This window comes from Sus scrofa, chromosome 2 (genome assembly GCF_000003025.6).
Source record: "Sus scrofa isolate TJ Tabasco breed Duroc chromosome 2, Sscrofa11.1, whole genome shotgun sequence".
In the NCBI taxonomy this organism is placed as follows: Eukaryota; Metazoa; Chordata; class Mammalia; order Artiodactyla; family Suidae; genus Sus; species Sus scrofa.
In genome coordinates this window covers 72207255-72309114 of record NC_010444.4, presented here as the reverse complement: position 1 = coordinate 72309114, position 101860 = coordinate 72207255, and the positions used below count along the sequence as shown (strand labels likewise).

Below are 101860 nucleotides of genomic sequence, written 5' to 3'. Positions count from 1 at the left end.
ATTTCATCCCATCCCATCCCACCCCGAGAAGGAGCCTGGGCCGGATGGGAAGAACTTTCAATTCTGTAGCCCAATGTCCAGAGGTCAATTCCTCCTTCTGCTTTAGACTCCCCCACCCACATGCATGCATTCCCCCCATTCTGCTTTTCCTGCTTCCTAAATTCCTCTCTGTCTCCACAACCCGTGCCCTAGACGAGCTTGTCGCTATGTTCTTCTCCCCATCTCCCCACCCATGACCACATCCTGTCTACACAACACGAGTGTTGTAAACTACCAACAGGATGGTTACTCCTTTGCTGAAATCCCTTTATTGCCCAGCAGAGAAAGTCTAAACTTTCTCACCCACATTAGATGGTCTTGCATGAAATGGGTTGCTGACTTCTGTCCTTGCTGGTACCCAGGAACAGATGCCAATGAGTAGCTGTGACCACTTAGCCTAATGGGATAATAATAATAACAAGAATTACTGATATTAGTGGGCATTATTTTGCCAGGTAGAACTTTAAGGTTTTATTCCAGCAAACCTCAAACTCTTATGATGTTATTGTTATCCTTTTTTTAATTGACAAGGACAATTGGTTCTAAGCGTATCAGTTATCTCCTGCAGTGTAACACATCTCTCCTCCAAATGTAACAGCTTCAAACAACAAACTTTTATTTTCTTACAGTTTCTGAGGGTCAGGAATCTAGAGGTGGCTTAGCTGGGTGGGGCTGGATCAGAGTGTCTTATGAGGTCACAGTCAAGGTTTTGGCTGGAATCTCAGTTCCTCCTCATGAGGGCTTCTCTATCACGCTGCTTGAGTGAACTCACAATACGATAACTAGCTTCCCCCAACTGAATGATCCTGGAAAGTAAGAGCGAGGGGGAAGCCACAATGACTTTCAGATGTTTCAGAGGCCACACGTCACATCTTCCTTTTCCTGTTCCTTGGAAGCAAGTCACTGAGTCCAGCTCATATTCAAGGAGAGAAAAACTGGGTTCCCCCTCTGGAAGGGAGAAATATCAAAGAATTTGAGTAATAGCCACATCTTGGAGTTTTCTCTATGTGCCAGGCTTGGTTCTAAGCGTGAGATATATACCCACTCCTCTGATGCTCATCTTAACTCCATGAAATAGATTCTCCTTTTATCAGCCCCATTTTACAGATGGGAATGTTGAGGCATAGAGACATTAAGAAGTTGCCCAGGACCGCATATGACTAGCAAGTGGTGGAGTCGGGATTTAAATCCCCTGCGATCTGGTGCTAGGGTCTGTGTTGATCCACCAGTGTGTCTCTTAAATGTAACACAGCTCTGTTTATCCTCCTTCTTGGAGGGCTTTGCTGTATTTTCGTGCTCGTTCTTAGCTGCAGCTTCACTGGATAGGGTCTCTTGATCCACAGATGGAGCTGTTGATGAATCTTCTTCGGTGACCATAATTCCAGGGTAGGTATTTTGCCTTGCCCAGAGCGAAAAAGGAGAATATGAAAACAAATGGGGCTCTTCTTCCCAAGACCTCAGGGCTGGGCTTTGCCCTTCTGTTTTATCTTGGAGCACAGGATTTGGGTGCCCTAGCCTGACATCTGCCAGCCACTGCATTTTGTCATCAACAGGGCTATGGTCTGGAGCGCATTCTATCTGCTTGGAGGCCAGGTCTTAAGTTAACACAAGCCTCAATCAGTGACCGACAGCATCTGGTGGATAAATACCCCAGCTCCCTCACCCGCCTCGTTTGGGATAAGTCTGAAGAGGGTGCTTTAGGCTGTCTCTTAGGTAGTTTGGGATTAACATATACACACAATTACATATAAACGAGAGAAACAACAAGGACCTACTACATAGCACAGATGTCCTCAACCTCTGTTTCAGTTTCAGTTTTTTACTGGGTAACTTACTGGATAACATTCATTGTGGGCTCTTTTCCTTCCTTCTCTCACTTCTCCCATCCTCAGCTGGAGCGTTTTTGGGGTCACCTCCCTGATGAACTGCTTTCACTAGACGCCTTGTCTCAGCCTCTGCATCTGGGAGACCCTAACTAAGATATTCCTAGGCCACCCTGTTTATGAGAAGTTGCATGTGTATGTGTGTCTTCGGTTGGGCTTGGGGAGGGGGGATGGAGTGGGAGTGTCACCGACAGTGATCAGATATTATGGGGAGCTGAAGGCAAACAAAATGGTGAAAGTTCTAGTCTTTGGGGTCAGAGGGTCCTGGATTCAAATCTCAAGTCCAGGTAGTCTTGGACAAGACACATCTTCTCTCCAAGCCTCAGTTTCCTTTTTTCTTTTTTGTTTCTAGCATCTTTATTTTTAACTTTTCTTTCTTTATTTTTTATTAGAGTGTAGTTGATTTACAGCGTTGTATCAATTTCTGCTGCACAGCATAGTGACCCAAACATACATGTATATACATTCTTTTTTTCATACTGTCTTCCGTCATGTTCTATTCCAAGAGACTGGACATATTTCCTTGTGCTGTGCAGCCAGGACCCCATTGCTTAGCTCATCCATTCTAAATGTAATAGTTGACAGGGAGCTTGGGGTTGGTAGTTGCAATTTCCATTCTATTGTATTTTTAAATGAGATAGGTAGGGGTAGGAATCCCTACTTGATGATGCTGACATGGCGATGAAATTAAATTTTCTTGGAAACATATTTAGCACAGTGCCTGGTACTTGAGGTTTATGGTGGTTATTGTACGGGGAAAACTGGGAAAGGACCCTTGAGTTTTGGTCTTGCTTCATTGGGGATAGATGGTGGAAGCTCATTTATTACTGGGTGCAATAAAATAAGATGATGAGAAATGGGAGATAGATGTTGGTGGGGAAAGAACAAAGTGGAAGGGGGAGATAAATGAGGAGTTTGGGATTAACATATACACACTACTGTATATAAAAGAGATAAACAACAAGGACCTACTATATAGCACAGTAAATTATACTCAGTATCTTATAATAACCTGTAATGGAAAGGCTGAAAAAGAATATATATGTGTATACATTGTAAATTAACTATGCTGCAATTAAAAAAAAAAAAAAAGAAAGAAAGAATCCAGCAGGAAGGAAAGAGAGAGAGAGAGAGGGAGATGGATCCACACACTGACCCACCAGCCAGACCAACCTCTCTACACTGTGGAGAAAGGAGAAAATTAGGGGTTTGCTACACTGTCCTTTCCGAGTGGTGGCAACTCAGCAAAAAGGGCTGTGATGCTCTGGTTGCATTGAGCAATGCTGGCTCTGCCCTTCCCCTCTCTCCACACCCTCTGTTATTAAAAACTCTGGGAACAGAGAAAAGATTCTCCTCTTCGAATGACAGAAACACAGCAAGATGTGGAGCTTCAGTTTCCTTCTCTTTTGGGGTGAGTATGAGGCTGACTAGGGAGTCCGGGGGAAGATTACACTGGATATAGGCTGCAGGGAAAAGGGAGGGCCTTGGGCTATCCAGCCAAGAGATCATAATTCTAGACTGGACACTGCAAACATCTTCATCAGGAAAGCTTTGATAAAAATCAGGGAATTCATCTGCCAAGAAAGAATTTCTTTATAGTCCTTCATTTGGCATGTATTTTCTGAGCACCCACCGTGTACCAGCTGCCGTTCTAGGCACTGAGGATAGAGCAGTGAACAGACAAAGTTCCTGCCCTGTGAGGCTGACTTACCAGCAGGAAGAGGTAGGCAGAAAGGAAGCCACTAACGGTAATAGCAACCACTCACTTAGCACTGTTCTAAGTTCCTCAAATAGAGAACATATTCAGTCTTCACTAAATTCCTCTGATATTGGGTCCTGAAACAGTCCCATTTTACAAAGGAGAAAAAAATGAGGTAAAAGAAATTGAATAACTTGCCCAAGACCACTTATGTAATAAGGGAGTAGAGCCAGGGTTTTAAAGCCAGCCTGGTTCCAGAGTCTGTATGTTTTATTCCTAAACTATGCTGCTCCGAAGAATATATAAAACGGGGCATTCCAGGGGTGATAAGAGCTATGAAAGAAGCTGTCGTATAGTGTGATCGGGGGTTATATAGAAGGAGGAAACCAGGGAAGGTATTTCTTTTCTTTCTTTCTTTCTTTCTTTTCTTTTTAGGGCTGCACCCACAGCTTATGGAAGTTCCCAGGCCAGAGGTTGAATCAGAGCAACAGCTGCTGGCCTACACCACAGCCACAGCAATGCAGGATCCAAGCTGCATCTGTGACCAACACTACAGCTCCCAGCAACGCTGGATCCTTAACCCACTGAGCGAGGCCAGGGATCAAACTCACGTCCTCATGTACACTAGTCAGATTCATTTCTGCTGCTCCAAGATGAGAACTCCTTTCCTGTTCTTTTATTTCTTTTTCTTCAGGTGTCAGTTTTTCTTGGTCTTGCTTTTTTCATGTCATTGTTCCCTTCATGGGTCTTGTGAGTTTTCATCATTGGTTCAAATCTAAGAATAGGAGACCTTTTCTAAGCAACAAGTGTGGGTTTCCTCAGCTGTTGTACAGTGGATTTGTTTCCCTTATTACACATAAGAGAAAACATAGGCACAAAGAAATTAAGTAACTTTCCCAAGGCCGCACAGTCTGTAATTGGTGAAGCTAGATTTTGACACCAAACATGTGATGTCAGAGTTGATATGCTTAAACATGATGCTCTGTTGCCTCTAAAATAACTAAAGAGCAAGAGAAATTTCAATTAGTGATACTGAGGGAAGTTGGAAGTTTAGGTTTGTGAGACTTGTTGAGTGGCAGGTTTCATTAGAAAGAGCAGGTGACTGTGGACCCCAAATCCTGAATTGTGGCCTTGTTTCTTTGGGGGTGTCAGCACTGGGATTAGCCATTAGCACTCTTTTTTTTTTGTCTTTTTACCATTTCTTGGGCTGCTCCCACGGCATATGGAGGTTCCCAGGACAGGGGTCAAATCGGAGCTGTAGCCACCGGCCTACGCCAGAGCCACAGCAATGTGGGATCTGAGCTGCATCTGCCACCTACACCACAGCTCACAGCAACGCGGATCCTTAACCCGCTGAGCAAGCCCAGGGATCGAACCTGCAATCTCATGGTTCCTAGTTAGATTCGTTAACCACTGCGCCACGGGAACTCCCTGCCATTAGCACTCTTTATTCTGCCCGCAAGAAACAAAGAGTGGTGGTGATGACACTGGTGATGGTGATGATGATGATGGGGATAATGATGATGGTGGTGGTGATGATGGTGATGCTGAAGATAATGATGAGGTTGATAGCAGTGATGATAATGATGGGGATGATGATGGTGGTGGTGAAGATGCTGGTGAGACTGGTGATGGTGATGCTGAAGATGATGGTGATGATGAGGGTGATGATGATGATGTAGTTGGAGAGGAACTAAATACGGGGGACTGGGCTGCCTTTTAGACATTAAAAAAAATGAATTGTCTTACTCTCCCCAAAAAAATTAATACTACAGGAGTTCCCATCGTGGCTCAGTGGTTAATGAACAAGACTAGCATCATGAACAAGACTAGCATCCATGAGGACGCGGGTTCGATCCCTGGCCTCGCTCAGTGGGTTAAGGGGCCGGCATTACCGTGAACTGTGGTGTAGGTCACAGTTGCAGCTCAGATCTGGTGTTGCTGTGGCTGTGGTGGAGGCCAGCAGCTGTAGCTGATTCAGCCCCTATCCTGGGAACCTCCAAATGCCGTGGGTGCGGCCCTAAATAGACAAAAGACCAAAAAAAATAATACTACAGATATAGTGTGTATTTATTTATATGGTATATGTATATCTATGTGTCTTGTATATAAAAGAGTACAATGTTTTTCATCTTTCCCCAAGAACCAAGTTTTGCCCTTTTTTTTTTCTCTTTTTTTTTGTCTTTTTGCCTTTTCTAGGGCCGATCCTGCCGCATATGGAGGTTCCCAGGCTAGGGGTCTAATCAGAGCTGTAGCCGCTGGCCTACGCCAGAGCCACAGCAACGCGGGATCCGAGCCATGTCTGTGACCTACACCAGAGCTCACGGCAACGCCAGATCGTTAACCCACTGAGCAAGGCCAGGGATCGAACCTGCAACCTCATGGATCCTAGTCCAATTCGTTAACCACTGCGCCATGACGGGAACTCCAGTTTTGCCCTTTTAGGAGAGATGTCGTTCCCTTTGAGGACGCATACTTAAATGCATATTTTTGAAAATCAGCTAGAACTCTTTGAAAAGAAAATGAAGATAATATAAACAGAATGAAAAACAGAAGTGACATGCAGAAAAGCAGGAATGGTTGTTGTGCAGATTATATTGAACAACGTATATCACTCAGCTGCAGCTTTCATCTAGGCTCCCCAAACCTGTTTCCATGAAGCCGTGCCAGAAGTAATTTTTCAGGTTGAATCTAAAGAGCTTCTTGATGTTTCATGGTGTTTTCCTTTTCTTTCCGACAGGGTGTTGTGGTTTCTACAGCTGGGTAATATTCACGTTATCTCCGTTGGAGTCAATGGCACAGTGTAAGTTGCACGAGGAAAATGCATATGCCCAATGTGGTGGGGAGGAGACTTGTGTCCCAGGAGGTTGAACCACAGCTGGCCACTTGCTAGGAGATGGTGGCCGAACAAGGGATAACATCAGGTCTCTTGGTTCCCACCCTGGCTCTTTCCCTTGTGCCTTCAATTAACATTTTATTTTTTAGCCACATGCATGGCATGCGGAAGTTCCTGGGTCAGGGTTTGAACTCCCCAACTGCAGCAGCAACCTGAGCCGCTGCAGTGACAGCACAGGATCCTTAATCCACTGCACCACAGGAGACCTTCAAAATTTGAAAAAACAAAACAAAACTGAAACACAAAAATAAGGATCGCCACTTGTTTTTCATTCATTTCTGGAGAAGCAAAGCCTGAGATGAGGATTTTATGTGACTCATTTGTTGAGGGAGGGCTCTCAGGAGACCCTTGCAGGGAGGGAAGCAGGATGGGGCAGGAGGAGGAAATGGCCACTCAGAAGGTGTTTCAGGAGATTTTCAGCCGCAGCCTGGTCCCAGGAGGAGCTCTGGAGTGTGAATTATACCACAGAGGTTCACCTGCTCGGAGGCTGTGCTGTTACATGCCTGGATGTGTCAGGCAGTGCTTCAAGGCTAGTGAGACAGCGGGGGATAGGATGCTAACCTGGCAAGGTGGATGCGGGTGGGGCCAAGAGTGGCTGATATTCCCCCCCTCTTTTAACCATTAAAAATTTTAAAAAAATTTTCATTTTTGGAGTTCCCGTCGTGGCGCAGTGGTTAACGAATCCGACTAGGAACCATGAGGTTGTGGGTTCGATCCCTGCCCTTGCCCAGTGGGTTAACGACCCAGCGTTGCCGTGAGCTGTGGTGTAGGCTGCAGACGCGGCTCGGATCTTGTGTTGCTGTGGCTCTGGCATAGGCCGGTGGCTACAGCTCTGATTTGACCCCTAGCCTGGTAACCTCCATATGCTGCTGGAGCAGCCCAAGAAATAGCAAAAAGACAAAAAAAATTTTTTTTTTTCATTTTTTTGGCTGTGGTGTGCAGCAGCTTGATGTGGGATTTCGGTTCCTAGATCAGGGATTGAACCTGGGCAGCAATGGAGAAAGTGCTGAGTCCTTACCACTAGACCACCAGGGAACTCCCAAACCCTTAAAAAAAATTATAGCTGATTTACAATGGTGTTTTAGTTTCTGGTGTATAGCAAAGTGAACACACACACACACATACATGTTTACTTTTAGATTATTTTCCATTATAAGTTATTACAAGATATTGAATATAGCTCCCCATGCTATATAGTAGGTCCTTGTGTATATGGCAGTGGGTATCTGCTAATCCCCAAATCCTAATTTATCTTTCCCCACCCCCTGCTATCCCCTTGGTTAACTGTAAATTTGTATGACTTACTTCACTTAGTATGATAATCTCTAGGTCCATCCATGTTGCTGTAGATGGCATGATTTCCTTCTTTTTTATGGCTGAATAATATTCCACTGTATGTATATACCACATCTTCTTTATCCATTCCTCTGCATATGGATGCATAGGTTGCTTCCACGTCTTGGCTACTGTGTGTAGGGCGGCAATGAACATTGGTATCCCATCCTTTCTTACCTGGCAAAGTGTGAAGAACTCGTGAGCTGATAGAGGTAAATCCCCAGAAAGAGACTGGGTTTTCCTCTTCACATCCCGTTCCCACTTTCATAACTCACCACTGTGATCACTGGTACCCAGGGAGACAGGGTACCTGGTTGTGAAAGGATGGCTTATGGCCAGATCTCAGAGGGATCTATAGGGACTTCCCATTGTGGCTCAGTGAGTTACGAACATGACATAGTGTCCATGAGAATGCAGGTTCAATCCCTGGCCTCCTTCAGTGGGTTAAGGATCTGTGGCGCAGATTACAGATGTGGCTCAGATCCTGTTTTGCTATGGCTGTGCTGTAGGCTGGAAGCTGCTGCTCAGATTTGACCCCTAGCCCGGGAGCTTCCATGGGCTGCGGGTGCAGCCATAAAAGAGAGGAAAGAAAAATCAAAGGGATCTGTAGACTTCTCTTTGCTTGCAGGTGAGTGGCCATGGCGATCGTGGTCAGATTTTGGTAAGAGACTTCCCCAGCTTGAAGGCAATTAGACCTTGGGGACATGCCTTCATCTCTTGGTTTTGTCACCTGATTATCCGGTAGGGTGATGAACCCCTGCCTACCTGATGGGATTAAGTTCTGAGGATTCAACTCCATGGGGAGTTGTTATGAGATAGGCTCTGGAGTCGCACTGCCTAGGTTCAAATCTTGGTTCCAGGGTTCATTGACATGGGGACCTCGGCTGTTCCAATCCATGCCCCATGACTTTGGTTCCATGGAAATGAGAGTAAGAGGAGTTAATCCCATAGGGGTTTGATGAGGATTAAACGAGGTAAGATATAGGCAGTGCTTAGTAGATACTTGGAACATCATAAGTGTAATATGTTAGCCTTCTCCCCTCTCCTCCTTCCCCATCCTCCTCCCCTGCGCCTCCCTTCCCTCCCCCTCTTCCTTTTCCTCTCCCCCCATCTCTTCCTCCTCCCCTTCTCCCTCCTCCTCCCCTCCCTCTTCTTCTGTCCTTTCCCCCTCCCCCTTTCCTCCTCTGAGAATCACAAATTCACTGGTTCTTATAGGCTCCGCTGCAGCTGGGTCAAAGCTGGTAGCCCATGAGGGGTACAGCCAGAATGATGAGCAAATCTCCTGAACTCCTTCCCAGCGTGGTCTGGTCTGCTTGGCTCTCCTCCTGTGTTCTGACTTGGGGGCTGACCTGGAACAGTTAGGCAACCTCTCTTGGGCACTCTTTTCTGCATCTGGAAAAGGGAGTCCTAATGTCTACCTTGAAGTAGAGTGACTGACCATTCCGGCTTGCCCCAGACTGGGGGTGTTAACCATGAGGCTTCTTGGCTTTCCCAGTCAACAGAAATTGAGTAAGAGGCCCGATAAGAAATTCAGGCAAGGCTTTATTTAGCTCCTGCTGCAGCAGGAAGAAAGGAAAACAAGTATTCCCTTGCTGGGGGCAGATGTGCGTGTGTGTCCCTTACTTGGGGCAGGTGTGTGTGTGTGTGTGTGTGTGTGTGTGTGTGTGTGTGTGTGTAGCTGGTTCCTTAAGTGGGGTGAGGGTAGGGGTGCCAGAGGGGTGGCTTAGGTGGTCTGCCTGCCCCCTTGGTGGGGCTGTGTGCAGAGGGCATGCACAGCACCCAGCTTTTGCTCCTGGCTCCTCAGATATGGCAGCTGGGTTTTTGGTCTTTTTATATCTTGCTGTCCATAATCTGCCCCAACTGTGCAAGCATGCTGCTATTTTTTTTTTTTTTGTCTTTTTTCCATTTCTTGGGCCGCTCCCGCCGCATATGGAGGTTCCCAGGCTAGGGGTCGAATCAGAGCTGCAGCCACCGGCCCACGCCAGAGCCACAGCAATGCAGGATCCGAGCTGCATCTGCAACCTACACCACAGCTCATGGCAACGCCGGATCGTTAACCCACTGAGCAAGGGCAGGGACCGAACCCACAACCTCATGGTTCCTAGTTGGATTCGTTAAACACTTCGCCACGACGGGAACGCCCATGCAGCTATTTTTAGTCCCATTTGGTTTCTTTGTATGTTGTTGCTCAAGGAGACATTTCCCAGGTGCAAGCCCCGCAGCCAAGGGTCCCAGGTCCCGTCTTGGGGGAAGGGGTTTTTCCCAGGATGCAGTACTTGGAGTGCGAACACTGAGAGAGTCTCAGGAATGGCAGAATAGCTTGGTCACCCTACCTCGAAGCACTACTATGAGGACTGCAGAAAATTCATGGAAGGGGTCCAGAGCCTGGAAGACGCCTATGCCATGAAGTCCTAGTTATCTTTTTAAAAGTCTCTTTGCCTCTTTGAGTCTCCTTTTCAACTTAGGTCAATTAAGTGACCACCCACTGAGTTGTTTTGTTGATGATTGATGATCATGTGACTGTTTCCTTGGGACAGCTGAAGTGGTTCCTGTTCTGGCCTCCTGGCTCCTTGCCCTTTATAAGATGGAGTTCCCGTCGTGGCACAGTGGTTGACGAATCTGACTAGGAACCATGAGGTTGTGGGTTTGGTCCCTGCCCTTGCTCAGTGGGTTAACGATCTGGCGTTGCCGTGAGCTGTGGTGTAGGTTGCAGATGTGGCTCGGATCCCGCGTTGCTGTGGCTCTGGCGTAGGCCAGCGGCTACAGCTCTGATTCGACCCCTAGCCTGGGAACCTCCATATGCGGCAGGATCGGCCCTAGAAAAGGCAAAAAGACAAAAAAAAAAAAAAAAAAAAAAAAGAGTGGCTAGAGGGCGCCTGTGAGTACCTGAGTCAGGCCCTGTCCCTCCTCTGCCCACAGCCCTCCAGGACTTCTACCTCTCTCAGGGTGAAAGCCCAAGTCCTCCCCTCGGCCCACAAGACCCTTCCCTGTCCCCTCTCACCCCTCACCTCCTCCCTCTCTTCCCCTCGATCTCTCTGCTCCAGCCGCCTGGACTTCTTTGCTGTTCCTCCAACACCTAAGCACGGTCCTGCCCCAGGACCTTTGTACAGGCTGTTCCCTCTGCCTGGAATCTCTTGCCCTACATAGGTACATGGTTTCTTCCCTTACTTTCTATGTTTTGATTTGCACGTCATCTTCTCAGTGACTATCTTATTTTTGACATTGTATGCCTCCCCCTTACCCCTCCAGATTATCAGCTCGGTGAGGGTGGGGAGTTTTGTGTGTCTTGTTTCTCGGCTGAATCCATAGAGCCTAGCATGGTGTCTGCTGTGCAGTAGGTGTTTTTATTTGTCAGAGTTATCCAGAGAAACAGAACCAATAGGATGGATATCTGCACATACATATATAGAAAGCTTTTTTTTCCTACACGTGCATGACATGTGGAAGTTCCCTGGCTGGGGATTTAACCCACACCACAGCAGCAACGCCAGCCATTGTAGTGGCAATGCAGGATCCTTAGCCCGCTACTCCACAGGGGAACTCCTATAAAGCTTTATTATAAGGAACTGGCTCACAGGATTCCATCTGCTGGGTGGGGTACAGAGGCCCCGAGACTGGAAAGAATTCAGGGAACCGAGCCAAGGTGAGCGTGGCTGGTGGGATCAGGTATGAGATGAACTGGAGAGTTTGGCAGGTGCTCCGATCATACAGGACCGTGCTGCTCTTCTGCTTTGGGGTGGATTTGAGAGATAGCTGGAGGAAGAGTGCTGGGAAGCTCAGAGTTGAGAGATCACAAGTTGTAAGACACCGGAAATCTGCAAAGACAAATGTTGCCTTTGCAGATGAAAGAGGAAGCTGGAAATGAGAAGAGAGATATAATCTGAGGCATCAGGCAGGGGAGGGAAATAAACGAGGCATGTTGTAGGCGGCAAAGAGTCTGGCTCCCAAGACTGTTATAATGAAGTTCCATTCCTTTTGTTTTTTGTGGCATGTTATAAAGCGTTACCTGTGGTTTCCCATCCAGCCACTTGATGTTGGTACTTTCATTGACTTCTTTCTATCACATCCCACATCTGATGCATTGGCAAATCCTGTTAGTATTACCATCCGAATAAATCCAGAACTTTATGGATTCACTGATCCCATCTGAGCTGTCTCCGCCATCATCACTCACCTGGACAAGAGCAGCTGCCTCCTCCCCGGTCATCCTGCCTCCGCTCCGATAAAATTCATCCTCCAACCAGTGGCCAGAAGGATCATGTTAAAACCCAAGTGATGCTGTGCTCCTCTTCTGCTCAAAACACTCCCATGGCTCCTATCTCTCTGATAAAAAGCTGAAGTCTTTTTTTTTTTTTTTTTCAGGGCCACACCCCAGGCATATGGAAGTTCCCAGGGTAGGGGTCAAATCAGAGCTGCAGTTGCTGGCCTATGCCACAACGACAGCCATGCCAGATCTGAGCCAAATTTTCGACCTGCACCACAGCTCATGAGCAATGCTGGACCTTAACCCATAGTGCGGCGGGGCCAGGGATTGAACCTCCATCATCATGGATACTGGTTGGGTTCGTTACCACTGAGCCACAATGGGAACTCGCAGAAGCTGAAGTCTTAACAAATGGTCCAGCAGATCCTACATGACTTGATCATATCACCTCCTCCCACTCACCCCTCATCCACTCCACTCCAGCCACACCAGCCTTCTTGTAATTCCACAACATCGCTGGGCATGATACTGCCACAGGACCTTTGCACCTTGTTTCCTCTACCTTAAATAGTTTCTTAGCTCACTCACACACCTCTCTTAGGTCCTTGCTCAAATGTTACCTTCTCAGAGAGGTCTTCATTACCGAACAGCACTGTGTACCAGGCACTGTACAAAGTGCTGGGGTCATGGCAGTAAATGAGACACGAATCTCTGCCTTCTGGGAGCTAACAGTCTATCAGGACAATGGACTTGAAACAACCAATTGCAAACGTTTTTGTGTAGAATCGTCTTAGAAATTGCCTGAAGATTTATTCCATTTCCAGCCAGACCTATCTCTTCTTCTGTAGCAGTAGTAGTAGAAAATCATGCATTTGGATTTCTTTTTTATTCTTTCTTTTCTTTTTTTTTTTTCTTTTTAGGGCCACACTCGAGGCACATGGAGGTTCCTAGGCTAGGGGTCGAATCGGAGCTCTAGTTGCTGGCCTATGCCACAGCCACAGCAATGCAGGATCCAAGCTGTGTTTGTGATTGCACCACAGCTCACGGCAATGTTGGCTCCTTAACCCACTGAGCAAGGCCAGGGATTGAACCTGCATCCTCATGGATGCCAGTCAGATTTGCTAACTGCTGAGTCACAATGGGAACTCCATGCATTTGGATTTTTGACAGGCCTGGAGTCACCACTCACCAGCTGTGTTTCTTTGGGCAAGTCACTTAACATCTCTAAGCTCCGTTTTCCACAGTCATGTAATGGGGACTGCATTCAGGTTCTATGGCTGTTGTAACAAATCACCCTAGATTTGGCATTTAAAACCACAAAAACATTATCCTACAGTTCTGGAGGTCAGAAGTCCCAAATGCACCTTACTGGGCTAAAATCAAGGTGTCAGCAGTGCTACAAGTTTTTTTTTTTTTTTGGCTGCACCTGTGGCTTCTGGAAATTCCTGGGCCTGGGATTGAACCGTCCTTGCCACAGCAGCCACATCGCTGGATCCTTTAACTGTTGGGCCACCAGGAAACTTCCATTAGGGCTGCAATTTTGATTCATACTCTTCTGTCTGTAGCTCTGATGCTCACCATGCAGTCCAAGGATCAACATCATCAGCATCATTCAGGGACTTATTAGAACTGCAGAATCTCAGCTTCATCCCCAGGCCTGACTTGGCATCTGATTTCCCAAGATTTCCTGGGGACCCCAGGTGAGGCAGATGCTACTCATCTGTGGATCCCACTTGGAGTAGCAAGTGTCTGAGATGGTGCTTCTCACGCTTTCAAATGCACACGAGTCACCTGAGGATCTTGCTAAAAGGCAGATTCTGATATAGTAGTTTGGGGATGGGGCTGGAGACTCTGCATGTTCATCAGATTCCCAGGCTGATGCTGCTGACCCATGGACCACTTTTGGAAGAGCAAGGATCTGGGGTCCACTGAACACGTTTGGTGGCTGTATCAGTTTCCAGCGCAGCTGAAATGGTGGCAAACAAAGTGGCTCAAAACAACACAAATGTATCATCTCACCATTCTGGAGGCCAGAAGGCTGAAATCAAGGGGCTGTCTCTGAAGGCTGTAGGGAAGAGTCTGCTTCAAAGTCTAATTTCAGTTCTAGTTATCCTAGCAGCTGAAGGTGTTGCTGGTAATCCTCAGCATCCCTTGGCTTGTGGAGACATCATTCCAATCTCTGCCTGTCATCACGTACTAGTCTCCCTGTCTCTACACAGAAGTTCCTGGGCCAGGGATTGAACCTGTGACAGCTCAGGGGCTGGAGCCACAGCAGTGACAATGCCAGATCCTTAACCTGCTGGGCCACCAGGAAACTCCTCTTCTTAGAAGGAACCAATCAGGCCAACCTCATTGTGCAATGGAATGACTTCAGGAACTGATCATATCAGATTAAGGGGCCGTCCTGCTCCAGTATAATCTCATATTAACTCACATCTTGATTGCATCTACAGAGACTCTATTTTCTGGTCACATTCTCAGGGACCAGGGTTTAGGACTTCAACATGGCCTTTTTTTGGGGGGAGGGAGGCACAATTCAACCCACAACAGTCACCTTCCTCTTCCCACGCTGGGTTCCCTTGCCCTTCCACTCGGTGCTCTAATCCAAATCCTTTCTTCTGTGTTGCCTAGCTGGGAATGAGTGTACAGATACCACCATGTGTCCGGCATATGCAACCTGCACCAACACTTCAGACAGTTACTACTGCAGTTGCAAAAGAGGCTTTCTGTCCACCAACGGACAGATGCAGTTCAAAGATCCAACGGTGGAATGCCTAGGTGAGTTCATGCCCCCTCAAAATCCCCCAGCATCTGGTGAAAGCTGGCTGGACAGCAGAAATAGGTCCTTTTCCCTTTTCCCAACTATTAATCCCTTCTTTCTTTCCTCCCTCCCTTCCTTCCTTCTTCTCTCCCTTCATTCCTCCCCCCCAATTGCTTTTGATTATGAAAAATGATACCTGGTCACCAAAAATTCCAGTGATTAGAGACCTGCATTAGAATAAAAAGAAAAAGATGCTATTTGCCAATATCCCCAAATAGACATTGATTTCCTTCCATGTGAATAATATGAATTCCTAACCTGTACGGAGTGCCAGGCCCTGTGTGAAGGGCTTTATGTGCCTGTTCACATGACATTGAGCATAGGCATTGCTAGGACCTCCATTGTACAGATGAGAAGCCTGAGGCTTGGATATCTGAAGTGATGTGTTCAGAGTCATGCAGTTAAATTGGAATGCAAACCCGGGACTTTCCGACTCTAATGGCGGTCTCCAAACCACATTACCTGTTTGCCACACAGCAGTTGTAAAGCGTTGCAGAAACATCATTAATATCTCTAAGCCTCAATATTTCCATCTATAAAATGGGTGTATGTGAGTATCTACCTTAGGGGTTCTGCTGTGGTGCAACCGGATCTTCAGCGTCTCTGCAGGGCTGGGATGCAAATTCAGTCCCCAGCCCAGCACAGTGGGTTAAGGATCTGGTGTGGCACAGCTGCTGTGCGAGTTGCAACTGTGGCTGGGATCTGACGAAGGAACTCCATATGGCACAGGGTGGCCGAGAGGGAGAGAGAGAGAGAGAAAGAAGTATTTACCTTAAATGATAGTTGGGAAAATTAAATGCAATAATGTATACAACCTGCTTGGCACATGTAGAGTGCCAAGAGCTACAGTTAACATAAAGAATATAAGCTAAAATAATACCCAGAATGAGCTAGTTTTTGATATGTATTCCTTATATTTAGACCCAAACTTCCTTTTAACAGTGAAGATCTGACTATGTTTCTGAATAAGACCAGGGATCCGCAAAATTTTTCTGCAAGGGGCCAGATAGTAAACATTTTGGAGGTTGCAGGCCATATGATATGGAGGTCTTGATTATTCAACACTCCAGTTGTAATGCAAAAGCATCCAGAGATAATGCATAAATGAATGGATGTGGCTGTGTTCCAATAAAACTTTATTTACACAAACAAGTAGTGGGCCAGATTTCACACTTGGGCTGTAGTTTGATAATCTCTGAATAAGATGATTTAATATCTATTACTATATTTCCTAGGGAGCTCCAAACATCCTTTTTTAAACCTTTGGGCTATCGTTCATGGATTATTCAGTGAGCACAGTAGTCTTTTTGGTCCCTCGTTTTAAAATACAGGTAGGATCAGGAGTTCCTGTCATGGAACAGCAGAAATTATATGACTAGGAACCATGTGGTTGTGGGTTTGATCCCTGGCCTTGCTCAGTGGGTGAAGGATCCAGTGTTGCCGTGAGCTGTGGTGTAGGTCACAGACGTGGCTTGGATCTGGCGTTGCTGTGGCTGTGGTGTAGGCCAGCAGCTGTAGCTCTGATTCGACCCCTAGCCTGGGAACCTCCATATGCTGTGGGTGTGGCCATAAAAAGCAAAAAATAAAATAAAATACAGGTAGAATCAACATGCCCCAACTAGAAAATGATGGATACTATGGTAAGGACCTTGTCCACTGCATGTCTTTGACTCCCAATATGGTACCTAAGACACTGTGAATATTCAATAGATATTTCTCAAATGAAGGAACATGCTACATTATTCTTTATGTCAACTCCTGATTTAATCATCCTATTATCAACAGACATTTAGATGTTTAATGTTCCATTACTTAAAACTGGGAAGAATATCCCTGTGATCTTATCTTGATGCATGTGGCAGGTCCAGATTTCTCTCTTGGAGAGGTGCATTTTCCTGGAAGAGAGCTATAGGGCGCTTGCCTTGAAGTTGTATTTGTCCAGCAACTTCAAAGCAAATGTTTACTTAGGATGACTTGGCAGAGCAGGGCTGAAGGAGATTTGGGGAGGCCCACCCCATGGTACAATGGCTGCACAATTCTATGGGTGCGCCAATGAGTAAATTCCTAGAAGTGGGTTTGCAAAAGTTCTGGTTATCTATTGGTGTTGGTACATTAAGACAGCAACAATCATTTATTTTGCTCACAAATAAATCTGCTATTTGGGCTGAGTTGGGTGAGAATGGCTCAACTCTGTTCCCCACAGTGTGAGTTGTGTTGGCTCAACTGGGGGCTAGAGGATTCTCTTTGAAGGGGGCTCACTCCTGTGGCTTCAAGATGGTGCTGGCTATTGGTTGGCTGCTCCAGGGCTGTGAGTGGGAAGTCTTAATCTTACCGTGTGAGCTGGTTTTTCATGACTTGCAAGGCTTCCTCACAGTATGGCGGCTGAGCCAAGCATGAGCATCTCAAGAGAACAAGGTGGAAGTGTATGATATTTTGATGATTTACCATGGTATTTTGATGACCTAATGTCCCCACCACCATACTCAGATTCAAGGGAAGGAAATATAGACCCACTGCTTGATGGAAAGTGTACCAGTTAAAGGACATTGCATGCAGGTCACATGGGATGGAAGACAGTGTTTCAAGCTCTTTGAAAAATACAATCTGTTGTACATGAAGGAGCATATTGGCAACTATGACTCTCTTTTCCTGTCCAGATATAGATGAGTGTTCTCAAAGCCCCCCAGTATGTGGTCCTCACTCAATCTGCAAGAACCTGCCAGGGAGGTACAGGTGCAGCTGTTTGACTGGTTTCTCATCTCCCACTGGAAACAACTGGATCTTGGGAAAGAAAGGTCGTTTCATCTGTACAGGTAATATGTGATGATCTTATGGGTAGCGTCTATGATCTTGATTTTAGAAATGATTAAATTGAGGCCCAGAGAGGTACAGTCCCTTGCATAAGGATAGATAACTATCAAGTAGAGAAACTTGGATTTGAATTCTTGTTGAGGGTCTATTAGGAGCTAAGCAGTAGATAAGGCAGTAATTGAGGGTAACGGGGGTTCCGTCCCTCGAATGCTTCGCTCCTACCCTTGTGGGTGAGATGAATGTCCTGTTCGCAGCTTCCTGTCCTCACTGTTTCCTCTGCCTTGACCCGGGTTTTCATTCCCATTCACTAGATGTAAATGAATGTGCCAATCCCAAAACTTGCCCAGAGCACGCGATTTGCCGAAACAGTGTGGGGAGCTACTCTTGTGTCTGCAAGCCCGGATTTGAATCCAGCAGGGGAAAGACGAGTGTCCAGGGCCCGGGACAGATGTGTAGAGGTAGGTGCAGGGGTCTGTGGGGGAATCAGGTCCTATCTGTTTTCACAGACAGCATTCGTGGGAGAGGCGTTCGAGTGAGTCTCAGCTGAGTTCAGTTGCAAAGCTGAAGCCAATAATCATTCATTCATTTCTTCGTTCATTCATGCACTCATTCAAAAATACTTGTTGAGCACCTACTGTATGCCCGCCCAGATTCTAGGGATGGAGGATGCAGCAGTGAGAAATACAGGCCCAAATACTTGTTCTCCTGGAATTGATTATCTACTGTGGGGAGAGAGAGAGATTGGACAAAATCAAGGCAGAAAACTGTTGGGTGTCAGGGATAGTTAAAGGAGGTGAAATCAAAGAAGGCAGGAAGGTAGATAGGGAGTGCTGGGGGTGGGGTTCAATTTTTTTAGGGGGGTGCCCCAGGGCTTAAGGAGTTCCTGGACCGGGGATCAGATCCCAGCTGCAATTGCAACCTATGCTGCTGCTGTGGCATCGCTGATCCTTCAACCCACTGTCCTGGGCTGGGGATCCTCACTCTATCCCAGGTTCTCTTCTGAGTGGCTAAAGACACTTTGTCGCCGTCTTCTTCTTCTTCTTCTTCTTCTTCTTCTTTTTTTTTTTTTTTCGTCCTTTTGTCTTTTGACGGCCGCACCCACAGCATATGGAGGTTCCCAGGCTAGGGGTCCAATCGGAGCTACAGCTGTCACTCTATGCCAGAGCCACAGCAACACCAGATCCAAGCCGCGCCTGCAACCTACACCACAGCTCACGGCAACGCCGGATCCTTAACCCGCTGAGCGAGGCCAGGGGTCGAACCTGCAACCTCATGGTTCCTAGTCGGATTCATTTCTACTGCACCACAACAGGAACTCCGATTCTTTGTCATCTTATCGAACCCTCTGGACAACCCTGTGGGGGTGGGTTCTATGATTAGTCCCATAATAATCATAGATGTGACACACAGAGATGAATCCTCTTGTCCAGTGTATTAGTCAGCTCAGGCTGCCACAATAAAGCACCATAAGCTGGTGGGTGGAAACAACAGAACTTTATTATCTCACAGTTCTGGAGGCTGGAAATCCAAGATCAGGGTGTTGGCATGGTCAGTTTCTGGAAAGAGCTCTCTTTCTGGAGTGAGCTTCTTTTATGTTCACACAGGGCAGAGAGAGGAGAGAGAGGGAGAGAGGAAGGGGGGAGAGAGAGAGAGAGTTCTTATGATTCTCCCTCTTCTTAAAAGGGCACTGATCCCATCACAAGGGCCCCACCCTCATGACCTCATCTAAACCTAATCATCTTTCCGATTTTAATACTACCTCACTGAGGGTTAGGATTTCAGTGTAGGAATTTGGGGTGACAATTCACTCCATAGCCCCCAGCAACACACAGATTCTAAGGGGCAGAGCCAGGCTTTGAACTGATGCTGTCCAGGCTCTCTCTACCCCTCCTCTCTGATGTAGTGATTCTTTGGAGGGGAACTGAGATTCATTCCTCCGTGAAAGAGGGGAGTAATGAATTAGAGGCTGAGCAAACACAGATGGCAGAGAATGAGCCACTAAAGGTGCCCGATGAGTCTGGGTGGTGAATTAAGATGGGATTAGAAGCCAAAGAGGAGCTCAGCTGGGAACAGACTCTCAGTGCCTTGCCTGCTCTTGGAGGATTTTATCCTGAGAGGTGGGTGGCCTCATCAGAAAATTGCAAGGGAGAGAAACACGCCCCAAGCGTTTCCTTTCCATAGTGACGCAAATGTGTGAGCCCCTTGTAGCTTGGGAAAACCGTTGGCTTTAGTTCCAGGTGGGGCTGTGAATTGCTCTGCTGTAGGTAGCCTCAGCATCCTTTTTGGTTTTCTGCTTAGATGGGGATGAATGTTCCAGGAACTCAACTCCTTGTGGTGCCAGTTCTGCCTGTACCAACCTCTTGGGAAAATACAATTGCTCCTGCCTGCCTGGGTTCTCTCCACCTGATTTTTGGGCTTCGGGGTAACCTGAGGCTTTCTTTATTTTTTAAAGATTTTTATTAAAGTTGGGAGTTCCCGTCGTGGAGCAGCGGAAACTAGTCTGGCTAGGAACCATGAGGTTGCGGGTTCGATCCCTGGCCTCGCTCAGTGGGTATAGGTCGAGCACGCAGCTCGGATCCCATGTTGCTGTGGCTCTGGCATGGGCTGGCGGCAACAGCTCCGATTAGACCCCTAGCCTGGGAACCTCCATGTGCTGTGGGTGCGGCCCTAAAAAGACAAAAGAGAAAAAAAATTTATTAAAGTTGATTTACACTGTTGTGTCAATTTCTGCTGTAAGCATAGTGACCCGGTCATACCTATAGATATTCTTTTTTTCACACTGTCTTCTAAACCTGAGGCTTTCAAATGTGCAGATAATGGCCCCAGCTATTTTGGAGACTTCTCAAGGGATGTCAAACTGCCCTGAAACTTAGTGCCTTATCCCAAAATCATTTTTCCTTTCGCATGATTCTATGGGTTGATCACATGGTTTGCTGGGAGAGGGCTATAGAACACTTGCCTTGAAGTTGTATTTGCATGACAAATGTAGCAAGTTTTTGTTTAGGGTGATTTGGCAGAGCAGGGCTGAAGGAGATTTGGGGAGGCCCACCCCATGGTACAATGGCTGCACAATTCCGTGAGTGCTGCAATGAGTGAATCCTTCCTTAGAAGTGGGTTTGCAAAGTGTTCCGATTATCTATTGCTGAGTGACAGCAAACATGGTGCATTAAGACACCAACCATCATTTATTTTGCTCTTGAGCAAATCTACTATTTGGGCTGAATTGGGTGAGGATGGTTTGACTCTGTTCCCCACAATGTGAACTGAGTTGACTCACTGGGGCTAGAGAATCCACTTTGAAGGGGGCTCACTCACACACCTGGCAAACTGCTGCTGGCAGTTGGCTGGTGCTCAGCCAGAGCTGTGGGCGGCAGTTCTTCGTTCTCCACATGAGCTGGGTTTTCTTGGCTGGTTGAGCTTCTTCACAGTATGGGGGCTGAGTCGAACACGAGCATCTCGGAGTTCCCATCACGGCTTAATGGAAACGGATCTTAGCATCCGTGATGACTCAGGTTTGTTCCCTGGCCTTGTTCAGTGGGTTAAAGATCTGGTGTTGCTCTGGCTATGGTATAGGCCAGCGGCTATAGATCCGATGTGACCCTTAGCCTGGGAACATACATATGTCACGGGGGCGGCCCTAAAAAGCAACGAGCAAACAAGCAAACAAACAAAACATGAGACTCTCAAGAGAACAAGGTGGAAGTGTATGCTATTTGGACGACTTAGCATGGTACTTACGAGCTCAGTGTCCCCACCACCGGACTCAGATCCAAGGGGAGGAACTACAGACCGACTCCTTGATGGAGCCGATGTCTGTTGAATGAAGGGCATGTGGAGGAGAGACAGGGTATCTTCCTGGGACAGGCTCTTTCCATCAACCGCTTCCAGTTTTCCACCGGAAGAAACAACGTGTGGTCCAAGGCAAAGCCCATTGGCCAGTGTGCTTCTTTTTTTCCGGTCCAGATATAGATGAATGTTCTCAAAGCCCCCCAGCCTGTGGGCCTCACTCCGTCTGCAGAAACCTGCCAGGGAGCTACAAGTGCAGCTGTTTGCCTGGTTTCTCGTCTCCCACCGGAGATGACTGGATCCCGGCAAAGGGAGGTCGTTTCGCGTGTGTAGGTAATGCTGTCAGGCTGTCAGGCGTGGCGGGTCTTTGGTGGGCAGCTGCTGCGGAGCTGCTTCCGTGTGTGTGTGTGTGTGTGTGTGTGTGCGTGTGCGTGTGCGTGCGCGTGCGTGTGCGTGCACGCGCGTGCGCTCAGACACTCACCCTTTGGCCTGGCCCCTCTCTTCCACTGCTCTTCAGACATTAATGAATGCCTCCAGAGCGGGGTCTGCCCGGAGCATTCCCAGTGTACCAACTCCTTGGGAAGCTACAGCTGCAGCTGCCACGTTGGATTCACCTCTACCAACTCCATCTGTGAAGGTATAGAGGACCCGATCTCTGGGTACCTGTGCCATGAATTCAGAACCCCTTTGATTGAGGATCCTGGGGACCAGGAGCCTCCTTTTAGGCATTATAAGGTTGCGTCTTGCCGGAGGACAGACAGCTATGATGTGGTATCTCTTGGACTTGAGCTGCTTCTGAGGGTCTACTACGTGCTAAACAGTGCTGCAAGCAGTGCTGGAGAGTAATGGCGTGATTCTGTTTCTAGGGTGATTTACCCTCTTTGCCCTTAGGGGGATGTTATCAACATCCTTAGACATTTTTGGTTTTCGCCCATTGATGGTGGTGTAGGGTTTGTTTGCGTTACTCTTACTTGTGTGAGCAGAGACCAGCGCGTCCTTCCAAATATCCTACAATGCATAGAGCAACCTCCGTACAACCAAGAAGGATCTGTTCCCAAGTGTTGATGGTGCTGAGATGGAGATCCTCTGAGCTCTAGGGAATTCAGACCCAACCTTGAGAACTTTTTCCTATAAGTTATTTGAAGGAAGCCATGAGAGTCCTCCTTGATCCTATGCAGCCTCCTATCCTCACTGCTTCCTCTGCCTTGACCCGGATTTTCATTCCCACTGACCAGATGTGGACGAATGTGCCAATCCCAGAGCTTGCCCAGAGCACGCATCTTGCCGCAACAGTGTGGGGAGCTACTCTTGTGTCTGCAAGTCCGGATTTGAATCCAGCACGGGCAAGATGGGCATCCAGGGCCCCGGAGAGACGTGTAGAGGTAGCTCCATGGGACTCTTGGGAATCAGGTCCGATCTTTTTGCATAGACAGTACTCTCTGGGGGAGGACTTGGGGTGAGTCTCAGCTGAGTTCAGTTGCAAAGCTGAAGCCAATAATCATTCATTCATTTCTTCGTTCATTCATGCACTCATTCAAAAATACTTGTTGAGCACCTACTGTATGCCCGCCCAGATTCTAGGGATGGAGGATGCAGCAGTGAGAAATACAGGCCCAAATACTTGTTCTCCTGGAATTGATTATCTACTGTGGGGAGAGAGAGAGATTGGACAAAATCAAGGCAGAAAACTGTTGGGTGTCAGGGATAGTTAAAGGAGGTGAAATCAAAGAAGGCAGGAAGGTAGATAGGGAGTGCTGGGGGTGGGGTTCAATTTTTTTAGGGGGGTGCCCCAGGGCTTAAGGAGTTCCTGGACCGGGGATCAGATCCCAGCTGCAATTGCAACCTATGCTGCTGCTGTGGCATCGCTGATCCTTCAACCCACTGTCCTGGGCTGGGGATCCTCACTCTATCCCAGGTTCTCTTCTGAGTGGCTAAAGACACTTTGTCGCCGTCTTCTTCTTCTTCTTCTTCTTCTTCTTCTTCTTTTTTTTTTTTTTCGTCCTTTTGTCTTTTGACGGCCGCACCCACAGCATATGGAGGTTCCCAGGCTAGGGGTCCAATCGGAGCTACAGCTGTCACTCTATGCCAGAGCCACAGCAACACCAGATCCAAGCCGCGCCTGCAACCTACACCACAGCTCACGGCAACGCCGGATCCTTAACCCGCTGAGCGAGGCCAGGGGTCGAACCTGCAACCTCATGGTTCCTAGTCGGATTCATTTCTACTGCACCACAACAGGAACTCCGATTCTTTGTCATCTTATCGAACCCTCTGGACAACCCTGTGGGGGTGGGTTCTATGATTAGTCCCATAATAATCATAGATGTGACACACAGAGATGAATCCTCTTGTCCAGTGTATTAGTCAGCTCAGGCTGCCACAATAAAGCACCATAAGCTGGTGGGTGGAAACAACAGAACTTTATTATCTCACAGTTCTGGAGGCTGGAAATCCAAGATCAGGGTGTTGGCATGGTCAGTTTCTGGAAAGAGCTCTCTTTCTGGAGTGAGCTTCTTTTATGTTCACACAGGGCAGAGAGAGGAGAGAGAGGGAGAGAGGAAGGGGGGAGAGAGAGAGAGAGTTCTTATGATTCTCCCTCTTCTTAAAAGGGCACTGATCCCATCACAAGGGCCCCACCCTCATGACCTCATCTAAACCTAATCATCTTTCCGATTTTAATACTACCTCACTGAGGGTTAGGATTTCAGTGTAGGAATTTGGGGTGACAATTCACTCCATAGCCCCCAGCAACACACAGATTCTAAGGGGCAGAGCCAGGCTTTGAACTGATGCTGTCCAGGCTCTCTCTACCCCTCCTCTCTGATGTAGTGATTCTTTGGAGGGGAACTGAGATTCATTCCTCCGTGAAAGAGGGGAGTAATGAATTAGAGGCTGAGCAAACACAGATGGCAGAGAATGAGCCACTAAAGGTGCCCGATGAGTCTGGGTGGTGAATTAAGATGGGATTAGAAGCCAAAGAGGAGCTCAGCTGGGAACAGACTCTCAGTGCCTTGCCTGCTCTTGGAGGATTTTATCCTGAGAGGTGGGTGGCCTCATCAGAAAATTGCAAGGGAGAGAAACACGCCCCAAGCGTTTCCTTTCCATAGTGACGCAAATGTGTGAGCCCCTTGTAGCTTGGGAAAACCGTTGGCTTTAGTTCCAGGTGGGGCTGTGAATTGCTCTGCTGTAGGTAGCCTCAGCATCCTTTTTGGTTTTCTGCTTAGATGGGGATGAATGTTCCAGGAACTCAACTCCTTGTGGTGCCAGTTCTGCCTGTACCAACCTCTTGGGAAAATACAATTGCTCCTGCCTGCCTGGGTTCTCTCCACCTGATTTTTGGGCTTCGGGGTAACCTGAGGCTTTCTTTATTTTTTAAAGATTTTTATTAAAGTTGGGAGTTCCCGTCGTGGAGCAGCGGAAACTAGTCTGGCTAGGAACCATGAGGTTGCGGGTTCGATCCCTGGCCTCGCTCAGTGGGTATAGGTCGAGCACGCAGCTCGGATCCCATGTTGCTGTGGCTCTGGCATGGGCTGGCGGCAACAGCTCCGATTAGACCCCTAGCCTGGGAACCTCCATGTGCTGTGGGTGCGGCCCTAAAAAGACAAAAGAGAAAAAAAATTTATTAAAGTTGATTTACACTGTTGTGTCAATTTCTGCTGTAAGCATAGTGACCCAGTCATACCTATAGATATTCTCTTTTTCACACTGTCTTCTAAACCTGAGGCTTTCAAATGTGCAGATAATGGCCCCAGCTATTTTGGAGACTTCTCAAGGGATGTCAAACTGCCCTGAAACTTAGTGCCTTATCCCAAAATCATTTTTCCTTTCGCATGATTCTATGGGTTGACCACATGGTTTGCTGGGAGAGGGCTATAGAACACTTGCCTTGAAGTTGTATTTGCATGACAAATGTAGCAAGTTTTTGTTTAGGGTGATTTGGCAGAGCAGGGCTGAAGGAGATTTGGGGAGACCCACCCCATGGTACAATGGCTGCACAATTCCGTGAGTGCTGCAATGAGTGAATCCTTCCTTAGAAGTGGGTTTGCAAAGTGTTCCGATTATCTATTGCTGAGTGACAGCAAACATGGTGCATTAAGACACCAACCATCATTTATTTTGCTCTTGAGCAAATCTACTATTTGGGCTGAATTGGGTGAGGATGGTTTGACTCTGTTCCCCACAATGTGAACTGAGTTGACTCACTGGGGCTAGAGAATCCACTTTGAAGGGGGCTCACTCACACACCTGGCAAACTGCTGCTGGCAGTTGGCTGGTGCTCAGCCAGAGCTGTGGGCGGCAGTTCTTCGTTCTCCACATGAGCTGGGTTTTCTTGGCTGGTTGAGCTTCTTCACAGTATGGGGGCTGAGTCGAACACGAGCATCTCGGAGTTCCCATCACGGCTTAATGGAAACGGATCTTAGCATCCGTGATGACTCAGGTTTGTTCCCTGGCCTTGTTCAGTGGGTTAAAGATCTGGTGTTGCTCTGGCTATGGTATAGGCCAGCGGCTATAGATCCGATGTGACCCTTAGCCTGGGAACATACATATGTCACGGGGGCGGCCCTAAAAAGCAACGAGCAAACAAGCAAACAAACAAAACATGAGACTCTCAAGAGAACAAGGTGGAAGTGTATGCTATTTGGACGACTTAGCATGGTACTTACGAGCTCAGTGTCCCCACCACCGGACTCAGATCCAAGGGGAGGAACTACAGACCGACTCCTTGATGGAGCCGATGTCTGTTGAATGAAGGGCATGTGGAGGAGAGACAGGGTATCTTCCTGGGACAGGCTCTTTCCATCAACCGCTTCCAGTTTTCCACCGGAAGAAACAACGTGTGGTCCAAGGCAAAGCCCATTGGCCAGTGTGCTTCTTTTTTTCCGGTCCAGATATAGATGAATGTTCTCAAAGCCCCCCAGCCTGTGGGCCTCACTCCGTCTGCAGAAACCTGCCAGGGAGCTACAAGTGCAGCTGTTTGCCTGGTTTCTCGTCTCCCACCGGAGATGACTGGATCCCGGCAAAGGGAGGTCGTTTCGCGTGTGTAGGTAATGCTGTCAGGCTGTCAGGCGTGGCGGGTCTTTGGTGGGCAGCTGCTGCGGAGCTGCTTCCGTGTGTGTGTGTGTGTGTGTGTGTGTGTGCGTGTGCGTGCGCGTGCGTGTGCGTGTGCGTGCACGCGCGTGCGCTCAGACACTCACCCTTTGGCCTGGCCCCTCTCTTCCACTGCTCTTCAGACATTAATGAATGCCTCCAGAGCGGGGTCTGCCCGGAGCATTCCCAGTGTACCAACTCCTTGGGAAGCTACAGCTGCAGCTGCCACGTTGGATTCACCTCTACCAACTCCATCTGTGAAGGTATAGAGGACCCGATCTCTGGGTACCTGTGCCATGAATTCAGAACCCCTTTGATTGAGGATCCTGGGGACCAGGAGCCTCCTTTTAGGCATTATAAGGTTGCGTCTTGCCGGAGGACAGACAGCTATGATGTGGTATCTCTTGGACTTGAGCTGCTTCTGAGGGTCTACTACGTGCTAAACAGTGCTGCAAGCAGTGCTGGAGAGTAATGGCGTGATTCTGTTTCTAGGGTGATTTACCCTCTTTGCCCTTAGGGGGATGTTATCAACATCCTTAGACATTTTTGGTTTTCGCCCATTGATGGTGGTGTAGGGTTTGTTTGCGTTACTCTTACTTGTGTGAGCAGAGACCAGCGCGTCCTTCCAAATATCCTACAATGCATAGAGCAACCTCCGTACAACCAAGAAGGATCTGTTCCCAAGTGTTGATGGTGCTGAGATGGAGATCCTCTGAGCTCTAGGGAATTCAGACCCAACCTTGAGAACTTTTTCCTATAAGTTATTTGAAGGAAGCCATGAGAGTCCTCCTTGATCCTATGCAGCCTCCTATCCTCACTGCTTCCTCTGCCTTGACCCGGATTTTCATTCCCACTGACCAGATGTGGACGAATGTGCCAATCCCAGAGCTTGCCCAGAGCACGCATCTTGCCGCAACAGTGTGGGGAGCTACTCTTGTGTCTGCAAGTCCGGATTTGAATCCAGCACGGGCAAGATGGGCATCCAGGGCCCCGGAGAGACGTGTAGAGGTAGCTCCATGGGACTCTTGGGAATCAGGTCCGATCTTTTTGCATAGACAGTACTCTCTGGGGGAGGACTTGGGGTGAGTCTCAGCTGAGTTCAGTTGCAAAGCTGAAGCCAATAATCATTCATTCATTTCTTCGTTCATTCATGCACTCATTCAAAAATACTTGTTGAGCACCTACTGTATGCCCGCCCAGATTCTAGGGATGGAGGATGCAGCAGTGAGAAATACAGGCCCAAATACTTGTTCTCCTGGAATTGATTATCTACTGTGGGGAGAGAGAGAGATTGGACAAAATCAAGGCAGAAAACTGTTGGGTGTCAGGGATAGTTAAAGGAGGTGAAATCAAAGAAGGCAGGAAGGTAGATAGGGAGTGCTGGGGGTGGGGTTCAATTTTTTTAGGGGGGTGCCCCAGGGCTTAAGGAGTTCCTGGACCGGGGATCAGATCCCAGCTGCAATTGCAACCTATGCTGCTGCTGTGGCATCGCTGATCCTTCAACCCACTGTCCTGGGCTGGGGATCCTCACTCTATCCCAGGTTCTCTTCTGAGTGGCTAAAGACACTTTGTCGCCGTCTTCTTCTTCTTCTTCTTCTTCTTCTTCTTCTTCTTTTTTTTTTTTTTCGTCCTTTTGTCTTTTGACGGCCGCACCCACAGCATATGGAGGTTCCCAGGCTAGGGGTCCAATCGGAGCTACAGCTGTCACTCTATGCCAGAGCCACAGCAACACCAGATCCAAGCCGCGCCTGCAACCTACACCACAGCTCACGGCAACGCCGGATCCTTAACCCGCTGAGCGAGGCCAGGGGTCGAACCTGCAACCTCATGGTTCCTAGTCGGATTCATTTCTACTGCACCACAACAGGAACTCCGATTCTTTGTCATCTTATCGAACCCTCTGGACAACCCTGTGGGGGTGGGTTCTATGATTAGTCCCATAATAATCATAGATGTGACACACAGAGATGAATCCTCTTGTCCAGTGTATTAGTCAGCTCAGGCTGCCACAATAAAGCACCATAAGCTGGTGGGTGGAAACAACAGAACTTTATTATCTCACAGTTCTGGAGGCTGGAAATCCAAGATCAGGGTGTTGGCATGGTCAGTTTCTGGAAAGAGCTCTCTTTCTGGAGTGAGCTTCTTTTATGTTCACACAGGGCAGAGAGAGGAGAGAGAGGGAGAGAGGAAGGGGGGAGAGAGAGAGAGAGTTCTTATGATTCTCCCTCTTCTTAAAAGGGCACTGATCCCATCACAAGGGCCCCACCCTCATGACCTCATCTAAACCTAATCATCTTTCCGATTTTAATACTACCTCACTGAGGGTTAGGATTTCAGTGTAGGAATTTGGGGTGACAATTCACTCCATAGCCCCCAGCAACACACAGATTCTAAGGGGCAGAGCCAGGCTTTGAACTGATGCTGTCCAGGCTCTCTCTACCCCTCCTCTCTGATGTAGTGATTCTTTGGAGGGGAACTGAGATTCATTCCTCCGTGAAAGAGGGGAGTAATGAATTAGAGGCTGAGCAAACACAGATGGCAGAGAATGAGCCACTAAAGGTGCCCGATGAGTCTGGGTGGTGAATTAAGATGGGATTAGAAGCCAAAGAGGAGCTCAGCTGGGAACAGACTCTCAGTGCCTTGCCTGCTCTTGGAGGATTTTATCCTGAGAGGTGGGTGGCCTCATCAGAAAATTGCAAGGGAGAGAAACACGCCCCAAGCGTTTCCTTTCCATAGTGACGCAAATGTGTGAGCCCCTTGTAGCTTGGGAAAACCGTTGGCTTTAGTTCCAGGTGGGGCTGTGAATTGCTCTGCTGTAGGTAGCCTCAGCATCCTTTTTGGTTTTCTGCTTAGATGGGGATGAATGTTCCAGGAACTCAACTCCTTGTGGTGCCAGTTCTGCCTGTACCAACCTCTTGGGAAAATACAATTGCTCCTGCCTGCCTGGGTTCTCTCCACCTGATTTTTGGGCTTCGGGGTAACCTGAGGCTTTCTTTATTTTTTAAAGATTTTTATTAAAGTTGGGAGTTCCCGTCGTGGAGCAGCGGAAACTAGTCTGGCTAGGAACCATGAGGTTGCGGGTTCGATCCCTGGCCTCGCTCAGTGGGTATAGGTCGAGCACGCAGCTCGGATCCCATGTTGCTGTGGCTCTGGCATGGGCTGGCGGCAACAGCTCCGATTAGACCCCTAGCCTGGGAACCTCCATGTGCTGTGGGTGCGGCCCTAAAAAGACAAAAGAGAAAAAAAATTTATTAAAGTTGATTTACACTGTTGTGTCAATTTCTGCTGTAAGCATAGTGACCCAGTCATACCTATAGATATTCTCTTTTTCACACTGTCTTCTAAACCTGAGGCTTTCAAATGTGCAGATAATGGCCCCAGCTATTTTGGAGACTTCTCAAGGGATGTCAAACTGCCCTGAAACTTAGTGCCTTATCCCAAAATCATTTTTCCTTTCGCATGATTCTATGGGTTGACCACATGGTTTGCTGGGAGAGGGCTATAGAACACTTGCCTTGAAGTTGTATTTGCATGACAAATGTAGCAAGTTTTTGTTTAGGGTGATTTGGCAGAGCAGGGCTGAAGGAGATTTGGGGAGGCCCACCCCATGGTACAATGGCTGCACAATTCCGTGAGTGCTGCAATGAGTGAATCCTTCCTTAGAAGTGGGTTTGCAAAGTGTTCCGATTATCTATTGCTGAGTGACAGCAAACATGGTGCATTAAGACACCAACCATCATTTATTTTGCTCTTGAGCAAATCTACTATTTGGGCTGAATTGGGTGAGGATGGTTTGACTCTGTTCCCCACAATGTGAACTGAGTTGACTCACTGGGGCTAGAGAATCCACTTTGAAGGGGGCTCACTCACACACCTGGCAAACTGCTGCTGGCAGTTGGCTGGTGCTCAGCCAGAGCTGTGGGCGGCAGTTCTTCGTTCTCCACATGAGCTGGGTTTTCTTGGCTGGTTGAGCTTCTTCACAGTATGGGGGCTGAGTCGAACACGAGCATCTCGGAGTTCCCATCACGGCTTAATGGAAACGGATCTTAGCATCCGTGATGACTCAGGTTTGTTCCCTGGCCTTGTTCAGTGGGTTAAAGATCTGGTGTTGCTCTGGCTATGGTATAGGCCAGCGGCTATAGATCCGATGTGACCCTTAGCCTGGGAACATACATATGTCACGGGGGCGGCCCTAAAAAGCAACGAGCAAACAAGCAAACAAACAAAACATGAGACTCTCAAGAGAACAAGGTGGAAGTGTATGCTATTTGGACGACTTAGCATGGTACTTACGAGCTCAGTGTCCCCACCACCGGACTCAGATCCAAGGGGAGGAACTACAGACCGACTCCTTGATGGAGCCGATGTCTGTTGAATGAAGGGCATGTGGAGGAGAGACAGGGTATCTTCCTGGGACAGGCTCTTTCCATCAACCGCTTCCAGTTTTCCACCGGAAGAAACAACGTGTGGTCCAAGGCAAAGCCCATTGGCCAGTGTGCTTCTTTTTTTCCGGTCCAGATATAGATGAATGTTCTCAAAGCCCCCCAGCCTGTGGGCCTCACTCCGTCTGCAGAAACCTGCCAGGGAGCTACAAGTGCAGCTGTTTGCCTGGTTTCTCGTCTCCCACCGGAGATGACTGGATCCCGGCAAAGGGAGGTCGTTTCGCGTGTGTAGGTAATGCTGTCAGGCTGTCAGGCGTGGCGGGTCTTTGGTGGGCAGCTGCTGCGGAGCTGCTTCCGTGTGTGTGTGTGTGTGTGTGTGTGTGTGCGTGTGCGTGTGCGTGCGCGTGCGCGTGCGTGTGCGTGCGCGCGCGTGCGCTCAGACACTCACCCTTTGGCCTGGCCCCTCTCTTCCACTGCTCTTCAGACATTAATGAATGCCTCCAGAGCGGGGTCTGCCCGGAGCATTCCCAGTGTACCAACTCCTTGGGAAGCTACAGCTGCAGCTGCCACGTTGGATTCACCTCTACCAACTCCATCTGTGAAGGTATAGAGGACCCGATCTCTGGGTACCTGTGCCATGAATTCAGAACCCCTTTGATTGAGGATCCTGGGGACCAGGAGCCTCCTTTTAGGCATTATAAGGTTGCGTCTTGCCGGAGGACAGACAGCTATGATGTGGTATCTCTTGGACTTGAGCTGCTTCTGAGGGTCTACTACGTGCTAAACAGTGCTGCAAGCAGTGCTGGAGAGTAATGGCGTGATTCTGTTTCTAGGGTGATTTACCCTCTTTGCCCTTAGGGGGATGTTATCAACATCCTTAGACATTTTTGGTTTTCGCCCATTGATGGTGGTGTAGGGTTTGTTTGCGTTACTCTTACTTGTGTGAGCAGAGACCAGCGCGTCCTTCCAAATATCCTACAATGCATAGAGCAACCTCCGTACAACCAAGAAGGATCTGTTCCCAAGTGTTGATGGTGCTGAGATGGAGATCCTCTGAGCTCTAGGGAATTCAGACCCAACCTTGAGAACTTTTTCCTATAAGTTATTTGAAGGAAGCCATGAGAGTCCTCCTTGATCCTATGCAGCCTCCTATCCTCACTGCTTCCTCTGCCTTGACCCGGATTTTCATTCCCACTGACCAGATGTGGACGAATGTGCCAATCCCAGAGCTTGCCCAGAGCACGCATCTTGCCGCAACAGTGTGGGGAGCTACTCTTGTGTCTGCAAGTCCGGATTTGAATCCAGCACGGGCAAGATGGGCATCCAGGGCCCCGGAGAGACGTGTAGAGGTAGCTCCATGGGACTCTTGGGAATCAGGTCCGATCTTTTTGCATAGACAGTACTCTCTGGGGGAGGACTTGGGGTGAGTCTCAGCTGAGTTCAGTTGCAAAGCTGAAGCCAATAATCATTCATTCATTTCTTCGTTCATTCATGCACTCATTCAAAAATACTTGTTGAGCACCTACTGTATGCCCGCCCAGATTCTAGGGATGGAGGATGCAGCAGTGAGAAATACAGGCCCAAATACTTGTTCTCCTGGAATTGATTATCTACTGTGGGGAGAGAGAGAGATTGGACAAAATCAAGGCAGAAAACTGTTGGGTGTCAGGGATAGTTAAAGGAGGTGAAATCAAAGAAGGCAGGAAGGTAGATAGGGAGTGCTGGGGGTGGGGTTCAATTTTTTTAGGGGGGTGCCCCAGGGCTTAAGGAGTTCCTGGACCGGGGATCAGATCCCAGCTGCAATTGCAACCTATGCTGCTGCTGTGGCATCGCTGATCCTTCAACCCACTGTCCTGGGCTGGGGATCCTCACTCTATCCCAGGTTCTCTTCTGAGTGGCTAAAGACACTTTGTCGCCGTCTTCTTCTTCTTCTTCTTCTTCTTCTTTTTTTTTTTTTTTCGTCCTTTTGTCTTTTGACGGCCGCACCCACAGCATATGGAGGTTCCCAGGCTAGGGGTCCAATCGGAGCTACAGCTGTCACTCTATGCCAGAGCCACAGCAACACCAGATCCAAGCCGCGCCTGCAACCTACACCACAGCTCACGGCAACGCCGGATCCTTAACCCGCTGAGCGAGGCCAGGGGTCGAACCTGCAACCTCATGGTTCCTAGTCGGATTCATTTCTACTGCACCACAACAGGAACTCCGATTCTTTGTCATCTTATCGAACCCTCTGGACAACCCTGTGGGGGTGGGTTCTATGATTAGTCCCATAATAATCATAGATGTGACACACAGAGATGAATCCTCTTGTCCAGTGTATTAGTCAGCTCAGGCTGCCACAATAAAGCACCATAAGCTGGTGGGTGGAAACAACAGAACTTTATTATCTCACAGTTCTGGAGGCTGGAAATCCAAGATCAGGGTGTTGGCATGGTCAGTTTCTGGAAAGAGCTCTCTTTCTGGAGTGAGCTTCTTTTATGTTCACACAGGGCAGAGAGAGGAGAGAGAGGGAGAGAGGAAGGGGGGAGAGAGAGAGAGAGTTCTTATGATTCTCCCTCTTCTTAAAAGGGCACTGATCCCATCACAAGGGCCCCACCCTCATGACCTCATCTAAACCTAATCATCTTTCCGATTTTAATACTACCTCACTGAGGGTTAGGATTTCAGTGTAGGAATTTGGGGTGACAATTCACTCCATAGCCCCCAGCAACACACAGATTCTAAGGGGCAGAGCCAGGCTTTGAACTGATGCTGTCCAGGCTCTCTCTACCCCTCCTCTCTGATGTAGTGATTCTTTGGAGGGGAACTGAGATTCATTCCTCCGTGAAAGAGGGGAGTAATGAATTAGAGGCTGAGCAAACACAGATGGCAGAGAATGAGCCACTAAAGGTGCCCGATGAGTCTGGGTGGTGAATTAAGATGGGATTAGAAGCCAAAGAGGAGCTCAGCTGGGAACAGACTCTCAGTGCCTTGCCTGCTCTTGGAGGATTTTATCCTGAGAGGTGGGTGGCCTCATCAGAAAATTGCAAGGGAGAGAAACACGCCCCAAGCGTTTCCTTTCCATAGTGACGCAAATGTGTGAGCCCCTTGTAGCTTGGGAAAACCGTTGGCTTTAGTTCCAGGTGGGGCTGTGAATTGCTCTGCTGTAGGTAGCCTCAGCATCCTTTTTGGTTTTCTGCTTAGATGGGGATGAATGTTCCAGGAACTCAACTCCTTGTGGTGCCAGTTCTGCCTGTACCAACCTCTTGGGAAAATACAATTGCTCCTGCCTGCCTGGGTTCTCTCCACCTGATTTTTGGGCTTCGGGGTAACCTGAGGCTTTCTTTATTTTTTAAAGATTTTTATTAAAGTTGGGAGTTCCCGTCGTGGAGCAGCGGAAACTAGTCTGGCTAGGAACCATGAGGTTGCGGGTTCGATCCCTGGCCTCGCTCAGTGGGTATAGGTCGAGCACGCAGCTCGGATCCCATGTTGCTGTGGCTCTGGCATGGGCTGGCGGCAACAGCTCCGATTAGACCCCTAGCCTGGGAACCTCCATGTGCTGTGGGTGCGGCCCTAAAAAGACAAAAGAGAAAAAAAATTTATTAAAGTTGATTTACACTGTTGTGTCAATTTCTGCTGTAAGCATAGTGACCCAGTCATACCTATAGATATTCTCTTTTTCACACTGTCTTCTAAACCTGAGGCTTTCAAATGTGCAGATAATGGCCCCAGCTATTTTGGAGACTTCTCAAGGGATGTCAAACTGCCCTGAAACTTAGTGCCTTATCCCAAAATCATTTTTCCTTTCGCATGATTCTATGGGTTGACCACATGGTTTGCTGGGAGAGGGCTATAGAACACTTGCCTTGAAGTTGTATTTGCATGACAAATGTAGCAAGTTTTTGTTTAGGGTGATTTGGCAGAGCAGGGCTGAAGGAGATTTGGGGAGGCCCACCCCATGGTACAATGGCTGCACAATTCCGTGAGTGCTGCAATGAGTGAATCCTTCCTTAGAAGTGGGTTTGCAAAGTGTTCCGATTATCTATTGCTGAGTGACAGCAAACATGGTGCATTAAGACACCAACCATCATTTATTTTGCTCTTGAGCAAATCTACTATTTGGGCTGAATTGGGTGAGGATGGTTTGACTCTGTTCCCCACAATGTGAACTGAGTTGACTCACTGGGGCTAGAGAATCCACTTTGAAGGGGGCTCACTCACACACCTGGCAAACTGCTGCTGGCAGTTGGCTGGTGCTCAGCCAGAGCTGTGGGCGGCAGTTCTTCGTTCTCCACATGAGCTGGGTTTTCTTGGCTGGTTGAGCTTCTTCACAGTATGGGGGCTGAGTCGAACACGAGCATCTCGGAGTTCCCATCACGGCTTAATGGAAACGGATCTTAGCATCCGTGATGACTCAGGTTTGTTCCCTGGCCTTGTTCAGTGGGTTAAAGATCTGGTGTTGCTCTGGCTATGGTATAGGCCAGCGGCTATAGATCCGATGTGACCCTTAGCCTGGGAACATACATATGTCACGGGGGCGGCCCTAAAAAGCAACGAGCAAACAAGCAAACAAACAAAACATGAGACTCTCAAGAGAACAAGGTGGAAGTGTATGCTATTTGGACGACTTAGCATGGTACTTACGAGCTCAGTGTCCCCACCACCGGACTCAGATCCAAGGGGAGGAACTACAGACCGACTCCTTGATGGAGCCGATGTCTGTTGAATGAAGGGCATGTGGAGGAGAGACAGGGTATCTTCCTGGGACAGGCTCTTTCCATCAACCGCTTCCAGTTTTCCACCGGAAGAAACAACGTGTGGTCCAAGGCAAAGCCCATTGGCCAGTGTGCTTCTTTTTTTCCGGTCCAGATATAGATGAATGTTCTCAAAGCCCCCCAGCCTGTGGGCCTCACTCCGTCTGCAGAAACCTGCCAGGGAGCTACAAGTGCAGCTGTTTGCCTGGTTTCTCGTCTCCCACCGGAGATGACTGGATCCCGGCAAAGGGAGGTCGTTTCGCGTGTGTAGGTAATGCTGTCAGGCTGTCAGGCGTGGCGGGTCTTTGGTGGGCAGCTGCTGCGGAGCTGCTTCCGTGTGTGTGTGTGTGTGTGTGTGTGTGCGTGTGCGTGTGCGTGCGCGTGCGCGTGCGTGTGCGTGCGCGCGCGTGCGCTCAGACACTCACCCTTTGGCCTGGCCCCTCTCTTCCACTGCTCTTCAGACATTAATGAATGCCTCCAGAGCGGGGTCTGCCCGGAGCATTCCCAGTGTACCAACTCCTTGGGAAGCTACAGCTGCAGCTGCCACGTTGGATTCACCTCTACCAACTCCATCTGTGAAGGTATAGAGGACCCGATCTCTGGGTACCTGTGCCATGAATTCAGAACCCCTTTGATTGAGGATCCTGGGGACCAGGAGCCTCCTTTTAGGCATTATAAGGTTGCGTCTTGCCGGAGGACAGACAGCTATGATGTGGTATCTCTTGGACTTGAGCTGCTTCTGAGGGTCTACTACGTGCTAAACAGTGCTGCAAGCAGTGCTGGAGAGTAATGGCGTGATTCTGTTTCTAGGGTGATTTACCCTCTTTGCCCTTAGGGGGATGTTATCAACATCCTTAGACATTTTTGGTTTTCGCCCATTGATGGTGGTGTAGGGTTTGTTTGCGTTACTCTTACTTGTGTGAGCAGAGACCAGCGCGTCCTTCCAAATATCCTACAATGCATAGAGCAACCTCCGTACAACCAAGAAGGATCTGTTCCCAAGTGTTGATGGTGCTGAGATGGAGATCCTCTGAGCTCTAGGGAATTCAGACCCAACCTTGAGAACTTTTTCCTATAAGTTATTTGAAGGAAGCCATGAGAGTCCTCCTTGATCCTATGCAGCCTCCTATCCTCACTGCTTCCTCTGCCTTGACCCGGATTTTCATTCCCACTGACCAGATGTGGACGAATGTGCCAATCCCAGAGCTTGCCCAGAGCACGCATCTTGCCGCAACAGTGTGGGGAGCTACTCTTGTGTCTGCAAGTCCGGATTTGAATCCAGCACGGGCAAGATGGGCATCCAGGGCCCCGGAGAGACGTGTAGAGGTAGCTCCATGGGACTCTTGGGAATCAGGTCCGATCTTTTTGCATAGACAGTACTCTCTGGGGGAGGACTTGGGGTGAGTCTCAGCTGAGTTCAGTTGCAAAGCTGAAGCCAATAATCATTCATTCATTTCTTCGTTCATTCATGCACTCATTCAAAAATACTTGTTGAGCACCTACTGTATGCCCGCCCAGATTCTAGGGATGGAGGATGCAGCAGTGAGAAATACAGGCCCAAATACTTGTTCTCCTGGAATTGATTATCTACTGTGGGGAGAGAGAGAGATTGGACAAAATCAAGGCAGAAAACTGTTGGGTGTCAGGGATAGTTAAAGGAGGTGAAATCAAAGAAGGCAGGAAGGTAGATAGGGAGTGCTGGGGGTGGGGTTCAATTTTTTTAGGGGGGTGCCCCAGGGCTTAAGGAGTTCCTGGACCGGGGATCAGATCCCAGCTGCAATTGCAACCTATGCTGCTGCTGTGGCATCGCTGATCCTTCAACCCACTGTCCTGGGCTGGGGATCCTCACTCTATCCCAGGTTCTCTTCTGAGTGGCTAAAGACACTTTGTCGCCGTCTTCTTCTTCTTCTTCTTCTTCTTCTTCTTCTTCTTTTTTTTTTTTTTCGTCCTTTTGTCTTTTGACGGCCGCACCCACAGCATATGGAGGTTCCCAGGCTAGGGGTCCAATCGGAGCTACAGCTGTCACTCTATGCCAGAGCCACAGCAACACCAGATCCAAGCCGCGCCTGCAACCTACACCACAGCTCACGGCAACGCCGGATCCTTAACCTGCTGAGCGAGGCCAGGGGTCGAACCTGCAACCTCATGGTTCCTAGTCGGATTCATTTCTACTGCACCACAACAGGAACTCCGATTCTTTGTCATCTTATCGAACCCTCTGGACAACCCTGTGGGGGTGGGTTCTATGATTAGTCCCATAATAATCATAGATGTGACACACAGAGATGAATCCTCTTGTCCAGTGTATTAGTCAGCTCAGGCTGCCACAATAAAGCACCATAAGCTGGTGGGTGGAAACAACAGAACTTTATTATCTCACAGTTCTGGAGGCTGGAAATCCAAGATCAGGGTGTTGGCATGGTCAGTTTCTGGAAAGAGCTCTCTTTCTGGAGTGAGCTTCTTTTATGTTCACACAGGGCAGAGAGAGGAGAGAGAGGGAGAGAGGAAGGGGGGAGAGAGAGAGAGAGTTCTTATGATTCTCCCTCTTCTTAAAAGGGCACTGATCCCATCACAAGGGCCCCACCCTCATGACCTCATCTAAACCTAATCATCTTTCCGATTTTAATACTACCTCACTGAGGGTTAGGATTTCAGTGTAGGAATTTGGGGTGACAATTCACTCCATAGCCCCCAGCAACACACAGATTCTAAGGGGCAGAGCCAGGCTTTGAACTGATGCTGTCCAGGCTCTCTCTACCCCTCCTCTCTGATGTAGTGATTCTTTGGAGGGGAACTGAGATTCATTCCTCCGTGAAAGAGGGGAGTAATGAATTAGAGGCTGAGCAAACACAGATGGCAGAGAATGAGCCACTAAAGGTGCCCGATGAGTCTGGGTGGTGAATTAAGATGGGATTAGAAGCCAAAGAGGAGCTCAGCTGGGAACAGACTCTCAGTGCCTTGCCTGCTCTTGGAGGATTTTATCCTGAGAGGTGGGTGGCCTCATCAGAAAATTGCAAGGGAGAGAAACACGCCCCAAGCGTTTCCTTTCCATAGTGACGCAAATGTGTGAGCCCCTTGTAGCTTGGGAAAACCGTTGGCTTTAGTTCCAGGTGGGGCTGTGAATTGCTCTGCTGTAGGTAGCCTCAGCATCCTTTTTGGTTTTCTGCTTAGATGGGGATGAATGTTCCAGGAACTCAACTCCTTGTGGTGCCAGTTCTGCCTGTACCAACCTCTTGGGAAAATACAATTGCTCCTGCCTGCCTGGGTTCTCTCCACCTGATTTTTGGGCTTCGGGGTAACCTGAGGCTTTCTTTATTTTTTAAAGATTTTTATTAAAGTTGGGAGTTCCCGTCGTGGAGCAGCGGAAACTAGTCTGGCTAGGAACCATGAGGTTGCGGGTTCGATCCCTGGCCTCGCTCAGTGGGTATAGGTCGAGCACGCAGCTCGGATCCCATGTTGCTGTGGCTCTGGCATGGGCTGGCGGCAACAGCTCCGATTAGACCCCTAGCCTGGGAACCTCCATGTGCTGTGGGTGCGGCCCTAAAAAGACAAAAGAGAAAAAAAATTTATTAAAGTTGATTTACACTGTTGTGTCAATTTCTGCTGTAAGCATAGTGACCCAGTCATACCTATAGATATTCTCTTTTTCACACTGTCTTCTAAACCTGAGGCTTTCAAATGTGCAGATAATGGCCCCAGCTATTTTGGAGACTTCTCAAGGGATGTCAAACTGCCCTGAAACTTAGTGCCTTATCCCAAAATCATTTTTCCTTTCGCATGATTCTATGGGTTGACCACATGGTTTGCTGGGAGAGGGCTATAGAACACTTGCCTTGAAGTTGTATTTGCATGACAAATGTAGCAAGTTTTTGTTTAGGGTGATTTGGCAGAGCAGGGCTGAAGGAGATTTGGGGAGACCCACCCCATGGTACAATGGCTGCACAATTCCGTGAGTGCTGCAATGAGTGAATCCTTCCTTAGAAGTGGGTTTGCAAAGTGTTCCGATTATCTATTGCTGAGTGACAGCAAACATGGTGCATTAAGACACCAACCATCATTTATTTTGCTCTTGAGCAAATCTACTATTTGGGCTGAATTGGGTGAGGATGGTTTGACTCTGTTCCCCACAATGTGAACTGAGTTGACTCACTGGGGCTAGAGAATCCACTTTGAAGGGGGCTCACTCACACACCTGGCAAACTGCTGCTGGCAGTTGGCTGGTGCTCAGCCAGAGCTGTGGGCGGCAGTTCTTCGTTCTCCACATGAGCTGGGTTTTCTTGGCTGGTTGAGCTTCTTCACAGTATGGGGGCTGAGTCGAACACGAGCATCTCGGAGTTCCCATCACGGCTTAATGGAAACGGATCTTAGCATCCGTGATGACTCAGGTTTGTTCCCTGGCCTTGTTCAGTGGGTTAAAGATCTGGTGTTGCTCTGGCTATGGTATAGGCCAGCGGCTATAGATCCGATGTGACCCTTAGCCTGGGAACATACATATGTCACGGGGGCGGCCCTAAAAAGCAACGAGCAAACAAGCAAACAAACAAAACATGAGACTCTCAAGAGAACAAGGTGGAAGTGTATGCTATTTGGACGACTTAGCATGGTACTTACGAGCTCAGTGTCCCCACCACCGGACTCAGATCCAAGGGGAGGAACTACAGACCGACTCCTTGATGGAGCCGATGTCTGTTGAATGAAGGGCATGTGGAGGAGAGACAGGGTATCTTCCTGGGACAGGCTCTTTCCATCAACCGCTTCCAGTTTTCCACCGGAAGAAACAACGTGTGGTCCAAGGCAAAGCCCATTGGCCAGTGTGCTTCTTTTTTTCCGGTCCAGATATAGATGAATGTTCTCAAAGCCCCCCAGCCTGTGGGCCTCACTCCGTCTGCAGAAACCTGCCAGGGAGCTACAAGTGCAGCTGTTTGCCTGGTTTCTCGTCTCCCACCGGAGATGACTGGATCCCGGCAAAGGGAGGTCGTTTCGCGTGTGTAGGTAATGCTGTCAGGCTGTCAGGCGTGGCGGGTCTTTGGTGGGCAGCTGCTGCGGAGCTGCTTCCGTGTGTGTGTGTGTGTGTGTGTGTGCGTGTGCGTGTGCGTGCGCGTGCGTGTGCGTGTGCGTGCACGCGCGTGCGCTCAGACACTCACCCTTTGGCCTGGCCCCTCTCTTCCACTGCTCTTCAGACATTAATGAATGCCTCCAGAGCGGGGTCTGCCCGGAGCATTCCCAGTGTACCAACTCCTTGGGAAGCTACAGCTGCAGCTGCCACGTTGGATTCACCTCTACCAACTCCATCTGTGAAGGTATAGAGGACCCGATCTCTGGGTACCTGTGCCATGAATTCAGAACCCCTTTGATTGAGGATCCTGGGGACCAGGAGCCTCCTTTTAGGCATTATAAGGTTGCGTCTTGCCGGAGGACAGACAGCTATGATGTGGTATCTCTTGGACTTGAGCTGCTTCTGAGGGTCTACTACGTGCTAAACAGTGCTGCAAGCAGTGCTGGAGAGTAATGGCGTGATTCTGTTTCTAGGGTGATTTACCCTCTTTGCCCTTAGGGGATGTTATCAACATCCTTAGACATTTTTGGTTTTCGCCCATTGATGGTGGTGTAGGGTTTGTTTGCGTTACTCTTACTTGTGTGAGCAGAGACCAGCGCGTCCTTCCAAATATCCTACAATGCATAGAGCAACCTCCGTACAACCAAGAAGGATCTGTTCCCAAGTGTTGATGGTGCTGAGATGGAGATCCTCTGAGCTCTAGGGAATTCAGACCCAACCTTGAGAACTTTTTCCTATAAGTTATTTGAAGGAAGCCATGAGAGTCCTCCTTGATCCTATGCAGCCTCCTATCCTCACTGCTTCCTCTGCCTTGACCCGGATTTTCATTCCCACTGACCAGATGTGGACGAATGTGCCAATCCCAGAGCTTGCCCAGAGCACGCATCTTGCCGCAACAGTGTGGGGAGCTACTCTTGTGTCTGCAAGTCCGGATTTGAATCCAGCACGGGCAAGATGGGCATCCAGGGCCCCGGAGAGACGTGTAGAGGTAGCTCCATGGGACTCTTGGGAATCAGGTCCGATCTTTTTGCATAGACAGTACTCTCTGGGGGAGGACTTGGGGTGAGTCTCAGCTGAGTTCAGTTGCAAAGCTGAAGCCAATAATCATTCATTCATTTCTTCGTTCATTCATGCACTCATTCAAAAATACTTGTTGAGCACCTACTGTATGCCCGCCCAGATTCTAGGGATGGAGGATGCAGCAGTGAGAAATACAGGCCCAAATACTTGTTCTCCTGGAATTGATTATCTACTGTGGGGAGAGAGAGAGATTGGACAAAATCAAGGCAGAAAACTGTTGGGTGTCAGGGATAGTTAAAGGAGGTGAAATCAAAGAAGGCAGGAAGGTAGATAGGGAGTGCTGGGGGTGGGGTTCAATTTTTTTAGGGGGGTGCCCCAGGGCTTAAGGAGTTCCTGGACCGGGGATCAGATCCCAGCTGCAATTGCAACCTATGCTGCTGCTGTGGCATCGCTGATCCTTCAACCCACTGTCCTGGGCTGGGGATCCTCACTCTATCCCAGGTTCTCTTCTGAGTGGTTAAAGACACTTTGTCGCCGTCTTCTTCTTCTTCTTCTTCTTCTTCTTCTTTTTTTTTTTTTTTCGTCCTTTTGTCTTTTGACGGCCGCACCCACAGCATATGGAGGTTCCCAGGCTAGGGGTCCAATCGGAGCTACAGCTGTCACTCTATGCCAGAGCCACAGCAACACCAGATCCAAGCCGCGCCTGCAACCTACACCACAGCTCACGGCAACGCCGGATCCTTAACCCGCTGAGCGAGGCCAGGGGTCGAACCTGCAACCTCATGGTTCCTAGTCGGATTCATTTCTACTGCACCACAACAGGAACTCCGATTCTTTGTCATCTTATCGAACCCTCTGGACAACCCTGTGGGGGTGGGTTCTATGATTAGTCCCATAATAATCATAGATGTGACACACAGAGATGAATCCTCTTGTCCAGTGTATTAGTCAGCTCAGGCTGCCACAATAAAGCACCATAAGCTGGTGGGTGGAAACAACAGAACTTTATTATCTCACAGTTCTGGAGGCTGGAAATCCAAGATCAGGGTGTTGGCATGGTCAGTTTCTGGAAAGAGCTCTCTTTCTGGAGTGAGCTTCTTTTATGTTCACACAGGGCAGAGAGAGGAGAGAGAGGGAGAGAGGAAGGGGGGAGAGAGAGAGAGAGTTCTTATGATTCTCCCTCTTCTTAAAAGGGCACTGATCCCATCACAAGGGCCCCACCCTCATGACCTCATCTAAACCTAATCATCTTTCCGATTTTAATACTACCTCACTGAGGGTTAGGATTTCAGTGTAGGAATTTGGGGTGACAATTCACTCCATAGCCCCCAGCAACACACAGATTCTAAGGGGCAGAGCCAGGCTTTGAACTGATGCTGTCCAGGCTCTCTCTACCCCTCCTCTCTGATGTAGTGATTCTTTGGAGGGGAACTGAGATTCATTCCTCCGTGAAAGAGGGGAGTAATGAATTAGAGGCTGAGCAAACACAGATGGCAGAGAATGAGCCACTAAAGGTGCCCGATGAGTCTGGGTGGTGAATTAAGATGGGATTAGAAGCCAAAGAGGAGCTCAGCTGGGAACAGACTCTCAGTGCCTTGCCTGCTCTTGGAGGATTTTATCCTGAGAGGTGGGTGGCCTCATCAGAAAATTGCAAGGGAGAGAAACACGCCCCAAGCGTTTCCTTTCCATAGTGACGCAAATGTGTGAGCCCCTTGTAGCTTGGGAAAACCATTGGCTTTAGTTCCAGGTGGGGCTGTGAATTGCTCTGCTGTAGGTAGCCTCAGCATCCTTTTTGGTTTTCTGCTTAGATGGGGATGAATGTTCCAGGAACTCAACTCCTTGTGGTGCCAGTTCTGCCTGTACCAACCTCTTGGGAAAATACAATTGCTCCTGCCTGCCTGGGTTCTCTCCACCTGATTTTTGGGCTTCGGGGTAACCTGAGGCTTTCTTTATTTTTTAAAGATTTTTATTAAAGTTGGGAGTTCCCGTCGTGGAGCAGCGGAAACTAGTCTGGCTAGGAACCATGAGGTTGCGGGTTCGATCCCTGGCCTCGCTCAGTGGGTATAGGTCGAGCACGCAGCTCGGATCCCATGTTGCTGTGGCTCTGGCATGGGCTGGCGGCAACAGCTCCGATTAGACCCCTAGCCTGGGAACCTCCATGTGCTGTGGGTGCGGCCCTAAAAAGACAAAAGAGAAAAAAAATTTATTAAAGTTGATTTACACTGTTGTGTCAATTTCTGCTGTAAGCATAGTGACCCGGTCATACCTATAGATATTCTCTTTTTCACACTGTCTTCTAAACCTGAGGCTTTCAAATGTGCAGATAATGGCCCCAGCTATTTTGGAGACTTCTCAAGGGATGTCAAACTGCCCTGAAACTTAGTGCCTTATCCCAAAATCATTTTTCCTTTCGCATGATTCTATGGGTTGACCACATGGTTTGCTGGGAGAGGGCTATAGAACACTTGCCTTGAAGTTGTATTTGCATGACAAATGTAGCAAGTTTTTGTTTAGGGTGATTTGGCAGAGCAGGGCTGAAGGAGATTTGGGGAGACCCACCCCATGGTACAATGGCTGCACAATTCCGTGAGTGCTGCAATGAGTGAATCCTTCCTTAGAAGTGGGTTTGCAAAGTGTTCCGATTATCTATTGCTGAGTGACAGCAAACATGGTGCATTAAGACACCAACCATCATTTATTTTGCTCTTGAGCAAATCTACTATTTGGGCTGAATTGGGTGAGGATGGTTTGACTCTGTTCCCCACAATGTGAACTGAGTTGACTCACTGGGGCTAGAGAATCCACTTTGAAGGGGGCTCACTCACACACCTGGCAAACTGCTGCTGGCAGTTGGCTGGTGCTCAGCCAGAGCTGTGGGCGGCAGTTCTTCGTTCTCCACATGAGCTGGGTTTTCTTGGCTGGTTGAGCTTCTTCACAGTATGGGGGCTGAGTCGAACACGAGCATCTCGGAGTTCCCATCACGGCTTAATGGAAACGGATCTTAGCATCCGTGATGACTCAGGTTTGTTCCCTGGCCTTGTTCAGTGGGTTAAAGATCTGGTGTTGCTCTGGCTATGGTATAGGCCAGCGGCTATAGATCCGATGTGACCCTTAGCCTGGGAACATACATATGTCACGGGGGCGGCCCTAAAAAGCAACGAGCAAACAAGCAAACAAACAAAACATGAGACTCTCAAGAGAACAAGGTGGAAGTGTATGCTATTTGGACGACTTAGCATGGTACTTACGAGCTCAGTGTCCCCACCACCGGACTCAGATCCAAGGGGAGGAACTACAGACCGACTCCTTGATGGAGCCGATGTCTGTTGAATGAAGGGCATGTGGAGGAGAGACAGGGTATCTTCCTGGGACAGGCTCTTTCCATCAACCGCTTCCAGTTTTCCACCGGAAGAAACAACGTGTGGTCCAAGGCAAAGCCCATTGGCCAGTGTGCTTCTTTTTTTCCGGTCCAGATATAGATGAATGTTCTCAAAGCCCCCCAGCCTGTGGGCCTCACTCCGTCTGCAGAAACCTGCCAGGGAGCTACAAGTGCAGCTGTTTGCCTGGTTTCTCGTCTCCCACCGGAGATGACTGGATCCCGGCAAAGGGAGGTCGTTTCGCGTGTGTAGGTAATGCTGTCAGGCTGTCAGGCGTGGCGGGTCTTTGGTGGGCAGCTGCTGCGGAGCTGCTTCCGTGTGTGTGTGTGTGTGTGTGTGTGTGTGTGTGTGCGTGTGCGTGTGCGTGCGCGTGCGTGTGCGTGTGCGTGCACGCGCGTGCGCTCAGACACTCACCCTTTGGCCTGGCCCCTCTCTTCCACTGCTCTTCAGACATTAATGAATGCCTCCAGAGCGGGGTCTGCCCGGAGCATTCCCAGTGTACCAACTCCTTGGGAAGCTACAGCTGCAGCTGCCACGTTGGATTCACCTCTACCAACTCCATCTGTGAAGGTATAGAGGACCCGATCTCTGGGTACCTGTGCCATGAATTCAGAACCCCTTTGATTGAGGATCCTGGGGACCAGGAGCCTCCTTTTAGGCATTATAAGGTTGCGTCTTGCCGGAGGACAGACAGCTATGATGTGGTATCTCTTGGACTTGAGCTGCTTCTGAGGGTCTACTACGTGCTAAACAGTGCTGCAAGCAGTGCTGGAGAGTAATGGCGTGATTCTGTTTCTAGGGTGATTTACCCTCTTTGCCCTTAGGGGGATGTTATCAACATCCTTAGACATTTTTGGTTTTCGCCCATTGATGGTGGTGTAGGGTTTGTTTGCGTTACTCTTACTTGTGTGAGCAGAGACCAGCGCGTCCTTCCAAATATCCTACAATGCATAGAGCAACCTCCGTACAACCAAGAAGGATCTGTTCCCAAGTGTTGATGGTGCTGAGATGGAGATCCTCTGAGCTCTAGGGAATTCAGACCCAACCTTGAGAACTTTTTCCTATAAGTTATTTGAAGGAAGCCATGAGAGTCCTCCTTGATCCTATGCAGCCTCCTATCCTCACTGCTTCCTCTGCCTTGACCCGGATTTTCATTCCCACTGACCAGATGTGGACGAATGTGCCAATCCCAGAGCTTGCCCAGAGCACGCATCTTGCCGCAACAGTGTGGGGAGCTACTCTTGTGTCTGCAAGTCCGGATTTGAATCCAGCACGGGCAAGATGGGCATCCAGGGCCCCGGAGAGACGTGTAGAGGTAGCTCCATGGGACTCTTGGGAATCAGGTCCGATCTTTTTGCATAGACAGTACTCTCTGGGGGAGGACTTGGGGTGAGTCTCAGCTGAGTTCAGTTGCAAAGCTGAAGCCAATAATCATTCATTCATTTCTTCGTTCATTCATGCACTCATTCAAAAATACTTGTTGAGCACCTACTGTATGCCCGCCCAGATTCTAGGGATGGAGGATGCAGCAGTGAGAAATACAGGCCCAAATACTTGTTCTCCTGGAATTGATTATCTACTGTGGGGAGAGAGAGAGATTGGACAAAATCAAGGCAGAAAACTGTTGGGTGTCAGGGATAGTTAAAGGAGGTGAAATCAAAGAAGGCAGGAAGGTAGATAGGGAGTGCTGGGGGTGGGGTTCAATTTTTTTAGGGGGGTGCCCCAGGGCTTAAGGAGTTCCTGGACCGGGGATCAGATCCCAGCTGCAATTGCAACCTATGCTGCTGCTGTGGCATCGCTGATCCTTCAACCCACTGTCCTGGGCTGGGGATCCTCACTCTATCCCAGGTTCTCTTCTGAGTGGTTAAAGACACTTTGTCGCCGTCTTCTTCTTCTTCTTCTTCTTCTTCTTCTTTTTTTTTTTTTTCGTCCTTTTGTCTTTTGACGGCCGCACCCACAGCATATGGAGGTTCCCAGGCTAGGGGTCCAATCGGAGCTACAGCTGTCACTCTATGCCAGAGCCACAGCAACACCAGATCCAAGCCGCGCCTGCAACCTACACCACAGCTCACGGCAACGCCGGATCCTTAACCCGCTGAGCGAGGCCAGGGGTCGAACCTGCAACCTCATGGTTCCTAGTCGGATTCATTTCTACTGCACCACAACAGGAACTCCGATTCTTTGTCATCTTATCGAACCCTCTGGACAACCCTGTCGGGGTGGGTTCTATGATTAGTCCCATAATAATCATAGATGTGACACACAGAGATGAATCCTCTTGTCCAGTGTATTAGTCAGCTCAGGCTGCCACAATAAAGCACCATAAGCTGGTGGGTGGAAACAACAGAACTTTATTATCTCACAGTTCTGGAGGCTGGAAATCCAAGATCAGGGTGTTGGCATGGTCAGTTTCTGGAAAGAGCTCTCTTTCTGGAGTGAGCTTCTTTTATGTTCACACAGGGCAGAGAGAGGAGAGAGAGGGAGAGAGGAAGGGGGGAGAGAGAGAGAGAGTTCTTATGATTCTCCCTCTTCTTAAAAGGGCACTGATCCCATCACAAGGGCCCCACCCTCATGACCTCATCTAAACCTAATCATCTTTCCGATTTTAATACTACCTCACTGAGGGTTAGGATTTCAGTGTAGGAATTTGGGGTGACAATTCACTCCATAGCCCCCAGCAACACACAGATTCTAAGGGGCAGAGCCAGGCTTTGAACTGATGCTGTCCAGGCTCTCTCTACCCCTCCTCTCTGATGTAGTGATTCTTTGGAGGGGAACTGAGATTCATTCCTCCGTGAAAGAGGGGAGTAATGAATTAGAGGCTGAGCAAACACAGATGGCAGAGAATGAGCCACTAAAGGTGCCCGATGAGTCTGGGTGGTGAATTAAGATGGGATTAGAAGCCAAAGAGGAGCTCAGCTGGGAACAGACTCTCAGTGCCTTGCCTGCTCTTGGAGGATTTTATCCTGAGAGGTGGGTGGCCTCATCAGAAAATTGCAAGGGAGAGAAACACGCCCCAAGCGTTTCCTTTCCATAGTGACGCAAATGTGTGAGCCCCTTGTAGCTTGGGAAAACCATTGGCTTTAGTTCCAGGTGGGGCTGTGAATTGCTCTGCTGTAGGTAGCCTCAGCATCCTTTTTGGTTTTCTGCTTAGATGGGGATGAATGTTCCAGGAACTCAACTCCTTGTGGTGCCAGTTCTGCCTGTACCAACCTCTTGGGAAAATACAATTGCTCCTGCCTGCCTGGGTTCTCTCCACCTGATTTTTGGGCTTCGGGGTAACCTGAGGCTTTCTTTATTTTTTAAAGATTTTTATTAAAGTTGGGAGTTCCCGTCGTGGAGCAGCGGAAACTAGTCTGGCTAGGAACCATGAGGTTGCGGGTTCGATCCCTGGCCTCGCTCAGTGGGTATAGGTCGAGCACGCAGCTCGGATCCCATGTTGCTGTGGCTCTGGCATGGGCTGGCGGCAACAGCTCCGATTAGACCCCTAGCCTGGGAACCTCCATGTGCTGTGGGTGCGGCCCTAAAAAGACAAAAGAGAAAAAAAATTTATTAAAGTTGATTTACACTGTTGTGTCAATTTCTGCTGTAAGCATAGTGACCCGGTCATACCTATAGATATTCTCTTTTTCACACTGTCTTCTAAACCTGAGGCTTTCAAATGTGCAGATAATGGCCCCAGCTATTTTGGAGACTTCTCAAGGGATGTCAAACTGCCCTGAAACTTAGTGCCTTATCCCAAAATCATTTTTCCTTTCGCATGATTCTATGGGTTGACCACATGGTTTGCTGGGAGAGGGCTATAGAACACTTGCCTTGAAGTTGTATTTGCATGACAAATGTAGCAAGTTTTTGTTTAGGGTGATTTGGCAGAGCAGGGCTGAAGGAGATTTGGGGAGGCCCACCCCATGGTACAATGGCTGCACAATTCCGTGAGTGCTGCAATGAGTGAATCCTTCCTTAGAAGTGGGTTTGCAAAGTGTTCCGATTATCTATTGCTGAGTGACAGCAAACATGGTGCATTAAGACACCAACCATCATTTATTTTGCTCTTGAGCAAATCTACTATTTGGGCTGAATTGGGTGAGGATGGTTTGACTCTGTTCCCCACAATGTGAACTGAGTTGACTCACTGGGGCTAGAGAATCCACTTTGAAGGGGGCTCACTCACACACCTGGCAAACTGCTGCTGGCAGTTGGCTGGTGCTCAGCCAGAGCTGTGGGCGGCAGTTCTTCGTTCTCCACATGAGCTGGGTTTTCTTGGCTGGTTGAGCTTCTTCACAGTATGGGGGCTGAGTCGAACACGAGCATCTCGGAGTTCCCATCACGGCTTAATGGAAACGGATCTTAGCATCCGTGATGACTCAGGTTTGTTCCCTGGCCTTGTTCAGTGGGTTAAAGATCTGGTGTTGCTCTGGCTATGGTATAGGCCAGCGGCTATAGATCCGATGTGACCCTTAGCCTGGGAACATACATATGTCACGGGGGCGGCCCTAAAAAGCAACGAGCAAACAAGCAAACAAACAAAACATGAGACTCTCAAGAGAACAAGGTGGAAGTGTATGCTATTTGGACGACTTAGCATGGTACTTACGAGCTCAGTGTCCCCACCACCGGACTCAGATCCAAGGGGAGGAACTACAGACCGACTCCTTGATGGAGCCGATGTCTGTTGAATGAAGGGCATGTGGAGGAGAGACAGGGTATCTTCCTGGGACAGGCTCTTTCCATCAACCGCTTCCAGTTTTCCACCGGAAGAAACAACGTGTGGTCCAAGGCAAAGCCCATTGGCCAGTGTGCTTCTTTTTTTCCGGTCCAGATATAGATGAATGTTCTCAAAGCCCCCCAGCCTGTGGGCCTCACTCCGTCTGCAGAAACCTGCCAGGGAGCTACAAGTGCAGCTGTTTGCCTGGTTTCTCGTCTCCCACCGGAGATGACTGGATCCCGGCAAAGGGAGGTCGTTTCGCGTGTGTAGGTAATGCTGTCAGGCTGTCAGGCGTGGCGGGTCTTTGGTGGGCAGCTGCTGCGGAGCTGCTTCCGTGTGTGTGTGTGTGTGTGTGTGTGCGTGTGCGTGTGCGTGCGCGTGCGTGTGCGTGTGCGTGCACGCGCGTGCGCTCAGACACTCACCCTTTGGCCTGGCCCCTCTCTTCCACTGCTCTTCAGACATTAATGAATGCCTCCAGAGCGGGGTCTGCCCGGAGCATTCCCAGTGTACCAACTCCTTGGGAAGCTACAGCTGCAGCTGCCACGTTGGATTCACCTCTACCAACTCCATCTGTGAAGGTATAGAGGACCCGATCTCTGGGTACCTGTGCCATGAATTCAGAACCCCTTTGATTGAGGATCCTGGGGACCAGGAGCCTCCTTTTAGGCATTATAAGGTTGCGTCTTGCCGGAGGACAGACAGCTATGATGTGGTATCTCTTGGACTTGAGCTGCTTCTGAGGGTCTACTACGTGCTAAACAGTGCTGCAAGCAGTGCTGGAGAGTAATGGCGTGATTCTGTTTCTAGGGTGATTTACCCTCTTTGCCCTTAGGGGGATGTTATCAACATCCTTAGACATTTTTGGTTTTCGCCCATTGATGGTGGTGTAGGGTTTGTTTGCGTTACTCTTACTTGTGTGAGCAGAGACCAGCGCGTCCTTCCAAATATCCTACAATGCATAGAGCAACCTCCGTACAACCAAGAAGGATCTGTTCCCAAGTGTTGATGGTGCTGAGATGGAGATCCTCTGAGCTCTAGGGAATTCAGACCCAACCTTGAGAACTTTTTCCTATAAGTTATTTGAAGGAAGCCATGAGAGTCCTCCTTGATCCTATGCAGCCTCCTATCCTCACTGCTTCCTCTGCCTTGACCCGGATTTTCATTCCCACTGACCAGATGTGGACGAATGTGCCAATCCCAGAGCTTGCCCAGAGCACGCATCTTGCCGCAACAGTGTGGGGAGCTACTCTTGTGTCTGCAAGTCCGGATTTGAATCCAGCACGGGCAAGATGGGCATCCAGGGCCCCGGAGAGACGTGTAGAGGTAGCTCCATGGGACTCTTGGGAATCAGGTCCGATCTTTTTGCATAGACAGTACTCTCTGGGGGAGGACTTGGGGTGAGTCTCAGCTGAGTTCAGTTGCAAAGCTGAAGCCAATAATCATTCATTCATTTCTTCGTTCATTCATGCACTCATTCAAAAATACTTGTTGAGCACCTACTGTATGCCCGCCCAGATTCTAGGGATGGAGGATGCAGCAGTGAGAAATACAGGCCCAAATACTTGTTCTCCTGGAATTGATTATCTACTGTGGGGAGAGAGAGAGATTGGACAAAATCAAGGCAGAAAACTGTTGGGTGTCAGGGATAGTTAAAGGAGGTGAAATCAAAGAAGGCAGGAAGGTAGATAGGGAGTGCTGGGGGTGGGGTTCAATTTTTTTAGGGGGGTGCCCCAGGGCTTAAGGAGTTCCTGGACTGGGGATCAGATCCCAGCTGCAATTGCAACCTATGCTGCTGCTGTGGCATCGCTGATCCTTCAACCCACTGTCCTGGGCTGGGGATCCTCACTCTATCCCAGGTTCTCTTCTGAGTGGTTAAAGACACTTTGTCGCCGTCTTCTTCTTCTTCTTCTTCTTCTTCTTCTTTTTTTTTTTTTTCGTCCTTTTGTCTTTTGACGGCCGCACCCACAGCATATGGAGGTTCCCAGGCTAGGGGTCCAATCGGAGCTACAGCTGTCACTCTATGCCAGAGCCACAGCAACACCAGATCCAAGCCGCGCCTGCAACCTACACCACAGCTCACGGCAACGCCGGATCCTTAACCCGCTGAGCGAGGCCAGGGGTCGAACCTGCAACCTCATGGTTCCTAGTCGGATTCATTTCTACTGCACCACAACAGGAACTCCGATTCTTTGTCATCTTATCGAACCCTCTGGACAACCCTGTGGGGGTGGGTTCTATGATTAGTCCCATAATAATCATAGATGTGACACACAGAGATGAATCCTCTTGTCCAGTGTATTAGTCAGCTCAGGCTGCCACAATAAAGCACCATAAGCTGGTGGGTGGAAACAACAGAACTTTATTATCTCACAGTTCTGGAGGCTGGAAATCCAAGATCAGGGTGTTGGCATGGTCAGTTTCTGGAAAGAGCTCTCTTTCTGGAGTGAGCTTCTTTTATGTTCACACAGGGCAGAGAGAGGAGAGAGAGGGAGAGAGGAAGGGGGGAGAGAGAGAGAGAGTTCTTATGATTCTCCCTCTTCTTAAAAGGGCACTGATCCCATCACAAGGGCCCCACCCTCATGACCTCATCTAAACCTAATCATCTTTCCGATTTTAATACTACCTCACTGAGGGTTAGGATTTCAGTGTAGGAATTTGGGGTGACAATTCACTCCATAGCCCCCAGCAACACACAGATTCTAAGGGGCAGAGCCAGGCTTTGAACTGATGCTGTCCAGGCTCTCTCTACCCCTCCTCTCTGATGTAGTGATTCTTTGGAGGGGAACTGAGATTCATTCCTCCGTGAAAGAGGGGAGTAATGAATTAGAGGCTGAGCAAACACAGATGGCAGAGAATGAGCCACTAAAGGTGCCCGATGAGTCTGGGTGGTGAATTAAGATGGGATTAGAAGCCAAAGAGGAGCTCAGCTGGGAACAGACTCTCAGTGCCTTGCCTGCTCTTGGAGGATTTTATCCTGAGAGGTGGGTGGCCTCATCAGAAAATTGCAAGGGAGAGAAACACGCCCCAAGCGTTTCCTTTCCATAGTGACGCAAATGTGTGAGCCCCTTGTAGCTTGGGAAAACCATTGGCTTTAGTTCCAGGTGGGGCTGTGAATTGCTCTGCTGTAGGTAGCCTCAGCATCCTTTTTGGTTTTCTGCTTAGATGGGGATGAATGTTCCAGGAACTCAACTCCTTGTGGTGCCAGTTCTGCCTGTACCAACCTCTTGGGAAAATACAATTGCTCCTGCCTGCCTGGGTTCTCTCCACCTGATTTTTGGGCTTCGGGGTAACCTGAGGCTTTCTTTATTTTTTAAAGATTTTTATTAAAGTTGGGAGTTCCCGTCGTGGAGCAGCGGAAACTAGTCTGGCTAGGAACCATGAGGTTGCGGGTTCGATCCCTGGCCTCGCTCAGTGGGTATAGGTCGAGCACGCAGCTCGGATCCCATGTTGCTGTGGCTCTGGCATGGGCTGGCGGCAACAGCTCCGATTAGACCCCTAGCCTGGGAACCTCCATGTGCTGTGGGTGCGGCCCTAAAAAGACAAAAGAGAAAAAAAATTTATTAAAGTTGATTTACACTGTTGTGTCAATTTCTGCTGTAAGCATAGTGACCCAGTCATACCTATAGATATTCTCTTTTTCACACTGTCTTCTAAACCTGAGGCTTTCAAATGTGCAGATAATGGCCCCAGCTATTTTGGAGACTTCTCAAGGGATGTCAAACTGCCCTGAAACTTAGTGCCTTATCCCAAAATCATTTTTCCTTTCGCATGATTCTATGGGTTGACCACATGGTTTGCTGGGAGAGGGCTATAGAACACTTGCCTTGAAGTTGTATTTGCATGACAAATGTAGCAAGTTTTTGTTTAGGGTGATTTGGCAGAGCAGGGCTGAAGGAGATTTGGGGAGGCCCACCCCATGGTACAATGGCTGCACAATTCCGTGAGTGCTGCAATGAGTGAATCCTTCCTTAGAAGTGGGTTTGCAAAGTGTTCCGATTATCTATTGCTGAGTGACAGCAAACATGGTGCATTAAGGCACCAACCATCATTTATTTTGCTCTTGAGCAAATCTACTATTTGGGCTGAATTGGGTGAGGATGGTTTGACTCTGTTCCCCACAATGTGAACTGAGTTGACTCACTGGGGCTAGAGAATCCACTTTGAAGGGGGCTCACTCACACACCTGGCAAACTGCTGCTGGCAGTTGGCTGGTGCTCAGCCAGAGCTGTGGGCGGCAGTTCTTCGTTCTCCACATGAGCTGGGTTTTCTTGGCTGGTTGAGCTTCTTCACAGTATGGGGGCTGAGTCGAACACGAGCATCTCGGAGTTCCCATCACGGCTTAATGGAAACGGATCTTAGCATCCATGATGACTCAGGTTTGTTCCCTGGCCTTGTTCAGTGGGTTAAAGATCTGGTGTTGCTCTGGCTATGGTATAGGCCAGCGGCTATAGATCCGATGTGACCCTTAGCCTGGGAACATACATATGTCACGGGGGCGGCCCTAAAAAGCAACGAGCAAACAAGCAAACAAACAAAACATGAGACTCTCAAGAGAACAAGGTGGAAGTGTATGCTATTTGGACGACTTAGCATGGTACTTACGAGCTCAGTGTCCCCACCACCGGACTCAGATCCAAGGGGAGGAACTACAGACCGACTCCTTGATGGAGCCGATGTCTGTTGAATGAAGGGCATGTGGAGGAGAGACAGGGTATCTTCCTGGGACAGGCTCTTTCCATCAACCGCTTCCAGTTTTCCACCGGAAGAAACAACGTGTGGTCCAAGGCAAAGCCCATTGGCCAGTGTGCTTCTTTTTTTCCGGTCCAGATATAGATGAATGTTCTCAAAGCCCCCCAGCCTGTGGGCCTCACTCCGTCTGCAGAAACCTGCCAGGGAGCTACAAGTGCAGCTGTTTGCCTGGTTTCTCGTCTCCCACCGGAGATGACTGGATCCCGGCAAAGGGAGGTCGTTTCGCGTGTGTAGGTAATGCTGTCAGGCTGTCAGGCGTGGCGGGTCTTTGGTGGGCAGCTGCTGCGGAGCTGCTTCCGTGTGTGTGTGTGTGTGTGTGTGTGTGTGTGCGTGTGCGTGTGCGTGCGCGTGCGTGTGCGTGTGCGTGTGCGTGCACGCGCGTGCGCTCAGACACTCACCCTTTGGCCTGGCCCCTCTCTTCCACTGCTCTTCAGACATTAATGAATGCCTCCAGAGCGGGGTCTGCCCGGAGCATTCCCAGTGTACCAACTCCTTGGGAAGCTACAGCTGCAGCTGCCACGTTGGATTCACCTCTACCAACTCCATCTGTGAAGGTATAGAGGACCCGATCTCTGGGTACCTGTGCCATGAATTCAGAACCCCTTTGATTGAGGATCCTGGGGACCAGGAGCCTCCTTTTAGGCATTATAAGGTTGCGTCTTGCCGGAGGACAGACAGCTATGATGTGGTATCTCTTGGACTTGAGCTGCTTCTGAGGGTCTACTACGTGCTAAACAGTGCTGCAAGCAGTGCTGGAGAGTAATGGCGTGATTCTGTTTCTAGGGTGATTTACCCTCTTTGCCCTTAGGGGGATGTTATCAACATCCTTAGACATTTTTGGTTTTCGCCCATTGATGGTGGTGTAGGGTTTGTTTGCGTTACTCTTACTTGTGTGAGCAGAGACCAGCGCGTCCTTCCAAATATCCTACAATGCATAGAGCAACCTCCGTACAACCAAGAAGGATCTGTTCCCAAGTGTTGATGGTGCTGAGATGGAGATCCTCTGAGCTCTAGGGAATTCAGACCCAACCTTGAGAACTTTTTCCTATAAGTTATTTGAAGGAAGCCATGAGAGTCCTCCTTGATCCTATGCAGCCTCCTATCCTCACTGCTTCCTCTGCCTTGACCCGGATTTTCATTCCCACTGACCAGATGTGGACGAATGTGCCAATCCCAGAGCTTGCCCAGAGCACGCATCTTGCCGCAACAGTGTGGGGAGCTACTCTTGTGTCTGCAAGTCCGGATTTGAATCCAGCACGGGCAAGATGGGCATCCAGGGCCCCGGAGAGACGTGTAGAGGTAGCTCCATGGGACTCTTGGGAATCAGGTCCGATCTTTTTGCATAGACAGTACTCTCTGGGGGAGGACTTGGGGTGAGTCTCAGCTGAGTTCAGTTGCAAAGCTGAAGCCAATAATCATTCATTCATTTCTTCGTTCATTCATGCACTCATTCAAAAATACTTGTTGAGCACCTACTGTATGCCCGCCCAGATTCTAGGGATGGAGGATGCAGCAGTGAGAAATACAGGCCCAAATACTTGTTCTCCTGGAATTGATTATCTACTGTGGGGAGAGAGAGAGATTGGACAAAATCAAGGCAGAAAACTGTTGGGTGTCAGGGATAGTTAAAGGAGGTGAAATCAAAGAAGGCAGGAAGGAAGATTCGGGGGGTGTCTTGCCTTTTTTTTTCTTTTTTGGCTGCCGCACAGCATAAGGAGTTCCTGGAGCAGGGATCAGATCCAAGATGCATTGGCGACCTATGCTGCAATTGCAGCAATGCTGATCCTTTAACCCACTGCACTGTGCGGGAGCAAATTTGTATCCTGGAGCTGCAGAGATTTTGCTGATCCCGTTGTGCCACAGTGGGAACTCTGGTGTTCTACTCTTAATAGAATGTTTATTAAAGGTTATACAGTGGGAGTTGCGATTTGAGAAAAGATCCAAAGATGGTGAGATATTTGGGTATCTGGGGAAGGATTTTCCAGGAGCTGAGAATGGCAGGTACAAGGCCTGGAGGCAGGATTCAAGCCAAGGCCTCAGCTGTACAATGGCTGTGCTCATTCAGTCCTGCCCAAAGCCTGGAGATACCAGTGGTGTTTTATGCCCATTTTACAGATGATGAAACTGAGCCTCCATTGTGGTGGAATCACCTCTCCCAAAGTCAAATTGATAGAAAATGGGAGAGTCAGGATTGATGTGTGCCTAGTGTGACTTAATACCCTAGCCACCATGCTTTGCTCTGCCTCTGAATTAGGCTGCAACCTCTGGCAACTAAGGGCGGATTTATACATGACTGATAATCAATTTAATCACTGAATTCTCAGTCTGAGACCTCAGATATTCTGGGAAACTGTCCTCTAAAAATTCCAGAGCCAGGCGGAACCTGGATTTAAATCCTGGCTGTCCTTTCTTAAGCTATGTGACCTGGCACAAGTGTGAAACCTTTCCTTCTCTGAAAAATGGAAGTCAGCAGTTTGTACCTCCTAGGGCTGCTGTGAGCATTTGTTGAGTGGATGCCTGTAAAGGGTCTTCCTCAATGCCTGCCACGAAGACAGTTCAACCTGTTTGCTGTTAAATTTTTGCTTCCATTCACAAGTACTCTCATAGTCCTTCCTCTGTTCCTGCTTTGATCTGAGTGGTTAAAGATATTTTGTAAAGATATATAACATATATATGAAGATATATAAAAAGGTATCTTTTTTTTTTGGTCTTTTTATAGAGCCACACACCTGTGGCATACAGAGGGTCCCAGGCTATGGGTCTAATCAGAAACAGTGCCATAGCCACAGCATGCCAGATCTGAGCCGCATCTTCGACCATGCTGCAGCTTGCAGCTGCACTGGATCCTTTAACCCACTCAGGGAGGCCAGGTATTGAATCTGTATCCTCATGGATACTAGACCATGTCTTAACCCGCTGAGCCACCATGGGAACTCCAGTGCTTTGGCATCTTATTTAACCCTCTGGACAACCCTGTGGGGTAGGTTCTGTTATTACTCCCATGTTAATCACAGATGAGACACACAGAAAGGAGTTGATCAGCTCAGGCTGCCATAACAAAGTATCATAACCTGGTGGGTTGAAATAAATGAGCTTTATTGTCTCACAGTTCTGGAGGCTGGAAATCCAAGATCAAGGTGTCAGCATGGTCTGTTTCTAGAAAGAGCTCTCTTCCTGGAGTGCAGATAGTGACCCTGTTGCTGTGTCCTCACATGGTAGACAGAGAGAGAGGGAGTGAGGGAGATGCTGTTATGTTTCTCCTTCTTCTTAAAAGGGCACTAATCCCATCACAAGGGCCCCACCCTCATGACCTCATCTAAACCTAATCATCTTTCTGATTTTAATACTACCTCACTGAGGGTTAGGACTTCAGTGTAGGAATTTGGGGTGACAATTCACTCCATAGCCCCCAGCAACACACAGATTCTAAGGGGCAGAGCCAGGCTTTGAACTGATGCTGTCCAGGCTCTCTACCCCTCCTCTCTGATGTAGCAATTCTTTGGAGAGGAATTGAAGTTCATTCCTCCGTGAAAGAGGGGAGTAATGAGTTAGAGGCAGAGCAAACACAGATGACAGAGAATGAGCCATTGTGAACCTCCAGGTGATGGATGAGTCCAGAGCATGAATTAGGAACTGATTAGATGAGAAGGAGGAGCTTGACAGGGACCAGACTTGCATGTTCTAAGGAGGAATGTGGATTTTATCCTGAGGGATGGGTAGCCTCATCAGAAGATTTGCTTGGGGTGGAAACATGCCTCCAAGTCCTTCCTTTTCAGAGGGATACAAATGTGTTTAAGATCCCCTTGTAACTTGGAAAACTGTTGGCTCCAGTCAGTGGTGGGACTGTGAATTGCTCTGCTGTAGCCTCAGCATCCTTCATCGTTTTGATTTTCTGCTTAGATGTGGATGAGTGTTCCAGCAACTCAACTCTTTGTGGTCCTAGTTCTGTCTGTACCAACCTCCCAGGAAAATACAGTTGCTCCTGCCTGCCTGGGTTCTTTTCACCTGGTGTTTGGAGTCCTGAGAAACCTGAGGCTTTCAAATGTACAGGTAACTCTACCAGCCTTTTTGGAGACTTCTCAGGGGATGTCAAACTACCCTGAAATGTAGTGGCTTATGGCAACATTCACATGTTCTTGCCCACGATTCTGTGGGTTGACTGTATGATTTTTCTTGGGTACTAGGATGTTTGACAACTCCAAAATATCCTCATTGATATGGTTGGTAGTTAGCACTAGTCTCAGACTCAGAGCTCAGTTGGGCCCCTCAGTTTTCCTCATGGGCTTCCTCAGAGCAGCTGGCTCAGAAACTCCCAGAGGAAGAGGTCACTGTGTTGCCACAGTGACCTAACATGCCCCTGTATTAGTCATGCCAGGGTTCCTCAGCTTTGGCGTATTGAGTTATAGGGATGGATAGCTCTTTCCTGTGGTAGGGCGCTGTCTTGTGCGTTATAGGATATTTGGCAGCATCTTTGGTCTTTACCCACTGGATCCCAGCGACCATCAAAAATGTCTCCAGACATTGTCCAAGTGTCCACTGTGGGGAAAATCTGTTCAGAACCACTAGCTAAACATAATAGACATTTCTTATTCTCATAACAATCCAATATGGATATACTTAGCTAAAGGGCAGCTTTCCTCCACACAGTGAATCAGGAATCCAATCTCCTTGTATCTTTTGGCTCTTCTCTCTCTTTGGACGTTGGAATTACTGATTCCAGCCAGTGGTGGGGATAGAGAGAGAAGGCACACCCTCTTCTTGACCACCTTAGCCCAGAAATGACATATGTCATTCCTCTTCACATCCCGTAAACAAAAGCCAGTCACATGGTCCCACCCAGATGCAGAGGGTTCTGGGAAATGTAGTCCCTGGTTGGGCCGCCATGTTTCAATGATGGCTCTATGCTTTGGAAAGAAAATCATGCCTTGTTGGCTTGCCCATTCTGCTTCATGCCCATTCTCTACCATTCAGATATTGAAGAGTGCCTTGGTAGGTGCCTTTTCAATGCAATGTGCACTAACACTTGCCACCTCCCCTACCCTGAACTACTTTCGTAACTGTCACCCTGGTTTTGCACCAAGCAGTGGACAGCTTAACTCTGTAGCTGTATTTTTATCTTTTTATGGCCACATCTGCGGCATATGGAAGTTCCTGGGCCAGGGGTCGAATCAGAGCTGAAGCTGCAGCCCACAGGCAGCTTGCAGCAATGTCAAATCCTTAACCCACTGAGCGAGGCCAGGCATCCAACCTGCATCCTCACGGACAGTATGTCAGTTTCTTTCTTTCTCTCTTTTTATTTTTTTGCTTTTTATGGCTGCACCCCTGGCATATGGAGGCTCCCAGGCTAGGAGTCTAATCAGAGCTACAGCTGCCAGCCTACACCACAGCCACAGCAACTCAGGACCCAAGCCGAGTCTTCTACCTACACCACAGCTCATGGCAAGACCAGATCCTTAACCTACCGAGCAAGACCAGGGACTGAACCCACAACCTCATGGTTCCTAGTCAGATTCGTTTCCACTGCTCCATGACGGGAACTCCTATGTCAGTTTCTTAACCCGCTGAGCCACAATGGGAACTCCCCCACCGTTGTATAATATGACAGTGGATGAATTTTAAGCAGAGGGTATTGAAATCAACCTTGCCTTTTCATCATATTTTTGCTGTGGTTAAGTTTGATTTGGTTGCTTCTATTTTCTTCTTAGGGGTTCCCTTCAAATGTAAAGAAGACGTGATGCCCAACAATGAGTGGGTCCAGCTATGCCAAGATGGAGCAGCAGTGAAGCCTAAATACGTAAATATTTTTGAAGGTTCCTCGTTCTTGACATTTTCCCAGAAGGCATTTAGGAAGGATGTTGTTTTGCAGCTTTAACAAAGACCAGAATCAAACCAAACCAAACCAAAACCATGCCTTATGCCAGATCTAAGTTTATGTCTATGTAACCATCTGTGTGCAAGCCACTGAGAGCTGAAGATGGCTCTATAACACTTTGCCACCCTCAACACAAGACCGCCTTGTTGTGGACAAGGCTGAATTCCAGCTGGTGGGTGGGGAAAGAAAAGGAAGTGAAAGGCACAGTCCTTCCCTTTTAAGAATATGACCAAGCATCACTTTGGCTTACCCTGAGCTTCAGAGAAAGCTGGAAAGGAAGGACAGTGTGCCCATCTAAAACTTGGGGGTTCATTTATTAAAAGAAGTAAGAATATTGCAGTCTCCCTATTAGCAAAGGTGTGTGTGTGGCATCTGTGTGACATGGGATGGGTGATACACAGCCTCCAGACCAGGCAAAGAGGAAGGTCATGTCTTGATTCTCTAATGAAGTCATTCTAGTGATCAAGGACTCCAGAAGCATCTTCAGGAATTAATGTCATGATATTAAATATGAGCTTGTCAGTTAGCTTGGAAATTCCCATGCACTTTGGACCACAGTTTTTTTGTTTTTTGTTTTTGTTTTTTGCTTGTGGTGAAATACACATCGAATTCATCATTTTAAAGTGGATAATTCAGTGGCACTGAGTACCCTCATGATGGTAGGCAACCACTTCCTCTACCTTCAAAACATTTTCATTACCCCTATAAGGAACCCTGTTCCATTAACAGTTCTTCTTCCCTCCTACCATCAGCCCCGGTAAATAGTCATCTACTTTTTATCTCTATGGTTTTGCCTGTCCTGGATAGTTCATATAAATGGAACCACACACTATGTTCATGTAAATGGAACCACGAAGCAGTCTTTGGTGTCTGGCTTTTCTCACTGAGCGTCACACTTTTCAAGCTCTATCTACATTGTAGCGAGTATCAGAGCTTTAGTCCTTTTCATGGCTGAATAACATTCCACTTGGACCACTGGTCTTTTCACATATTTCCCATCTTTTTATGCTGGTTAATAGTTTTGCTGTTTGTTTCTTTAAAATTTTTTTTTTGTCTTCTTAGGGTCACACCCGTGGCATATGGAGGTTCCCAGGATAGAGGTCTAATCAGAGCTACAGCTGCCGGCCTACACCAGAGCCACAGCAATGCCAGATCCGAGCCGCATCTGCAACCTACACCACAGCTCACAGCAATGCTGGATCCTTAGCCCAGTGAGTGAGGCCAGGGATCAAACCTGTAACCTCATGGTTCCCAGTTGGATTCGTTAACCAATGAGCCACAGTGGGAACTCCTGTTTCTTTTTTTTTTTAAATTTATTGGCTTGAAGTGTAATTGATTTACAATGTTATGTTCATTTCTGGTGTACAGCAAAGTGACTCATTTATAGTATGTACATATACATTTCTTTTCCAGATTTCCTTTCCCCTATGGTTTAACACAGGATATTACATAAAATGGGGACATGAGCTACGGCAGGACCTTGTGTTTATCCATCCTACATCTAATAGTTTGCATCTGCTAGTCCCCAAAACCCAATTCCCCCCTCCCCTGCCACCCTTGGCGTGTTTCCTTAATCCTGGAAGAGAAAGGTGCTGTGGTTCCAGTTCTTTTTTTTTTTTTTTGGATAGACTTTTCTTTTTTCTTTTTGTTTTTTCAGGGCTGCACCTGTGGCATATGGAGGTTCCCACCTAGGGGTCGAATCAGAGCTGTAGCTGCTGGCCTGTGCCATAGCCACAGCAATGCAAGATCCGAGCCACATCTTCAACCTGCACCACAGGTCACGGCAACGCCAGATCCTTAACCTACTGAGTGAGACCAGGGATTGGACCTGGGTCCTCACGGATTTCTGCTGAGCCATGACAGAAACTCCTTATTTTTTATTTATTTATTTATTTGTTTTGCTTTTTAGGGCTGCACCCACAGCATTGTGGAGATTCCCAGGCTAGGGCTCGAATTGGAGCTGTAGCTGCCAGCCTATGTCACAAGCAGAGAAACGCCAGATCCAAGCCATGTTTGCAACCCACACCATAGCTCACGGCAATGCCGGATCCTTAACCCACTGAATGATGCCAGGGATCGTACCTATGTCCTCATATATACTAGTCAGATTAATTTCTGCTGAGCCACGATGGGAACTCCCTTATTTTTCTATTATAGTTTATTTACAGTGTTCTTTCAATTTCTGCTGTACAGCAAAGGGACCCAGTCACACATATGAATTTTTTAAAATTTTATTTTTATAGGATCATAGTTGATAAAACACTGTGTCCACTTCTGCTGTACCACATAGTGGCCCAGTCATACATATATATGTGGTTCCAGTTTTGATCAAAGGAGGAGGTTTTATTTCCCTGAGAATTCTAGAGACTTCTAGAGACTTCTAGAGACTTTATTTCCCAGAGAATTCCATGCAGGAATTCAGGTCTACCCCACAGGTTGGGCTGGATGGTCCAGTTTGTACATTTCATGCTTGATCACTGCTTACAAACATTCCTCGTTCCTCCCTCTGGGATATAGGTTTCCTTTTGTGCAGTAATGAATGCCACCTTCAGCGTTCTGGATGATGCCTGTAAAAAAACCACCGCTGTTTCTCTGAAGGTAACAATGAACTCTCTGCAATCGTGTTTCAAGTTTCCAGCATCTTGGGGGCACACTTTGGGTGCAGAGAATCCTCTTTATAATGAATGGGTTGTGAGTTAACATGTAATCTATTCCAGTTATGAGGTTTGAAACTTTAGCGTGCAGGAAAATTGACCTTTTCTATATGTTTTTGTGAGTTTTATTACCGGAATAAATCTGTGTAATTATCGGTGAATCAGAATGCAGAAGAAGTCCACCCCCAACCCCCAAACTCCCCTGGCTTCCTTTTTTTAGTCAGATATTTTCCCCACCACTAGTTCCTATGAACCCCTGATCTGTTCCCTGTCATTATAGTATTGTCTTTTCCAGTGTTATGTAAAGGGAATCACACAGTAAGTGGGCTCTTGAATCTGGTATCTCTCACCCAGCATCATGTTTTCAAGGTTCCTCCCCATGGTAGTGTGTGTCAGTGCTCCACTCCTTTTTATGGCTGAGTAGTATTCCACTTTATGGATGGACCACAGTTTGTTTATTCATTCATATTTGACAGATATTTGAGTTGTCTCCACGTGACCAAGATCTCTTTTTTTCCATTATAGCTGCTTTACAGTGTTCTGTCAGTTTTCCACTTTACAGCAAACTGACCCAGTCACACATACATATATACATTCTTTTTCTGACAGTATCCTCCATCATGCTCCATCATAAATGACTAGATATAGTTCCCAGTGCTGTTCAGCAGGATCTCATTGCTTATTCATTCCGAAGGCAGTAGTTTGCATCTATTAACCCCAGATTCCCAGTCCATCCCACTCCCTCTGCCTCCCCCTTGGCAACCACAAGTCTGTTCTCCAGTTGACCAAGATCTCTTCATTCCCCCATCTTCAGGGTTTGGTGATTATAAATAGAGCTGTTATAAATATGTGTGTGTGTGTGTAAACCCAAATTTTCATTTCTCTAGGGTAACTACCTAGTGATGGGATTACTAGGTCATTAGGATAGAAGATTTTAAGACCTAGTTTCTCTTAAGCCTCTTTCTCTTAAGTAGAAACTTACAGATGCTGTTATTTCATTTATAAATTGGTAGTTTTTGTGTGAAAATAAGAATAACACTTTTGGAGTTCCCTGGTACCCTAGCAATGACAGGATCCAGCATTGTCACTGCTGCAACTTAGGTCACTGCTGTGGTATGGATATGACCCCTGGCCTGGGAAGTTCTGCACACTGTGGGCACAGCCAAAAAAAAAAAAAAATAGAGAATAACACTTTCATTTGTATTGGTTAATTTTATTTATTTATTTTAATTTATTTTTGTCTTTTAGGGCTGTACCTCGGCATATGGAGGTTCCCAGGTTAGAAGTCGAATCAGAGCTGTAGCCCCCAGCCTAATCCACAGCCACAGCAATGCCAATCTGACCCATGTCTATGACCTGCACCACAGCTCACCACAATGCCAGATCCTTAACCTGCTGAGTGAGGCCAGGGATCGAACCTGAGTCCCCATGGATACTAGTCAGATACATTTCTGCTGAGCCACAGGGGGAACTCCCTGGTTAATTTTAAATTAACATATTAGTATAACATTTATTCATGAAGTGTACATTCATTCATAGGGTTTTCAGATTAAATTTCTATAAAAAATGAACCCTCAACAACTTTATTTAAATTCCAACATTTTCTACCATGTTTACGAATGTTCTCCTTTCTCCCCCAGTTTCAAGTCTTTAATAAGGAAGATTTATAAACCTAAAAGGCTGAGTCATTATGCCCTTAGGGGATTCATAGATTCAATCACTGTATGTATGAATATAATAATTTAGATTGTTAAAAAAGCACAATACAGTATATAAACAGGCATATTCTCTTAAATTGTTCATACTAAAATCACAAGTCTAATTGCTTTTGTCAATAACATGCTGTGTTTTTAATTGGTTTGCTTTTCTTTTGTTTCCTTTTTTCTTTTTTATTGTTATTTTCCCCAACACACTTTTTTTTCCTCTGTACAGCATGGGGACCCAGTTACACATACATGTATACATAATTTTTTCTCCCATTATCGTGCTCCGTTGTAAGTATCTAGACATAGTTCTCAGTGCTACACAGAAGGATCTCATTGTTTATCCATTCCAAAAGCAATAGTTTGCATCCGTTAACCCCAAGCTCCCAGTCCCTCTTCCTCCCCCTGGGCAACCACAAGTCTATTCTCCAAGTCCATGATTTTCTTTTCTGTGGAAAGGTTCGTTTGTGCTGTATATTAGATGCCAGATATGAGTGATATCCTATGGTATTTGTCTTTCTCTTTCTGACTTATTTCACTCAGGATGAGAGTCTCTTGTTCCATCCATGTTGCTGCAAATGGCATTGTGTCGTTCTTTTTATGGCTGAGTAGTATTCCATTGTGTATATAGTCCACATCTTCTTAACCCAGTCGACTGTTTGATGGACATTTGGGTTGTTTCCATGTCTTGGCTATTGTGAATAGAGCTGCAGTGAACATGCGGGTGCATGTGTCTTTTAAAGGAAAGTTTTGTCTGAATATATGCCCAAGAGTGGTATTGCTGGATGATATGGTAGTTCTATGTATAGTTTTCTAAGGTACCTCCATACTTTTCTCCACAGTGGTTGTACCAGCTTACATTCCCACCAACAGTGCAGGAAGGTGCCCTTTCCTCCACACCCCCTGCAGCACTTGTTATTTGTGGACTTATTAATGATGGCCATTCTGACGGGTGTGAGGTGGTATCTTATGGTAGTTTTGATTTGCATTTCTCTAATAATCAGGGATGTTGAGCATGTTTTCATGTGCTTGTTGGCCATCTGTACATCTTCCTTGGAGAAATGTCTATTCAGGTCTTTTGCCCATTTTTCTGTTGGGTTCTTGGCTTTTTTGCTGTTGAGTTGTATAAGTTGCTTGTATATCCTAGAGATTAAGCCCTTGTCCGTTGCATTGTTTGAAACTATTTTCTCCCATTCTGAAAGTTGTCTTTTTGTTTTTCTTTTTGGTTTCCTTTGCTGTGCAAAAGCTCGTCAGTTTGATGAGGTCCCATTGGTTTATTTTTGCTCTTATTTCTGTTGCTTTGGGAGACTGACCTGAGAAAATATTCATGAGGTTGATGTCAGAGAATGTTTTGCCTATGTTCTCTTCTAAGAGTTGGTGTCTTGTCTTATATTTAAGTCTTTAAGCCATTTCGCTTTTCTAATGTGTCTAATTGTTTCAACCTTTTAAACAACAGATTTCCAAATTATTCCAAAGATTACAAAACCTTCTAAAATTAACCCAAAAGTATTATCACTATGGAGTTTTAGCTTGCTTGTTATTCTTTTTCTTTTTTGAAGGTTTAAAATAAACTTCCCAGCTGAGAATAGATTTAACACGTCAAAGGGGGCTTTAATGAGATTTTATCAGTTACAAAATTGAGGACCATACTTTTCCTGGATGACTCTAGTGGAGATTTTTTTTTTTTTTTCTGCATTGATGGGGAGGGACCCAAACCCCTGCCTTTTAGCTGAGTTATGGTTTACGGAACTCAGCGCATCTTGTTTTTCCCAGACAGACATTTCTCCAGTTTCACTCTGACCCAGTTTTTACTGAAAAGAATTTTTTTTTGGCTACACCTGCGGCACGTGGAAGTTCCCAAGTCAGGAATCAAACACTCACCACAACAGTAGCAACACCAGATCCTTAACCCGCTTCACCACAAGGGAACTTCCTCATCTTATTGTCAAATTTGGATAGATAAAACTTGGTTTCCCTGCTAGGATTTCAGTTTATTTCCTTCTCCATTGGACTGGATTCAATGAATGTCTCCCCCTCATTTTTAAAAATTTAATTCAATTTTTTTATTTTTTGAAGATTTTAATTTTTTTCTGTTGTCAATTTCTGCTATAATTTCTTCCCTTCATGTGTTATGTTGTGAGGTAGTGAATTATTTTCCTATTTTTTTGTTGGGGTCATGGGTTTATTGTCAATGTATTGACAGTAGTCAACAATAAGGGGAACCGTATCTGCATTCATATTAACGTTATTATTGCTATTCTTTCCTTAACTCTATTCCTCAGACATAAACAATGCTAATATTTAAATGCGTCTCTTTCTATATCCTTTGACTTTTTGAATGCCTGTATCACACACACACACATACACACACACACACACAAAAGCCATTTATTGAGTACTTACTATTGTTTAGAGCAGTGATTAAGGATTAACCTCTGATGCCAGACTAAATGTTCACATCTTGGCTCTGCCACCTATTGGATATGTATCCTCGTTTCTCCACCCAAAAATGGAAATGAGAACCTCTGTTTCATAGGTATCTTCATCAAATTAAATAAGTTAATATACATAAGACGTAACATTTGGCTCACCATAAATATTAATTACATTTATTTAAAAAAATCTCAACTAGTGCCAGAAATACCAATACATAAATGTAAATTTTTAATTAAAGTACTTTTTTTAAAAGAACGAAATGAGATCACATATACATGTTATTCTGTAATTTGCCTTATTTAACAATTAGCTCATGGCCCTGGTTGCTTTTTTTTTTTTTAAATTTTAGGGCTGCACTTGCAGCATATGAAAGTTCCTGGGCTAGGAGTTGAATCAGAGCTGCAGCTGCTGGCCTAAGTCACAGCCACAGTAACTCAGGATCCGAGCTGCATCTGTGACCTACACCATAGCTCAGGGCAATGCCAGATCCTTAACCGACTGGGTGAGGCCAGGGATTGAACCCACATCCTCATGGATACGAGTCGGATTCTTAACTAGCTGAGCCGCAATGGGAGCACCTGCTTGTTAGTACATAGAGAAATACCACGTCATTCTTTTATTAATGGCTGAATCCTATCCCATGATTTGATTTTGGCAGCTTTTATTTAACCAATCCATTGGACATTCAGGCTTTCCAAATTCTTGCTATCACAAATTTCATTGAAATGAACATCATTAGACAAGATCCTTGTGCAATTTTTTTCAGTATTTCCGGAACTGGAAGTTCCTGGAAGGGAAATTGCTGAGTCAACAGGGTATGTGCAATTTATGCTGTGACAAGTGCTGACTAACTGCACGTCATAAAGTCTAAACCAATTTGCATTCTCAGTGGGGCTTCTTGAATCAGGAAAAGGAAGCTGAGTGAATGTCCTTGTACATTCTTTATTGTCCTACACTGCCAACTCACTCTCTTTTTTTAAATTTAATTTTTTATATTGGAATATAGTTGATTTACGATGTTGTGTTAGTTTCAGGTGTACAGCAAAGCGATACAATTATGCATATACATATATCCATTATTTTACAGATTCTTTTCCCATATAGGTTATTACAGAATATTGAGTAGAGTTCCCTGTGTTATACAGTAGTCCTTGTTGATTATCTATTTTATATATAGTACTGTGTATATGTAAATCCCAAACTCCTATTTTATCCCTCTCCCCTCACCTTTCCCCTTTGATAATGATACATTTGTTTTTGAAGTCTATGAGTGTGTTTACGTTTTGTAAATAAGTTCATTTGTATCATTTTTCTAACATATGAGTAATATCATATGATATTTGTCTTTCTCTGTATGACTTCACTTAGTATTATTATCTCTAGGTCCATCCATGGTGCTGCCAATGGCATATGTTCATTCTTTTTTATGGCTGAGTAGTATTCCATTGCATATATGTATGTCAACTCTTTCTCTTAATGAGAGAGAGGGGACAGCTGTTGCTTCATTGATGGAAGAGGTGGTGGGGGGGAAGAGAGCACAAACATACCTTTCCTTACAGAATACGGCTGAGAGATTTGCCTCTGTGATTGAAAAAACATTCACACGGTCCAGTTTCACCAAAGAGGAGATATCCACCCTGGCCACAGTCTTACTGAAGAGCGTGGAAAGCACCACATTGGCATCTTTTCTGAAACCCTCAGCGAATGTCAGTCAGACCATTCAGACGGAATACTTAGGTAGGCTCTGTCTTTCATGGCAAGGTCCCACCTGGGGCCTGATTTAGAGGGATGACTTTGGCAATGTGAGTCTCTATGGCTTTCCCATATACTATTTCCCCAACTGTTTCAAACCTGTGTACTCACAGCAAAGCAAGTCTAATCATCTATTTTTTTTTTGGGGGGGGTCTTTTTGCCTTTTCTAGGGCCGCTCCCGCGGCACATGGAGGTTCCCAGGCTAGGGGTCTAATCGGAGCTGTAGCCACCGGCCTACACCAGAGCCACAGCAACACGGGATCCGAGCCACGTCTGCAACCACAGCTCACGGCAACGCTGGATCCTTAACCCACTGAGCAAGGCCAGGAATCGAACCTGCAACCTCATGGTTCCTAGTTGGATTCGTTAACCACTGACCCACGACAGGAACTCCAGTCATTGTTATTTTAATCCACTGAGATTTGGGGGGGGTGTTTGTTGTTACTGCTGCTTGACTGATACTCTTCTGACTGATACAGCTATGGCTCTGCCCCTCTGAACATGCTTGCTGGGTGACTGCTTGGGAATATTGGGGGCTATACTTCTTTTACCACAGCACCCAACTCCCGGGACCAATTCTAGTATCAATCGCATAACCTCAGGCCATTCCATCCTAATTGGTGTCCAGGTGGTCAAGGTAGAAGTGAAATATTTTTGTTGGACTGCCAACCAGTAGTGAACAAAACTGACCTCACAAGTCTTCCATTTTAGTGAGTTGGGTCAGTCAATAAACAGACATCTGGTATACCAAATAGAGCTAGTGCTGTTGAGAGAAATGGAGCAGGGTGCAAGATGAGGAAGAAAGTTGCTATCTTATGTGATGTGGCTTGGGGAAGTTTCAGTGGGGCCGGGACCTGAGGGAAGAGGGTCATGTAGATATTTGGAGCAAGATTAAGTGCAGGAATATTTGCAATTCAAGGAACAGAGAGGTCAGTGTTGCCAGAATGGGGTTGAGGACAGTCAAATGGGAGAAGGGAGGGAGAGGCAGATTTTGTAGACAAATGTAAAAACTTGGTTTTTTTTTTTTTTTTTTCTTTTTAGGTTTAGCATATGGAGGTTCCCAGGCTAAGGGTCGAATCTGAGCTTCAGCTGCCACCTACGCCACAGCCACAGCAACACAGGATCCAAGCCACGTCTGCAACCTACAGGATCCTTAACCCACTGAGCGAGACCAGGGATTGAACCCATATCCTCATGGATATCAGTCAGGTTCATGACCACTGAGCCACACTGGGAACTCCTAATATTTGGGATTCTATGTGAAGTAATGGGGTGTGGAATTGGAGAGTCTGAGAACAGGTGTGGTGTTATCTGGCTTATGTTTTAAAAGGCTACCTCTGGTTCCATGGTCTATTTTGCTTTCATTAAGAGACCTGTCAGGTGAGACATCTGAGGCTCAGAGAGGTTAAGTTGCTAGTCAAGTTTACACAGCTGATAAGGGGCAGAGCTGGGCCACCTAGTTAGTGACTGCGGAGCCTGAGCCCTGACCACTGGGCTGGGTTTGCTCCAGACCCTTCCAATGTCTGTTGGCTTTGGAAAACTTGTCTAAATTTGGAGTAGTCAGGAGGTCCCGACTCTGCTGCCTTCCATCACTGTTGCCGTCACGCCCACATTTCCTGAAGCATGCCCTAAGATATGCCAAGAGTTCCAACAGGGTTTCTCATTTTTTGGGTGCTATCCCACTCCAGTTATTCATCAAGGGGGCTCAAGATCTTCCCTGGGACACCTCATCCTTTCTGTTCTTCCTTCACTTGTAACCAGGGGTGCACACGTTTCTTGGGCAGAAGCCAAATTCAGGACCAACCTTCTGGGTCTCCTCCTGTGAATTCTCCCTTTCAGATATTGAAAGCAAAGTTATCAACAAAGGATGCACTGAAGAGGATGAGACCTTTAACTTGAAAGCGAAAGGGGATAAGATGAAGATTTGGTGTTCCACCATCAAGGAATCCGAATCCACAGGTACAGACCTGCTCCAGAGAATCAAGGAGGGTGGTTAGGGGGCATTCGATCAGCAACTATTCATTGATCACCTCCTGGGTGCCAAGATCTGTGCCAGGTGGTGAGGGAGTCAATGATGGTAGAGGCAGAAATAGCCCATGTGCTCAGGAGTTTTCCATCTTCTAGAGGAGTCAGACATTAAAGAAATAATCTCACAACACTGGATGGAATTCCCATTGTGGTACAGTGGAAATGAATCTAACTAGGAACCATGAGGTTGTGGGTTTGATCCCTGGCCTCGCTCAGTGGGTTAAGGATCCGGCGTTGCCGTGAGTTGTGGTGTAGGTCGCAGATGCGGCTTGGATCTGGTGTTGCTGTGGCTGTGGCAGTGCCAGCAGCTGCAGTTCCAATTAGACCCCTAGCCTGGGAACTTCCATATGCCGTGGGCGCAGCCCTAAAAAGAAAACAAAAAACAAAAAACAAAAAACAAAAAAACCCCACAATTCTGGAGTGTCAAGATGTTCCCTATCCAGCATAACAGCAGCCACCGGTCACATTTCGTTACTAAGCGCTGGAAGTGTGGCTGGGCTGTGAATGTAAAAGACATGGCATATTTCAAAGGATGCAAAATAGCTCATTAATATTTCTTTTATATTGACTACATGTTGAAATGGTAATATTTTGCAGGTACTGAGTTAATATGTAATTAAAATTACCTTTTTTAAAAAAAATTTTTTAAACGCACCCACGGCATATGGAAGTTCCTGGGCCAGGGATTGAATCTGAGGCACAGCCATGGCAATGCTGGCTCCTTTAACCCACTGGGCCGGGTTGGGGGTTGAACCCAAGCCTCTGCAGTGAATGAAGCCACTGCAGTCGAATTCTCAACCCACTGTGCCACAGCAGGAATTCCAAAATTGTTTGCATTTTTTTTTAACTGTTCCAAAACGCTACTAGACAATTTAAAATTACGTATACGGCTCATACTACATTTCTAGGAGACAGGGCTAATCTAGATCAGGGATTGGCAAACTTTTCCCAGATAGGGTGGGTAGTAAATATTTTAGGCGTGGAGGGCAGTACAATCTGTTGCAATTGTTCAACTCGACTGTCAAGAGTGCAAAAGCATTCATCATCGATATGCAAATGATGGGGTGGGCTGTGTTGCCGTGAAACTCTTACCTCCAATAAAGCAGGCAATGGCTAGATTCTCCTGTGGGCATTCTTTGTCACCCCCTGATCTATATGCTGTCTGGAAGGCACAGGGAGCAGTCTAGGACACATCCCTGGAGACCACCGACATTGATTGAAAGGGGAAGCCCACCAAAGAGATGGAACAAGGTTAACCATAGTATGGAAGGGGGACCTATTTCCTGCTGCTGAGTGGGCTTGTCCCTTAAAAACACAAATTCAAATTTAGTTTGAAATATAGCCAAGATTTTTCTTATTTTTATTTATTTTAAAAAATGATTTAAAAATTTTTTGTTGGGGGATAGTTGATTTACCATGTGGTGTTAGTTTCAGGTATACACACAGTGACTCTGTTATACATAGACCTATCTCCATCCTTTCTTCCCATGTAGGTTATTACAGAATGTTGAGTAGATTTCCCTGTACTATACAGTATGTCCTTGTTAGTGATCTGTTTTATATGAGTAGTGTGTATGTGTTAATCCCATCTTCCTAATTTATCCCTCCCTACCATGATTTCCCATTTGGTAACCCTAAGTTTGTTTTTGAAGTCTGTGAGTCTGTTTCTGTTTTGTGAATAGGTTCTTTTGTATCATTTTTATTAGATTCCACATGTAAGTGATATCCTGTGATATTTATCTTTCTCTGACTTACTTCACTTAATAGTTGATTGCCTGGGTCCATCCTTGTTGCTGCAAATGGCATTGTGTCGTTCTTTTTTTATGGCTGAGTAATATTCTATTGTATATAGGTACCACATCTTCTTTTATCCACTCCTCTGTCGATGGGTATTTAGGTTGCTTCCATCTTAAATGTAGCCAAGATTTTTCCAGGTGTTAGCACCTCAGGATTTCTTTTTTCTGATTCTGGGGAGGGTCACCTACCTAGAAGTCCAAGGCTGTTCAATCCTCCGAGAAAGCCAGTGAAGATGCAGAGATGCATGGGATATTAAAGTAGGCATGCTGTAGAGCACTGGGAACTATATCTAGTCACATATGATGAAGCATGGTGGAGGATAATGTGAGAAAAAGAATATATGTATGCATGACTGGGTCACTTTGCTGTACAGTAGAAAATTTGCAGAACACTGTAAACCAGCTAAATGGAAAAAATAAAAGCCATTAAAAAATAAAAAAAATAAAGTGGGTATGTGTGTGTGTGTGGGTTGGGTCATCCACAATAACTACTGAGCAAATAATTCCTTTTCTTTTTTTTTTTTTTTTTTTTGCATTTGGGGGAAATTTCAGGAATCAGTGGGGTGGCTTTTGTCTCCTTTGAGCATATGGAGTCGGTTTTAGATGAAAGATTTTTTCAAGACCCTCAGACCCCCTGGGCCAACTCCAAGAGAAAGCTGAAGATGAATTCTCGCATTGTTTCGGGCATCATAACAGGGGAGAAGAAAGAGGGATTCTCTAAACCAGTCATCTACACTCTGGAGAACATTCAGGTTGGTGAAAAGGTTTCCACTATGTCCCCATATACCTGTTTAGAACTTCCCATCCTCTAGTGGGCTTAGCTTGCTTTTTTTCTTTTGGAAATTTTAAAAATAGGTTTTCCTTTTTTTCTTTTTCTTTTTGGCCATGCCCGCAGCATGCCGGAGCTCTGGGGCCAGGCATTGACCTGAGCCACAACTATGACAATGCCAGATCCTTAACCCACTGAGCCATCAGGGAACTCCTTAACTCATTTTTGATGGGGAGCCATTAATTTCTAGCAACTAAAGTCCCTCCCCTAAATCCACCACTAGTAAAATGAGCTCTTGTATTTCTATGTGACACTTTTCCATTTGTCCGTGGGCAAGGTTTAGGTTAGAGTAAGTCACGTTCATGCAGGATCATTTACCTGGACTTTTTTTTTTTTTTTTTTTTTTTTAACATTAGCTCTGACCAAGTTAGTGGTGGAGACAGGTCTGGCAACCAAGACATTTCTTTTCATCACCACCCATTGAAATATCAGCATTTTTCTCCATTCCCTGTAGCACATACCTGCATCTTCTTGAGGCTGGTCAGATGGAATTCATTCAAGAGGGCGTCTCAGGTAACCAAAGCCTTTGCATTTTCACTTTTCAGCCAAAGCAGAATTTTGAGAGTCCCATCTGCGTTTCCTGGAACACAGATGGGAAGGGAGGTAGATGGACTCCGTCTGGCTGTGTGACCCTTGAAGCTTCCGAGACACATACTGTCTGCAGCTGTAATCAAATGGTGAACCTGGCCGTCATCATGGCTTCTGGGGAGCTTACGGTCAGTACTGATGCTCTGTACTCTGGCTCCCCTAATCCAATGGGAAAAGATTGATGAAACATCCATTGTGTGCCTCTCATGGCAGTGGGAGGGTGCCAGGGGGCCACAGAAGGGGTGCGTGCCGTACTGTTGGTCTTGGAGAAATTCGTGGTCTGGTGGGGAAGCCATGGCACTGGTATATAAGATGAGAAAGGACCCTAAATAGGTGCAGGCAAAGTAACAATCACAGACCCCATTGTCTGAGCACCTACGATGTGCGAGACCCCTTCAGTGTTTTTCAGACCCATTTCACAGCTGAGGCTCAGTAGCCTGCCCAGTCAGGAAGCTAGTAATTGGTGGAGATGGGATTCGAACCCACAATGGTCTGAGTCCAGAAGTCTCTTTCCACAAACTCATCTGCAGACCTACATCATTTTGTTGCACTTCACTGTATTGCACTTTGCAGACATGGTGTTTTTTCAAAATGGAAGTTCTGTGGCAACCCTGCCTTGAGCAAGTCTAGTGGCACCATTTCCCCAACAACATTTGCTCACTTCATGTCTCTGTGTTCCATTTTGGTAATTCTCGCAATATTTCCAACCCGCCACGAACAAAAGATTATGACTCACCAAGGGCTCAGAGGATGGTAGCATTTTTTAGCAGTCAGTATTTTTTTTTTTTCCAGAAGATTCATGAATCACAGACCCAAAGTGAATCATTTACTAATGCAGCCCCAAATCACATCTGTATTTTGGTAGCCATATCACATTATTGTTGATTCACATTCAGTTTGTAATCAACTATGCTTCAAGTCTAATTCACATTATGTATTTGACTACTGGACAAGATGAGCTTTGTCAGCCTGTATTTTTTAAAAACTATTTTTTGAAGCTAAGTGCTGAGCACTTGCGTTATTCTTTCAATGTCTCATCTTTTCACTTTCTAGCCCATCAGCCCATTAAGCTCTTTGTAAACTTTGTTTAAGTCTGCTCATTTGTGAATGTCTTCATGCATCTCAATGAAAAAGATTAGAAATAAGTTCTTTTCAAATTAAGGTATGTCCATTTTTTTTTTTAGCCAAAGCTACAACACACTTAATAAAGCACAGTATAGTGTAAATATAACTTGCCTATCCCGTCAGGTCTGAGAGTCTGTTCCCTGCCAGGGTGGTATTAAATGCTATTTAGAGGAATGTAAAACTTAGGACTTAAGAGATTTGGATCCAAAGCAAGTCTGGCTTAGCTTCAATCCCATCTCTATCTCTTCCTGGCTGTGTTTCCTAGGGCAGGTCACTTAACCTCTCTGAGCCAAGCAGGTCTTTCACCTCCAAAATGAGAATGAGAAAAAAAATAACAATGAAAGTTAACACTCATATAATGCATCATATGTTTCCTGCATTGTCATGAGTACTTTAAATATTTTCATTGAATTCTTCTAGAACACACCTACACGGTAGTTATCATTTTTAACAGATGAGGAAACTGAGGCCCAGAGCAGTTAAGTATCTTGCCTAAGCTCAAACAGCTAGAGCCTGTAGTCAGCTCTCTTACCCACTACCTCACAATATCATAGAAAAGAGTGGAGTTCCCTCTGTGGCTCAGTGGTAACGAACCTGACTAGTATCCATGAGGACATGAGTTCGATCTCTGGCCTTGCTCAGTGGGTTAAGGATCCAGTGTTGCCATGAGCTGTGGTGTAGGTCTCAGACGCTGCTTGGATGCAGCGTTGCTGTGGCTGTAGTGGAGGCTGGCAGCTGCAGCTCTTATTCAACTGCTAGCCTGGGAATTTCCATATACCACAGGCAGGCCACCCCCCTGCCCCCCAAAAAAAAGTGAAAGAAAGAAAGAGCTCATGAGATGGTGCTTGGCATATCTTTAACACAGAGAAAGCACCCAAATAAACTTAAAATTAATTATAAATAAAGGCATAGGGAAGGACTCATTTAATCATTTCCACTCCCAGATGCTGGGGCATCTCTGAATGCCTATTATCAGTCCTGGTTCAGTGCAGGAAACAGGAACCACTCTAGGTATTTCAAGCAGGAAGGTATTTAATACAGGGACTTGGATGCTCACAGACTTGCTGGAAGGGATGGAGCAGTTGAAGTCAGGGGGGCTGCCACTTGGGTTTTGCCTTCAAGATCACCCCTCAGCAGCTGTATTCCAGAGGTCAGAAAGTAGCTGCTGTCAGTTTTCCCACACCCATGAAATTAAAGATTGGACAATTGGAATGTGGCATCCAGCCACAGCTCACTCCTGCCTGCGGAAAGCTGGTATCTGCCTCCATTCTGCCTTGCAAAACTTTCATGCAGGCACCTTGCTGGAGAACCTAAGTGACATTTGGGACCTTAGCCCCAAGAAATTATGGGAAATGTAGTTTATAGGCATCCTACCCTTAGGAATGGGGCACAGGGCAGGGGTGAGACTGAGTGCTGATGGACGCCGAAGGATGAGTTTGGGCAATATGGGGTCCCTCTTAGTATCTGGGAGAAAAGGCCCCCAAGCTGTATATACTCAAGCCAGGAGTTTGAATAATTCTTTTTCCTGCCTGGGGTGTGGGGCAGGATATTGGTATCTTTTTGAGGCCCACAGCATATCTCTTTCTTGACAGATGGAGTTCGCCTTGTTTGTCATTAGCCACGTGGGCACTATCTTCTCACTGGTGTGTCTTGCCGTGGCCATCATCACCTTCCTGCTGTGTCGAACCATCCGCAACCATAACACCTACATCCACCTGCACCTCTGCGTGTGCCTCTTCCTGGCCAACTTGCTCTTCCTCACCGGTGCAGACAAGACCCACCACCAGGTCTCCTGTCCCTCAGGCTGTGTCCCCCTCTAGCTTCATCATCTCCACATCTGCCTCTGCCCATCCTTACCTAACTACTAGTTCCCACCCCAGGGAACTAGTAGTGCATGTGCTGTGCACACTCTCAATCCTCAGCCCCCAGATTCTCACCTCTTTCTTGTAGTAGGTCTCAGTTTAAAATTACTTCCCTGATCCTGTTACCTTTTGTGGGGGAGGGTCCCTCCCACTACGCTTTAAGCAGTTGCTTCTCACCTGGGATGATTCTGTTCGCCAGGGGACACTTTGCGATATCTGGAGATGTTATTTGTTTCCACTGAGAGGATGCTGCTGGCATCTAGTGGTGGAGGCCAGGGATGCTAAACATCCTGGAATGCACAGAAAGGCCCTCCCACGGCAGAAAGTAATCCAGAGATAGTGTTACAATGCTGGTAATGCTACAGCTGAGAAATTCTATTCCTTATCGCTGTTTTCCTTCCTTTCCCATCACCTATTTGAAACCATGTTGATTTTTTTCCCCTTTTTTGGCTGTACCTTGGCATATGGAGTCCTCAGACCAGGGATCAGATCCAAACCTCTGTTGCGACCTACACCCCAGCTTCTGTAACACCTGATCCTTACTTAACCTGCTACGCTGGGCCAGGGATCAAACTTGTGTCCCAGCGCTTCGGAGATACCGTCAATCCCCATGGCACCGCAGCAGGAACTCCCATATTGATTTTTTTTTTTTTTGTCTTTTTGCTATTTCTTGGGCTGCTCCCGCGGCATATGGAGGTTCCCAGGCTAGGAGTCCAATCAGAGCTGTAGCTGCCGGCCTACGCCAGAGCCACAGCAAGGTGGGGTCCTACCTGAGTCTGTGACCTACACCACAGCTCACAGCAATGCCAGATCCTCAACCCACTGAGCAAGACCAGGGATCAGACCTGCGTCCTCATGGATGCTAGTCATATTCTTTTCCGCTGAGCCGTGACGGGAACTCCCATTCTTTTTTCCCATTGAAATTATTACAAATTATCGTCTCAAGGTTTTTCCAAAGGGAGCATTACTGACATTTGGGGTGGGGTGATCATTCTTTTTGCAGACCTACCCCTTTCATTGTGGGATTTTAGATTTCCAGGCCCTTTGAGAACAAAATGCCTGTAGTGCAGCCTGCTCCCACCATGTGTCCAAGGGTGTGCAAACTTTTCCCATAAAAAGGCAGATATAAATATTTTGGCTTTTCAGATCCTATGGTCTCTGTCACCCCTACTCAACTCTGCTGTTCTAGTGTGAGCATAGCCATAGAAAGTTCATACATGGGGGTGGCTGTGTGCCAACGAAACATTGTCTACAAAACAGGCAGCCAGCCCATGGCTATTGTTTGTGGACCCCTCCCCCTCCCCCATGTCTTCAAACATCCCCTAAAGTAGGCTGATTGTCTATTTTCCCCCCAAACTCTCCCAGTGTTGTTAGCCGGTCTCCTTACCAAAGGGATGGTGCCCCTGGTGGCGACTCTATTTCTATGAATATTTGAGAAATGAATGAAGGGGCCATGTTTGGGGAACTCCAGTCAAAGTAGCCCCTCCCCCCTCTCCCTCTGAACCCGCCCTCTGGAGTAGGGGAGCCTGAATGTCCATGATTCTTCTCCGCAGATTGGCTGTGCCATCATCGCTGGCTTTCTGCACTACCTTTTCCTTGCTTGCTTCTTCTGGATGTTGGTGGAGGCTGTGATGCTCTTCCTGATGGTCAGAAACCTGAAAGTGGTGAATTACTTCAGCTCTCACAACATCAAGATGCTGCACCTCTGTGCCTTTGGCTATGGACTCCCGGGGCTGGTGGTGTTTGTCGCCGCCAATATCCATCCACAAGGTTATGGGATGTATAATCGGTAGGTGATGTCCCTCTGTCTCCCTGAAAAAAAAAAAAAAGATGATGAAGAAGATTACATGAACACAAGAAGAGAAATAACAGTAGCAGTAGTTGTGGCTACCATTTCCTGAGCTCTTTAGTTTATGTACTCTTGGTCCCAGGGCTGCCATGTACGGTAGCACAGGTTGCCTACTGCTCAAATCCAGGAGTCATTGTTGCTCTATGTAGGTGGATGGTGGTGATGTGAACAGTGAACTGGATTGCACAGTTTTAAAGTTATGGACTCTGGAGCCAATCTGCTTGCATTTGAGTCCTGGCCCCACCACCTTCCAGCTGTGCTATATGGGGCAAGTTACTTAAACTCTGTATGCTTTCATGCCCTCATCTATTTAATGGGGGCTCATGACAATCATAGTGTTATTTTGAGGGTTAAATGAATTATTATCTGCAAAACATTTAGACAGCGTCTGACAGAGTGTAAAGCATTACATATGTTATTACCACCAGGTCTGTTATTACCACGGTCTGTTTTACAGCGAGGTGTGTTTATCACATGATTCCATGTAAGATATCAGGTGGTATGCTAGTGAGTACTAAATTTAAAAAATGTCATTTTTTTTTTCTTTTGGCCACTCCCGTGTCATATGGACGTTCCTGGGCCAGGGATTGAATCTGAGCCTCAGCTGCGAGCTGCGCCACAGCTGCAACAATGCTGGATGCTTTAATCCACTGAATCGTGCTGAGGACTGAACCCATGCCTCAGCAGTGACCTCATTTCAGAGACAAAGCCAGATAGATCCTTAACCCACTGCACCACAGTGGGAACTCCTAAAATACTTTTGTAGGGTGTTAGAAAGAAAATTGCCAGCGTACCAAACTCATGGTTTCACAGACATGTTTCTCTCCCATCTGTGCATTTGGTAGGGTGCAAATAATTCTAGCATCAGGACTCTGAGACAAGCTCTGACTCCTATTTCTCTCCATAGCTGCTGGCTGAATACAGAGAAAGGGTTCATCTGGAGTTTCCTGGGGCCAGTGTGCACAATTATAGTGGTAAGCTGATTGCTCAATACAGAATGTTTTGGGGGAGGATCAAGGAGACCGGGGGACCCTAGGAAGTACCAGCGGAAATTGTGAAGCTGTGTGTCACTTGTTCCTCAAAACCTTTCTCCATTCTGATCCTTGAGTCTTGAGATTTCCGAGTTAGAGTGTAATTTCTTTGATGTGCGATTTTTTTTCTTGTATTATTACTATTATTTTTTTTAGGGCCGCACTGTCAGCATATGGAAGTCCCCAGCTAGGGTAAGGATTGGAACTGTAGCCACTGGTCTATGCCACAGCCACAGCAACTCAGGATCCAAGTGGCATCTGTGGCCGACACCACAGCTCACAGCAGCGCCAGATCCTTAACCCACTGAGTGAGGCCAGGGATGGAACTCGTCATGTCCTTATGGATACCAGTTGGGTTTGTTACCACTGAGCCATGACGGGAACTCCGATTTGTGATTTTTTTTTTTTTTTTAATGCTAACATGCAAATCCCCTGGCAGGGACCACCATCTTATCCTTTGTCTTTCAGTAAGAACGGGTCTCTCAATTTCTTCTGGGTATAGATGTTGAATAAGAGAAAAGGTAGCAAGAAATTAAGAGCAGTTGGTGGGAGAGAAGCGTTGGAGAAAGGGAAATGGTGGGAAGGAGGCAAAGGGAAGCCTGGAGATTTTTTTCTTAGCTTTACGGAGGTTTAATTGACAAAAATTGTATATGTTTAAAGTGTGGAACTTGAAAAAAAAAGACCTTGATATTTTGACTATGTAAACATTGTGAGATGCTCACCACAATTAAACTAATTAACAAATCATCACCTCAAAGTTACGTCATTTTTCTTTGTTTAAAAAAATTTTTTTTTCCTTTTAGGGATGCACCTGTGGCATATGGAAGTTCCCAGGCTCGAAGTCGAATCAGAGCTGCAGCTGGAGCCTAAGCTGTGGCCACAGCCATGCCGGATCTGAGCCACATCTGTGACATGCTGCAGTTCACAGCAACGCCAGATCCTTAACCCACTGAGTGAGGGCAGGGGTCAAATCCACATCCTCATGGACACTAGTTGGGTTCTTAACCCAATGAGCCACAACAGGAACTCCAGAAAGTATTTTCTTTTTCTCTTTCTTTCTTTCTTTCTTTCTTTCTTTCTTTCTTTCTTTCTTTCTTTCTTTCTTTCTTTCTTTCTTTCTCTCTTTCTTTCTCTCTCTCTCTCTCTCGCTCTCTCTCTCTCTCTCTCTCTCTCTCTTTCTTTCTTTCTTTCTCTCTCTCTCTCTTTCTTTCGATTTCTTGGGCCGTTCCCACGGCATATGGAGGTTCCCAGGCTAGGGGTTGAATCAGAGCTATAGCCACCGGCCTAAGCCACAGCCACAGCAACGCGGGATCTGAGCTGCATCTGCAACCTACACCACAGCCCACGGCAACGCCGGATTGTTAACCCACTGAGCAAGGCCAGGGATCGAACCCATGGTTCCTAGTCGGATTTGCCAACCACTGAGCCACGACAGGAACTCCTATTTCTTTTAAAACTTATTATTATTTTTTTGCCAAGATGTATGGCAGCTTGATGTGGGATCTCAGTACCAGACCAGAGATCGAACGTGGGTTGCAGTGGTGAAAGTGTGGATTGCTAACCACTAAACCACCACCCATAAATATATCCATCCTTTTTTCCCTATATAGCTTGTTGGAAACTATTGAGTAGATTCCATCAATCTACTATCCAGTAGGTTCTTGTTCATCATCTGTGTGATACAGTCATGTGTACATGCTAGTCCTACCCTTCCAATTCTTCCCTCCCCACAATGGTTTCACCTTTGGTAGCCATAAGATGGGTTCTGAAATCTATGAGTTGGAGTTCCCATCATGGCGCAGTGGAAACGAATCCAACTAGGAACCGTGAGGTTGCAGGTTCGATCCCTGGCCTCCCTCAGTGGGTTAAGGATCCAGCGTTGCCATGAGCTGTGATGTAGGTTACAGAGGGCGACTCAGTTTTGGCATTGCTGTGGCATAGCTGTGGCATAGGCTGGCAGCTTCAGCTCTGATAGCCGCCAGCCTAGGAACCTCCATATGCTGTGGGTGTGGCCCATAAAAAAAAAAGAGAGAGAGAGAGAGAGAGAAATCTGTGAGTAGAGGTAAAAAGAGAAGGCTTCAGGTGTAACCTGATTACCTGATTGGAGGCTCTAGGCATGGGGACCCTACTTAGGTAGGCTCTCTAAAAGTGGGGCACCCTGTGTGGTTGATTAGGGGTACATATTGGCTTTCTCTTTTAGGTCCTTTTTTTTTTTTTTTTTTTTTTGGTCTTTTTGCCATTTCTTGGGCTGTTCCTGCGGCATATGGAGGTTCCCAGGCTAGGGGTCGAATCGAGCTGTAGCCGCCGGCCTACGCCAGAACCACAGCAACACGGAATCCGAGCCGAGTCTGTGACCTACACCACAGCTCATGGCAATTTTGGATCCTTAACCCACTGAGCAAGGCCAGGGATCGAACCCGCAACCTCATGGTTCCTAGTCGGATCCGTCAACCACTGAGCCACGACGGGAATTCCTCTTTTAGGTCTTAAATTAGAAGCAGGGGCAGAAATTAGGGAGGCTGTCAATGATTAGTCAAGTCCTGGTCGTTTGGGGTCAGTTGCTATAGGAGGTCATTGTTTGGCTTTCTGGAGTGGTTACTGCTGACTGCAGGTCAGAGTTCTATTTTTACAGATGGCCTAGCCATTGTCTGTTCGTAGATCCAGTCTCTCTCTCTCTTCTGCTTGACTTTGTAGGTCAATTCCATCCTCCTGACTTGGACGTTGGGGATCCTGAGGCAGAAGCTTTCCAGCCTCAATGACGAAGTCTCGACGCTCAAAGATACCAGGTGTGGTCTCCTCCATCTTTTCTCCTCCTCTTCCAGGCTCCTTTCTTTCCCCAAATGTTCACTGAATACCTTGTGTAAGCCTGTGTCCTGTGCCCAAAACGGAATAGCACAGTGTCAGACCAGGGGGGCCTCAAACCTTAGCTCTGCCACCTAAAAGCTGTGTGACCTTAGGCAAGTTACATAACCTCTCTGAAACTCAGTTTCCTCGTCTGTAAAATGAGGATATGAATGTTGACCACTTCATGTGTCTTACAAAGCATTCAGCAGTTACTAGGAAGAGTGAGTCTTTCATATATTAAAAGTATTAACACTTTCTCTAATTCTTCTCCTGTGCATACTTATATGTCCATACTTACAAATCCAGACTCATACTATTTTAGTTAAAAATTTTTTTTTAAATTAAAGCAATGTTGATTTACAATGTTGTGCCAATCTTTGCTGTATGGCAAAGTGACTCAGTCATATATATATATATATATATATATATATATATATATATATATTCTTTTTATATTTATTTCCATCATGGTCTATACCAGGAGATTGGATCTATTTTATTTTTATAACTGTTTTTTTTCTTTTTTCTTTTTTTTTTTTTTTTTTTGGTCTTTTTGCCATTTCTTGGGCCGCTCCCATGGCATATGGAGGTTCGCAGGCTAGGGGTTGAATCAGAGCTGTAGCCACCGGCCTACGCCAGAGCCACAGCAACGGAGGATCCAAGCCGCGTTTGCAACCTACACCACAGCCCACGGCAACGCCGGATCGTTAACCCACTGAGCAAGGGCAGAGACCAAACCCGCAACCTCATGGTTCCTAGTCGGATTCGTTAACCACTGCTCCACGACGGGAACTGCTATAACTGGTTTTTTTCTTAATAACACGTCACATATTTTTATTCAGTTAGAAATTTGTTGACAGTATCTTTTTTTGTATAGTGTTTCAGTGTAAGGACACAGCACAGTTTATTTAAATTATCCCGTATTTACGAACATTTAAGTTGTTTCTTTTCTATTTTTTTTTTCACTATCATAAACTATACTGTCTTGAAATACCCTTGTGGATAAATTTTCCACATCTGTTGTTATTAAATATAATAATAGGCATGAAATTGCCTGTGTCAAGGAGTAGGGCGGGTTGTAACACTGTTAGTATAGATTGCAAAGAGTTTTCCAGAACATGTTTCCATTTACCATAGTGTTTGTTTACCTGCAGTTTTGCCAACACTAGGGTTTATCATTTTTGTTGTTTCACTGAATTAAAAGATGAAATTTATAATCTCATTATTTCAGTTTTGCATATATATTTTACCTTATCAATATGGGACTTTTTCATATTTTTATAGGCCATTTGTTTTCTATCATTCAACTAGCCTTATTCAACTAGCATTCTTTTTTTTTTTATTATTATTTTCCCACTGTACAGCAAGGGGGTCAGGTCATCCTTAGATGTATACATTGCAGTTACAGTTTTTTCCCCCACCCTTTCTTCTGTTGCGACATGAGTATCTAGACATAGTTCTCAATGCTATTCAGCAGGATCTCCTTATAAATCTATTCTAGGTTGTGTCTGATAAGCCCAAGCTCCCGATCCCTCCCACTCCCTCCCCCTCCCATCAGGCAACCACAAGTCTCTTCTCCAAGTCCATGATTTTCTTTTCTGAGGAGATGTTCATTTGTGCTGGATATTAGATTCCAGTTATAAGTGATATCATATGGTATTTGTCTTTGTCTTTCTGGCTCATTTCACTCAGTATGAGAGTCTCTAGTTCCATCCATGTTGCTGCAAATGGCATTATGTCATCCTTTTTTATGGCTGAGTAGTATTCCATTGTGTATATATACCAAATCTTCCGAATCCAATCATCTGTCGATGGACATTTGGATTGTTTCCATGTCCTGGCTATTGTGAATAGTGCTGCAATGAACATGCGGGTGCATGTGTCTCTTTTAAGTAGAGTTTTGTCCGGATAGATGCCCAAGAGTGGGATTGCAGGGTCATATGGAAGTTCTATGTATAGATTTCTAAGGTATCTCCAAACTGTTCTCCATAGTGGCTGTACCAGTTTACATTCCCACCAGCAGTGCAGGAGGGTTCCCTTTTCTCCACAGCCCCTCCAGCACTTGTTATTTGTGGATTTATTAATGATGGCCATTCTGACTGGTGTGAAGTGGTATCTCATGGTAGTTTTGATTTGCATTTCTCTTATAATCAGCGATGTTGAGCATTTTTTCATGTGTTTGTTGGCCATCTGTATATCTTCCTTGGAGAAATGTCTATTCAGGTCTTTTGCCCATTTTTCTGTTGGGTTCTTGGCTTTTTTGCTGTTGAGTTGTATAAGTTGCTTGTATATTCTAGAGATTAAGCCCTTGTCAGTTGCATCATTTGAAACTATTTTCTCCCATTCTGTAAGTTGTCTTTTTGTTTTCTTTTTGGTTTCCTTTGCTGTGCAAAAGCTTTTCAGTTTGATGAGGTCCCATGGGTTTATTTTTGCTCTAATTTCTATTGCTTTGGGAGACTGACCTGAGAAAATGTTCATGATGTTGATGTCAGAGAGTGTTTTGCCTATGTTTTCTTCTAGGAGTTTGATGGTGTCCTGTCGTATATTTAAGTCTTTCAGCCATTTGGAGTTTATTTTTGTGCATGGTGTGAGGGTGTGTTCTAGTTTCATTGCTTTGCATACAGCTGTCCAGGTTTCCCAGCAATGCTTGCTGAATAGACTTTCCTTTTCCCATTTGATGTTCCTGCCTCCCTTGTCAAAGATTAATTGACCATAGGTGTCAGGGTTTATTTCCGGATTCTCTATTCTGTTCCATTGGTCTGTCTGTCTGTTTTGATACCAGTACCACACTGTTTTGATGACTGTGCCTTTGTAGTATTTCTTGAAGTCTGGGAGAGTTATGCCTCCTGCTTGGTTGTTGTTTCTCAGGATTGCTTTGGCGATTCTGGGTCTTTTGTGGTTCCATATAAATGTTTGGATTGTTTGTTCTAGTTCTGTGAAAAATGTCATGGGTAATTTGATAGGGATTGCATTGAATCTGTAGATTGCTTTGGGTAGGATGGCCATTTTCACAATATTGATTTTTCCAATCCAGGAACATGGAATATCTTTCCATTTCTTTACATCTTCTTTGATTTCTTTGATTAAGGTTTTATAGTTCTCGGCATATAGGTCCTTTACCTCTTTGGTCAGGTGTATTCCGAGGTATTTGATTTTGTGAGGTACAATTTTAAAAGGTATCATTTTTTTGTATTCCTTTTCTAATGTTTCATTGCTGGTATACAGAAATGCAACTGACTTCTGAATGTTAATCTTATATCCTGCCACTTTGCTGAATTTATTAATCTCAACTAGCATTCTTTTTTTTTTTTTTTGGTCTTTTTACCATTTCTTGGACCATTCCTGTGGCATATGGAGGTTCCCAGGCTAGGGGTCTAATCGGAGCTGAGCTGCCAGCCTATGCCAGAGCCACAGCAACTTGGGATCCGAGCCGTGTCTGGGACCCACACCACAGCTCACGGCAACGCCGGATCGTTAACCACTGAGCAAGGGCAGGGATTGAACCCGCAACCTCATGGTTCCTGGTTGGATTCGTTAACCACTGCACCACCATGGGAACTCCTCAACTAGCATTCATTTTAAGAACCTTCTAAAAGCAGACTTTGCCTGACTTTTATTGTCAGTAACCTGAGGGTATCCTTTACTTGTTTTCCTGTCAGTATCCGATTCCTCACCCATCTTGAATATTTTTTCTAATAGCCATTTTTAAAAAGTTAATGCAAAAAGTTAAAACTAAGTCAATACATGCAACCGTGGTGAGAAAAAGTAGTGAAAAAGGAGCAGATATATGGTAATTCCCTATCTCTTCCTTGGCCCTCTGGATCCACAGATGTCTCTTACCTTAAGCAACGATTATCACCCAAATTTAGCTTCCTTCCAGAATATTCTCTACTTACATATCCATCTTCTACTATATACATGATAGGATACTGTACATTATTATTCTGCACTTTTTTCCCCACATAATGTGTAACTTACTTCATATCAATACTTAAGGTTAAAAACAACTAATAGAAGAATTTCCTGTTGTGCTTTAGCAGGTAAAGAACCCACGAGGATGCAGATTTGATCCCTGGCCTTGCTCAGTGGGTTAAGGATCCAAAGTTGCCACAAGCTGCATCATAGTTTCTGGATGTGGCTCGGATCTGGCATTGCTGTGGCTGTGGTGTAGGCTGGCAGCTTCAGCTCTGATTCGACCCCTAGCCCAGGAACTTCCATATGCCATAGCCATGGCCCAAAAAAGACAAAAACAAAACAAAACAAAACAAAACCCAAAAACTAATGAAATTATTTATTTTGTGCCAGACACTGATCTAAGTACCCTTAGGGTCTTCCCATCTCATTATTTTTTCTGTAGAACAAGCAATACCATTACATATGTATTGTATTATTATCTCTCTATCAGTTTGAGGAAACTGAGGCACAGTGAGGTTAAGTAACTTACATTAGCCATAAAATCAGTGAGTGGATCAGTCAGAGTTTATTTGTAGTTTATTTATCTGACCCCGAGGAAATACCCTTATCCACTCTAATACATTATCATGCTCATCTTATTTTAAAAAATGTTTTTATAGCCTACTCTATAGATTCCAGTTCTGAACATTTCATAGAAATCGAATCATACACTATGTGGCCTTTAGTAACTGGCTTCTGAAAAGGAGCATTATGTTCTCAGGGTCCATCCATGTTATAGCTAGTGTCAGTGCTCCTCTCCTTTTCCTGGCTGTGTGATATTCCACTGCGTGGATGGACCACATTGTGCTTGTCTGTTCATCTGTGGATGGACATTTGGGGATGTTTTCCTTGGGGGAGAGGGAATGGGAAATGACTGCTTAGAGGTACATAGTTTCTTCGGGGGTGATAAAAGTGCCTTGGAACTGGATAGTGGTGGTGTTTGTTCATCGTGAAAGTCTTAAATGTCACTGGATCACACTGTGCCTTTAATGGCCAGAATGATTAATTTTATGGTATGTGAGCAATGCCTCAATAAAGAGGAAGGCTTATTTCATACGATGGCTTCACCATTCATATAAAATGCCCCAAATTCTTGAACTGGTGGGTCCTTGAAGCCTTTTACAGACAGTATTGCATTAAAAATGTGTGTCTTTGTGCCCAGGTGTACCCGTAGGTCAGTTGCCTTTTCAGTGTCTATGGGATTTGATTTTCCTACCTCTGGGCTTGGAGATTCTGCCTCATGTTTATTCTTCTCCAGGTGATGGGTCTCACAGTGGCAGCCTCAGACTATACCTGGGACCTTATCCTCTGCCAATCTTTCCCTCCAGGTTGCTGACATTCAAAGCCTTTGCCCAGATCTTCATCTTGGGGTGCTCCTGGGTGTTGGGCATTTTCCAGATTGGACCCATAGCCGGTATCATGGCCTACCTGTTTACTGTCATCAACAGCCTGCAGGGAGCTTTCATCTTCCTCATTCACTGTCTGCTCAATCGCCAGGTATGGAGCTGCTGCCCTCCCAGTCCCCCTCCTTCCAGGGGCCATGCCTCTGCCCCCACGTGTTCCTGCATCTTGCAGCAATTCACCTCCCTGACACCTGTCTCCACCTTCAGGTACGGGAAGCGTACAGCAGATGCATTACTGGGAAGACCAAACCCGGCTCCCAGACCTCCGGGATCTCACTGTCATCCGTTCCCTCTGCTTCCAAAACGGTGAGAGACTGCATGTGTTACGCAGGTCAGGGTCAGATGGCGTGTCTGCTTCTCAGCTGGACTAGACAGCGCTGTGCATTGTGTACCCACTGTGAGCTAAGCACGTCCACGTGCATCAGCTCCTGTGATAAAGTGTGGGCTTCAAGGGTGGGGATTCGGGAACCAGGCTGCCTATGTTTAAATCCCAGCACTGCCCTTCAGGAACTCTGCAAACTGAAAAAGATAAAGTCATGACTCACAGATAGAAAAGAAGCCTAAGTTAAGGATTTTATTCTGCTCATTAGCGAGGGAACCAGTAGGTGTTATAACTGACTCACAAGAGAATGCAAATAGACATACACGTGTATTACATCATATATATAATGTGTATGATGTATTTAATGTATACATAATACATAATAGTACACACATAACATATACAATGTCATCACATACTACATAAATATGTTTGTCTTCTCTTTGAACCAGTTATACTCTCTGCATGATTCTCTTAATTATATTAATATATAACAGTTATATATTATATAAGTATACATATAATTGTGAATATACAATTATATATAATTATTAATATTATATAATACATAAATTTTATAATTTATAACTACAAACATACAATATATAAATTTCATGTTCTGTAATATATGTACATTGCACATATAACTGTAAATGTACACATATAATTATTATAAAATATAAAAATTGTATATTATATAATATACAGTTATAAATATAAGACATTATATTTAATTATACATATAATTATAAATATACAGATGTTATATAATTATTCATACTCTAATGTAAAATTCATATGGGTGTATCATATATGTATTAATATATGATTTATCATACATATATAATCTCGAGTATTGAAATGAATGTGTAAGTAGAGGCAAACTGTTTTTTCCATGAAATTACTCACCAACACTGTCAGTTATTTAAAATTTACAGAATTGTAAAATAGCTCCACCATGGGTCAGAATTGGAGAGCCGGGGAGAATGTCCTCTGACAAGGCATCATTTTTCCTCGAAGCACACATTTTCTCTCCACCATGGATCTCTTTTCCAGTCTCATGGCACACACAGCATCTATTAGCAATGAACCCCCAATTTTAAATAGTGTACAATCCAGCCCCTCTCCTGAAGCCAAGGCTCACATAACCTATCTGCCTACTAAATGCTCCCACTTAGATGTCTAATAGATTTTGCAGGTGTAACATGTTCCACACGAACTTCTGAGCCCCCCCACCTCCCATTTCTGCAGAGGGTCTTCTCTCTTTCTATTGCTGGGGTGGGTGAAGCCATGAGGTTTACCTTGACTCTGCCTCTCTTCTCACCTTCTCCCATCTCCCATCCATCCGCAAATCCTGTTGACTCTTCCTCAGAATGGATCCAGAACCTTACTGCTTCTCTTTCCCTTCATTCCCTCCGCTGTGGTCCCAGTCTAATTAACTGTCTCTAGCCAGGATAATGAAAATAACCTCAAGAGGCGCTCTTGCCTTTTCCCTGCCCTGCCTTTGATCTGCTCTCCCTGCAGCCACCAGAGGGCGCTCGTGAATACCTGAGTCAGATCACATCCCTTCTCTGCCTGCAACGCGCCATGGCTCCTACTTTACTCAAAGTAAAAGCCAAAGTCCTCCTGGTGGCCTACAAGGCCTTGTCTGATCTGACTCTCTTTTCCTTCTTGACTTTGTCTTCTGTTAATCTACTGCTCATTGCACTTGGCTCTAGCCACACTAACATGCTCAAGATTCTTCAAACATGTTAGGCTCACGTCCTTTTTAGAAATCTTGAGCTGAATGCTCTTGAGCGCTTTGAATGTTCTTGTCCTGAGACGCACCTGGCCAATGCCCTCACTTCCCTCACCTCCTTCAATTCTTTCTTCCAAGTTTCTTTTCTTTTTCTTTTTGTCTTTTTGCCTTTTCTAGGGCTGCTCCCACAGCATATGGAGGTTCCCAGGCTAGGGGTCTAATCAGAGCTGTAGCCTTCAGCCTATGCCAGAGCCACGGCAACGCAGGATCCGAGCCGCGTCTGCAACCTAACACCACAGCTCACGGCAACGCTGGATCCTTAACCTACTGAGCAAGGCCAGGGATCAAACCCACAACCTCATGGTTCCTAGTCGGATTCGTCAACCACTGAGCCACGACGGGAACTCCTCTTACAAGTTTCTTATCAATGAAACTCTTTCTCACAACCCTATTTTGTACAGCCTTCTATTTCCCTACCCTGGTATTTATGCTTCCCCTGTTCCTTATCTTGATGGTCTTTTCAGTACTTTCCACTTTTTAACACTATACTTTCCTTATTTATTTCATGTGTCTTTCATGGTCTTTCATCCCCTACTGGAATGTATTATTTTTTTCACTGATGTATTCCAATCACTAGTAACTAAGATCCACTGGCTTCTTTAAATAGGACATTCTTTTTCTTGCAAGAACAGAAGCCCAGAGTTAAGTGTTGCTTGTATTAGTTCTATTGCTTAGTGGTATAGTTAAGGATCTAGGCACTCCCTAGTTTTCCATTCTACCATCAACATGTTTGTTGGCTTTTCATCAATTATTTTCATGGTTGCAGCATGGCTGCCATAGCTCCAGATGTCATGACCACATTCAAGGCAGGAAGAAGAGGGATGGGGCAGAGTTTCCATCTGTCCTTTCAAGCCTCTCCCTTTAGTGGGAAACTAAAGCTTTTCCAGAAACCCCTTACAGGATTTCTCTTTTACCTAATTGGTCAGCACTGCTTCACATGACCGCTCATAGTTTCTCAACAGAATTTGATAAAACAAGTATTTGACTTTCTAGCTTCTAGAGTGAGGGTATCAATAGGGAAAAGGTTGGAATAGCTTTTGAATTTGCCGACAGTGCCTGCCACATCAGGGGTAATCACTGCTAACAGTTTAATGTTTATCCTCCTAGTTTTTGTTGCCGTATTTGTTGCTCTCTGCATTTATAAAAGCCATGCTGATATAGATGTGACCGTTGGACTCCCATTTGTGCTAATTCTGCCCCTGATTATGATTTCTCTTGAAGGGTTAAAGTCCTCTCTTGCTTCCTAATACACTATGGAACAGCATTTTGGAAAGCAAATGCCTGCAGAAGTCTATTCTGAAATCTTCTCTTCATGGCTTAATGCGGAAATGCAGGATCCTGTTGGCCCCAGAACTCTGAGCAATTTGGAGCATGGATGGTTGGGGCAGATGTCCCATGGCTTCATGCCCTGGCGAGAAACAAGAATCTCTGCTCCTGGTTACCATCTTACCTTCTGTGCTCTGCAACTCTTTGACTTTCCAGAGTTTTGAATACATCAAAACAGCACAACAGCAGGACCAAGATCTTCTGGCTACCATTTTTTTTCCCCCTGCATTCATTGATGCACGACCTTGAGTGTGCCACCCCAGCACCTGTCGCATGCTTGGCACACAGAGTAGCCCTCAATAAATGATGTGTCTTCTGACTGGCTGGCTTACTTTTCCTCAAAGACCCCTCTAACTTTTAAACAAATGGTCAGTGACATTGTAATTAGAACCCCAGGGGATAAATAAAGTGCGTAGACATATGGGCTACTTTGGCAGAATCACTTAAAAGAGTTTGGTCACTAAGTGGGAGTGGTGGCTGGGACAGCATTTCACAAAAGTTGGAAGCACTAGATGACAGCACCCTTTGGAAGTATTCTGGTTTCCTGAGAGCTTGCAGGGAACCAGGATCCAGCATCTCCTTCCTTCCAGGAACTTTCTTTCTTTCTTTCTTTTTTTCCTTTTCTTTTCTTTTTTTTTTTTTTTGCTTTTTAAAAAAAGCATATGGAAGTTCCCAGGTTAGGGGTTGAATTGGAGCTGCAGCTGTCGGCCTATAGCACAGCCACAGCAACTTGGGATCCAAGCCTCATCTGTGACCTGCACTGCAACTCATGGCAATGTGGGATCCTTAACCCACTGAGCAGGGCCAGGGAGTGAACCTGAGTCCTTGTGGATACTAGTCAGGTTCATTACTGCTGCACCACAACGGGAACTCCAAGAGTTCATTTAGACAGGTTTCAAAAGTGTGTGTGCCATCCTTGCTGCCATTCAGTGCCTGGTTTGTCCAGACTGTTCCATACAGAGGTGACAGCTCTAAGGGATATTGAAACAAGAGACCACATGCCTCTTAACCTTTAGCCAAATGTGGTAAATTTTTTTTCCCCACCCCTGACATATGGAGTTCCTGGGCTAGGGATCAAAGCAGACCTGAAGCTGCAACGTACATCACAGCTGCGGCAATGTTGGATCCCTAACCCACTGTGCCAGGCCAGGGATCGAACCTGCATCTGTGCTGCTACAGAGACACCAATGACCCTCTTGCACCATAGCAGGAACTCCCAATTGTGGTATATTGATTGCATCAATGGCCTCAAGAAGGGTCTCATGTCTCCACACCCCATTCCCTGTAACTTTGAACACCTTCCTGCTCTGACCCTGGCTTGGTTTCCAGATTTGCTTTGGCCAGTGATGTTAGCAAGCATGACTCAGACAGGTTTCAAAAGTGTGTGTGCCATCCTTGCTGCCCTTTATGTGATGCATCTCCCTTGCTCCTGCACCCCTACCATGAGAACATGCCCAGGATGACTTGTTAGAGGGACGTGAGTCACCCATGGAGGAGACTTTAGTCATCCTTTTTTTTTTTTTTTTCTTTGCCATTTTTTGGGCCGCTCTCGCGGCACATGGAGGTTCCCAGGCTAGGGGTCCAATCGGAGCCATAGCCACCAGCCTACGCCAGAGCCACAGCAACGCGGGATCCGAGCTGCGTCTGCGACCTACACCACAGCTCACGGCAACACCGGATCGTCAACCCACTGAGCAAGGGTAGGGATCGAACCCGCAACCCCATGGTTCCCAGTCAGATTCGTTATCCACTGCGCCACCACGGGAGCTCCTAGTCATCCTTTTATACCCGAGGCTGTTTGTAATCAGCCATGTCACCAGCTTGTAGCTCACTGCGGCCAAGTGGGGAAGCCCAGCCAAGATCAACAGACCTACCCAGCCAACCCACAGATTCAGGACATACAGTCAAGCCTCATGATTTTCAGACACTTAGATTCAAGAGACGTTTCCTGGGAACCATTGCTTGTGGCAGTTGCCCAGTGCGACAGTAGCCAATGTGTTGTCAACATTGTGCATTGAATCACATTGTTGCACTGTGATTGCAACAGCTTGAAACATTCCAAGAACTCTTCATTTCCTCCTTAGTTATGAGGATCTATACTTTTTTCTGTCTTTTGAGGGCAGCGTCTGTGGCATATGGAGGTTCCCAGGCTAGGGGGTGAATCAGAGCTGTAGCCGCCAGCCAACGCCACAGCCACAGCCACGCCAGATTCGAGCCAAGTCTGTGATCTACACCACAGCTCACAGCAATGCCAGACCCTTTCATCCTTTTAGACAGCCCAGGGATCAAACCTGCATCCTCACGTCCTCATGGATACTAGTCAGATTCGTTTCTGCTGAGCCACGACAGGAACTCCAGATCTGTACATCTTGAAAGCTTGAATTAAAGTTCTCTCTTCAAAGAAAATCTGCACGAAGATTTATCGGTTTCTGCAAGTGTTACAGAGTTGCCTTCAGGAATCCTGTATTTCTAAGGGAAGTGGGTAATGCTGTGATTTCCACAATAGGATTATTTTCTTCCAAAGTAGCTTATTCCCATGGAGCTACGTTTGGTGTATGTGGATGAGACATTTACCCCCGTGGTCCGATGTGCCTCCACCGGGGGCGGGGGTGGGGGGAGGACTTAGAATAATACCTGCATTTCTTTTTTTTTTTCTTCTTTTAACAGGTGCACCTGCAGCATGTAGAATTTCCTGGCCTAAGGGTTGAATCAGAGCTGCAGCTGCCAGCCTAAACCAGAGTCACAGCATCACTGGATCTGAGCCAAATTTGCGACCTATCCCACAGCTTGCAGCAGCGCTGGTTCCTTAACCCACTAAGTGAGGCCAGGGATGGAACCTGCATCCTCACAGACATCATGCCAGGTTCTTAACCCAAAGAGTCACACTGGGTAGTCCACTGGCATGGTTCTTAAACCCCATCAAGTGAAATAACCTTGTCCTCTTACAATCCAAATAATTTGTCTGCTCCCCCCCCCCCAGTACAGATCCATTCATTCCAGAAACATTTACTGACCACCTGCAATGTACCTTCCCCAAATTTTGTTTACCCCCAAACCAGACTTTATGAACATTTTACTTTCTTGGTTTTAATAGAAGCAGACTCATAAGTAATATTTTCTGAATCGAGTTCTGGTTAATTTTTAAATTAACCATTAAAAAGTACATTTAGGCCCGATTGAACCCCTAGCCTAGGAAGCTCCGTATGCTGCTAAGGCAGCCCTAAAAAGCAAAAAAAAAAAAAAAAAAAAAAAAAAAAAAAAAGAAAAGAAAAAAAGTACATTTAGGGAGTTCTCCTTGCATCTCAGCAGGTTAAGAACCTGACATAGTGTCTTGAGGATGTGGGTTCCATCCTTGATCTCACTCAGTGGGTTAAGGATCTGGCATTGCTGTGGCTAGGGCATAGGACTGCAGCTGCAGCTCCAATTTGACCCCTGGCCTGGGAACTTCCGTGTGCTGCAGGTGTGGCTCTAAATGGAAAAAAAAAGATATATATATATATATATATATATATATATATATATATATATATAGAGAGAGAGAGAGAGAGAGAGAGAGAGAGAGAGAGGCACACATTTTTTCTTTTTGTCTCAACCTCCATTATGGCCTGATATAGAACGACCAGATCTTAGATTTAGATATTTTCTGTATCATGGGTTTTCTTTCATTGATTTTTTTTTTCTTTTTTCTTTTTAGGGCTGCACCTGCAGCATGAGGGTTCCCAGGCTAGGGGTCTAATCGGAGCTACGGCCACCAGCCGCAGCCACAGCAACTCAGGATCCAAGCAGTGTCTGGGACCTATCCCATAGCTTGCAGCAATGCCAGGTCCTTGACCCACTGAACAAGGCCAAGGATCAAACCCGCAACCTCATGGTTACTAGTCGGATTTGTTTCTGCTGTGCCACAACAGGAACTCCTGATTTTGATTTTTTAAAATGTGGCTTTGACATAGAATGTATCTTGATTGCTTAATTTTTTGATGTCCCCTTAAATTTTTTGTCTGAGGCAAGTGTTTCTCTCCCCCTAGTGTTGGCCCTGATCACGGTCTTCAGGGAGCAGATTTATATCTGTTTTTTTTTAATTTTCCCACTGTATAGCAAGGGGGTCAGGTTATCCTTACATGTATACATTACAATTACATTTTTCCCCCACCCTTTCTTCTGTTGCAACATGAGTATCTAGACAAAGTTCTCAATGCTATTCAGCAGGATCTCCTTGTAAATCTATTCTAAGTTGTGTCTGATAAGCCCAAGCTCCTGATCCCTCCCACTCCCTCCCCCTCCCATCAGGCAGCCACAAGTCTCTTCTCCAAGTCCATGATTTTCTTTTCTGAGGAGATGTTCATTTGTGCTGGATATTAGATTCCAGTTATGAGTGATATCATATGGTATTTGTCTTTGTCTTTCTGGCTCATTTCACTCAGTATGAGATTCTCTAGTTCCATCCATGTTGCTGCAAATGGCATGATGTCATTCTTTTTTATGGCTGAGTAGTATTCCATTGTGTACATATACCACATCTTCCGAATCCAATCATCTGTCGATGGACATTATATCTGGTTTTTAAGGAAATGGGACAATGTTCCTGCCATGGCTTGCTTAAAAACACTTGCTTATCAATAATATTCTTCTAGACACACCTGTCTGCCTGTGAAGGAAGAACTGTGATCTGACAGTGCCAGGGGTCTCATGCCCACATGAGAAATTATCCCGAAGGCGACCTAGACCAGCTATGCCTGTATTACTTTATTTTTGAAAATCTTTATTTTTCTCGCTTGTCACATTATGGTCATCCTTTCAACTCATCACACCTTTTGGAACGTCAATTTTTTTTCTTTTTATGACTACACCTGTGGCATATTCCCAGGCTAAGGGCTGAATTGGAGCCGAAGCTGCAGGCCTGTGCCACAGCTACAGCAACTCTAGATCCGAGCTGCATCGGTGACCTCCAGTGCAGCTTGTGGCTCTGGCAACACCAGATCCTTAACCCTCTGAGTGAGGCCAAGGATCAGACCCACAACTTCACAGAGACCACGTCAGGTCCTTAACCCACTGAGCCACAAAGGTAACTCCCTCAATTTTTTTTTCGATAGTTGTTGGTCATCTACAGCCTACATGTGTCACAATGTATTTAACCTGAATTTGCATCATTTCCAATTTCTTAGCACTGTAAACAATACTGTAACAAACACCTTCAAGCTAAATTTTAAACATTCCACTCTTTAAGTGCCTTTAAAACTAGTACTGGTTACCAGGGGGAGGACAGGTCCATGTTTTTAGTAATGTTAGGTTGAAGGAAAACTTCTCTAACTGCACAAAAGCTGTCAAATGCCTCCAAACTGTCAAAAGGTAGACTGTCAGCAATACAGTCCTTGGAACGTCCTTAAAGTCTGCTTGTCAAAAGGATTCCTGCATCAGTTCTAAGTCATCTGCTTGCCTCTCTGCCTTAACGTTGTTCCAGAGTTTCCATCATGGCTCAGCGGTCACGAACCTGACTAGTATCCATGAGGATTTGGGTTCAATCCCCGGCCTCGCTCAGTGGGTTAAGGATTGGGCATTGCCGTGAACTGTGGTGTAGGTTGCAGATGCGGCTCCGATCTGGCATTGCTGTGGCCGTGGTGTAGGCTGGCAGCAGAAGCTCTGATTGGCCCCCACGCCTGGGAACTTCCACATGCTGAGGGTGTGGCCCTAAAAAAGACTAAAACATTTTTTCATCTTTTATTATGTCTAGGTTATCAGTCTTTTATATGTGATACTTTGCCCATTTGATTATAACCAGACGTTCATGTGTCTTGTTCCCAGCTAGTCTAAGAGTTCCTTCTCCAGTTTCATCTCTGTACCCTACGGCTCAGGCAAAGATTATGTTCACTGATGGAATCAATGACGTTTGCGGAATGAAGGCCACAGGGACAGTGTGTCGATCTGTGGCCCAGGAACAGGACACCGTGCTGATAACCTGCCCCTTAAAGGCCTCCTTTCTCTCGGTTTTACAAATGATGTTGTGTCCTCATCGATTCCCCCACATACCCTTCTGGTTAAGTTTCCAATAACAGTCGCTGGGTGCTAAGTCCATTATGAATGCTACTATTTCTTTCTTTTTATTGAAGTAGAGTTGATTTACAATATAGTTTCAGGTGTACAGCAAAGTGATGGATATATATATATATGTATATATTCTGAATATATATGGATATATGTTCTGAATATATATATGTAGATACATTCTTTTTCAGATTCTTTCACATTATAGGTCATTACCAGATATTGACTAGAGTTACCTGTGCTTCAATTGCAATGATTTGTATAATTCACAATATCCCTTCGATAAAGTGCTTTCTGCTTAAAAAAAAAAAAGATATGGGAAATGGCAAAAAGAGACATTCCTACTGCTTTCTTGGGAGGGGTCTTGCCTTCTCCTTTGAAATTCTATAATGTACTTCACCTAATGGCTATTTGCTATTTTTTTGCTCCTAAGTTTCACGTGTTTTTTTTTTTTTTTTTTTTTTTTGGCCGCACCCTTGGCAAATGAAAGTTCCCAGGCCAGGGACTGAATCTGAGCCACAGCTGTGACCTGTGCCACGGCTGTGGCCATCCTGGCCCCTTAACCCTGTGCACCTGGCTGGGGATTGAATCCTAGCCACTGCGGAGACAACATCTGGCTCTTTAACCCACTATGCCACAGCGGGAACTCCTATCACACTTCTTTATAATCGATATTCAATCTTCTGTGACCTTACTTCATGAATAGTTCCCAGCTTTGATAAATTATCCACTTTTTGTGTAGTTTGAAACTCTCAAGCTATAGTTGTCTTTGCCACAGATATTGCCTGGCTCAATGTCCATATCTGACTTTTGGATGACAGGGTCTCAGGTTGTCTTCCTTCCTCCTCGGGAGTTTTCGGATGTTGCTGAAGTAGGATCTGGTATCTGCTCAGGATGTGGTTCTCCCATCTTCCTCTGCTTTGACCTTCTCATCCAAGTCTTCCTATGCCTAGTTGGACTACCTTCCTGGCTCAGCACAGCCATCTTCATTCATTCATTCGTGGCCAGGTCAAGTCTGCAGAACACTGAGCAGCATCCTGACCGGTGCTGTAAGAAGCCGTTCTCTCCCTAGTGTGGGGCTGCCACCATCTTCTGGATCCCAAAGCTCCTGCCCTTGGGCACAGAGTCACAAATGACTTCTGAACACCACAGCACCATCTCCCATCCTATCCCTTCTCTTAAGGGACCTCCAAGTAGCCATGTGGGTCTGTTGGACAGCTTGACACTCTCCACCCTCAATGCCTTCTCTCTTATCCTTCCAGTGGAAACTTCTCAAAACCCCCATGCATATCAACTTATGCAAGTAGGTGTTTTGGGGACACTGGAAGATTGCATCCCAATCGTTTCCCAGAAGCATCTAAATTCTACCTCTGGTCCAGCTCAAATACTCTGAAAAAGGCACACTTAAATTCCAAGCACACTTGCTAGAAGAGATTGTTTTTTTGGTTTGTTTTGTTTTCTTTTCATGGCCACTTCTGCAGTGTATGGAAGTTCCTGGGCCAGGGGTTGAATCAAAGATGCAGCTGCCAGCCTATGCCCAGCCACAACAACACCAGATCCAAACTGCATCTGTGAACTATGCCACAGCTTACAGCAACGCTGGATCTTTAACCCACAGATGGAGGCCAGAGATCTAACCCACATCCTCATGGACACCATGTTGGGTTCTTAACTGGCTGATCCACAAAGGGAACTCCGGGCATAGAGGGTTTTTTGGAAACAAAAGCAATGGTGTATTCTAAGGGCAAGCTTCACCTGACTTCCTGAGAACCAAGCAAAAGAGAACATTCGTATAAGCTACTAACCAGGACCATTTGGCATCAAGTCCAAGCTGGCATTCTGATACGGTGTAGATACTGGTCTCTCCTTGATTCTTGGGTCTGGTTCTTGTGTCCTGTGGGGTAAGACATCTTCACCATATTTCCAGCCAATTCCTACACCAAATTCAAGATGTGTAGGAAGCTTGCTGAGAGACAATTGTGTTTACATGACTAGCAAATGAGGAAGTGGCATTTGCGTGTTAAGCTTTAGGTCCACGTGTTGGGAAAAGGATAATGTTTCTTTTCTTGAAATGTGGCTTCCTCTTCTGTGATGGTTAATAAAGAAGGTTGAGCTTCTTGTTAGAATGGGTAGAACTGGTTAGAATGCCAGTGTGTCTTAGATGGTGATATGGCAGGAAGCAGCTGGCTTAGTCAAGCGGCTTAGTGAAGAGACTGTTAGTGGTGGGAGCAGGTAAAAGTGGTTCTGAACCCAATTCCAGTGTGTGAAGTTTTCACAAAACAATTCTCTGACACTGGGCGAATGTCCGATAATTCAACTCAATTGTGATACTATATACTCAGAGACGGCATCATAGGTTAAGGGCTTGGTCCCACAGGACTGCCCCCCAACCTCCAACTTCAGATGCCAACCATGAGTCCAGGCTGTCACTACTGTCCAGCTGGCTATAGATCAGAAGTTCCCAAACTCCCATCCTTGAGTTTGATGACTTTGCTACAGCTGCCCACGGACCTCTGAAAACTTTTTGCTTACTAGCTGACCAGTTTGTTATAAAAGGATATAACTCAAGAAGAGTTGGACAGAAAGAGAGGCATAGGATAAATTTGGGGAAAGGGCATGGAATGTCTATGCCCTCTACCCAAGCTCTAGGTGGTCACCAACCCGAAGGGTTTCTGAACCCTGTCCTTTTGGGGTTTTGTAGAGGCTTCATTATATAGACATGATTGCTGGAATCACTGACCATTGGTCATGGAGGTGATCTCCAGCCCCTCTCCCTTCCCTAGACATCAGGGCTTGGGACTGAAAGTTCCAGTCCTTTAATTACGTGGTTGGCTTCACTGGCAACTAATCAGCCCCCATCCCTGGGTATTTTCCAAGAGTCACCTCATTAACATAAACCTAGTTGTGGTGGAAAGGGGCTTTATGCATAATGAGACATCCATTTCACTTTGATGGCTCTGAAGTGGTTTCAGGACCTGAAGACAAGAGGTTATAACAGTTTTCCCAGCACCACAGTTGAAGTAGCTTTTCTCCATTGTATATTCTTGCCTTCTTTGTCATATCTTAGTTGATCATAAGTGGGTGGGTTGATCTCTGGGCTATATAACCTGCTCCACTGATCCATTGTTATGTATCTGTGCTGATACATACTGCTTTGATGATGGTAGCTTTGCAGTATATTCTGAAATTAGGGATCCTGATTCCTCCATCTGTTTTTCTTTTTTAAGATTACTTTGGCTATTTAGTGTCTTTTGTTTCTGTACAAACTTCAGAATTTTTTCTTCTAGTTCTGTGAAAAATGCCATTGGTAATTTGATAGGGCTTCTTTGAATCTGTAGACTGCCTTGGATAGTAGAGTCATGTTGACAATATTCTATTTATGAATCAGAGACAGACTCACAGGTTTTGAAATCAAACTTATGGTTACCAAAGGGGAAATGATGGGGTAGGGGAGGGATAAATTAGGAGTTCAGGATTAGCATATACACACTACTATATATAACACAGATCAGCAACAGGGACCTACTGTATAGCACAGGGAATTCTACTCAATATTCTATAATAACCTATATGAGAAAAGAATCTGGGGCGTTCCTGTCATGATGCAGTGGAAACAAATCAGACTAGGAACCATGAGGTTTAGGGTTCCATCCTTGGCCTTGCTCAGTGGGTTAAGGATCTGGCATTGCCGTGAGCTGTGGTATAGATTTCAAAAGCGGTTCGGATCTAACGTTGCTATGTCTGTGGCTACAGCTCCAATTCAACCCTTAGCCTGGGAACCTCCATGTGCTGTGGGTGCGGCCCTAAAGAGCAAAAAAAAAAAAAAAAAAAAAAGAAAAGAAAATTGAAAAAAGAATACGTATATTTAGGACTGATTCACTTTGCTCTACACTTGAAACTAACACAATATTTTAAGTCAATTTTAAAAAATGAAGTTATAACAAAAGATGCTCCCATTGCTCTTACTCTTCAGGAAATTTCAAGGTTTTTAGGAGCTCTCTGCCCTGTCTCTGCCCTCACTGCTCAGGCTCTCCCTAGGAGTCCAGACAACACCCACCCACC

At 46.3% G+C, this 101860-nt stretch overlaps 1 protein-coding gene across 23 annotated transcripts; it reads left to right on the top strand.

Annotated features, from left to right (window-relative positions):
- On the top strand, positions 3190–92079 carry ADGRE1 (adhesion G protein-coupled receptor E1). 23 transcript variants are annotated; one of them, XM_021083951.1, is made up of 43 exons: positions 3190–3333; positions 6362–6424; positions 14688–14834; positions 17535–17690; positions 18000–18146; positions 21652–21807; positions 21992–22111; positions 22710–22856; positions 26364–26519; positions 26706–26825; positions 27424–27570; positions 31081–31236; positions 31429–31548; positions 32147–32293; positions 35796–35951; positions 36142–36261; positions 36860–37006; positions 40517–40672; positions 40861–40980; positions 41578–41724; positions 45230–45385; positions 45584–45703; positions 46302–46448; positions 49953–50108; positions 50297–50416; positions 51015–51161; positions 54666–54821; positions 55022–55141; positions 55740–55886; positions 58488–58637; positions 60293–60381; positions 62977–63057; positions 68812–68989; positions 70766–70963; positions 73381–73580; positions 74203–74373; positions 76963–77157; positions 78786–79021; positions 79989–80055; positions 82807–82898; positions 88239–88407; positions 88521–88619; positions 91655–92079. In XM_021083951.1, the coding sequence occupies exons 1-43, from the start codon at positions 3303–3305 to the stop codon at positions 91658–91660; spliced, it is 5859 nt and encodes a 1952-aa protein (XP_020939610.1). In that variant the 5' UTR covers positions 3190–3302; the 3' UTR covers positions 91661–92079. The 23 variants fall into 23 exon arrangements, with proteins under 23 accessions (XP_020939610.1, XP_020939611.1, XP_020939633.1 ...); XM_021083952.1 differs by having other exon boundaries at positions 70844–70963; positions 91655–92075; XM_021083974.1 differs by lacking the exon at positions 22710–22856 and having other exon boundaries at positions 70844–70963.

Coding starts and splice junctions, on each gene's coding strand:
- ADGRE1 (XM_021083951.1), top strand. CDS start 3,303: ATGTGGAGCTTCAGTTTCCTTCTCTTTTGGG. Junction 31,237..31,428: donor AGGTCGTTTCGCGTGTGTAG/GTAATGCTGTCA, acceptor ACTGCTCTTCAG/ACATTAATGAATGCCTCCAG. Junction 50,109..50,296: donor AGGTCGTTTCGCGTGTGTAG/GTAATGCTGTCA, acceptor ACTGCTCTTCAG/ACATTAATGAATGCCTCCAG.